This window comes from Numida meleagris, chromosome 2, assembly GCF_002078875.1.
Source record: "Numida meleagris isolate 19003 breed g44 Domestic line chromosome 2, NumMel1.0, whole genome shotgun sequence".
NCBI classification, from domain to species: Eukaryota; Metazoa; Chordata; class Aves; order Galliformes; family Numididae; genus Numida; species Numida meleagris.
The window spans coordinates 98674719-98818897 of NC_034410.1; the positions used below are offsets into that span (position 1 = coordinate 98674719).

The 144179-nt window shown below is 40.9% G+C and overlaps 1 protein-coding gene and 2 long non-coding RNA genes across 8 annotated transcripts; 1 reads left to right on the forward strand and 2 right to left on the reverse strand.

The window, feature by feature from the left end:
- Positions 8721-19315, reverse strand: LOC110393685. The gene is made up of 3 exons (XR_002435116.1): positions 19105-19315; positions 12924-17743; positions 8721-10406 (listed from the first exon to the last, which is right to left on the reverse strand). It is a non-coding gene; the product is annotated as an uncharacterized LOC110393685 (long non-coding RNA).
- EPB41L3 (erythrocyte membrane protein band 4.1 like 3) lies at positions 19426-113406 on the forward strand. Of its 6 annotated transcripts, XM_021386824.1 has the most exons (26): positions 19426-19564; positions 47123-47322; positions 51931-52128; positions 71334-71438; positions 73578-73620; positions 76989-77064; positions 78284-78502; positions 78590-78677; positions 82186-82338; positions 84346-84443; positions 85391-85566; positions 88122-88342; positions 91633-92199; positions 96868-96921; positions 98827-98862; positions 99573-99764; positions 103158-103232; positions 103635-103736; positions 104451-105152; positions 105672-105794; positions 106303-106680; positions 107486-107617; positions 107960-108058; positions 109132-109212; positions 109476-109592; positions 110831-113406. In XM_021386824.1, the coding sequence occupies exons 2-25, from the start codon at positions 47134-47136 to the stop codon at positions 109584-109586; spliced, it is 4218 nt and encodes a 1405-aa protein (XP_021242499.1). In that variant the 5' UTR covers positions 19426-19564; positions 47123-47133; the 3' UTR covers positions 109587-109592; positions 110831-113406. The 6 variants fall into 6 exon arrangements, with proteins under 6 accessions (XP_021242499.1, XP_021242497.1, XP_021242493.1 ...); XM_021386818.1 differs by lacking the exons at positions 91633-92199; positions 96868-96921; positions 98827-98862; positions 104451-105152 and having other exon boundaries at positions 19435-19564; XM_021386819.1 differs by lacking the exons at positions 19426-19564; positions 91633-92199; positions 96868-96921; positions 98827-98862; positions 104451-105152 and adding an exon at positions 21547-21642.
- LOC110393684 lies at positions 58342-65435 on the reverse strand. The gene is made up of 4 exons (XR_002435115.1): positions 65295-65435; positions 64656-64728; positions 62783-62879; positions 58342-58507 (listed from the first exon to the last, which is right to left on the reverse strand). It is a non-coding gene; the product is annotated as an uncharacterized LOC110393684 (long non-coding RNA).

A 144179-nucleotide genomic window follows, 5' to 3' on the forward strand; every position in this document is an offset into this window, starting at 1 on the left:
TGTGAAAGTACTTCAAACTTTGTTTTCCTGTTCTTTTCCTCTTTTACTGGCAGCTAGCCATTCTTTTGGTGTGATGCATATCAAATTGCAGCTTACCAAGGCCCCTCAAAAATAGGTGTAGAAAGCTCTCATGTTGCGATGATCTTGAGGGTTGGGACAGAGTACTCGAGCTCTTTGGTTATGAAGTCATTGAGGACCCAGGTCCAAGAAGCTTTGGGAAGTTTCAATTTCATCTAAAACTTGAAAATTTAACCCCCACGCCCTAGCCCCCAACTCTGATTGCTTAGAATATCATTACTCTCTTTTTATGCCCTTTGAACAGCCTTTTAGAATCATTTGATTTAGAAAACTGAATGATGAAACAGTCTTGAAAAAATCAAATTGAAGGCTCAAATAACAAAGGGTGCAATTTTAATGTTCCTGCTGCTAATGAAACATAATTTAACAAGTCAGTTCAGTCATTTGGTTCTGAACCCCCAGAGTAAGGTTTCATTCAGCGGCTGTCAAATTTAAGATAACCTAAGCTTTACAGTTGAAGCAAAGACCATATTTATAGCCCATTTAAACTATGAGCCAGACTTTTAGTGTGGAGCCCTGCCAGCTTGTGCCAGATGAGAATCTGGCTCCATACAGAGAGCATGAGGTCTGTGTTCTGCAGCTTGTTTTTTTGACCCTGACATCCAATCCAGTAACCACAGCTATAATTGAATTTCTGGCAAACAGCAGTTTTTATTTTCGTGTAGTAGAAACGTGTCAAACACAGATGAGGCTCATGTACCGTGCCATGGGATCCTGGGCCGCCTTCTGCACATTGCTCTAGCAGAGGGCTAGATACCACGTGTCCATAGAAGGTAACTCTTAGACATCAGCACGTGCAACTTTAATGCTCTGAGAGAAAGCAGAGAATAAGGAAGAAGCAAAGCTGGCTGAAACACCTATCCTGGGATGTTGTTAAGGTATTTTGTTTGAGGAGCAAAAGTGTAATGGCCTTGTTGTAGGCAGGTGGTGGCATCCCTGCTGAGATCACTAGCAGCTGTTTGTGTGTGGAGCACACAGGAACCTTTCTGAGGGAGAAGCCACCCACGCCACTTAGCAGTTCAATTAGATATAGTAAAAAATAGATGGCAATTAGCATCCTCACATCAATACTTTGCTTCAGTGATGATGGTTGAAGTGATTTACCTTCCGTGAACTTCTACCTGAGAAACGGTTCTTTCTGTGTTGTGGGCAAAGTGTTGTTAAAACAGGAATCTCAAATGGATGAGTCAGCTAAGTATTTTAAAAAATAATCATCTGTTCCTTTCTCCAACATCCTGTGTTTTCTTCATCTTTCACGTCTCACATTAATTCGGTTCTCTCAGATGTGGTCATTTTCATTCATTAAGTACACTCAAAGTGGTGGTGGTGCATTGCCAACATTGTAACAGGATGTTCCCTCAAGAAATCATCCATTACCTTCATAATCTCTTCAGAGATGGGGAGGAAAGGGAAAAAAAGAAACCTATCAACTCTACGTACTTCACCTCATTCCAGAAAAGATCAATCATTCCTCCTTGTTCTGTGTGTGGCTTAGTACTTCCTGCCTTGCACTGATTTTGTGCACCTTCCTGAGGGCAGTTAATGCTCCCAGAAGCACTGCGGGAAGAGAAGTGTTTTTTCCTTCTGCAGGAAGATGCAGAGGGGACCTCTGCAATTTGTGCTGGCAGTGCAGGTCAGTCAGAGAACCTGCTGCTGTTTGTTCTGCTCTGCTGGGCGTGGGGGAACAGGGGTCATGGATTTGGTTTTGGATAATGATGAAGTAGACAAGTTTCCTATGCCAGTGAGGGAATTGTGAAGCTGAATGGAGATTGGAATGGATCCGAGCACAATCCCAGAAATAGTTGTAGACACTGAACGCTTGTCCTGCTTGAATTGATGCTGGAGGAAGCACAGAGAATGGATTTCTTGTGTAATATAGGCAACTTGGCTTTAACTTGGCTTCTGTGTATTTTGCTAGAAAGGAGTAGTGAAACTAGCATATTGAGTTCTAAGGAAGGCTTCAAGAACACTTAGCAATGCATTGCTTGGGCTGCCTCTGAATGCTGTGGAAACTAATCAACTCCCTGCCAGAGCAGCAGGTGGCTCAGACCTGGACTTGGATGGGCATCCATAGGTGTGCTAGGAGGCAGGTCTGGGTGGTTGCAGCCACCAAGTGACTTTATGCTCCAAAGAGCCCATTTTTTTTCCCTTTTAAATGTTATTCCCATTCAGTATTACAATGTCAAGCAAATAATTGAATTTTTGAGAGATTAGCAAGGAGGAACAACAAAAAGTTGTATTAACGAACTGGAAGGAACCTTGTGAAGAAAGACTGAAAACCTTGAATGAGCCCAGTGGAGGATCATCAAAATAGCAAGTAGAGTGACGGACAGAATGATGGACCAAGAGAGGAAGGAGACATGGCTTATTCATCTTAGAGAAGAGGAAATTGAAAGGATTTCTTGCGGATGGTGTATAGATAAGATGAATCAGGCTCATCTTGAAGGTGCATGGCAAAAGTACGTGACAGGTAAGTTGCAGCAAGGGGAATTCCTGCTAGCTATGAGTAAACAAATTTCACAGTAAGTGTGATCAAGTATCAGTGCAGGTTGCCCAGAAAGTATGCATACTTTTCATGCTTGAAGATACTCAAAACTTGATAAAGCAAGTAAGTGAGCAACCTGATCTAACTGAAGGTAGCCCTGCTTTGAGCTAGGACATAGGACTTGTTGATGTGGAGAGGCCCCCTCCAACCAGAATTATCCAATGATTCAAATAAAATTCTGTGTTTTATAAAGTTTGTTGATTTTTAGCTTGTATGTCTGGTAGCTACCTTTTTTTTTTTCCTCGTGGAAAGTGTTTCTCCAGCCATAATTTTTACATTTATCCAAGAGGAGTGTGTGTGCCTCACCTGGGGTGGAAGAGAAGGGATTTTATTTTTTCTCAAGCTAAAGTGACCATAATCTCATTCTGAGGAAGGAGTGGAGAAAATATTGTTTTATCAATATTAAAATATTTTGACAGTCCTTTCTCAAAAATGTTATTTTTCTCATGGTTTCAGCCGAAGTCTGTAAGCCTGGTGGGATGCCTTGCTTTTCAGCAAGGCCATATTGCACAAAATACCACATGAAAACTTTGTGTTTGCACATTCACAGAGATTTAAAATAGTTCTTCAAGGACAGTGTTTTTAAATAAGTTCAGAAGGCTGGGGCTGGCTGGAAGGGAAAGCCTCAAAGTAGCAAGTATGACAACGATCAAAATGTAGGAAAGGAAGGAAGCAGAACAGAAAAAGCCAGAGAAAAGGCCCAGGAGGTGCTATCTTTGCCTTATCCCAGGTAGGACTCATTTATTGGTCTGTTTGGAAGCCAGCCAGCCTCCTACCTGCTTTTTTGGGTTACAGCCTTCCCCGCAGAAGGGCTGTAATGAATGGGGATGAGGTAATGCCAGTGATGATAGAGTAAATTGGACTTGACTGATTGTTCAGTCCTACAGTTTTTACCGGGGTCCCTGTTGATGCTAAGTCATTTTATCCAAATTTTCCTGTTTCTGAGGTTTGAGCCGAGATCTGAGAATCACAGTGCAAAAATGATGAGCTGTAGCTGAAGCATATTGGGATTGTACTTGAAGATACCAAGTGGCACAGGCACTCTTCCCTGGGTGGCACAAGCTGTGCATCCCAAATTGATGGATGATTTTGACTTCAGTGTGTGCAGTTCAATCTCTTGAGTAAAATGGTGGCTGGGAAGATGGTGATTATCAGTATTAATGGCTATTCTTGCAGTGCTCGTTTATCAGTGTTAAGCATACAGGAAAGCATGTGAGGAAATTGATAGTTCTGTATTCACAGCACTTTTTTAGATACCATTTGCTCTTTGCACTGGATAAGACAGCAGTTCCTTCCTGGCCTGAAAAACCTGGGTATGGAAGTAATACACTGGTAGAAGGCAGCTTAATTCTTAAATAATAACATCTAAATCTTAATGCTCATTTAATATATTCTATTGTGTAATTTTGTCTACAAAATTGTAGTTATGTTGCTATTTTAGTTTTTTAAACTGTTTTAAATGTTGTCCCTCGTGATGTGTTTACCTGTGGCTTATCAGTCTGTCTGCATCCTCAGCATTATCTGTGTAAGGAGAAGGCCACTAATGTCTTTGTCCTGTTCCGTTTGCTGAAAGAAAAGTAGAAATGTTCTTTTGGAGAACTAGTCGATCTTTTGTTGCACGGGCTTCCACCATCCCTTTCACCCCCTTGATAGTGAGTACATACTTCTTCTGCGTATGATACAGCCTTTATTTTTAGAGTTGCTTTCTTTCCTTCTGCTGCCATATCTGTCTGTAGAGTATTGCTCCTGCCAAGTTACACTTGCTCTAGACACAACATAAACAAAATTACATCTAAGAAATGTGAAGTTACTTGGATTCCCTGTGAAAAGTGTTCTCAGTGTTGCAGATCTTAATCCTGGCTGTCTAAGGCAAGGGTTATCTGTTGTTGAAGTGTACGGGGCATAGCGTGCTTTAGCTCTTACCACTGTCTGAGCCCTGAAATGGTACAGGAAAAGAATTAATAACATATGCATTTCAGTAGGAAAAAACAAATCATATTTTCATACTGACACATGAATATCATCATTAGACTGATTAAAGAAATGGAGAGTGAAGAAAAGAAAGGACAAAAATAGGTGGCCCAGATAGCAGATGGTAATAAAGACAGAGAAGATTTTACACCTTGTCCTCTGAGGTCTGTCATCATTCCAAGTCTATGAGTTCTCTGATTGAGACTGTTAGCAAATCACAAGGAAAAATGAGACGTTCTGAGAATGTAAAATAACTTGTGCTTGAGGAGACGTTACTTTGATGCTAAGAAAAGGAGGAAAAAAATGTAGTTGGCTAGTATTAACAAAAGGCCTATTTTACTTCTATTTGTTTTGAAGAATAAATACTTTGAGACTGAACTTCAGTAATATGTTAGTCAAATGTTGCTTTAACTTTGATTTTTTTTCTTGAGCAAGAGTCACAGGAGCAGTGGCAGGGATTTGGATCCATCCTGGTATTTGATCCAGTGTGCGCATAGAAGGACGTAGCTATGCATTACACCCATTGTGTTAACAGAAGATCCCAATAAAACCCAATTTTTGCTAAGTTGACAAGAATGTGTAAATGTTACAAAAAGACTTAAACAGTTGAGTACAAAAAAGAAAAACTTTCACTGAGAGACAAATATAGTTGAGCATAGTAAAATGTTCATTTTATTAATGCTTCTCTTCTGTGCTGTGTAGAACTGTCATGTTTCTGGTGTGATGAGTAGGGGTGTTGACTCTCCCTCACCTAGATGGTCTTGTGCAGTTGGTAGTTGTGTGGTGCCACAAGCAATGACAAAGGGAAGGAATTTGATTACTTAACTGCAGAACAAACCACAGATAGGCTGTAGTCCAGTGGCCCCTGATGCTTGGGGATGCAGGGAGCTGCACAGCTGACAGGTGATGATATTCTCAGACTCATTGGAATAAAACACCCTATAGAGAAGAGGTCCCAAACTGCTTCTGATCCTATCTAATGGCAATAGCTGCATTAGACGAGGTATTGCCAGCCGGTGGAGGGAGGTGATCCTTCCCTCAGCACTGGTGAGGCCACACCTGGAATACTTGGCCCACATGGAATACTGTGGGCTGGGCATGGATGGACCTGTGCACCATGCCCTGGGTGGACCTGCTGGAGCAGGGGATGGGCCAAACAGATTCAGAGGGCTCTTCCAAACCAGCCGCTCTTTGATTCTTTGTGATCCTGAGGGAGCGATCCCAAGAAAATGCTGTGTTATCCTTGATAATGCGCAGAGCCATATCTCGCAGTGATTTCAGACAAGAAATGGATTATGTGGTCGTTCATGTGAAATGGTAAATGTTGGCAGTGCTTTTGCTGGCTGATCCAGTTGCAGAATCATTTCTGAAGTTCCCAGCAGAGCAGCTCTGGTGCCGTACAGGCTGTGCCCTGATTTTCCTCTTTGCTGCTGATGGCTCAGCCCCTGCTCCCATTGCTGACCTCATGCTGTGCCCCCTGCCCCAGCACTGCAGGAAGAATGCTCCTGGGGCTGTCTGCCTACAGCAGGAGAGGAAAATTAAGTTTGGGAATGAGAAATACTCCAGACCGTGCATTTCTCAAGTTCTCCTCCACAAGATGATGTGGCAGGTTTGGTGCAAATATTGACTATTCTGTATCTGATGGCAGTACGCTGAGGGAAGATACAGATGTGAAGTGCATCAGCGTATTTAAAAATATTTTTCACAGTTTTAAAATAAAAATATGTATATGAAGGAGGGAAAGAAAGACAGGTTATGTTACGGCCTTCTTGTTCTCTGGTAGCGCCTATTTAAATTGCCATTTTTATTTTCCTAATAGACTCCTCTCCCTTTTGCCTCAGAGCTATTTTAATTGAATTTGCTTGTTCTGCCTGCCATTTAGCTGCGAGCTGCCCTGGCTAAAAACAGTTCCAATGCAATAACAAACCAAGCTGTTTCGTTAAATTTCCGGTGTTAAAAGCAGCTGACCTTCATGTGCTGCTGGAGGGGGCAGTGCAGTGGGTCCGACACTGACAGCTGCACACGAGATGTGCATGGGAACGTGTGCGCCGAACTTGGATTTGAAATTACTGTAATTGAAATCACTGCCTGTGTTAAACACGGTGGCCATCTTCTGTGTACGAGTGCGCGCATGCAATTTTCAAGTACTGACTGAATTTAGAATCAAATTATAAAATGGTCTGTAATGGTACACTATAGTACATCTGGGAGGAGCATATATTATGTATCAATTATTTCATTACTAGGCATAATAGAACTTTTTTCTCCTTGTTTTAAATTACTAGGGGGAAAAAAAGAGGCTATTTAAAAAAAAACAGTGAATGTAGCGTTAAGAGTATTGGCTAAAACATGAATAAAGGGATGGATGTCAAAATTTAATTTCCTATAATACATATTTGTACAAATGTACAGCTACTAAAACTGTCATCATCTAGTTTGCCAAACAAAGCAGTGCACTGATGCCCTGTTCCTCTTTGTCACCATTTCTGTTAGATTTATTGGGCTAATGCTTGGCCGTCACAATAATCTGAACTCACAAAACCTTTGACACCATTTCTGTTGGATTTATTGGGCTAATGCTTGGCCATCAGGAATATCTGAACTCACAAAGTGGGCACACTGTTGCATCATTAACCTGACAGGTTTCCCCCTCTGTTTTGATGATCCAGGTGTTCACTCATTGAGTTGTCAAGATTAGACCTGTTCTTTTGCAGAAGGAGAATCCTATTTGCTTATGCTGAACCAGTCAGATATTGTACACTTTACTGATTGTTTTTTTTTCCAGCTCTTCTGTGCTCTCTGGGACTCATGATAGCCTTCCAGGCTTTCAGGCTCTTGAGTGAGTGATAAGATTTTCAAACAGAGGGTTACAAAGCCCCTGTTGCTTCTCAGTGATATGGTTTTCTTAAGTGGGAAAGAATGCCTCAAGATAAAGGAGTTTAGTAGCACCAAGAATAACCTACATGCACAAAGGCAGAGAGGCTCCTTATTTGCATATTTGATAAGCTACTGTAATGCCTATCTTTATAAACAACACAACTGTTAAGGCAGAGAATAGATCTTGCAAAATTTCATATAATCATCAGAGGCTGCTGGAAAGCAGGATATACATTAGGAAGCCTGTGCGGAGAAGGGAGCACAGCTGCTGCTTGCCCCTGTCCCTGCCTTTCACCCCACTCTCAGGCTTTCATTTCAGCTGCCTGGCTCTTCCTTTCCACGTAAGAACCACCAAGGAAACCCATGTTGAAGTAGAAACCTGCCAAATGCATTAATGTCAATTTTGGCTACCCCTCATTTAACACCTTGCGATATTAAACTACTTGGCTGAAACAGCTGAAAAGGGCATTTCTCAAAGCAGATTTTAAATATGTTCATTTAAGCAAACTGCAGGGTCTAGCCATGATCATGAAAATCATTGAATCATAGAATTGTTTGAGTTGGAAATGACCTCTAAAGGCCACCTAGTCCAACTCCCCTGCAATGAAAAGGGACATCTACAGCTACATCAGGTAGCTCAGAGCCCCTTCCAGCCTGACCTTGAGTGTCTCCAGGGATGCGGCATCTACCACCTCTCTGGGCAACCTGTTCCAGTGCCTCACTATTCTTATCATAAAAAAAACTTTTTCCTTACATGCAATCTAAATCTTCTCTGTTTCAGACTGAAACAATTTCCCCTTGTTCTGTCACAAAAGACCCTGCTGAAGAGTCAGTCCCCTTCTTCCTTATAGCTCCCCTTTAGATACTGAAAGGCTGCTCTCATGTATCCCCAGAGCCTTCTCTTCTCCAGGCTGAATAGCCCCAGCTCTCTCAGCCCATCTTTGTAGGGAGGTGTTCCATCCCTTAGATCATTTTTGTGGCCCTCCTCTCTGCACACTCCAACAGGTCTATGTCTCTCCTGTACTGAGGACTCCCCATCTGGACACAGTACTCCAGGTGAGGCCTCACCAGCACAGCATAGAGGGGCAGGATCACCTCCCTTGACCTCCTGTCCATGCTTCTTTGATCATTCTGTTGCTTACAATACCTCCAAAAATTATTTACTAGAAGCCACACTAGATGTTAAGCTAGGATGGTCCATTCTCAGTGTAATGATAAACATTGGACAAACATTTAGTTTTCTCTCATTATCACACATACAATTAGTTCAAGTTTATTTTATGTTAGAAAGTAAAAGTTACCACAGTACAATGAAAATTACAGAAAAGTACCAAAAAAAAAAAAGAAATTATGGTCTATAGAGATGCAATAACCTGGATAAGAGTAGATCCGCATAATTTGTACTGGTTCTTCATGGGGGAGTTTGAGTTATACAATGCTAGATTGCTGTTACTCACTAAAAATAAATCTTAAAGTTTTGGGATTTTTTTTTAAGAAATGTCATACGACTCAGCATGATTCATCCCACCTCCCCTTTCCATGTTTAATTTTCTTCTTCTAGTAGCAGACTGTTGTAATGTTCTGCTTCCGCTCCACAAATTGCTTTGCTGTTCTTTGGAGCCATGAAGCCTATGCAAAAAGAGGAGATGTAAAGGTCTAGCTGGGAGGAAGAAGGGGAAATTGAAACTCTTAAGAGGACCTGGTCCCTTTTATTTCATAAAATACATGTATGTAGAGAGTTCTATAGAAACAGTGTAGAAAATAGTACAGGAACATTGGAAAACTAACAGAAAGAGTATACAATCCTGTTGAAGATGGTATTGCTGCTGTATTGCAATGCTGAGCAAATGATGAGAATTTCAGGCTCGTTTTAGCCTTATCTATTTGTCGGTGTTTACAGCTTATCTGTTCCACAGAACTTGTGTTTCTCAGGTCAGATGTGTTACTGGGCCTTCATGATGTGCCAAGCTCACCATGTACTGGGACTGGTGCCTGTCCTCCAGTAGTCATGTTTAGCCATGGGTTTTCTCAGGTACCTGAGATACTGGCTGTGTCCTTCATGTCTCCAGCTCTTTTGTTGCAGTTGTGGAGATGAGCACAACTCCACGATGAGTTGTGGAGACTGCACGTGTCTTCCAGCTTGGTGGCCTATAAGATGTCACCTGGAGGTGCTCATCAGGCTTACCCAAGGTAAATGCCCATGGCACAGTTGTTTGCAGCTGGCTTTTCCTCTCACATTCCACTCTGAATGCATCACCTCTGTACACACAGCACGCACTCATTGCCTATGTGTAAAACTCTAAAACTTTTGTGATTTCATAAGCACAGCTATCACTACTTCCTGTGTGCTAAACAGATTGTACCTGAAATATTCCGTATCCTTTAGTTAGTAAGTTTTGCACACGGTAAGCAATTGCTACAGCGCAAACTGGTAGAACTGAGTATGACACCGGATGCTCTTGCCCAACCACTTTGCATGCTAACTTCTCTACAAGGCCAGCCATTGTTCTGGTTTTGATTTTAAGCCAGCCATCAACCCCCTATCTTTTTCTGTACCACCTTTAATCAGTGAAAGTCTTTTGCAAGTTTCAGATATGAAAAAATCTAACAAGAAGTGGTTAAGAGCAGTCAACAAAACAAAGATTTCGTAACAGCTTTGTAGTGAGGATGTGCGAGAGAAGAAGGCTGCCTGGCACAAATATGTGAGACTGGCTCATGGTACAGAGGCTGCTGAGGACCTAAAAGACAAGAAAACTTTCAAGATCAAACATGCTACATATTCTTACAATAACTGCTCGGTTGGCATTTGTATGTACTGTGTGATAACTGTTCTTCTAGGCAGGTTTCCCAGACGTGTTAATTGCCTGCTGAGCTCACTGAGTTCTCTGGCAGATGAATTCTCTACAAACTTCAGACACGCCACACGATGTGATGCCTGTGAAGTTGCAAAGTGAAAATTTTACTTGATTGACCTAAATAAAATTGATTATATCAGCTAGGACTTCAGTAAATGACAATGGGGAATATAATTTTAGCTTTAGAGAGGTTCTGATGAAAGCAAGCGAATAAAATATCCACACCAGTGACACAGCCTTTGCAAGAGACTTCACAATCCATATGTATTGTGAGATCCCAATAAAATGTTGAAAATAATTGTGTTTTTTTTCCTTAGCTTTATAAGTTAGTCAGAGGGCAGTTTAACATCAGAAGTTCTTTAATCAAAATAATGGGTGTCTGTTTGATTTCATGGGAATTACGGAATATAGAAAACTTACTTCTCTGAGAGAAGTAAGAATTTTTATCATCTTATTCTAGGAAATGTACTTGATAAGGTTAGTATCATTAATTGCAATGTTGTTCTTCTTTTTAAACATTAAAAAACAAACAAAAAAACCTGCCAGTGAGGAATTTACTGATTAAATGAAAACTCTTTATAACTCACTTCAGAGTACTGCACAGAAATGGTTTGACTGTCTGAAGGGTTCTGGCATCTTTTGTAGAACCTGAAATAAGTACAGTTGTGGTGGAGACTTGAGGCTGAGTTCTCCAACGATAAGCCTCTTTGTCTCCTGCCTTTTCAGTTGAGTAGAACATGAGAGTTCAGGTTTCATCATTCATCTGTGTAATCACTTTCAGATTCCTTCAAAGACTGGTAGAATCCCCCAACATGGAAATAAAGCAAGACTTTGTATACTTAATACAAAGCAGAGAACAGGTGGTGCAAGGAAAGACATGGAGACTCCATACATAGGATACTGCTACAGCATCTTTTATGTTACGCGTTCAAATCTACCCCGTCTAGTGGAAATAATAGAAAAGAGTAGTGGTGGTGGTGAAGCTGTAGTGGTCTGGAAAAGTCTAGAGGCCAGTCTTGCCTCTCTAAGGGAAATTTTTTTGCTTTGAAGTGAGCTCAGCCATTAAATGTCTTGCGTAGCTGTAGCTGGTCGGCATGTGCATAGCTGCCGATCAGCATGCCTATAGCTCCTGCATACGGTTGCCCTTGTCTGGCAGAAATAGTGAAAAGGATGTTTGGAGCGCTGGGCTTGGTGGTGGTCAGCGCTGAGCATACAGGACAAGGAGCTGTAAAACCTGAAGAACACCACCATGATGCTTAACTTTTCCTATGCTACTCAGCCCCTTTCCAGCTCTTTCCAACTTGGCTCCCCATAACGTGAAAGGCACACTGGAGAGCAACTCATTCAAATCATCTGAACCCTCTTAAAGCTATTTTATTCGTCCATTTATGTGGCTTGCTTACTTTTAATTTTTTGTTCCACTTAAAATAACTTCTGGAGTGTGGATTAGATGCTATATTAAAAACAGTCAAATAACCCAAACCTTTGGAAATGCATTTAGTATGAAAGTTAAAACTGGAGAATTTTGGTGCTTTTTATTCCAAAGCTAATTCAATAATAGAGTTTTCTTGCTGTTGCAAAGGCAGCTTTGTGCTGCACATTGTATAACTGCAATGCTTTGTATCAATGCCACCGTATTTTTTCCATAGAGAAAATATAGCTTTCATTATTTTTGCAGTTGCATGTCTTCTTATGAGAAAACCATGTCTTAAAATGAAAAGAACCCTTTCACAACTGTGTTTTGCTTGTCTGGCATCTCAAGTATCAGTAAAGTTGCACATACAATGAGGTCTGTTTTCTTCTGTTAAAAACACTGGTATTTTGTTGATACCTGCTGTCAGGTCCAACGGCAATTGCAGGGTCTTCCTACGCAGCTTCAGGGGTCAAGATACCAAAGTGCAAGTAGATGTGATCAGTGCTTTGCTTGTGGACAAAACATCTCTATCTCATCAAAGTTCTGATGACCAGTGCTGTTTTTGAGCCCTGATGCAGTTACCATGATCTTATCTTGCAGCGGAGATTCCTGTCCTGCTTTTGTTAGCTTGCACTGGGAGCGGAGCTGGAATTAAAACCTTGAAAGTCATGGATGTTTGGCTGCTCTTACTGGGACCTTGGGACTTCAATAGGACCTTGGAAATAATACGGTTGACACTTGAGCAAAATGAGTTTATATGTCAAAGAGAACACAGGCTGGACCTCTTTCATTCACAGTCTTTCTGTGAATACATTATTTTTGTATATTGTTTGTAACAGCTGAGAGGTGCCTGCCTGGAGCTGTCACCAGAGGCGCTACAGTGGCCTCCAAGTATTTTGAATCTATGTTTGCGTGTTCCTTGATTGGGTAAGGGATGGGAAAGCAGTACGCCTTCCCAGAAAATTGATTTTTGAACCTGAATCATTGTTTAGATTTCCATGTCAACCTTAGGAACTCCAGCGCACAAATTGTTTCCTTTATCCAGAGGCAATGCCAGAATTTTTACATTTATTTCACTAATAAGAACAAATTTTACGCACAGAAATGTTATGGAAAAGAAGCCAAGCATCTTACAAATGGAGGGTCTTTATACAAGCTGGTGGTGCTTTTCTATGAGGCTCACCTTGGTTAACTTTTCTGAATTGGTGAGTCCGTGTGATGCTCAAGGCATTCAGGTTGTTCACTGGGCAACTCTGTGCTGTGTGCTGGAACAGACAGACAGATGTTTGCATACAGGCTGTTGGGGGCAACTGAGCAAACCTGCTCCCAGAGTGCTGATTCGAAGCAGCTGTGGTAAATTAAACATTTGCAGTGGGAGGTGCTGTCCATGATAGTCATTATCTGTGAAGCATAAAAGGCTTTTGAAAAGGGTGAGAGGCTGAGATGCCTTTCCTGAGTATGTTTTGGTGCCTAGGACACAAATGTATATCATTGTCATTTGTGAGAGAATAATTTGTTTAGTTTGTTAAAGATTACGAATTTTCTTCTCTTAATGTAACTGTGACGTTTTTGTGCTTTTGAGGGGCTTGCTTTTCAATGAGAGACACAAAAACAGATCCCCTATGTTCTGGAGGTCTCTGTTGAGCTGGTCATTAGCTGTGTTAGAAAAAAACAAGTGGAATGTGCTTCTTTTCTATCAGAGCATACAATCAGTTATGTGACATACAATCACGGAATCATTAAGGTTGGAAAAGACCTCTAAGATCACCTAGTTCTCTCATCAGCCCATCCCCACCATGCCCACTAACTGTGTCCCTCAGTGGCACTTCATGTTTCTTGAACCCCTCCAGGGATGGTAACTCCACTACCTCCCTGGGCAGCCTTTGCCAGTGCCTCACCACTTTGAGAGGGCACCCTTCCTTTATGGTATGACAGTAGATCTTATGAAGTGGAAGACACAAATAGCCTGGATTACAGCTCCTATATTTCTCACCTTGAGTACTAACAGTGACGGTGAGATGCAGTGGGGAGAAATGTGTCCACATAGAAGGAAGTAATGGGTTTCTTCATTTCTCAGTAACTTCAGCTCAGTTGTACTGTTTGAACCCACACCACTGCTCACTGTCCTATCAACCAAGGTGAATCTGAATGTAAGATCTCAAAAGTGAACTGAATTTGAGTATGTTTTTAAAAGCTAATGCATTTTCGAAGAGCATAAGAAGCTACAGACATGATGTGGAGGAGCTCACATAAATAAAGACTGGAGCCCAACACCACGGCCTAATGCCAACACAGGCTGGGGTGGCTGCCAAAAGAGGCAGTGTGACTCTGCCGTCACCTCCACTTCTCAGATCACTCCCTCTGTTTCTGTCAGTGCAAAAATATTGATGAGATCTCAGGGGGAATCATAGTGATCATAGCGAGAAACTGATCAGATTTATGGTCTGTCCTCTCTTTTGTAGTTTTAGCTTGGATAGATTTGCTTGCTTCCTTCCATGGACTCAGTAAATGCTTCAGTGACTGGATGAAGGAGACAGGACAAAAGTACAAAGAAACACTCAAACTGAGGGGAAAATGGGAGCTTTTCTTGGTGACACAGATCTTTAAACTGGCTGTGAAACCATGGCAGGCTGCAGGACAGGGATGGGACACAGGGAGAAAGGGCTATAGACACAGGCTAGATGTGCTCACTCTTGACGTGAACTTCTTAAATATGCTTTTTTAACTAAGCTTCTTGTAATACTATTCATTGTACTTTAAATACAAGAACTTTTTTCTTAATTGCTATTAACCTTCATCAAGATAAGAGGTGAACTCTGTTGGGTGCTGTACAAACACTCATTAAAGTGCCTTCCCAACCTGGTAAATCTTGCCGCTCAAAAGATAAATGGTACAAAAGCAGTGTAAGGCCGTGCCTATTAACCTGGCCGCTGAGAGTGATTTCATTAAAGTGTCTTGAGGAAGAGGTGTCTTAAAAAGAGATTTGTTACGATTTAGAATGTCATTTCTATTTCTGATGGTGCTTAATAAATATGTGCATTAAGTCCCCTTTGAGTCAGTAAGACTTTATGCTCAAGGTAAATTCCTCTTGAATTAGATGCTTCATGAATAGTAGAGTATGCGTGAGGCTACAGATAGTTTTGTAACTGAAACGCAAGACAGATTTTAGTGGCATGGGAATGGGGGAAGGAAGGTATCTGCTTTCCTGTTTAATGCACCACAGAGAGAAACAGCATGCACTGTGAGAATGAGAACAAAAAGTTGGCACTTCATGGGCTGAAGTGGATGGACTCAACAGAAATGACCTCAGGAAATGAGAATGGCTTGTGTTGACCTTAGTTGAGGTGGTCACCATCTAGGAAGCTCTCAGTCACAGGGTGGCCAATGGAAAATAAGAGTTTCCCTTGCCTCATTCATTGTTAAACTGTTTAGGAATCCTACTTAAACTAATTAGTGTTCACTGCATATTACATATCTTCTGTATTTTTAATTTCCTAGACTCAAAGTATATGGAATTAGAGTACAGTATTAATGATTGTGCATAGCAAAAGTAAACTGAAATTGAAAGCCTTGTGGAGATAACTGGAATTTATTACTCTAAAAACATTTCTGTTTTGAGTACAGCCTCGAGTACTCCCAAAACACCTTAAATTCATAAGACTTTGGTTACCTTTGGTTAATGAAGAGGACTGAAGGTGTGCAATAGGAATTAATCTCTTAATAGCCCAGCTAATTCTCTCAGTCAGAAAGTAGCCACAGATATGAAAGTGTCAGAGGGCAGTGCTGAATTAATTGCAGCAAATCTTTGCAGGATTTCAGTTGCTGAAGCACTGGGGCAAAATTTACAGGCCCCAGAACTCTTAAAATGGGGTGGGTTTGGCACTGGCTGGGAGAACAAGACTTAGATCAGGAATAAAGCAATCTCTAAATCTCTACACTGAGATCAACCAACCCATGTTGTGAAAAAAATTGGCCTCTGTCACTGGAGTTGCACTAAAGGAAGAATCATAACTCACCTGAAAGTTTACATCTTCTGTATTTGAAGTAAATGGTAATAGTGGCCAATTAGAAGTATGCGAGCATAACATTTGCAGTGAGAGAAGACAGAAATAGAAGGTTTGGTCTGATTTCTAAACCTAACCTTCAGATGCTGTATCACAGTGATCGCTCTTAATTATGAGAATTTGGTTTCATTGCCATGCAGAAAGCGAAGCTGCATGAGTCATGGACAGAACAGTTTGCTTTTAATAAATTGAAGTGGATACGGTAATAAAAAAATCAGTTTGACTCCAAAACCATCTACTCGTCTAGACAGATAGTGCCAAACCTGCGTCTGCTGAGAAATATCTTCCTAATACTTCTGTAATAATGCTACTACTTTTACAGTACTTCCCATTTTTCAAAGTGCTGTACCCAGTTAATTCACTGTTGGCTGCGCTTGAGATGGCCCTTTGCGGAGTTTGATAGCATTTCTGTGTCTTGCTTTTCTGTAATGTGCTATTTTGAATGCCATGGCCAATCAATTAGGGAATCACGAGAATGTTTTGGGCAACAGTTCCCAGGGTTGGTCAATAATCCTTGTCCCGGCTCTTCCAGGGTTGCCTATTCATCCCTTCCTGGCAGAGACCCTGTGACTCCCCACTCCCCTCCTCTATAAAGCCCTAGTCATGGCCAAATAGCCTGCACGGGCCCATTTTTCTTATGGCTGCTCTCCTCAGACTGGTACCCTATGGGAAGGTGGATTTGCACCTTTCCCCACCTGTAATTTGCCTGCTTTGTGTCAGAAGCTCTCTTTGCCTTTATTGTTTCCTGGCTTTTCATGCCAGGAACTCTTTCTTCCCTTCTTCTGTGGGGCTTTCCCAAGAAAATTGCCTGAGACTACTGAAGGGGAGAAAATGGAAAAATGGAAGGGAAGGATAGAAAAGGGAGTGGAGGGCAGAGCTTCCCACATGTCTTACCCATTTCCTCAGCCTAGCATCAGTCTCCTGGGGGGCTCTGTTGCTCATATTTGAAGGTACGATGCAAAGAGGTTGGAGGCAGGCTCTTTTCAGTCATTCCCAGTGCCAGGACAGGAGGCCATGGGCACAACTTGGAACGCAGGACGTTCCCTCTGAACACTGGGCAGCACTACTGTGCTGTGCAGGTGACGGAGCACTGGCACAGGCTGCCCAGAGGCTGTGGGGTCTCCTCCTTGGGGATCTTCAGCAGCTGCCTGGATTTGGGCCTGGCACCCTCCTCAGGGTGGCCTTGCTGTGGCGGGGCTGGGCCAGGGGGACCCAGAAAGCCCTGCCTGCCTCAGCCATTCTGTGAGTTTGTGCTGTGGTACAGAGAGAGTACTACACTGCTTTGGAGGAGAAGATTATGAGATTCCTATTGTTGGGGCAACAGTATAGTGGTAATAGAAGGAGGGAGAAGAAGGGAGTTGAATGGGGCTGGAGACTGGGGAACACCAGGTTATGGAAGAAGAACGAGAATGACCTGGCAGTAGCAGGTTGGGAGCAGGTTTCTGTAGACACTGAACTGGAGAGGAGCTGGTCCCTGACTAAGTGGCGTGCATGGAGTTCATGTCTAGAGCAGCAGGACAGGAGGAATTCAAAGGCTGTGCACTGAGGGTGAGCACTGCAAGTAGCGAGAGTGTGACATCCCTTATCCCTCCTGAACTAATGCTGTTTTTAAATAAGTGAAATGTGGGAGTTAAGAAACAAGCAGAGTGCAGGCCAGCCCTTCTCCATGGTGCACAGCAGGGTTGCGTGTCTGCTGCCAGAGGAAGGGCTGCCTTGGGCTGTGTCAGGCCTAGCGCATTGGGTGTTTGCTCCTGATATCTGGGTCTGAAGCTTGACCTCCAGAAACACAAGAAAATAGCAGAAATGAAGCTGCTGTCACGTCACAGGGCAGGAGGTCGATCTCATCCGGCACTGCTCAGGCTCATCATCTGAGCTCCTTTCATCTAAACAGACACTGCTGCCACTCCAGTGAAGCGTGGGGATTATTCACGTTTCCTACCTGCGTGGAAAGATTATGAATTACAGCTTGCTAAAAATCACTGGAAGAAGGTTTTTAAATAATACTTAAAAACTGCTGATTCATCAGACATAAACTTTCTGTGGAGCTCTGTCTGACAGGAGTCGGGGCACACTGGCCAACTAACCCACTTCAGAATTAGAAAATAACATTCAAAGAGGGAAGAAACAACGCTCAGCAAGATTGCAAGGGCTAAGAGCACTGAAAGTCAGGCCCATGTCGGCAATGTAGAGGTCCCAGCTACTTAATATCTGCTGCAACGATTTCCTGCCTGAAAAAAGAGCCTATTAATACCACTCGATGTTTTGAGGTTAAATCAATGTGCTTAAAGCTTTTAGGTCCTCAGATTAAAGATGCCATTAGATGCGCAGTGTATCTACAAAAGGGAGCTCAGTGTGCTATTTCTGGGGGGCAGATCCCTGCTCAAGGGCAGCAGATGTGGCCCCAAAGCACTGTGTCCCTGGGTAAGAGCAGTGCCAGCACCTTCCTCTGTCGCAAGCAGTGTGATAGCTTCAAAGGGCCGAGCTGGTAGATCTTGCATTGATTTCTAATAATAATACTTCTTAAGTCCGCCAGCTAACTCTTCAGACTCTTATTTGCTTGAAACTTCATCCTTTTCTTACTTTTTTCCCCCCAAACCAAACCTTGATAACTCTGTTGTACGTCTCAGCTGTCGGGTACATTGCCTTGTAATTTACAATGACTGCTGATGCTCCTGGTGAAAAGTATATGAGTTGTTTTATTTAAGCTGCATGAGTAGAGCTACGCCCTCTCTTAGCTGATGGCACACATTCTCCTTTTGAAGCCTCTTCCTCTTGTGCCTGGTGCAGTGCTCCAGATCTGCTAAGTGGCAGCTCTGCATTAGGTACAGAGCAACGTGGTTCTGCAGATCTGAGCTACACGACATCCACTGCTGAATGTCAAAACCCCTTTCCTTGCTGAAACCCCACGGAGACACTGCTAATTAAATTTCTTCCTGCAGCCCTGATTCATAGGACAGGCCCGAATACAGTTTGGATTGTAGCATTTTTGGGGGTTCTCAAAATAAAATCTAAAGAGGGAATAAGCCTCCTTTACCCGTGTGTTGCAGCAGCATGAGGGTGTTGGGCTGTGGTTCTCCCGGAGGCAGCCAGGGTTGCAAAACTCCAAAGTCATTTTTAGTTTTACATTACCCTTTTTTTGAGTCAGCAGCCAATGTGCACTCGGAGCTGCATTTATTTCTGTTTTGGTGACGATGCTGAGTGGAATAGGGGCCAGATTTTAAAAGCATGTGGTTCATTATTGGAAATTAAAAAGCTGATACCCCCCACGGTAAGAATCCCTCAGGTAAATCAAAGCCAGACCTTGTCAGCACCCAGCTGGCTGGTTTCGAATTCCCAGGCATCTCTCTGTCCGCTCGGGTTGGTCGCAACCACAGCAGCCAAACTCGCCAACGGAGCAGAAATCACTTCGCTGAGCCACGAACTGCTCGGTTCGCGGGACGCAGGTGGGGATCCCGGCGGGGACCCTCCCTCCTGCTGGAGAGCGGCACCCCGCGCTCCCACTCGCAGCCAGCATCCAGCTTTTACCGCTTTCCGCGGCGTGGACTTTTTTTTTTTTTTTTCTGTGCCTTTCCTTTTTCCCTCCCTCTCTCCGGAGCAGCTTGCACAGACAGCCCTGATTTGCTGCGGAGCGGCGGAGGCTCGCTCAGGGCAGAGCCGGGCTGCGCTGCCGCTCGCTGCTGACGCGTGGCCGCCGCCGCCGGGAGCAGCCCCGGAGCCGCCGCCGGGAGCAGCCCCCGCCTGCTGCTGCCGCCCCCCCCAGGTACAGTCCCAGCCCCGCTGCGCGCCGTGCCCTCCGCCAAGGAGAGTATGCCCCGGAGGGGGAGGGGGTTGCAGATCGCACCCCTCTTTCATTTTTTTTTTCTTTTTTCTTAATATATACCGGTTTATATAGATGTATACAGAGCTCGTTCCTAGGAGCCATTTTTGAAGGCAGCAGCCGCGGAGGCCCCGGGGGTGCCTGGCGAGCGGTGCCCCCCGCGCCGGGCGGGGAGTGGGTTGGGGCGGGCGGCGGTTCGGAGCGGGGAGCGCGGCGGTGCGAGAGGGGCTGCCCGGGGGCCGTGCGTGCCGTTTTACTGATTTTTTTTACAGCGATTGCCATTTTTACAGCGAACTTCGCCGCTCACTCCCTTCTCTCCTTCTCCACTCCGCACTGTGTTGGCGAGGGGGGCTCTTTCCCTCCTTGCCCCCCCCCCCCCCCTCCACGGGCCGTGGCTTCTGCAATGCGGTGGGTGTGGTTATGCACGGAGCACAGCGCGGCTCCGGACCGCTGCAGTGCCAGCGCCACCCGCCCCCCCCCGGCCCCCTCCCGGCCGGCAGCCGCGGCCTCCCCCCGGTGGTCGGCTGCGCCCGGTGGGGCCGCTCCTTGCGTGGAGCTCGGGGTGGGCCCCCAGGTGCGCGGCGGGGAAGCGGCGGTGCCCGCGCTGGGCTCCGGGGGGAGGAAAGGAAAACAGCCGAAGGTGCGCCCGGCGGGATGCACGGCATCCCTGATGTGATAATTATGACGCTGCGGACGGGTTTAGCTTCAGAGACCCAGACTGGCGATGGAGGGGGGGGGGCTCTCTCCTTAGGGTTTCTTGTTTTTTCATTCAGAGAGCTCAAACTTTACCAGGTACAGAGATACTCTGGAAAACTCCTGCCCCATCATCGTTACGAGTAGCAAAGCGTATCCAACCTAGCTTTGCCCTTTTCTGATTTTTGGTTTGGCTCTGTTGGTAGAGGAGGTCACTCAGGATGATGCCTCGAGCTTCGAGGACTGCTTTGCAGTGTATGCTTGTATTTGAGGCAGTGTAATTACTGCTTGGTGAACTGGATACCTACTGCAGCAAACCTGCTTTAGCAGGGGTTTGAGCTGGATGATCTCCAGAAGTTCCTTCCAGCTCCTATGATTCTGTGACTCTGTGATTTCCTGAGCTCTGCGTGCATGTCGGTTGTAAGTTGAAGGGAGAGTGCCCACTTTGTTCATCTGAAGTCTTTGCAGTCAAAATAACTGCAAGTCACAGGGCTGCTTTCCAAGCATGAGGTGTGTCCCGTGTACATCTGTGGTTCTACAGTGTGGCAATCTGAATGCCACCTCATTCTTTTAGCTTTTAATAATTCCAGCATTTTCTATGTCAATAGAAAGGTAAAAGATTTATGTACGTATATAATATATTATGTATATATATGTAAATATAACCAAGTCTCAAAGCAACTAGGCAAAATACATTTTTGACCACTAAATGTTGGTCAGATTTGATCAGGCTTAAGCTTTTCCTCTCAAACTCTGGCAGTTAGTCCTTTGTGGTGTAGGAAGGGTGAGGACCACCCTGCTGCATCAGGATGTGATAACATCCCCAGTCCTGCCGCACCTGTGTGTGTGCTCCTGTGCACAGATGGGCGAACGCTGCTCTCCGTGGGCTGGAAACTTTCAGCTCCAGTGCTGGGATGAGCCCTACGTGGCAATAACGGGAGAGGAAAGCCCTGGAACACTGCATTGGGGTGAAAGCCATGGGACCGCTGGCACTGGATCAGGAAGGCTCTTGGAGCCTTCAGCATGCCACAGACCTGCTCGCTGCGGAGGAAAATCATCGTCCCCAGTGAATTGGCTGGCATTAAGCATCCGTTGCCTTTGTGTCATCCGATGGGAGCCTGCTTCTGCGGTGGGCTGGTTCAGCCTCTGGGCGGAGGAGGAGGAGGAGGAGGGCTGGGGGCCGCAGGGTGGGGCAGGGCTGTGCCTCACTTCTGAGGAGCTGCAGCAGAGCTGAAGGGCTCTAATTTTAGTTTGGGTTTTCTTCTCTCTTCTAAGAAGGAGCAAGTGAAGGTGAAGCTGCGACTTACGTAATTCTTGAATTAAACAGGGTGAGGTCTTTTTCTGTCTGTAGGGGAAATCTTTGATGGCAAAGAGCTGCTGTTTGCAGGGTTTTATTTGAAGGCTGAGGGTTTCTTATAGATAACGTGAGCTCGGGCTGTGGGTTTGACCCACAACAGCATGCTGTTGCCTGTGTTTTGTTATCTCTGTTGTCTGATGCAGTGAGTATGAGTTCTTGGGGGCTGTGCATGGTGGGTTCCTTAAACCTGTCAAATGTCACTTGGGTGTATTTCGGGCGTGATGTGGAGTTCACAGAAACTTCCTGAAACGTGTTAAATGTGTGTATGCACAGCGGGTGGCGTTCAGGCTTGTTTCATGGAAGTCACATGTAGCAGTAAATGGCTGGGGGTTGTCTCAGAGTAGACATCAAACCATTTAGGAGTGCTTATAAAAGATTACTTGGGTCTCATGGGATGAAGCATCCACCTTATCTATTGAGCTCCAGCATTTTCAACATGAAAGCCTTGATAACTGTTTTCCACATTGAAGTAGCCCCGGTGTGGCTGGGGACGTTGTGGCTGAGCGTCTGACTTGTCACATCACTAACGGGAAATAGGACTGCAGAGTCTGAACGCTTGGAGTGTTTTCTTCAGAGTTGATCTCTCTCTAATCAAATGAAAATAAACGTGCATGTATAAGTGAAAAATATGATCGCTGTCTGATAAACTGAAAATATGCTTATTCCGAAGGATTATGATGGATTGTTTTTATTTGGTACAAAAATTAGAGAGGGGTTATCTCAGTTCTATAACATCTCTCTTAATTTTTAATCTCCAGTATTTGCCATTTCTAGTGATGGGGTAGTGGTCCAGGGCTGCATGCGCAGCCCTTACTCTTGCCTTTGCTGGATGGAAACACCCAAAGAGAAACGCATGTTTTCTTTGGGAAGGTCTTCAGCCAGTGAACCGAACAGCACCAGCAGTGGAGAGGAGGAGCATAACCACTCGTGTTGGCTTCAGGAAGAGAAATCCGACAGCCTCTCTGCTCCTGCCCTGCCTTTACCCATAGCTGTCACTGCAAGCAGCAGTGCGAGGGAACTCAGGAGGGTTGCTGGGAACTGGGTACCCGTGGAAAAGCTGAAATGGGTCAGGATTTGGGACAACTGAGTTAATGCGAGACAGTGTGCCATGTAGCTAGCAAGCTCAGCATCTCCTGCACCCTTTCCTGAATAACTGGTGTAATACAGTCTGAGTAATGGTCAGCTTTTTGACTCTAGAGAAATGCCAGCTTTACTTCTTATATGATTTAATTTGACGATATCAGCAGAGCTGTTTTTTTTTTTTTTTTTTTTAAGTAAAATGGATAAAAGCTAATAAGAAATTATGTTAGTCTCCTAAATCACTTATAAAACTAGTTGCGTCCTACAGGACACAGTGTATGAAAAGGCCATGTATAAATAAAAGTTTAAAAGGTGCATACCTATTAAAAAGAGGAGGAAAACCCCTCTGGGAGGGGATCTCTTCCATCTCTTCCATTTTTACCCTTTTCTTTACAGACCTTGGAAGTACTTAGTGTGTCACAGACAGAGAACCCCTTTCAGCCACTGTGCTACCTATCAGAACTCATCTGTTAGCAAGCCAAGGAACAAAGGCAGCACTGAAATGTGTGTGAGGATCCCCAACCAGATGTGGGATCCTGCTGAGGAAAGCCTTTAGCTTAGAGGGTTAAAGAAGAATGTGGAAGACGGGGGACTGGGAGCGTGTGTGGGGCAGGCGGTGAAAGAAATTGAAAGCATCTGTGGATATAAAGAAAAAAATATGGAGAAGGGAGAGTGTAAAGAGAAGAGTTTGTGAGATGCCGTGTTGGATACATGCATATGCATGTGTTTGTGTGCAGTATGTGTTTGCTGATGAATGTGGTGGAAGTAACAAGTCATCACACTGCCTTGATGGGCTATAGGGGAGAACGCATATCTCCCCTGCGTAGCTCCTGCCTCCCTTCTCTTCCCATGGCTGCTTTCACTAGCGGGTGCCCCTTCCTTTGGGTCCCCATGGCACTGCTGGTGGCAGCTGAGCTGCAGTCCCTGGTGGAAGTCACCTTGTTTACTGCTCCTCAGTCTGAGGGCAATTATGTTTTAACGCCTCCCGGTTTCCTAGGACATACTGGCTGCAAATAAAATCTCATTTAATAAGCCAGTCAGTGCAAACAGGCTGTGGAAAAAAAAAATGCTTCTCCAGACCTCGGAAACATATGTTTATACTAGCTGAGAGACCTGTTCTTGCATCCTGACTTGCACAGGGTAATGTCTTTGTGCTTCTTCCCTTGGAAATTGGTAACCTTGCCTACAAAACGAGGCTTGATCCGGTGTAGACAGAGGCATTGTGACCTGACCCTACAAATTGTAGCTCAGATCAGGAAGCTGTAATCTCTTGGAGGACCCTGGAGATGATTACTTCACCGCATCTGCTGAATTCATCACTGTTTTCTCTCCACTGAGTTACAGCTGTTGCAGAGCAGCACTTTGGGCGTGCAGTGCTCAGCCCCTGTGCTGTATCGGGGCTCTGGGCATCGAGGCAGGTACCTGCATGTGTGCATCTTGGCTGGCAGAAACATTGCTGTATGTAAGTGCTTGCATCAAGAAACGTGGTACCTCTGATTTGTTCCTGGTAGTGATATTTAACCTTTTGGCACTAGCAAATACGAGGTTTGGCTTGAAACACGGAAAAGTGTAATCTTAAAACAAACAAACAAAAAAACCCAAGCGATGTATTTTCAGTTTCCTAGATGGTCTTCGTAGCCCAGGCACTGGCTGCACAGATTAAGTGGTTTCCACAAGGAATTTGGCAGCTGTGTTGGTCAGGGGGGCACAAGGATGACTAGACAGGGTGGTGGCTCTGCCCATAGTCAGCCCAAATGAGGAATAAAACATGGGCTTCAGAGGACCCACTTTAGAGGTTTGCATTACACAGATTTTCCTCTTATTGAGCAGTTTTCTAGAATAGGTAACTACAGTTGCCGTTTTATTTTTCAGTACATTGCTGATTTAACCATTTAGCTTAGTAGGAAAGTGCCAGTGTAAAATCTTTGAAGAAGCTGTCGAATGGCATGCCCAACTGCAGGGTTTAAAGATGGACTGAGGTTGTTGTTTGTTTTTTGTGTGTGTGTTGGAACATACATGTTCTATTTCTTCTCTCTTGGATCATTCTGGAATACTGAAAGTTTTGGTTAATTATATGTGCTTAAAGGAAAACACTATAATGTAGTTTCCATGTACTGGAGCATTATTCTGGTACAGCTGGAGCTAGCAGCCTTTCATTCCCTTACCACCTCCTTTTCCTCCTAAAAATAGCAGCTCACTACAGTGGGATTACAGGAGAGGCAGAAGAACGTTTCCTGAGCAACAGTTTTTGCTGGATGGCAGCTGAGGCAGCACCAAGAGCATGGAGGAGCCAGAGGGAGATAGGAGCAGGGAAAGACTCAAGTCAGAAGGAGGCAAAACCGGGGTGGAAGAGATGAGGGAGGTGGGTAGGAAGCGTCCTGTGTTGACAGTGAAATGTGCTGCGCTGCCTGGGGAATCAGGGGACACCTCACTGCCTGAATCATTTAGAGGTTGCCGAGACAGAGCACTCAGCGCAGGGAGCAAATGCGTGGCGTGGATGGGAGGCGGGGCAAGACGACCTAATTTCCATCTCTGATTTCTATGATTTATTAAAGAGTTTTTCAGGCATTCTCTTAGCAGGCTTAGCAATGGAATTTGAGGCATGGCAATTAGAAGAGTCCTTTAATTCTGTGCCAGCTCGCTGTCGGAGTTTGATCACTTATTTGCAACAACAGTGGGAATCCTCCACAGCAGCAAGGAGAGGTGGCTGCTGGGCTCTGCTGGGTGTCAGTCCTGGTGCTGGCACTGGGTTGGTTTCTGGTTTGGATCCTGCCCCGAGTGTCACTAGTACTGCGCCCACCTCCTTCTTGAGTGTACTTAAATATGTTCAACCAGGCTTTCTGTCTGCATAAACTTTGTGCTTGCTTGCATTTGTACATAATTAAATTGTTAATTTAGTAATTATTAACAATCATTCATTACTGTGATGCTGAAATACTGTTATTACTAATATTCTTTGACAAATGGTCCTTTCTCATAAGTATTGGAGATGAGGTGGTTATGTCTGATCAGTGCTCACTGATCAGAGCTCTTGCAAAGCCAAACCAAAACGTCCAGAATTTCACAACATTTAAAGATCAAGAGGAGCGTTTTATCCTCATTTGCTAGTGGTGTGACACAGATTTCTTGACTTGTTCTTCACTGTGTGAATTCGTAACTGCTTTACTTAGACTCATATCAACTATAAAGCAGGAATATTGTTCTTTGCAGCTTCTCTACTAGAATGGTAGTGTAGAGCAGTAAAGCCAGTCCTTTTCTCAGCCTGAGGGGACAGTGATTGAATTAAGGATGTTGAAGTGAAGAATAAAAAAGCTCCTTCTCTTTATTTATTTTTTTTTAAATCACCTTCCCACCGCTTCGCTATTGGAAGACATAAAATGTCTCTTTCCAGTATATGGCAAATGGCTTGATTTTTGGGGTAAAATCAGGATAGTTTAAGTTCCTACATTATATGGGCTGGAGGAGTACTAGCAGCTTCTGCAGAAGGAGTACCTGTATTAAAGCTAGAGGCTGTACTGCTCCTCACTACAATAAAGACATGGAGGCCCTGGGGTGTGTCCAGAGAAGGGCAACAAAGCTGTGAAGGGTCTGGAGCACAAGTCATGCTCACTGCTAAGAGAAGTGGGAGTGTTCAGTCTGGAGAAGAGGGGGCTCAGGGGAGAGCTTATCACTCTCTACAATGACCTGAAAGGAGGTTGGGGCGAAGTGGGGGTTGGCCTCTTCTCCCAGGTGATAGGATGAGAGGGAATGGCCTCAAGCTGTGCCAGGAGATGTTGGACATTAGGAAAAATTTCTTCTCAGAAAGAGCGGTGAGGCACTGGCACAGGCTGCCCAGGGAGCTGCTGGAGTCACCGTCCTTGGAGGCGTTAAAGAACCGTGTAGGTGTGGCACTGAGGGACATGGTTATTGGGCATGGTGGGGATGGGCTGATGGTTGGAATAGATGATCCTAGAGGTCCTTAAAATTTCAGTGGTTCTGTGAAAGTGATCGGCCTAGTTTTGTACTTGCTCCTTCTCAAGCTCCAGTTTTGTTTTTAATTATCTCCTGTGCAGTCGGAATCATTGTGTTTTCCCCAGACCTTTGTTGTTTGTGAATCCCCTCTGACTGCATGTGCCCTGTGCTTCCCATCATCGGAAGCAACTCTTTCTTAACTCCTGCTGATGTTTTTCTATTTAATAGCAAGGTAGCTGGTATGAAAGGACATGTCCCCTATGACCTTCTGATCCGTAGAGGTTGCTTTGAAGAACACAATCATTGTAGTTAGCTTCCTTCTTCTGACCCTTCTGTGAAAATCGATACAAATGTATCTCTGTAGTCGTGTAAGAAATCTTGTCTTTTTTTTTCCAAAGTAAAATATGCTGATGTGCAATAGATGATGATAACAAACCAGAATGTACATTATAAAGATACATCATTCTCTAGCTTCCAAGCAGATATAAAAAGATAAAATAGATACATTTAGTTCACTAAAAATGTTTTGCTACATTCCTGTAAGTCATTCCAGGGCTATTGCTGTTCCTAACGGGCAGAACAGCAAGTTTGCTTCCCTAGTAGTGTCCTCTGAGTCTGTGATGTTGTTCTTAGAAGAAAAACCGCTGCGAGATGGAACTTGGCACGCAAACCGAGGTCTCAGCCAGGGAAATGCATTGTCTGTTAATTTTCTAAACAAAACTAGTCCAGCTGAATGTGAGTGCTTTTGCCTGTTTTGTATCTGGTTTCCACTGGCCGTATTTTGATTTTTGTAATGTAGATATGGTAAGCAATTATTTCTGCATACGTGGCATTGTTTAAAAAATACTCATGGTTAAATATTTCTTATTTAAGTGTTGGCTGCTGAGCCTGAAAGAAATCGTCCAGAAATTCAGAAGGAGTAGCACAAACATTAACGAGAGCCTGAATAAGTGTTTGAATGATAAACAGGATTGTTTCCTACTTAAAAACATTCCAGTTAGAGAAGTTGGCTGTGCCAAAGCCGCACTTTGACTAGGACATGTTTAAGCCCAACATCTTGGGATTCTCAAGAGAGGAATCCTGCTTTCTAGTGGTATTTGGCCTTTGTTTTAAAACAATGCACTCTAGCCTAGTGTTCTGAAATTATGATCTGTGGAAAACCCATTCTGAGTAACTCAGTAGAAATTTTTGGACCTTTTTTTCTTTCTGAACTCTAGTTAGACGCTCCATAGGGAAATTATTTATCAAGAGTGTTACAGAGATACAAAATCAGTACTGAAGTGCAATATTTAATGTCACTTAAGATAGCAGCTCTCCAGTATGCGTGGTTTCTTCGGGAAAGAGTGTGGTGAGGAAGGACAGGTTTTTTCTATTAGGTTTGTTAGGCTTTCCTGAAGGGTTTGCTTGTGCCATTGATGGTAGTGAGCAGTGGAGTGGCCCTGCAGTCTGTTACATTGTACCTCATTGCAAGGAAAAGGCAACTGCTTGAAAACTTAGCAGGAGCTTGGAATATGTGCAGTCTTCCATGGAGAAAGGAAGGAGGGACTGATAGTGGGTGAGGCTTCCACTCAGGCATGGGTGGAAAGCTCCTGAAGCTCCTTAGTCTTTCCTGCCAACGCTCCTTCTGCTCCATTGAAGTACAGAAGAAACCCTCAACTTTGCTCCTGTTTCCTGCCAGCTGCAGCTCCTTCTCCCCCACCCCCAGGAGTCTCTGCACCAGATCATCCTGTGGGTAAATGCTGCTTGATCCTTTGTTGTAGACACCATGAACATTAAGAATTCAGCTTGTCAGGTGAAAATTTAAATTGCAGCAGACACACCCCTTGTAGAGTTATCCTGCGATTAAAACTGTCAGCTCAAGTGAAATGTTGTTTTCGTGGGCTCCTAACCTTTCAAAGCATTAGTGTTTGAAGCTTAAACGTACTATCCGCTTTCATCACAATTCATCTTTAAAATATGTTTCATGTAAGGAGGGAAGAAAGTTTCACCTGTAGTTCAGAGATAACTGAAAGTGTGTTTGTTTTCACTTGAAATTTTGACCTTTATTGCCTTGCCGCTAGGAGCAAGCCAGAGCTGTCCAAACTTCGAGTTTTCACACCTGTCTAGTGTGATCTCTTCGTTGAGGAGTGATGCTCTTAGACTTAATGAAAACAGAATGATGTATCTTTTGATAGTCTCCAAAAATAGTCTTGCAGCAGCTGATAAAGGTTGAGCAGTTATTGAAATATTTTGCGACAATAAAACCTTAAGGCGCTTAGCAGGAAGTTGGGAAGAAAACAGGCAACCTCAAACAGCAGTGGGATAACATTTAAACCAAATGCATTCCTTTCCTGTGCCCCCACTTAGTTTAGACAGCAGAAAACTTACTGCAAGGGCACAGCCTTCATCTCTCATGAAACCGGCCTGCAGCTTCAGAAGCATGAAAGCTGCATTTGAAGGGCTGAGTTTATCTCCACCATGTGAGGCAAAGTGCAACACCAGGACATGTCGTGACTCCTGAACTTGTTAAGAGGGGGGCTGACCTACAGCAGTCTTATATTGGTTGCATCAGGGTTGTACATTATTAGGGTTGCTGATGTTATGAATGGAGCCCGCTCACTGTCTGCTCTGCTGCCACAGTGCTATCATTGCAGACATTTCCCCACTCAGAAGCTAATAGCTGGAGATGTGGGATCCTGCTTTGCAGAGCAGTGGGATCCAAGGTGCTGTGCATGGTTGTCGAACCTTCAGGCTGAGCCTTGGGCTGTGCAGGCGTCTCAAGCTGTATTTCCCCTAGGACTGAAAGTAACATGAGTTTGTGGATATTTAGTGGGGTTTTTGTATTGCAAATCCTCAGGGCTTGTGGACCATCACCCTTCTGAAGCAGGCTCCAACTGGCTCTGCTTAGTTATCCTAATTATATGAAAATTTACAGGGTTTGCTTCAGACATGCTCTCCCTGAAGCCTGTATTTTTCTCATAAAATATCAAGACCTTTTGTACACTGCAACAACAGCATCAAACAAAAACGTTGCAGCAAAGTAGTCATTTACATGGATGCAAAGAGAAGATTTTCAAGAACACAGTGCTGACTCCAGTTTAGTGTTGCAGTTCAGAGTAAGATGTTTGGTTTCTCACTGTGTTTATTCATTAAGTCTTTCCAAATCTTAATTCTTTCACTGAAAACTCTGGGCTTGATCGAGCAGCTCTGTAAGCCCTGGTAGATACACAGTTGTTGCCAGTGGATTTGCTGCACAAAACATCAGAGTGCTTGCAGCTTTCACCCCTCGGTCTCTTTGCAGTCTACCTATTGGCACTATAAAAATATTCTAAGTTTAATTACTTGGCTCATAAAAGATGAGACAACTTGTAAGTAAATGGAAGATTTTTGGCCTAAGACCTATAAGTGTAAGAAGTTTTAGTCCTAGCCTGTGGTCTTAGAAATTGGAAAAAGGCTTTTAGGGACTGCTTAGAAAGAAATGATGGATATTGGTGCCATCCCTGAGCATGGCAGCTGGAAAGTTTAATTATAGGCTGGAAATTCAGTTAGGGATTAGGGAAAGTGTTAGCAGAAGGAGTGAATGTTACTGACAGCCGTTTGCTGTCTCAGAGAGGCAGCGTATGTATAGAACATAAAGCGCAGAGCCAGAAGCGTGAGGGCTTTGAACACTCAGGCACTCCAGGTTGCTTGTTCCTTGACAAATGAGCTCAGTCTGTGTGAAATCATTGTAATGGTTTACAAGCATAAAGATGGAGGGAAAAAATCCTGTATTTGTTTTGGAGCCCTGTGCACGGGCACCAGGGCTGGGTATAAACATAAAGCAGGAGAAGAAGTGGAGGGGAGGGGTCATATCCACATTGAGTGAAGGGTCTAGTGGAAAGAGACCTGCGCAGTGAGGCATTAGGTGCTAAGGAGCTGACATCCCCACCCTGTGTGTTTTTGGGCATGCTCTTTGCCCTAACTTTACTCTATTCCTAACTAGCACACAGCTAGTGCCTGAGACCTGAGACCTGTTTTTGTTAGGAGCCAGAGTAGGGGCCCCTAGTTAGGGGCCGCCTGGAGAAGTTGCTTCAGGCTCCTACTGCAATTGAAACAGATTGGAAAACCCATGCTGCTGAGCATGGGGCTCGCTGTAAGCGTACTGAGAATGGTGCTACAGACCTACACGAGTAGTAGGAAGGAGAAGTCCACATCCTTTTTCCTTTAAAAGTTGGAAATATTCTTGCATCTGCTTAAGGTATTCTAAGCAGGATGTTAGAAAAAAAAAAATTCTCAGAAAGAGTGTCAAGGCACTGAAACGGGCTGCCCAGGGAGGTGGTGGTCACCATCCCTGGAGGTGTTCAAGAACCATGCAGATCTGGCACTAAAGGGCATGGCTTATTGGGCAATATTAGTGGTAGGTGGATGGTTGAACTAGATGATCTCAGAGGTCTTTTCCAACCATAATGACTCAGTGATTCTACTTATAAGAGTTGTTGTGCATATCAGCTGCTGGTTCTGACACCTGTAATGTTACGTATGGCTTGGACAGTTATATAGTATTAAAGATGGATCGGTCTTTTCTGTCTTTTTTTTTTTTTTTCTCAGGACTGGAGTTTTTTTCATTCAAGTACATTTGATGTGGTCTGAAAATAGCACTTTTTTTTTTTCCTGTGGTACAGGTTTTTCGCTACATACATTCTGTTTGAATGAGGAGGAGTTGGGAGGATGTGTGCCAGACGTAAGGTTGCTAGGTGTACACATGACTTAAGGGATCTGCTTTTTAACACACTGCAGTTACCAGAAGGCATCGTTCGAGAGGACAAAGAATGATAACAGAGCTATAGCTTTTTATTTGAAGTGTGCTTAAAAGAGACACACAATAGTGACATTTCAGTGGAGTTTCTATTCTTATGTAGAAGGATTGTAACATATATTGAAAAGTAAGGATTTATCTCTGTTGGCTGTGAATTTTAAGACTTTGTCTTATTCAGCTGCAGTAATAGATCTGCTCTACCTTTAAGGCTTCTGTGACCTAATGGTATATTGACCTGAGTGCTAAAGGAGTAAAATAAGGAATTGTTTTCCCCATAAAATCAAGCTAATTGGAACATTTGGCATTATTTATAATACATTTAATAGATTTATTGTTGTTCATGATCTTCCTTGACAATTAAAAGCTTGTAGAGCACAAAAATACGTGTATGGTTTAATAAGTGATGTGTCCCGTATGAGACGTACGACACTGTTGCTGCATGATGGCAGTAGTTCAGCCTTCCCGTGCATAATTCAGTATGACTGGTAATAATGTATGGCTGCAGTATAGAAGATACTCCAGCTGGCTTCTTAAAAAAATAGCTGCGTGATATTAATACCAAACATTTGCAGCTTTTGCATGCTTTCTGATCTCAGCTCCAGCTCTTTTCGCCAGTGCAGTTAAGTTGCTTGGTCCCCTCATGTGAATGGGGATGGTGGGCTCTGGCCAGCACCCCGAGATGGGGTGGATATGGGGTGTACTGGGGACTGCTGGTGCTACTTTCCACTTTACAAGGGAGGAAAAAGGTATTTACACCTCTTTCTTTTTTTGGAGAGCTTATGTTCCTTGGGGAGTTCTCTGGCAGTGGAAAGAAAGTGCTTCATGTGGTATTTAAAATGCTGGACAAGAATTCACAGCAGGCGTTTCCTGTCTTCTGGAGCATGAGCAGGGAGAAAAAGAAAGGAAGAAAAAAACCTGATAAAATATGTTTCATGTTGGGAATGATGGAATAATATACTTCAGCCTGTTTAGTTACAGTTTTGTCAGCATGGGTTAAGCAACATACTGAATTGCAGGTGAAATAATATGAAAAAAACCCTCATCTTTCTGAAAAAAATGTGCTTTTGTGGGTCCATAAAAGATTGCAAATAGGGTGAAGCCGTGGAGAGCCTTGGGTGAGTGTTTTGGGAGTTCTGCGCTTTCTTGGATGTTTGCCTGTGAGCATGAGTGAGAGAAGGAATCTTTAACTTGCTCAGTTTGCAGGCTGCTGACTTTTTTTTTCAGTTGATTTTTCTTCCCCTCAGCTTGGAAAACCCATTAATTACAGCTGTAATTCTGAGACTTAGATGCTTTTCAGGACGCATAGGCCCCTGCCGTGTTTCTGGTCTTATTTAGCACTAGTGGATTAGACAAAAATCTCAGAACTCCACCCTGAAATCTTGCAAGCTGCTTTTCTTCTTAAGAATATGTACATATCCAAGCCCACACTTGTATCTACTTAAGACAGCTGGAACTAGACTTTCTGTAAGTTTTCAGTCATCGGGATGCCAGCCATTGTCTAACAATGGGTTTGCCACTTCCATGAAGGGTTATACTATAGCTTCCTATCAGCCAGCTCCTTGGTCTCTGTCCCAGCGGCACACCAACTGCTGATACCAGCAATGGCAAGAGCAGACATTCTTGGTGGTGTGACATAGACTTGGGTTTTCTTCGTTCTCAGCCCAGTGTGCTGCCATCTCTGCAGAGGTTTTTATGGCATGGAACCACATGCCTGGCCACGGTCCTGTGGGGCATTTGAACCTCCTATGCAGCCTCTTGAATTCCTCTCCACTTTTCTCTCCAAATGTGATGAAGTCACATTTGTTTCACTGTTCTGAAAACACCGCTTTTGTGCTGGAAGAATGTAGTAAGAATTATGTAGTTATTCCATTCACAGTGTCATTGATGCTCCACCTGCTTGAAATGCTTGGACAGCTTGCACAAAAGTTAAGAAACCAGTGTTGAAGCTGTTCTCAAAATGCAAGTTAAAAGAATCCCACTGAGTCTTCTCGTTTTCTGTTTTTCATTGACAAGTTCATTTCATGAGCGTTTTAAGATGCCCTGATTAACATGAAAACACAGTTTTTACTGACCATTTAGCTTTTGGTTCATTAGGAGCTGAACTAAGCATTTGCCAGCATATCAGAAGGGAGCTGACACTTCTATTGCAAATAACTTTTCCCAAAAGCACTACTTGTGTTGAAACAGTTTGAATTCTGGCTTGCAGCCATAGGTTCACCTAAGCGTGCTACAGGAAGTGACAGGTAGACAGAAGTAATACATATTTTAATGTGTTTGACTCGGCTCGAGACTGTAAAATGGAATAGACTTTCCTTTGCTTTGCTAGCAGATGTGAGATTACTCCCAATTTATTAATAAGTTATGGCACTGCCAGCACTGCCACTCGGGTCACCTTAATATCCCTGCAGCTCTTGAAATCAGATGAGAAACTGGAGTTCCTGGGGTTTCTTAAAGGTATTATCCACTCTTGTGAACTTACTGCAGCGAAAACGTGCTGAGATGTCAGCCCAGCCAAGCAGCTGTTAATAACACCTGCTGGGTACCGAGGTGGCTATTTCTTGAGTGGTTGTTTCAACAATGGATGGAAGCTAGAAGTGAAACTGGAAATATTTCCTGTAAGTATCCCTAATACTTTAATAAATAAAGGAGTATCATGGTTTGACTGTATTTGAGATATGGGGAGCCACAGTTGTTGTAACATAAATCACGGGCAGTCTGTTACTGAAACTAGATCTTTTATATTAATGAATACATTACCAGCTGGAATGTCAGTCAGCACAAAAAAAGGAACTTTTAGAACGTAAAATGGAAAGAAATCCAATTGTAAATATCTGCCTAGTAGAATTCTTTTTTGCTTACTTTTTGCTTTATGTAATACAGTTAAGATAGCCTTCTTCCCCTTGGGAGATCTTCAGCCAAGAGAGAAAACAATGTAGGATTATAAATAAATCACAGGTTAAGACTAAGTTGATAGTGTTATAATATTGCGAAGATGGTGAACTTATGAATACTGGGAAGCATGAAGAATGTTGTTTTAAGACACAAAGTACTCTTTACAGTCTGTTCAGCACCACTAAATTTGGCTGGTCCTGAGTTGAAAGTAGGGCTTGTATACTACTGCTCATACAAGAGATGGACTGATTGGAAAGAGAATAAAGGAGGGAGTCTAAAAGACAGCTAAAAATAGGACTTGCAAGAAGAGGGCAGAGGAGAGAGGAGTCCGAGGGGAGAACAGCAGCAGTCTGCAAGCTGCAGAGCCATTGCATGTGTCCGCCGTCATCAGGGCAAGAAGTAGTGTGCTTACATTTCAAGTAGGAAGAATTAGGTCAGACATTTGGGAAAATTTTCTTGAACAGTAAAGCAGGGGAGTCAGTGTACATAAGAAATTTCCTGCGAGGAACAGGGAAACTTCATCATTCTAGTACTTAAGTATCAAATGGCATGTATACAAAATAGGGTAAGTTTAGAGAAGGCACTTGGAAAGGGACCGTGAAGCACTGATGTCAGGATGCAGGACATTTTGAAATTAAGAGCAGCGTAATTAAGATAGAGCAAGTATCTGATCTATTTGTTTTCTTGGTGTTGTTTTCTTACTTGCATGGCTGTCTCTCTTGGTGGCTGCTGCTGGAGGAGTGTTTAATGCTGTTCTGGAGCTGGGAGAAGGATTATTTGGTTTCTTTCTTCTGTGCAGATCCTGTTAAAAATGGTTTTGTAAGTGTAAAGAGAGATTTCTGTGGCCTCAGCTGTGGTGAAGTGCATGCATATAGTTCAGGCTGCACAGAGCAGAGTTGGTTGGACCGCAGCTGCAGGGCACCACTTCCCCCGGGCATTGATGACATCTAGGGAGTGGGTTGGATGACTTCATTCATTTTTTAGTTTGGATGTAATAACTGTATGAATATTGGCATGGAGATTCCTGTCCCCACAGAAAACAGACTGCAAAACGGGAAGGAGAGAAGAAATTGAACTCTGTCATTTATCTGTCATCAACCATAGCTACTAGAGTAAATTTTTGGTCATTGAACTACGATTCATTATGAAATTTGGAATAATTCCATTTTCTGCATGTGTTGTAATTCCTGAGAAGATTGAATTGTACATTGTTATGATATCAAAATTGTTTGATAAGTTAAGCTTCAAAATTATAAATTCTTTCTTGGGCGAATTTTTCCCATGCAACTGTTACCTTTTCCCCATGATACCATGTAGTGTAGAATATAAATAAGTTGAATTTTACATGCTGTGATCTGGAGGGTGCTGAAAGAAATGGATTGGCATAAAACAATCAGTAGATATAGTGCACAGCAGTCCTTTGTCACATGCCCAGGGAATGTAGCATTGGCTCCGACACAAAGTCAGCAGGAAGGATGGAAAAAGTCACTGTTTATGTACCTATTCCACTGGTTTGAGCACTTTCCTGATTAGCACAAGAGACAAGTTTGAAACACAGCACACAGGGCAGACATTTATTTCGCAATTGTAGGATTCTTCCTTAAATTAAGGTAGATAGGAGCTACCAAGTTGAGGTTTTTTGTTTTTTTTTTTAACCTTAAAAGCACAGTTAAACATTAACCAGAGCTATGTAAAGAAAAAGGAAATGAGAAGGGAAATAATGTATGTTGTAAAGTCATGTATTACTGAATTAGGAAATACCAGCATCTAACTAAATTACCTTCTTTTCTGGTTTCAAATGATCAGCTTGACATTGAATCAATTTCTTTTTTAAGATGCTCAGTCTCTGTTGAGTAGCCTAAGATGATTTCTAGTGACTTTTTCCTTTTTTTTTTTTTATCTTTTTCAATCTCCAATCGTCTAAAAGCTATAGAGATTTTTTTCCTTCTTCTGTTGTAAGAATTGGTTCATTCATTCTCCCTCTCACTTTTGTGACTAAGCTGCATCAGTACCATTTTCTTCCTTTCCAGCGGCTCTCTCTCTCTTCCTACACCATTTTTTTCTGATCACTGTGTTGTGAGGCACTGCAAACCACCTGGCTGTCCACATTGTCCCAGCTGCTTCTGTTCTCTCTGAAATGCCATCTCTTCTACATACCTAAATCCAAGACAGCCATACATGTTGAGAAAGAATGGCCATGTCAGGTGATGTCCATCTTCAGAGGCAGCATAATCCAATATAACATTGAGTCAGGAGTTCATAATGTAATTACAGCTGGGTGTATGGCGCTCTAGGGTTTGATGGGTGAATAGAGCTAAATCCTCTTTAAAGATAGCTGTTTTCATTATCAGAATATATTGGGTGCTGGTCTTCACATTTGCATGGTTTAGAGCAGCTGCACAGACGGTATAAGGTTTTGACTTTATTGGGACAATGTGAAGATACAGTATGCTTGCTTTTAATTAGCTATGGGGTTCATCGTGCAGTGGGCCCTCAGGATATGACTCCAGTGCATGGAAAAACATGTGCGTGAGCTCTTTGTGTTTTGGAAACACGCAACTAAAATGGTCCCAAAACACGTAACTGAAGTGTAACCGAAGCTGGGAGAAAATCCCGCTTACTCAGTGGTTTTAAGTTAGATCGCTCCACGCTGCAGATGCCTGGATCCACCGTAAATATTCTTGTCATTCGTACTTCTCCATGTTGACCGACTCGTTCCTAGAAGTCTGCACTCCCACCGCACCATCTGTAGGATTTGGTTTACATCCAACAAATCGTTCAACAGCTGGTGATTCGGGGAAGCTGAACGGGTGGAGTTATCTTTTTGACAGTGCACAGGCAGTGGGGAGAACTGCTGGTATCTGCGCTTGAGATTTTTTGAGGGCCAAGGGGAACACTTTGTAATGCATTTTAGCACAGGGTTGTCTGGCAAGGGCTGGAAGGATGTTTTTGCAGAGACCGTGTAAATTGGTGTCATGGGCTAGCCCCTCTGCCAAACAAATGGTGGTTCTGTAGTCTGTACAAATAAGGCAGCTAGGGAGTGTGAGTTCTGATATAGAATTCTGATACAGAGTTCTGATATAAGAAGCTGACTGTCTGATGCCACATCTTTGGTTGTTTAGACTTGCAAGGTTTTAGTTTGTTTGAGGAGCCAGTAGTTTCCTGACATGGTGCTCCCAACTGGAAAGCTTATCACTTGATGTCCTAGGGTGTGTTTTACGTTAAAAATCAAAATATGAAGTGAATAATCTGTTTTGGGAAAACAAAAATTGTTACAGCTAAACACACTGTGATACCTCGTAATATAGCCTTTCTGCAGTAGACCTGTTTAATGTCACCAAAAGCTGAAGAACGGGATGAAAAATTAGTGTGGTATTTGAGGAAAAGTGGAGCCAAATGAAGGAGGAGGGCAGTAGGCCCCGGGCCTCAGAGTTCTGCACACACAGAGCAGCCTTTATTTAGGGAGGGCACAGTGTGGGTTCAGGCTTTTCTCATCTGTTTTATTTTTTTTTTGCTGCCTATATAACTTCTTCGTTCCTGTTGTGTCTACCTGAGTTTGATGGTTTTCTGGTTATTTTAATCTTGTGTTCACATAATCGGCTGGAAAACAGACTGCAGCTCCCCAGTGCTAGCAAGGGTTGCCGTGGGGTGTGTCTCTCCCATTGCCATTCTTGCACTCTTCCCATCACCATGACTGATGGTCACCTTATAAAAAATAAAAAGGCTCAGTTCTGGGCAGGTGAGCAGGAAATACTGGGGAAAAAAAAAACATTTTATAATATCACACCACTCTTGCAAGTAACAGGCTGATGAGGGCTTAGTTCAGGTGCGAGCAATCCTTTAGGGCTCCAGGGCCATTGCACAGAACAGAGCACTACAAACTGGTTTCTTTGCTGAATTCCAGTTACTAAAATGTCCGTGAAACCAGAAAAACAACACTTTATGTTTTAAATTCATCTTTTGCTTGTTCATTTTGTCTTGTTTTATTTTTGAGCTTTCCCATCATCTAAAGTAAAAAGATAAGTGCTTGGTGGGATGGAGTGTGTAGCCCATGGAGGTGATGGGCTGGATGGTCTGCACCTTGCCTTTCTGATTCCTATCTTCATGTGAGGCTGGGAGCACAGCCTTGTTAGATACTGTATGAAACAGAATAGTGTTCACAGGTGCTACAGTATTTTTGCCTGAGGTTAGAGTGATAATCCACCACACCTATCCTGTCTCAGCAACTTGTGCACCTCTTTATGTATATATATATTTTTTTCAAATCCAGAATTGATTCTCTTTGCTGCTTCCTATGAGAAAATATGGACTTTAAAGATCTATGCCTGAAGCACACACAGTCTCTGTAGCACTCACTGCAAATTTTAAATGGTGAATGATGTGCTAGGGGCCCCATGTGAATGTTTTGTTCCAGAGCAATTCAGAAAGGTCAAAACCTCATGTAAACGTAAGCCAAGTAATCAAAGTCACTTCTCTGCAGAAAATGAGAGTGTGGCATTGAGGGCTCTTTCTTGCCCTTTTAAGTTGCTGAATGTAGTATTTATCAATCAGTTGTAATCACAGCACTGTGAGCAGCTTTGCTGTATTTCCTTTTGCTTGGATTTTTAATTGAAATGAGAGAGGGATGAAGTTGGGGGGTGTTTACATGGAATTCTCTGATCAGAATCTCCTCCTTTCTCACATCAGCTCTCTATGGTTTCCCATTATTTCAGCAAATTATGGGTGCAGGGGGAAGTGGAGGTCTTTACAGAGAGTTTGGTGGGTGTTTGCTTGCAGAATCAGTTCCCTTGTTCCTCTGGCAAAGTTCTATCTTCCTATGGAGAAAACCACTTGAATCAGCAGGATGTTCAAAAATCAGGGTAGCCTTGGGGTGTTCTAGGTGATGTGGCTCCCAGAAGATGATCTGGTTTCTTCAGGAAGAAGTGTGTGTTGGTCATGCTTTTTGAAAACCTTGTATAGGAGAGACGAAAGACACAGCCATCCTAGATTTTACTGTTGTGGAAGCGACCCATCGAGAGAACAAAACAGATCAGAATAGTTTCACTAATGCATACAAACAAAAGGAAAATGAAATAAAAATGTCATCTTGTTCTTCCAGTGCTCTGAATCAGAAGGAGATATGTGCATATTGTGAATTTGGAGCTGCCACCTCAGGTGAAAAGAGTAACAACATCAACAAAATATAATTGCTTATGCTTTATAAGGTTGCAAACAAAGAATGTTGATGTTGCTCTTTATCTGTGTGAAGTTTCCAGTGGTGACTGCTTACAGCTACAGACAGCCTTCTTTTGACTGTTATAGCTGGTATGTTGTCTACTCTAAATCCCACTTGATGCCAATCAAGTTCTTGCTTGCTGTCAGCAAATTCTTGATTACTTTCTGTCTGCAAGAAGCTTGTATGCATTGCAAGGCTCTTATCAGTTCCTTTCTCTCTATTCACTTTCCCAGAGTAAGCAAATTCGGCTCCTTAAACCTTTTTCCACTCATCATGTTTTCTAAACCTCTTACCATTCTTCCTACTCTCTTCTTGACACTAATACATACATTTCAAAAAATATGAGGCCCCAAATGAAATACTATGTGCCATATACTTCACTCTGGTGTTGAAGAAGGCAGAATAGCCTCAGTTGTGTGTCTCAGAAGGAAAATGGTCTTGCTTGTGTGACTTCAGACCCGTATGCCTAGCCAGTTATTCCTCATAGCTTTTCACTTTTGATGTCCCCATTCCTGTTGCAGTTATCCTTACAGAATATAGCCTATATATGTTTTTTTTTTTTTTCTCAAGCTGTATTTCTGATCTTGAAGTCTATTGAGTACTGCTGTAGTATACCCCAGCCTCCCATGGTGCAATGCTGAGCACAGCTCGAATACTTGCCATTCATTCATTAATGCTCTGGGACAGGCTGCGATACCTCAACTGATGCATTCTCTCAGGTTGTCATCATACTACTGATAAGTGTTCATGGCACTTGGTTTGACTGTGGTTTTTTTTAATCACTTGTTCAGCCTTTTTTTTTTTTTTTTTTTTAGATAATTTAAACTATTTCTGTGGTTTGTTCATGAAAAAGTCATGTGGGGACTGGTTTAAAAGCTTTGCTAAAGATAGAGTCTGTCATCTGCACCACTTTCTGCACTTTCTTTTTATCAGCTGGGACAGATGCCCTGTCAGAGAGAGGAAGGGAGACAGTGCATCAGTTTGACATCACATTTTGATAAATTCATAATGACTTTATTTTTTTTCCAATCACATTATTTTTACAGGGTTAGAAATCCTGTAGTGGTGTGTTCCACTAACTTCTCTTCTGTTAAATTGTTTTTTTTACCGACTTTCCTGTCCTTACCTTCCTCTGTAAGATCAGGTGCTGTGTTAGGTCTCTTCATTTATTTGAGATCTTATCTAGCCTGTCTGGCATCTGCAAAGTAGTGGCTAATGGTTTAGAGATGGTTGCTGGTAGTTCCCGAAGCACTGTAGGGACATTTTCAATGCTTTCTGATGACTTGATAACCCATAATGTCCTGATGTCTTAATCTCTTCTTTCCCTATTCCAGCCTGCACTTGCATATCCTCTGTGTTAGGTTGAAACTGCTGAGTATCTGATTTCAGGTAGCCTCTGTGAAGAGGCATTGAATAATTTACCCTTTACTGTGCCACATTTAAGTAAGGTACCTGTTTTTCCCTTTTAATGTATTTATATAATCTTTATCGTTTGCTGTGTCTATAGTGCTCTTCTGTGATCATCATATGAGTCCTGTGTCCTTGGTTCTGCTTTGGAGTACAGTCCCTTTTGTTGTTGTTTTTTTCCCTGTCATTTAAAAGCTCCTGACACTTCCTATCTCCACCCTGGGTAAGAAGAGCACGATCTCTCCAGGAACTTTTTTTTCATTTTCTTTCATCAGACCTTATTGTATGTGGGAGCAGAGAGGTCCACATATGCCCGTGATGTGGGAGTTTTGGGTCCTTATGGACAAGTCTGCCATAGTCTTTTTGACCTCTCTTAAAGATGTTGGGTGGTCACAGGTGTCTCCTCTGTCTCCTCCTGATTACCTGACACCTTACTCAAATATTATCTCATTTTTTTCTTCTTTAACTTCTTCAAGAAACTTTAAAGAAATCTGTATCATGCACCTTCCAAGAAGGACAGACAAGTAGTTTAAGCCATGCTATATCTTGTAACACCTCCACCCAGCTTTGCTGTTTTATTAATTTCTGCCTGTTCTTCCTGAAGTCTCATCTGCACAAATGCTTTGGGTCTCTGACTTATGCCACCATACCTTTTAAATCCATAGTGCCACAACTGGAGCTCATCCTGGTATTTCCTTACATCTAGCCGCTTTCTCTGTTGATTTTCTTTTTGTCTCTCTTGTTATTACCTTTTCGATTTTCTTGTCTTGCATGTGTGCTTTACTGCATGTGCTGATTCTAATGTGTGTATATGTTTAGGTTATATGCATTCATCATCTTGTTATGTTTAAGATGTAATCTTAAGCTCTTAAATAGGACCAATGTGTTTTTGAGTATAGGGGCTGCACGTACTGGGGTCTGGAGTCTCAGAGCCATTACAGACAGTCTTTGTTGGGCTTTTTGTGGCCTAGATGTCATCTCTGCATGAGGGAAAAAATTCATGAAAATTAAAGACTATCAAAAAAATTCTCCTTTTCCTGATGATACTTAAAGCAGTTTCATGGAAACAGTTTATATTTGAGGTTTAGCAGACAACAATCTGGCATACAATCTTTTCTTAAATCATATATTGACATTTCTGTTACTGTTCTCAGTGGCAGTATTCTTCTCCAGATGGTCTTCTCATCAGCATCTCATCGTTATTGTATAAATATGTCTCTCATTATGTAGAACATTATTTTTAAAATAAGGAATCATTATTATATTATGTAACTTCCAAAGTTGGACCTTTTCAGTGATTTATTGTACTTTTCATAAATTATAATTAAAGAACTTTCCACAAAGAGAATTAATTAGATCAAAGAAGCATTTAAGTGTAAATCATTAGTCTTTGTAATACAGGAAATAGTTAGTGGCTATGTATAGTTCATTTAATTATACTTGTTCAATTTTGTTTAGTCACTGTATCTTGATTTGTTTTGAAGTTAATTTGCAATTTCTTTTGTAATGTGATTTCAGTTTACTTAGTATATCAGATATATATAAATACACCCTACTGCAAATAAATAAAGATTTATTAATGACTTCAGGGTAAATTAAACCACAAACTCTGCTGTAAATTGGCTGTGAATTCAGTTGCTCAATGTATGAGTGACACAGGAGATCTGCACTCTTAAGAATGGGAGGCAAGAAGTAAAATGACTTGTTAAATATATGGATTTATGCTGTAGATTGCAACTCTCATTTAATGGAGGGAACCAGATGACAAAGAATCACAGAATCATAGTATGGCATGGGAGAGGTGCTCCAAACCCTCTGATCATCTTCATGGCTCTCCTCTGGACCCTCTCCAGCAGATCCACAGTTTTTTTTCATGATGGGGGCCCCAGACATGGATGCAGTACTCCAGATGGGGCCTTACAAGGGCAGAGTAGAGGGGAATATTCACCTCCCTTGCCCCGCTGGTCACCCCTGTTCTGATGCAGCCCAGGATACAGCTGGCCTTCTGGGCTGCAAGTGCACTGCTGGCTTGCATCAAACTTTTTGTTCACCAGGACATAGCCTGGGCTTGATCTGGTGAGAGAATTATTGGTAGAGGTGAACATGGTTTTGGTTCCCATATGAAGAACCGTTTTTCAGTACGACTAGTAAATGGTAATGGCAGTGGTACTGTCTCAAATGGCAATATATTGATAGCTCTAGAAAATAATGACTGGGTTTGTTGGAAGGGTGCAAGCTCTGCTCAAATGGTTTGCAGGTTTAGCAATCCAGATGAATTGTATTTACTTAGTGAAAGGGAATGAAAAGATACTTTATCTGTAATTTGATCTCATAAAATTGCTTTCAAGTATGCCGTGTGGTTTTTTGAAAGTGTTTTTCATACCTTGATCATATGTTAATATTTCCTTGATTATTGATTTGCGATGCTCTGAAATGCTTAATTTTAAACCTTTACATTACTGAAAGTATATCCATTTTAAACTTAGTTTTTAAGGTTGAATTAAGCTAGTTCTTGGCATAGTTTTTCTTTAAACAATAAAAAGTTGATTTTCATTCGCACTGAACTTTGTACCCAAATTTACTTCAGACCTAGAGTATCCAGCATTTAGCAGCATCTGTATTATGTTTGGACTAGTCTAATCTTTTGGAATCTTTGAGTATGGGATTGTAAGCCAAAACTTAGATATCCGAGAACACATCTGGGTCGCGTAGTATTACCTCATTTGTGTAAGGTAGTATTCTTAGTTTCTTTTCATTAGTTTGTTTTCTGTTGGCTGGAAAGAGGAATTTGATACAGGGCTTGTGCTGGCAACAGAATAAGTTTAAGGGACTTCAGTGATGTTTTTCTTCCTGTATTGGAATTCACATTAGAAGTCATGATTTCGGTATATAACTAGATATAGGAAATTCAGAAAAACAAAAATAGGGATATATTTATATTACTAGATTTCTTAAGATTACTGTTATTTCTTCCAGTAAGTACCTGCTTCTTCCTATGAAGATTGTTATGCCATTTATAAAAATAATAATAATAATAAAGAAATGCTTGAAAAGTTTTTACAGATGTATTCTGAGGAAGGCAAAACAACCTATTGCTTCGCACTAAAAGAAAGAAATGTTTTTCTGTCTTGCAGGAGCTTATTTTTAGCCTGTGCTAGATGGAATGAGGCACATCTTAAAAATCTGATGAATTCATAGAAATTGCTTTAAAAATGTGTTTGCTTTGCTTCTATTTACATCTGTAAGATAACAGTGTGAAATTAATAGTGTTTTGTTCTCAGTATTTGTTGCTAAACATACTAGTGTGTGTAGGGAAATAGAGAAGATGTTTGGAAATGGGTAACCTTGGGTTAATTAAATCCATCTGGTGGCTGACTAATGACAGGAATACTGTATCCAGGGAATCATTTAATGCTACAAGATTTGATAATGCACCAGAAGTTTTCTAACAAAGCAGTCTTAGAGCAAACTAGGACTCGCATGTGTCTGGAGTGAAAACCCGTCCCTCAGAGCAGCTCATAGAATTGCAAAGGTCCGTTTCAGGCAGAAATGTCCCAGAAAAACTGAGGAACTGGATTCTTTGTTCCTTGAGATGTAGAATTGTGACTGGGACGTGAAGTAAAGCTTATTTTCAGTTTGTGCTGCAAGGAGTTGAATTTAATGGGACTAATTTAAATGGATATGTTTCCTAGCTCTCTAAAATCCAGGAACAAATATCTTTATTAGGAAAGAAGCTATGTAGGGTGAAAAAAAAAGAGCTTCTAGAGGCACTGTGGTAAAAAGTGAAGAAAGGCAGAATTTTAATTTGTGTCAGGTGGCAAGGTGTCTGCTCCTATGTAGATCAGTGCCTGAAGATACTGCTGTTGATGGTGTTTTAAAGCAGCAACTCTGATAGTTCTTTTCTGTTACAGTGCTCTAACTACACGTAATATCAAGAGGAAAAAGAAGACTTTGAGCTAACACCTCCATGCATTTATACTTTCTGTTTGTCATCTGTATTGATGACTGATTTTGTATTGATTTGGTAGCTGTAAGTTAGCTTTTTGTTACTTGCTAGTTCAACATTTCTGGAAAAGAAAATCAAATGCATAGTTTGTTGTTACTGAGTTAATTATTTGATTAATTTGCATATAATGTTTTCTTGCACTTGTGCAGAACATGGTCTGGAGGTGGGAGAATGAACTTCTGACGTTTGAGGAGACCTGAGTGCTTTAAAAGCAAGCCAACCATGATAGCATCAGATGAAGAATAGTTTGTTACATGTCGAGCTGACAGATGGGAAAACAAAACTCAGAGATTAACATTATTCTGTAGTTTAATTTTTAAAGCATACAAAAACGGCGGCTTAATAGAATTGAAAATGGAGAATGAGTTTGTTTGCTCTACATGTGAGGAACTTGCCTAAGCTTCCTTTGTAGCAAGTAGAACAAAATAGCACTAGAAAGTGATTTATCTCGGCTTAAAGCAGACATCTAAAATAGGTCGGATGAATCACGCTCTGAAATGTCTGTTTTTCTTCTCTGAGTATGTGGTGAGTTTAAAGTGACCATCTCAGATGTATACATCCAGAGTTGGATTAGATGGATACCTTCCAGGCTGCCACATGATACAAGGCAGTGGATAGTTAACTGTTTTTTGTAGGTGCTGAAGACAGCTGTTTAAGTAATTCATTTCTAAAGGGTGTTTTTTTGTACAGGTGTGCCAGTTTAAGTGTAGACATCTGATGTATTCTTAATTGTGTCATACATTAGGACTTTGAAAATGTGCCCTGAAAAATAAATCTACTGTATACATTGCATGTTTTGTGCTTCTTGTAAGTGTTGGTGTGCAGCAGGTAGCACCATGCACCCACCTCATGCATACTGCAAAAACTGAACACGAGCTGAATGCTGTGAATTTGCTGTATGGAGAACTGTGCTCACTGGAGACCTTAGCCTTGAGAGGACACAGTACATAAGTGAGTCTGAAAATACAAATTGACCTCATTTACAATGTTTTCTGTCAAGCAGTGCAGCTTATTAATCATTCTAACAGCATCAGAAAGGAATCCTGTTCAGCAAGTCTGTTTCTCCTAGTAAACATTGTAGTGTAAGTTAAGAACTGATAGTGACTTCAAAGTAGATGAATTAGCAGATGTATATTCTATGAAACTGCATGTAATTACCCAGTAGCTATGGTTACCAGGTTTACAGGGTGATGACGAACAGAAATAGATTGCAGCAGGCTGATTTGGTTTTCAGTTGCCTAAAAGTGAAGTGCTCAAATACATTTTTAGTTATCATGGACTTGTACAAGTAACAAAAATCCAAATATGCTGTTTCCTGAACTGACGCTGTCTGCTTTTTCAAATTCTTGTTTTCATGTGGAATTGCAGTAGTTTTTAAACTTGTGTTTTGCTTTAATATTGTTTAAGAATCGAGTGCCGAGCACGTGTTTGTAATGAGGCTATTTCATTTCAAAAATCAAGATTTTGAATGAATATTGCTAATATTTTGATTTGCTTCCAGACAGTACTAAGTTCAGACAAAGTTATTTCATATCCAAGAAGAACTATGTACTCATTTTTCTTTTTTTAATCTCTTAGAATGAGTTAATGGAAGCATTTAACTTTTTTTTTTTTTTTGGATACTCCATTCCTGAAACAGAAGTGACAGAAGTGTGGGTGAATTCAAGCAGGATGGGCAGAGTTGGTCACGAGGACATGATATGTTTGCACTGCTCTTGGTGGGCCCATTTCAAATGTTTCCAGCGTCTGTATTGCCTAGAAACGTCAAAACTACTTGAGTCTGTTTCCAAAAGCAGTGCAGGTGTTGAAGAGTTCAAGCCCTGTTGACTTAAATGTAAAGAACAAAAGACTGAACGTAACTACAGTGAGCTGCATTGGAATTAAGGCACTAAGTATCACCAGCTTTTTTCAGTGTGTTACTCTCTTTAGTGAATTATGAACTAGGTGGAATGGCACTTCTGCATTTAACTTCAATGTAATTCCCGTAACATTGTCTGTATATTGTAATGAATAGAAAAGAATGAATAGAATAAGATATTATGGCACCGTGCTCTTTTTCAGATCACAGCTTACAAATGAATGGCTGCATGATCACACTCAGTCAATCTGCTCACCTTGTTTTCCAGAATAACCAACCATGACTACAGAGTCGGGATCAGATTCTGAGTCCAAGGACAAAGAGCAGGACCAGCAAGAAGCCCCTGCGCCATCGGGGGCGGCGGAAGTCCCACCGCAGGAGCAGCAGCAGCTGAGCGAAGAGCACCAAAACGCACTCGAGCAGTTCTCAGCTGTGGCAGCACACAGCACACCGGTGAGGAAGGAGCAGGTAAGGGAGCTGTGCGCTATCGCTCCTGGGAAATAGTGAGCCCGTTTGGTGTGATGTTATAGATTTTTCACTGGCTGGTCTTCTGCATTTAAGCGTAATAACCTTCATGAAGGATGTCTGGAAGTTCACATTTTTCTGCCTTCAGTGTGCTTCTTTGGGCCGGTCTTACTAACAAAGTGAGAAATGTTTTCCATCTTACATTTGCATTATGTTGCAAACAGTGCCAACTTTTAAGAAGCTGAAAATATTTTCAGAGTTCATTTTTCCTTTGACACCTGCTGAAAACTGATTTCATGCTTGCTTGTCTGATGTGTGAGCCATGAAGAATCTGTGGTCTCTTAAGCTTCTTGTAGTTCTGAAATGACTGCGTTATAATTGCTTTAACTTTTCATGTAATAGGTTTTAGAAGAGCTATCACATGATTTTTTTTCCATTTGGTTCTTTGTTGCACTTATTAAACTTGTGGCTGCCGCTTTCTTTTCCTGTTAACAATTTCCAGTCAATAGGATTAACAAGCATTGTTATTCATCGGTAAGTGACACAAAAATTAATGAGGTACCTGCAAATCACATCCCTTAGATCCGTAAGGTTATGACCCCCTCTGATGGTGTTCACCTTCAGAGAGTGGAATAAGCTAGTCACGCTCCTCCTCTGTTCTTTAAAAAAAAAAAAATCAAGTACTTTGTGAGGTCTTGTTATTTTATCTAGTTGGGAGGCAGTGCTGGTGGAGCAAGCAGAGGTAAGACATTACTTAACATCATTGTGAGTGTTCCCCCAGAAGCTGCTTGAGGCTGTCTGTGCTTTTAGGTTTTAATCCTTTTTCTGCAGAACTGCAGCCCAAACTTGCTGTTGGTGAGGGAAAAAAAAAATGAGTATAAGCTATTTCATATACAAGTAAAGCCTTTAATATCACCCAGATTTAGAGATGCATACCTAAGTTCTTGGGAGAACAAGTGCTCCTGGGACCAAATTAACAGAGATGTCTGACTTCCTTCATCCCAAGGTATAGACGTGGCAGGACAGGATTTCTGATATTTATTACTATTGATGGTCAGCCAATTTTTTGGTTCCTAACCATTTCTATCAGTGATAGAAACTCTGATCAGCCTCTCTCCTTCCCCACCAAAGACCTTTCTGCTTTTGTTTCCACATCTGCCAATTATGAGCTGGGAGAATTTCAGTCTCTGAAATAAGTCAGAAGTTACCTGTAGTTAGTCTGGGGAAAAGAGACAGAGCTGCTTTCCAGGAGAGAAGTGCACTACACAAGCAGGTCATTAATGTAAAATTCAGTTCTGCCAGGCCTAGGCATAAGTATTATCTTTTTTTTTTTTTCTTCCAAACCATTTAAAAGCAGTACTGACCAACAGAATTATTGGCAGTGGGTTCATTAAAAAGCCAGGAATTGTGGGATTAATGGACATCATTTTCTGTCTTGCTGTCAGTTGTTCCTCCGCTGTGGGATCAGTATGGAGTAAGCTTGTGGTTTTTATTATCACTTGTATAAGAGAATCGTGGGAAGAAAGATTGAAGTTACTGATCCATGACAGTGTCTTCTTGTTTTCATACCATGCACATGAGAGAGAACATTTTCGTGAAAACAAAAAGGCTTCTTCACAGTGGGATTAGCAGTTACTACGGACATAAATTCTTTCTATCAGATACGATAATGTAATCGTACCATCTTCCTCCCTTTCTGTCTACTTGAAGAGGCAGAATGCATCACACATGTTGGATGCTAACATTTCTGAGCAACTATCATAAATAGATGGGATTCATGCATCGTGCAAGCTTGGTAATATCACTTTGTACCCGAGTCAGAAGCTGTAAAGCATCCAAGATCATTACTGCTGAATCCTGTGACTCCACATGGCTTGATGTCTGAGAGAATTCCAGCTTCAGAAGGGGATAAGCATACTTTGTTGTAGAAAGATACATTACTGTAAATAAAGATGAAAAGCTTATGTTCAAAAAATGCAAACCCTGAAGCAATTTGTGCTGCACTAGAATTTAGTGTGTAGCACTGAAAATGCTGTAGAAATGTGGTCTGTTGCAGGGGTGAACACAATTCCAGGGAAGAATGCAGTTATGTTTGCAGAGTTCAGAATAATCCACTGAGTACGTGGGATTTTCACTGGCCACTTTTTTTTTCCTAAATAACACGATGTCAGGCTTCTTTAGGAAGAAGAAGCTTAATTCACTCTGAAGGTACCTCAGTGCCTGAACATGTCAGTGTAGTTCATGAGATCTTCTCTAATAGTTCTTGGCATGTTTTGTTCTCCAGACAAATGAGAGAAAATCCATTGTATGATTTTAACCTAGACAGATTTCCTGATCTTAATGTCAGTGGGAGTCTAACAAACGAAATAATGTCAATACTATTTTGGTTTTAAAAAATATGTTTATAAATAAGCAAATGTCTGCTGTGCTCTTGAGTTACAAACTGTCTTCATGAAGGAGAATAATCAACAGTCCATAGTGATTCAAAGAAGTTGTTTGCAGGCTGAAGAGGCTTCTGAAATGTAAAAGGCTGCTGGATGTCCTTGCTGTTATGGATTTATCTTTCAAGCAGTTTTCCTATCTTCTTTAAAAAGATTAATTCCATGCACCTTTTTTTTTTTCATTTAAGTGTTTTTTTTGGTGCTGGGAAGAAGTTTACTCTCACATGAGAAATCCAGTGAGCCACATGCAATGATGGCATAGTTCTTCCAGCCCTGGAATGACTTTTGCACCTGCAGATGTGCAAGTGTATCTTCTGTGGTAGATTTCCTTAAGAAAACATGCAGAAGTCATCAGAATGCCTCTTCCCATCAGTGCTGGGTCCCAAGAAGGAGACATCTTGAGCTTTGTTTTCCTCATGGTGCATAGGCCCAACTGCTTGCCAGCTGGCCCTGGTGGTTGTAGAGAGGTGGCTTGGCCTCAAGTCTTGTTCGGAGCCTGGAGACGCTCTCCCTCTTTGTCATGGCCATGGTGAGCATTAAAACCCCGGCAAACAGCTAATCTTGTGACATACACCGCACCTTCATCTACTGCCAGCCTTTGAGGCATGCAAGGACCTTGATGTCTGGACATCCAAGTGCTGGGAGGAGAAAGTCCTCTAGGTCTGCAGATAGACAGGGGAAGCGCCAGCTGGTGGATTTTTAAAGCAGCTTCTTTGTTCCACTCTGTGTCTTCCTTGTCCTGATTTCTTTTTATCTCCTCACTCAGGAATACCCAGGAGACCTTTGCTCTGTCCTCCCTTGCGTAGGGAAAGGAGGAGCATGGGGCCACAGTTGCATCTTTGCTTCGGTGGGAGCTAGTGCTCTGACCAAGCTCTGAAAGCTTACAGCTTGTTTGGATGAAATCTCTTGGGGAAAGTTCTCTGTGATTTAGTGACATGCTGTTGTTGCTGCTTATATGATGCAAGGTTGTTTTGGTCTCAAAGCAGATTAAAGCCTTTCGATGGATTTGCTCTTCTCTTATGAAGGCTTATTACATGCAGTGAATGGAAACAGATGAAGGATTAATTTATATTATTTCCAGTGATGCTTGTTTCTTCTTACATAGAAATCATTCAGAGCCAGAACTGTTATTTTTTTCTACTGTAGTGAGATAACTGAAAGATTTTTTAAATATATGTTTTTAAAGCTCTAGCTTAGGTATTAGTGCATTCCTGTTGAGATTTTGCTTGGAGGCTATCGGGGGAATAACTGATGTGAAAGGTAATGACTGCGGCATAGTGCTGTTGCTAGGAAGGGTGAAATGCAGTTGAGCTGTTCTGGCTTTCATCTGTTGCAGTGAAAAGGACCACGAGCTGTGCTGCATCACAGTAACTCTTCAAATGGTCTGACCCACAGATAAGCACAAGCAAAAGTAACAGTAATTGTTTCTTCTCTATCCTTTCCCCTGCAGAATATTTGTCTTTCAAATGTTCTACTTTTTGCCAGCTTAAAGGACTTACTGAGCATCTGCAGAGAGCAGAACTCAGCCTCTTGTCTTGTAGTTATCATCCATTAGCCAGCCAGCTGCACATAAAAGATGTTTGGCCTCTTATTTTCATCCTGTTTGCTTAACCCTTCGTGTTTGGGGAGCCTTTCTTTCTCCAAGGCAAATCAGCACCCCCCTGCAAATTCTCAATGTCATCAACTGATCAGGCCTCTGATTCAGGGTGCCTTTTCTCACAGACAGCAAAATTAGTGGAAACCTCATGGTCTTTTCCTATTCCATATGACACCATGAAAACATTACGTGATTTAGTAGATATAGGACTTTAAATTACAATCTGTAGGGATATTGGTTCATTACAGTGTTTACTCGTTGTTCAGCATTTTCAGTAGACCAGAAAAAAAAGTCCAAGGAATCTGAGAGGGATTTTCTACGTATGAAAGAAGTAGAAACCTAAATTATTTTCATGCATGTCCCCCCTACCTGGTTATTCTGTACCTTTTGGAGTGAGGAGGAAGGGTTGAAGTAATACAGGGACTCTTTTCAACAGCTAAGAAGAGTCTGCTGTGCATCATGGACCCTCTCATCCAATCAGCATTTTAAATGCTTCATCTGCCAAAAACAGAGTGCGTAATGCATTGCATTGCACGATCGGTTTGTCTCAGTTATCTTTCTTTCTTTTTCTAGCCCACAGACAAAGAGCAGGAGTTTGCAGCTGCAAGTGCAAAACAGCTTGAATATCAGCAGTTAGAGGACGACAAGCTCTCTCAAAAATCATCATCAAGCAAACTTTCCAAATCTCCTCTAAAGATTGTCAAGAAACCTAAAAACATGCAGTGCAAAGTGACGCTCCTGGATGGATCTGAATATGCATGTGAAGTAGAGGTAAATTGCTTTTCCCTGTGTTTTTTTTTCATTCTATCTAGAGAAAAATATTTGAAATTAGACTTATAGGTTAATATTTTTTAAAAAAGTCTAAAACTAAATTCCTAATTTAAGCAAAAATATGGATGGCCGCATATTTCACCAATGCCTCCATGCATGGGTGCTTTTATTATTTTTCCTGGAGATAGAAGATGGTGCAAAAATTTGATATCTGTAGGGAAATAGCCTTTCAAGGTCAGGCTGGATGGGGCTTTGAGCAGCCTGGTCTAGAGGGATGTGACCCTGCCTATAGTGGGGGGGCTGGAACTCGGTGATCTTGAAGATCTCTTCCAACCCAAACCATTCCATGATTCAATGAATAGTGAGCAGTTCCTGGAACAGCCAGGGACTATGGATTAATGTTATGTTAGCATACTCCACTGCAGAATGCAGAAAGTGAATTATGAGCGGTGAAGCCCGTTTAAAAAAAAAAAAAGAAGGATTTTGATCTTGTAGGACATCCCTTTTCCCTTGCATACTGCTGAGTTGAGAGTTGTGTGGAGTCACTGTCTAAACAGTAGTTTTGACCATGGTGAGATGAGTGGGGGCAAAAGAGATGCCATGGGGACACAAGGAAAATGTCAATTAGAGTGTAGAATTTTATGACTCCTGCACTGTCTGAGAATCATAATTGTGTGTAAACATCACTGGTGGAAAGCTGCTGTTGGATTTCTATGAAGAAACTTTCCTTCCTTTGGGGACTCTGGCAGGAGTCTCCTTTTGAGAGGAGAGCAGTCTTTGCTGCCCTGTCACTTGGGACTGTTTGGTCTGCGGTTTCTGGCAGACCCATGCTGGGAGGATGTCTTTCTTTGAGCACCAGAAGACTATGGAGAAGCATAGGCATCAGCAGATTTAGCAAGTTTGGGTGGATTTATTTCTCCATTCAGCTGTTCCAGTCATGTCACCACGTTTGGGCAGTGAACCTGTCTGTCCTGAGCCTGCTCTTACTTAGGAGGTCACACACATGAGGCTGAACTCCAGCCGGAGTAGCATCCTCCTGTCAGGGGAAGGATGTGTGTTAGAGGCCTCAGCATCACCACGTCTCCTTTGGGTAACTGCAGAGTTAGCTCTATAAGTAAGAGCTGTGATCTTATTGCTCTTGTAGCATCTTAACAGTCATACTTTCAACTGTCTTTTAGTTGCACTGACCAAATCCTGTGTTGTTTCCATCAGACTAGCAATACCTCCCTGGTCATATACTTGGTGACTATTTAATGCAGTTTCTTGACCTCTAGTCCTAGTTTTGTCTGTTAGGATAGAGTGCAAACCATTAAGGTGAAAGAACGATTCTCCTGGCTTTGATGAAAAGAGTTAGACTTGTTTCAGCTTTTGCCATTTGGGTAGAAAATTGGACTCACTTTCTGGAATACAGGCAAGGAAATTTTGCAAGACAGGAGTTCTATGGAAATCTTGTCTGCAAGGCTGAGTTTTATGAGGGTATAAGATGGAGCAGAAGGGGAGATTTATTATAATAGATTCTCACTTCTGCAAAAAGAAGTGCTATGAATAATACTTCATTTTAGAAAGTTTCAATTCTCTAAACTTGGACTCTTTTGGAGTTAGTGTCAAAATGCTAGCGTATAGAAGTCATCGTGTTTTATTGCTTGTCATATTTGTCTGCTTTGTAAGTTCTGAATAACTCTTGAATAATGTCCTATATATATTGTATGCATTTTTTTCTATGTAGACTGCTGAAATGTCTTGTGATTGTGTTCACTGTCATCAGTAAGGTATCTGCCTCTATGATGGCTGGATGTCCTAGGCAGAATTCAATGTTGATGAGAACAGAGCTCCCAAAAGGATGAGTCTTCAAATGGCAAAGCTGCAATATTGTGATGGTGAGCAGACGATAGGGTATGTCAAAACAGAATTTAGCAGTGAAAAGTCAAAAAGTGTTCAGTAAACAAGTGCAGGTACAGTGATGTGCTTAGACACCTTAAATGAGTGATCCAAATTATGTGTCCTTCCTAAGTGATAGTGTTAACTTCTTGTGTTTATTGAGGATGCAACTGCAGGTACCTCTACAGCATAGCCCACTCTTTGGCCCTTAGGTAGATCCCTAGGGAAAGCTACTTTACATGCCCATAATGTTTAACTACGGTGAAAGGAGTCCTTGCCCAGCCAAGAGATAGGATGTGGTGTTCACTTTCTTTATCCACTGGGGAGAAAAAGTACGTACAAGGGGGTTTAGCAGGCTGGGGAGGCTGAGCATCTGTTTCTGAACACATTTCACAAAATTAGGAAAAAACTGAAGTCCTTATCTTGGGTAACAAAGTTTTGTTGCATTTTCAACAAAAATCTGGTGCTGCAATAAGAGAAACAATGTCACATTTCAGAAAAATGATGTCATATTTTTAAAATACTCCACAAGTAAGCTTACTGTATTCTCTTAAACTAGAAAAAGTATATGTTGGTAAATTCAAGATCCAACCAATTACAGAAATAAGAAATTCCCCAAATTGAGTTCCTTAAAAGAAGGGGAAGCAGGAATGTGCCAGCCAAACATTTTTTGTTTCCATTCCTTGTGTTATACCCACGTACGTGCATCTTTCAGTGTGGGCAGTGTTAAGGATGTGACAATCAGCGGAGGAGAGTTAGAAACTTCATCCCATGTTGTCAGCTTCCATTTTGCAGCTCTACATGTCCTGCTTCTACCTACTGAAGTCTAAAAAGCAGTGTAATGTAGAAGGAAATTTAAAAGTGTCCTTTTGAGCTAGAATACCCGTTCTGTCAGTGAATTTTGTTTTGGAAGTGAGCCAGATATTTATCTCTCTAGAACTGTGTTCCCTAGTCAGGGAGTTGGGGGTCATTATAGAATCCATCAGTTGCTCTGTAGAGTGGTTGCAAGTGACAAATGCTTTTATATACATTAAATATTCATATCATTTAAAGGAGCTTATTGCTCTCAAGTAGAGTACAGCCTACAGCTTATCAATTATGTGTTCATCCAGTTAATGACCTGACAGCTGAAATGGCACATACTCAGAGATTTAGATGCTTCTGAGATGGGTTTGGTTAATTCATTATCCCTTTGCTGTCCTTTGTTTCACAGCTCCCTCTTTCCTATTCCATATTCAGTGCTGAGAGTCTTCAACAGCTTCCACTGTTTCTTTCAGTCTCTCTCATGCCTAGAACATTGCACATGTGACACCAGGGTTTTTTATGTTGTATGGGGTATATCTGCAAAGCACAGGGTAGTGGAGGTAACTTCAAAGAGGAGGTTAACAGCAGTTCGTCTAGTGTGTTATCCTTTCAGTGGAAGAATCTGAAGTAAATGCCACATAAAAGATCTCTCCTGTGGCCCTACAATATTACTGCCAGTGTGTTGTATCTATCCTGACCCAGAAAGTCTTTCATGCAGTAAGACATTAGAAGCCAAAACCAGGTTAAATAGCTAACTCAACCTGTTAATTTATCCTTTTCCAAAAACATAAAACAGAAGCATTACCATCTGTACTGCCACCACACTTCTCGGCTGGGAGCCTATGGATGGGTTCAGCCAGCTTATTTAAGAGCAGTGGTTCCTATCCAAGGTAGAATGGATATCTAATGGTGTTTTACGTGTCCAGGAACAGCTGTGGGCTTTTGGAGCAGAAGTGTTTGTTCTACACTGATGTTCTTACTAACAGTGTCAAAGTAGAGCTGCAGCCTAACATGGTTCCCTCATGCCCTAAAGCAGCTGGAGGTTTCTAATGGGCACTCAGAGGAGCTGGCATAGTCTGCTTGGACGGATGCTGGCTGATTCCCACTGTGATGTCTGCCCCTCCTGGAAGCATTCTCCTTGCACTGTTCGTGGCGCTCTCCCACCTGGCACCACAATCAGAAATGTGTCAAAAGTGGCCAGGTCCATAGCCAATGCTAAGGGCTTCTTTGTTAAGCAAGCTAGGTCTACATACTGCATGTATCTTTTGTTCTTCAAACCAATAATAAAAGATCATTAAGATTGGAAAAGACCTATATGATCATCTAGTCCAACTGTCCACCAACCACCAATATTGCCCACTAAACCACATTCATAAGTACTGTCCTTTTCTTAAACATCTCCAGAGAAGAAGATTCAAGACTGCAAACTGAATTCAGATAACCTTAACAAAGGCATTAGTTGAGGTTTTTCTGAAGGTATGCAGAAATAAGCAGAAATAACTTGTCTGAATTTCTGCCGCTTTAAGTAGGGGTTTTTGAGTGCTTTACTACATTTACACTATTTCTAGGATTTATTTTTCTCCTCTTCCTTCTTTGCCTAGTCTTATTTTTCTGTTGTCTAGACTGCTGCATTTTAATTAAAAGACTGAATTGGAACAAGCTGTCATCCTCTCCCTTACATGTTGCCTAACCTGAAGTGTCTTTTTAAAACAGGTTGGCATTTGCCTTCATGATTTCTACTCAAAACAGATAAATGTTATTAATCATAGTGTGAGATCAGAAAGCAATAACAATCTTAACTAAATGAAAGGCAAAATGGTTAGATTTCATTTTCAAGGGCACAACTGTCTGAACTCGTTGGTAATTTATACTCTTTCTTCATTCTTCTTCCACTTGAATTTTATGATCGAACAGAAACAGCAAATGAAAAAAATGTTTTTGCAGCAGCCTTGCTGTGGCATTGCTGCAGCTCTGTGCCAAACAGGTTGAGTTGCCGTATAATTTGGTTGCAACGGAGAACACTGAAATCTGACATTGCAAGGAGTGTTACTATACCCCCTGTTCTTGGTCAGTGGGAGTCAGCTGAGCTAGGGAGGGATTGTAACAAATAAACTGTTGTGTTGTTTTTTTTTTTTCTGTCGAGATTTTGCAGTCTATTACTCAATTCTGCCCATGGCAATAGCCATTTCTACATTTCTCTGAAGAACACCCAATGAAACCCTACATTCTTAGCAGTAGGTTTCCCCACAGCTTCAGGGGACTTCAGGGTACCATACTTGAATGGTAAAGGTGAGGTGTTTTATTTCCATATGTTTGAAACCAGGGCTGATAACCTGAACAGAGGCAGACTGGGAAGAACAGGTCACTCCCTGCATTGCACAAGCATGTGCTAAAATGTGCATGAAGTGAATGGCTTCTCATGTAGCATGGAGTGTTGTGTTTCACATGAATTTTTCTTTTTCTTGCAAAAAAGTGAGTGTATGTGGATGCTTCCTTAAAAAAAATGAATCATTAAGGATGGTTGTTGGACAAGTTGGAAGAATAGGGAATAAGCTCTGCTACCATTGCCAGAAATAAAAAAGTAAAAAAATTCCAGTCCTTCTAGATTCCTTACTTCAATGCTGCATGTGTTTCTTCTGGTATTCCACATCTCACTCTCGAGGATAACTCCTCCAGAGTCTCCATGCTGCGGAGGCAGAAGGAGAGGCCCTGCTATTCCTTTGCCCCAGGAGGTGTCTCAGCACGGACATTCGCTCTGCTTTGCCGTGGACAGTTTAATAACATTACCTTTTTACCCGTTTTGAGGTAGACTTTAAGGTCAGGAAGGAAATTGCTGTAATAAGATGTACTCTGCTTGCTGAAGGATACAGTTTCAGTTACCCCCTGCATGTTTTAATTGTTTAATGAATTCCACACAGTCTCTTGCAAACTGCCTTACATGTGAAACTTATTACTGCGTGCAAAAGGGAATTTTTTTAATGTCTTATCCTTTTGACCGACTCACTGCTTACATTTCAGTTAATTTAATATGAAAAGCTTTAGGTTAGGATTGTGTTAGGTTTGTCTTCCTTACCCAGGACATGTTTCACTAAATGTGACTGGGCTGAGGTGCATCGTTGGCATTATACAGAATGTTTTCTGCCCCCAGACTCACTAATTAGGGCTGACTTAGATTAGCCAGGGGATTCAGCTAAGATCTATGTTACCTGACACGTGTCAGTAGGAGTCTGAGTATTGCCTGAATATGTTCCAACTGAATAGAGTTAATATACAACTCCTCTGGCTTACGTTTTCAAAATGCTGTGTACTGCTTTTTATGAGTTAAAATACTTGTCAATTCAGAAAGCACAGTGTTCTGGAAATCGATACCCATGTTGTCTGGCTGAGCCAAAAAGATTTCTTTCTTCAGTTATTAAACTGAAGCAAAAGTAAAAATGTTTGTGCTTGCTTTTAGTGCATTTTACATTTTTCTAAGGTTTTTCACTGAAGCTAAAGAAATCTTTTTTTTAATTATTTTTATTTTTCAAGACATTTCATGTTGAACCCAGCATTTTTGAAATGCCACAAGTTGGAGGATGCTGCTGTGGCTCTTCTGGGGCTGGAGCATTTCCTCTTGCCCAGAGAGGCTCGGCTCTTCTGGGTCCCCAAGCTGGGAACATCTGGGTTGCGTGGTACTGAGAGGCAAGGTCTGTAAAACCTGATAGGAAAACATGCCCAGTTGATTAGACAGCTGGGTCTCTTGTATTTCCTCCAGTTAATACACAGGTACGCTATAGAGACTGAAGGAGAACCAAGAATGCTTTACTGAGCAGAAGACATGGTTACAGTGGTTACAGTGAGGACAAACACCAAGACTTTTACCAGGAAAAATATCTAGTACATTTGCTCTCTACATCTGTTTCCTGCATCTAGTCCTCTCATCTCTTGCCTTTCATTAATAGATTCTGAAAATGATTTGAGGAGTTAAATGATGCGTTTAGGAGGCAGACATCTTCATTTTGGTGATTTGGAGGCACTAGCCATTTCTTAATGGTGTAAGCTAGCAAGAGGGATTGACCCACATTGACATATAATTGCCCTGAAATTGCACTTTTTTTAGAGAATAAATAATTAACTGAAAATCTACGAGTGACATGTTGCCTCCAGTTCCCTCCCCTTGATGAACCAGTTGGAAAGGAGCCAGTCAGGAGCTTGTTTTCCATCTGGCGGACTTATATTTGTGTACTCAGTTGGGTTTGGTCATATACTCTCAAACCTAGATTCAGCAGGCCAGTTGCTGGTTAACCTGGGGTGATCTTTTACCCCTGAGTAGAGATCTCTTTGCTCCAGGGCCTGTCAGCCTCAGCATAGTTCCTGCTCTTTGTTCTCCTCAGCAGGCAGGGAGAGGGGTTCCTGTCCTCCTCACTATGCTTGCTGGGGTGAGACCGCTTCAAGACCTCTACGTTTGTCTTCTCCAGATGCATTGCCCTGGGTGATGCTCACAGTGGCAACGCTGCAGCTTCTTACAGGGATGCAGCCAGTACCCAGATACTGCAAGTGTTTTTTAAGCACTACTGGAGTATGATTCAGAAACATCACAAATGGTGGGCTTCTCTTACCCCTTTTCCCTTCTCCAAAATGATGGTGCTAATGCCTCCTGCTATTTCTGCACTCTGTGTCCATTCCCCATTTACCCATCTATTCCCGTTCTCCCAGTGAAGTTGGTCATTTTCTTGTCCCTGCCCCAATCTCACTACTGCCAAGTCTCCCTGCTCTTTGTGGTGTTTACTTCCCCTTTTCTGTCTTTCTTAGATGTCTCTTACTGCTGCAGCTCCCAGCCATGCTGTCTAAATAAATCTCCAACGCTGCTGTTAGTTGATCCTATTTTATACCTACTGTCTCCATGTTAACATTTTGTTGCTATTTCCAGAACAAAACTAAGTCAGCGCTTGCTTTATCATCCCCTAAAATATTAGGGTGCCTCATAAAATCTTAGCACCTCATGTAGGTGATTTTTTCCAGGTGAGCCCCATGCAGCATTTGCTGGACTGCTTTTATGGTTGTTATCCCTGTCTGCTGACAGAGAGAAGAAAATACCAGAGATGGGACTGGGTAGCATGCAAATCAAAGCTGAGGTAGATAGGGAAGTTTGTATCTTGTGTCTCTTGGTCAATTTTGCTCTGGCAAAAATGGGATTGATCCAAAGTGGGTAAAGTTTGTGCATAGCTTGCAACCACTGAGAATAGGGTAAGCTGGAACTAGATTATCTTTGAGGTCCCTTCCAACCCAGGTGCATTTATGACTCTAAGTTATCTCTCTTGACAACTGAAGCACTGATGATGCGATGCTCTCTAAGTCACCGCAGATCTAAAAGCCCGATCCTCATGCTGCCTCTCCTGTCCCAAGAGTGTCTTTCTGTGCAATGGTTTCTGTGTGATTTTTTTTCCCCTGTAGCCTCGTAATGTAGGTCAGGGAGAGCTCTGTGGCTTTTGAATTCATATGGCAAGATTACCCTGTAAATCGGACTATGTTGACAGTGGAGCTTTTTTCAGTTGAAAATAAACCAAATGTTTATGGTTGCTTTTTGCTGATAGCTGCCAATAACTGCATACAGTGAGGGTGGTGGTAGATTCCCCTTGGTGATACACTCGCGCACATTTTGCGGTCACGGAGGAGAGACACGTGTTTGCTGAGCTCGCCTAAGACCAGATAGAACAAGGGAAATATTTGTATCGATGCCCCTCAGCGGGAAGCCTCAGCTACTGTGTGAATCCCAGCAGACCTTCCTGAGTTACTGCAGATCTTCTTGCAGGAGGAGATGTTGCAGTCAGAATGCAAATGGATCGTCTGGATGTCTGGTTAAACACCAAACCCATCTCTGTCCTCCAGTACAATGAGTAGTGGTGGTACTTGCACTCTTGAAAAGCCTCCAAAGTCATGGAATTTGGTTTATTGTTGTATGAAAAGATTTAGCAAACATTTGAGACTAATTCAATTCTTGTCACGCTTATTACTGTTTGAGAAATAATATCCAGTGTTTTTTCCTGGAGGGTAGTGCTGGTAAGCGGTCAGTAGATCTCAATTTTTGCCGTGTGAATTCTCTTGATGCATTTGGAGTGCCTAAGCATTTGACAGTGATCACATTTGACACATATTTCTGTGGCTGTTTTGCACGTACAGCTGTGGCTGTTACCCTTCGACATACATATACGTGCTCTGGAGCTTTTATTATTTCTCAGGTGTTGCTTTTTGCTGCTTTGCATTGCTGCTTAGAAAGCACAGGCTTTATTCGTGAACATGCACACTGTGTAGCACGCCTGTCAGTACACTTAGAGCTCATGTGATTGCAGCAGTGTTAGAGTGATCTCTGCTGCTGCTGATGCAGAAGGCAAAGACCCTAATTTGGTTCTATTCCAACGTCAGGACTAGGTCACCAATCTTCTTACTGAGATTTAGCAATCGCCTGCTTTTTTTTGCTTTTTTTTTTTTTTTGGATTAGTGCTGGCTTTTTAGGATTGCAAGCTCAAACTGTATTAAAGAAGATTGCCCTGATAAAAAGTATGCCATGTTATACAATGTCACCAACACTAGGTGCAAGTATGTAACTATAGCATAGACATATTTACCCAAATACTTGAAATAAATCGTTAGATGGTAGGTGTTAAAAGTGGCTGGTTTTAGGAACAGTAATACGTTTCAATGTGTTGTACACAATAAATATGAAGAAGCTGGTAAATTATAGTATCACTATGAAGGGGAAGAAGAAAAATAATTCTTCCCTGTATGTTGAAATACGTTGTAGGTGACTGTAAGTTTCTCTTGTGTGGCATTCATTCTCAAGCAGAGATGTAATAGTATTTCAGGTTTCATTTCAAACTTTTTGAATATGTTAGTCACCTACAGGGATGTATGGGCAGGTCCACACATAAAAATGTTAATAAAGAACTGGAAAATTTGGAGAGCTTGAATTAGCATGCAGCTTTCAGGCATAGCACTTTGTAAGAAATGAATTCATGTTGGAAAAAAAAAAGCCTTTTTATCGCATCTTTTATTAAGCTAAAGCTTTCTGAAATTGTTAAGTTCTAATTCTCTCCACATTTGACTAAATTGTTTTTTTTTCTTCCATGTATTGTGTTTGGGTTTGTGACCTGGGATAGTTCCAAATGCAGCTTACCAGTGAAATTCAGTTAGTAGCGATAGTTAAGTACATGAAAGATTAAACAGCATTTCCTTTTGGGAATCAAAAAATGAATGTTTTTTGCTTAAAACTTACTATTTTCTTTGCCACCCAAATTCTTGTTCAGTACCTGCTAGCTATGCCACGTAAACTGCTTACAAACTGATTGGAGAGTGTTATGTTGATAAGTAGATCCAAGAGACACATGTCCTCATACATGCTCAGTTATAATATTCTGTGTGTACTAAAGCAGATTTTTCTCTAAGAAATATAAAATAGTTGAAGTAAGAAGACCAGATGCGTTCAAAATAGTTGAAGTAAGAAGACTAGGTGCATTCATTTCTTTTTTTCTCTCGTTTTATATCAATTTGTCTATATCCATTTGTCCATATAGGAGATGCAGTAGGACATTTGTTGTTTGCTCTGTCCCTTTGTTTGCTTTGCAGTTTGTTGTACAGCTTTCTATAAGTAAGTTCTGTGAAGTTTTTGCTCTGTAGCAGAATTGACTTTCTTTACAGTATATTATGTCATGCATGGAACATTTTTCTCAATATTTTTGACTTTCAGAGGAAACAAAATGTTGATTTTCTGGAATTTTCAGCAAACACAGCAAGGGACTTAGAGGGCTAAACTCCAGTGGTCGAGTTATGTTTTGTTTTTAAAAGACCTCATCTTGCTACTTATATACATGTTGTCTGTGGGATACACTTCATTAAACCAGGGGAAAACTTGCTGATTATCTGCCAATTAACACTACAGGAGAGATTTTCCATACTATTTTTCTTCCTGAATGCTACTGAGTGGGTACGTACGTACTTTCCTGCTGAAGGCTAGAGTTGAGAAATCATAGATCCCCAGAGAAATTTGGAGATTCTTTTCTTTTCTGTCACCTCTCTCCTTCATTGCCTTTTCCCTGTGGAGAAAAATTAGAGGAAATTAAGCAATGCAAGAACAAGTCCTCTGAAAGTGCAAAATTACAAACGTGTGGAAGGGCACTGAAGTCAAGCTTCTTTGGAATGGCTTTATGCGTTTATCTTCCTCAGGAAAAATTAACCCTCTGCTATTGTTTTTTTTTTTTTTTTCCCATTTTCTAATGAAAAGTACTGATTAGCTTAAAAAAAAAAAAAGTTTTTGCTGTTGGAAATGTTATGGCCTAAAATGTCATGATTAGCATCAATAAGTTCTCAATTCAGTTCAGGCCTTCGTATCTTGGCCAGTTCAAGCTCTTCCTCCATGGAATATGGAAATGTCACGATGAGTAGATTTTTATTTACCAGAATTATTGCAATTGACTCTCCATAGATGGTGACTCTTGAAGTCATGGTCAACTGCTCCTTCATACTTGGAACAACACCAAACATTTACGTACTCATAAGATTGTATATGTTTGTGAGTGCAGACATTATGTGCATTAAATTGTGCTCATATTGGCGTATGCACATAAAATTCTGACATATTTATAAAGTTTACATCTCTTCTACAGAGATAGGGTTCTCATTGTAAAAATGGACTAGGAAACTTGCATGCTCTTGCCTCCTTTACACACAAGTGAAGACTCTGCACAAGTCGTGTTTTTTCCAGGATTGGCTCTATTTTTGTGGATGATGGGTAGCTGCTGAAGAAAGATTCTGAACACTGTCAGAAGGCTGGAATTCAGTGACTCCGAGGCTTACTGTAGATATCTCAGCTGGGGGAGTTTGTGGGAAGAGTGCTTGCTGCGGCAAGTACAAAGTATTCGTGACAAACAGCTAATCACTTGTTTGTGTTGCAAGAGTAATTGCAGAAGCTGCAATGAAATGAGTATGCGATGAATGAGTATGAAAGTTCTCCCTTGTGTATGATAGTTAGTCGATGCTATATGCATCTCAAATTTTAGGGGCATTTTCCTATGCTTGCACCATCATCGTGGTCTGTGCAGTGTAGAAACTGAGCTGTCAACAGAAAGGCAATTTAAACTGAAACAGTAAAATCAAATAATAAATTTGAAATAAAATCAGTGGTCTGGGCTTAGCCAGAGTGTTTTTCATCGTGCATTGTGAGAAAAATCAGCTAATACTTCTCCACCAAAAGGAATGAGGTTAAAGGAAGAGGTGAGTACAGTCACATGCCAAAATGCATTACTCCATGCAAGACTGGAGCCAGCCCACACGTTTATACAGTGTATTGTTGAGATCCATTGGAAAGTGCAAATGATAATTAGGAATGTGAACCAGATAACCTCAACGTCATTTAAAGTCCAATTATTTCTACCGGGATTTCATGATACTAATCTGTTTGTTCTTCTTCCAGCGATTGTGCCCACTGGAGTTATTACAGTAATTGTACAGAAGTTAAGGCCATGCTAGTGCTAGTGTTGCTTGTTCGCTGGCAGTGTGACAGCTTGTCTGAGGAAAGCGGTGATGTTTGTGCAGAAAGAAATGTGCACTTTCTGTTTGAAACCCAAGTCCACAGCTGTGATAGCGGTTTGTCTCTCTGCTCTTTGGCTGAACAGCAAGGAGACAAGGTTCCTGCTCAGTGGGGTGCATGACCTTGTAGCTACTATGCAATGCAGATGCTGGGTGTGGGGTGGCACAACCAAATCCCATTATAGCTCACTGACTGGGGAACTCTGTCCCTGGGTTTCCCTTACCTATAAAAACTCACTCTCAGGGTGATTGCTTGTAATTGCTTTCAAACAGCACGCACGTACCTTTGTGCTGCAGACAGCTTCCTCCCTCCTCCTTTGCTCAGCATTTTGCATACACGTGAGACTGCAGCATTGTCTGCAAAAATAGCACCACTCTGAAAATATGACACTTCGGGGGCTGCAATAGCTTTAATTTCTAGGAAGCGGAGGGGGTTGTTTTCTGCTCTTCAGCTGTTCATACTATTTCCCTGTCAGTGAGAGGAGGGTAATCTGCTAGTGAATAAAAATAGAGTGTGAGAGTAGACTAACACTCTGCGCTTTCATCAGGTATACGACAATTAACCCCTTAGCAGCTGTTGAGGTGCAGGGGAGTGCTGTCATCTCAGATGTGTGGGATGGAGGGGGCAGGGGAGGCCAACTGGGCTAGCACCTGGTCTGAGCAGAGCAATGGGTAGCACTGGGCCAGGTCCACTTGGTATCATCAGGACAGGTGCTGTGGTGTTAAAGCTGGGTGCCAAAATGCCAAATGGGCAAATTTCAGATGGTGGGGGTTCAGGAGTAGTGCAGGATTACCAAAACAGGAGCCGCAGTAGCTTGTTTTTGAGAGGTGATGCCTCTCAGAGGCAGCAGCTCCGTATCCTAGAATCAAAGAATCACCAAGGTTGGAAAAGACCTCCAAAGATCATCCAAATGACCACCTACCACCAATATTTCCCAACTAAACCATGTTTCTTAGTACTACGTTTCTAAACGTTTCTTGAATGCCTCCAAGGACTGTGACTCAACCACCTCCTTGGGCAGCCCATTCCAGCAGTGCCTGACCACTCTTTTGGAATCCTGATTAATTGTCTCTGTCATAATTAGCTTCCAGCTGGGAAGTACCATCCAGCGTGTAACATTTGAAATCTTCCACTTAGAATCATAGAATCATTAAGGTTGGAAAGACCACTAAGATCGTCTAGGCCAACTGTCAACCCATCATCGCCATACTACTGAACCACATCCCTCAGTGCCACATCTACACGATTCTTGAACAGCTCCAGGGATGGTGACTCCACCACCTCCCTGGGCAGCCTGTTCCAATGCTTCACCCATCTTTCTTTGAATAGATTTTAAACATCCAGCCTGAACAGCCTGGTGCAACATGAGGCCATGGCCTCTTGTCCTCTCACTGTTACCTGGGAGAAGAGGCTCCCACCTTGCCACAACCTCCTTTCAGGGATTTGTAGAGAGCAATGAGATCTCCCCTGAGGCTTCTGTTCTTATATCACAATAAATAGCAAAAAGGGTTTGCATGGTCTCACTAACACCTGCATGACAAGAATGCTTGTGTTACAGCCATGTATTATGCTGTTAGCTGCTCATTTCTGATGCAGTTTTCCTTGTTGCTTATTACAATATAATATCACATAGTTTTTTAGCCCAATTGCTTCAATTGAGGGCATGACCTGCGGGTCCTGATAGACGATGAGATGAACAAGAGTCAACAGTGTGCCCTGGCAGCAAAGATGGCCAGTGCCATTCTGGGCCACACTGAGCAGAGAGCTAACAGCAAGTGAAGGGAAATGATCCTTCCTCTCTGCTCAGCGCTGGGGATACCTCACCTGGAGAGCAGGATCTGGTTCTGGAGCGTACTGGAGAGAGTCCAAGGAAGGGCCGCAGAGATGATGAAGTTCCTGGAGCACCTCTCTGGTGAGGAGAGGCTGAGAGAGTTGGGACTCTTTAGCCTGGAGAAGTGGAGGCTCACAGGGAATCTCATAAATGTCTATAAATACCTGAATGGATGAGTAAAAAGGACAGCCAGAGTGTTCTCAGCAGTACCAAGTGAAAAGAGAAGAAACAATGAGCAAGAACTCAAATAAAGCAAATTCCATTTACTGTGAAGGTGGTCAAACACTGACACGGGTTGTCCAGAAGGATGTTGGAGTCTCCATCCTTGAACGTATTCAGACCCTATCTGGACATGTTACTGAGCAACTGACTCCCACTGGTTCTGCTTGAGCAGAGGGGTTGGACTGGATTACCTCCACATATCCTTTAGCACCTCAACCTTCCTGGAGCCACTGATTATATTATATTAATATACAATACATATTTTTTGTCTGAAGTGACAAAGTATGAATAACAATAACATTTTTTCATTTTAATAACATCCATTCATCTTAAATACGCTACAGCTTATGGGTTTAATCATAATAAAGGAAAAGTTTCTCATTATTTTTCTGCATTAAATACCAGACATTGTACCCAAATGTTCACCAGAGAGAATAATTGACTTTCTAATAATCTTGTTATCCTCATAGAGCTAAAAAGAAAAATTGAGTTTTTGAGCTCCCTATTCAAAATGTTGTACAATATGTTACCTTGGTTACCCACGTCTCATATGGGACGGGTAGGATGGAGGAATATTGTCTGAAGAAGTTCCCTGAACTTGTGGGTGAGTGCAGTGGGCATACACCAAGTCCTTGCATTTTTTGCCGAAATACTTGCATAGAATCTTAGAATCTCCCAGGTTCAAAGGGACCCATTAGGATCATTGAGTCCAACTGCTGGCTCCACAGAGAACCACTCAAACATCAGACCGTATGTCTGAGTGCATTGTCACACTTTTTGAACTCTGGCAGCTGGGGGCCATGAGCACAGCCCTGGGGAGCCTCTTCTGGGGCCTGAGTACCTTCCACTGAATGACCTTTTCCTGATATCAAACCTGAAAATAGCATTGACCGTGTTTTCTCTTTTTCAGTGCTTTAGAAAAAGGCTATTATCACCAAAGATACAGAAGGGGAGAGCATCCCTTGAGTGGATTAGGGCATTGTGTAGGGATGGGGGCATGCTGGGCAGTGGAAGTGTGGCAGAAGCCAGACAGTGAGTGTAGGAGTGGAGGAAAGGGGGTATCAGGTAGAGTCAGTGGTGCTGAGTAGCACAGAGGGCTGCCGTGCTAGGCTGGGGGTAATGGGGAGCAGAACAGCAGCAGCACATAAAGCTGATGTGGGGAGGATTGAGCCTGGCCTGTTTCTGGGGAAGCCAATAGGGACTTGGAGAGCTTTTTGTGACCTTCTGCCTCCTGAGGAAGAAGAGGCTCATGTCCAAAAGCAGAGGAGAAGCTGGCGAGGAAAGATGCTGTTTCTCCTCTGCCTTGGGTGTGGGAATCGCTGGCGGGTGCAGACCTGCCAAGTTTACTGCTGTTGGCTCTTCTCACTGGGAGCTTGACTAGAAGGCTGTTTTTTCTAATTTCAGTTTTGGATGAGAGCGGCGGGCTTTATACAGTTGCAGGAAAGAGTGTGTGAAAAGTGTAATTTTTGCTCCCTGACTTCTGTACTCGTTTATACTGTCCAATGTATGTTCTGCATTCTTTCTGTGATCTTGCTTTCCCAAAGTGTGAGGAAAGTGTCTCTTTTTTTACATCTGTACATTTTCTTTCATTGCATTCATGCATGAAATGTAACTGAGAATATTTCTGGAGGACAGTCTTTCCATATGGACCTTTCACAACAACTCTTCATTTGCATGGCCAATATTTTATAGCATGGAGTTTGGGTTTTTTTTTTTTTGCTATGATTTATTTATTTATTTACTAAAAACATTACAAAGGCACAAAGCACATTCTTCTGGCCCTTCTAAGAATCACTTGACATTTTTGATAGTAAGCTGCGATTTTCATCACCTTGGTCTTGTCACACCAAAATGATGGAATGCAAAGGTTTAGGGTGGATAATTTGACCTTTCTCTACTCCTCCTCCCATTCTCTCCGTGCTGAAGCAATGATACCCACACCTTATCTGCTATGCTAATTTGGGTACTTGGTAAAATAAAAGTAATTAACAGGAGCGTGGGAGGTCTGCTCATTTCCTTTAATTATGTACTCCTGACTAAACTTCTTAATTTCCTCTGGATTTATGCAGATGCTGCCCCTCACTGTGTTTTTGTGCTTTACAAGGGCAGCAGTGGTAGCTCCATTTCCAGGCAGTGTGCATCCCTAAGTGATAGGAGCCCCCTAAATCCTGCTCCAGTGATGGCTCTGACCTGGGAAGAGGCACTTGGGCAGCGGCTTATCTGTCTTGATTTTGATGGGCTTTTCTGTGAACAGTAAGGAAAGTTGTCTTTGTAAGGTTAACTCTCAGCCATCACCCAGGGAAAAGAGAACATCCTGCCCAGGGAAGGCTGCCAGGTACACATGGTGCTTCTGAAGCCCTTTTGCAGCACCAACGAGATTTTCCCATATTCAGATGCAGCAGGATTTGTGTGAAAAGTGGCTCAGTGTAACTTGGGCATCATCCTAGGGAAGGAGGAGGACAGATTTTGTCATAGGCAAAAAATGAGCCATGCAAGTTATTCCAGGCTTCTCATATTTAGTCCCACTTGCCCACAATGTGTAGAAATCCTGAGCACTGTTTTGTGCAGTTCCCTGTTAAAACATTGTACCTTGCAGCTGCTAGCTCCTATTTCTCAAAGCTGACATCTGTGTAGCTGCACAGCTCTCTTAGCCATGTAAAACAGCTCTCATGTTGACCTTGTGTGACTCCTAAAATAGGACATTGAAGTGTTATGAGTCAAATGAAGATGGTGCAGTGATGCAAGCAGTAGCATGTACAGCTAACATGCTTATTTTACACTATTTAGTGTAATGAATTTGTCTGTCACCAAGTAGAAATGCAAGTATTTGGGAAAATATGGCATTGCTTATTTGGAGCAGAGATGTGACTGTTTGGCTTGAGGGCTCTGGCTTTGTTCCTCTGCACACACCAGTAGTGGAATTGTCTCCGTGAAACAGCAATACAAAACCATCAAGCTCTGTTAGCTACTTCCAAGTCTAGGGTGTGAAGAATTAACATTTGTTTGAAATTATGAAGGAGCTGGGGTGCATTTTTACTTCCTGATCCAGGGCTGGATGTGTGTGGCAAGGCATGAGTAAGCCTAGAGCTGCTTGGTCAAGTGATGCTAGAAGACACAGTAAATTAAGTTAGAGCAGTACTCTTGCGATACACTTCTATGGCTGGTTTTTCTGTCTGCTGAAGAATACATGTTAGACTGTAACAGCCACTCCAACAGCCTCCCCATCAATAAAACTGTAGAGAATGTTTCCCTGTATCCTATCTAACGTACCTCCAGAGCCTCAACAGAAATACTGATTTTAACAAAAATTAGGTTATGCTATGCACCTTACTCCAACATTGTTCCTAATGTTTTTTGCTGAGTATTAGCAAACCTGTTCTTGTTTTTATTTATTTATTTTTAAATTTATGTTGGCTTGTTGTCACTTCTAAAATAGTTGGAGGCCAGCTTTGGGCCCCACAGCTTTGTTGGCATAGCCCAGTCAGTTTGGATTGTGAAATATTTGCACACCCCAGCCAATGCTGCTGGACGGGCAGCTTGGTATGGTTGCAGCTGTACTGACAGAGCCGCATTTTCCTCTTCTCCATTTGTATAACTCAGAGAGCTGGTGCAGGACTGAAAATGCTTGTGCCCACTGAGGGGCTCTGGTGACACTGCCATCGTGGTGGGGTGATGAGGGGACGCAGCTCCAAGTCGCTGACCTTTGAGGAATGACAGGCTGTAATGAATATGTTCGGCGTCACTTGTCCACAAATGGCCACTGCGTAATGCAGACAGAAGACAATGTCTGCAGTGCTCTGGATTTGTTCTCATTATTTTAATGAAGATAAATTTGGAAGAAGCATTCTGTCTTCTTTTGTTTCAGCATTCTGCTGGCTTTTGAAGTAATTATTGTATTTCCATTCTGCTTAAAGTCATGTGTATGTTACAGATAAAGAAACTGACTGGCTGACGTCAACTAAAATATTTATGTATGTGTGTGTGCATGTTTGAAATGAAGTGGGTAGATGTTTTCCTTTAGCTGAGGTGCACGTAGGGAAGCAGACAATGTCTGATGGCCCAAATAATTTTGAATTCCTTGTCATAACTAATGCATATTAAAGTTGGCACAGGTACTTATGAATAGGACATTTTCTGTCTGTGGCTGTGTTGTTGATTTTTTTTTGAAAATTCTTTCTCAGTGTCATATATTACATTGAGAACTAGTATGACCTGAATTTTTACTGTCCAATATAAGAGAGACTACGATGCTTCTGCTAAAAGCTCTTGCTGTAGACAATGAGTTATCTTTTCATATAACATTCTAGCAATAAAGAAGGTCAGTGGAACGCAGGAAAACTGCTTTTTTACCTAGTTTCATTCCATATGAGATACTAGGCTCTCTCACTGATTTCAGTAGATGGTGTATTTGTATGTCCCTGTATATTAGACAGAAAAGGATCTTGGAATCAATCCACAGTATTACCGAAGCAAGAAATGCCTTCACGTTTGGCTTTTCCTCCAGTGGATTGCCTGAATCATAGCTCTGATAATCCATTGCAGGGAATATTTTGTACCATTGTTTGTTACCACTGTTGCAGAGTACAGTCTGGATTACTGAGATATATCCTCACAATAAATCTGAGGTTGCAATTTCTGAAGGACAGAATAGATGTCTTAATTGATGCTTGAAACATGGCATGTACTAACTTATTTTTAACTCCACAGCAAGACCTGAGTTCTTATGAAAAGCAGATTTGCCCCATTCAGCGGATTCTTGTGAAACTCCAGATCAATATGTCTGAAAAAATGGATGAGTTGAAATAAATCATTTCTGAGTTAGGTTTGAGGACTAAACAGAAAAGATGCTATTCTAATGGTTATGTTTATTTTTCAAACATGATTTTTTTTCCTCTTCATTTCCCACAGAAACGTTCCAGAGGTCAAGTACTATTCGACAAAGTGTGTGAGCATCTGAACCTTTTGGAAAAAGACTACTTCGGGCTAACATACAGAGACACAGAAAACCAAAAGGTATCCTACAAAATGGTGATTTGCCTTTGGCATGTGGACATCAGAGCTCCCCTGAGGCACCCCCAGACAGCTGCAAACAATCCAGAAGCTGTTTTGTCTTCTCATCTAGTTGCATATGTGTACCTTGAGTAATTATTTTTTGTATCTCCTGAGAGCATCCCCTGGGCTTCCTTGCCTTCCCTCAGTGTGAGCATGAAAGAAGTTAATCATATACCTCACTCTTCTTCTAGTTTGATTTGTTACATTGCTGCCATAAATGAAAGTCAGTTTTACATTCCTATATACTGCTAAGCATATAATACTAAAATGTGACTTATTTAATGTTAAGCTTGTGGTGCACATAGGCAGGAGTTGCTTCATTTCTAAGAAATCTTGACTTCAAATCTTGACCTAGCTTACCACAGCATTGTTCAATTTGCCTAAAGGCATCAGCAATTGGCAGCACTAGTGAATCCCATTCTGCATTTCTATAGCTCAGGTTTAGCATTAAATGAGCTGTGTATAAACAGTATTAACAGAGTGCAAGATGATCTAAGGCTCAGGTAATATATGTATTATTGTGGACACATTGTGATGAAAGAGAGAGTATCAAAAGATACTTTAAGTGCTGCATGGTGCACTTTTTTTGACTTCTTATGATAAATATTTTGAAAGAATCCAGTAACAAAACTCAGCAAGATGTTCCATAGCCCAGCAGACATCACCAGGTAGAGTTGTTTTGTGCTTTGTATGGTCTCAGAGGTCTTCCCTGACAAGGCTGGAGTTACTACTATCTCTTTAGCTCTTTATGTCAGGTGAGAACAACAGCTTTGTTTTCTAGGCTTCCCTTTGTTTCCGTTATATATATGATACATAAGAAATGAATGGGTTCTTTTTCTTCCCCTTCTTCTTTCTTACAGATTTCTAAGTGTGAAGATTCTGTTTTTGTTTCAGAAAGTCACTTAAGCAGACACTTAGGCAGTCCATGCTAGTCCGAGATAATGCTTTACCATATGCTTAGGTTTTCACTGTAATAAAATTTAAGCAAATATCTAAATGCATTTCCAGATAGGAATGCTTTCCTGCGCTGCAAAGAAAAAGATGCTTTCATTTTAAACACGTGGCTTAGAAGTGACAAAGATCTATAAATTGCCAGTTACTTTAGAGGGCTAAACAGCTGAAAATGGAGCGACCCCATATTTATTGATCAATAACATGCACATTTCTAACGTCGAAGTACTTAGCATCTCACCTCCATCCTCTGCCAGACACGTTCCAGCCAGGCAATGTGTACTCACATCACGTGTCACATTTGAAAATAGAAATCCTGATGTGCCTTTAATTTATTGGTGCATAGTGCGCTTTTACAGAAAGCTTAGAAATAGCTGGAACTCCTCAGGCTTGTGTTTTGCACCACTAACTGCATTTAGACAGCTGCAAACTGGTTGTTTTTCTTGGATGTAGGGGTTGTTGTGTTCTGCCTGTTTGATATTTCTGTAATATTTTTTCTATGATACATCTGTTTTTCTTTCTTTGGAGAAAGTGGAACTTTCCTCGGGGAGGTGAACTTTTTGTTCTGGTCTGTGCAAGGCATTTTAAATGTTAATTTGATTCCATTAGAGGATGAGACATATCTTTGGATACCTCCCTGTATCACAGAGGCAGGGCAGGGGGCTCTGTGAGGTGCCAGCTCTGGCTGCAGTGGCAGCAGTAAGGGACCTCAGGCTCCTGCTTGCCTCTGGAGGAATTTGGTTTCAGCCAGCAGTGCTCCTTGACAGCCAGGGAATAGGAGCAAATCGCAGTGATAATCCCTCACCTCTTCAGTAGGATTTTATGTGATCTCCTTGCAAAGCCACCAGCCTTGGGGTAACATGGATGGGGGCAGCCCTGGCAGTAACTCTGGCCCTGGAGATGCCCTCATGCTTACAGGTAGTTACAAATGGGGCAGTGTCCTATGGCTCAGTTGTGTGTCTTCTACAAAGATCAGTAGCAATCCTAATTCTACCTCATGAAAGTTACTATTACCTCTGCCCACTGCTGTTCCAGAGAGAAGAGGGTGGGCATGCAGGTTTTCTAGCTTTTTCTCATAGCACTGTTTTAAAAATGGTATTGATTGTGTTTTCTAACTCAAACTGAAGAAAGGAAACATTTTCTTTTCAGAATTGGTTGGACCCTGCCAAGGAAATCAAAAAGCAGATCCGAAGTAAGTTTGTTATCTTTTGTATTTTTCTTTCGGTGATTCTGGAAAACTTTTCCTTCTGGTGTACCCAGACCACAAAATTTGAGGAAAAAACCTCTTTGTCTCCAAACTGTTTTTATCTGTTTTCCATTGCTGGAATTGGGCACAGCCTTAGTTTCTCAGCCGGTGTGGTCTCTTTACATATGGAAAGCCACCTCATAGAGACCTGTGGGCTGGCAGTGCCTGTTCCCTTGTTGGCCTCCATCATGCAGAGGGTCAGGCTGGTGTCCCAGGTGTGGTGTCCCATGGCTTGGTGTCCCAAGCTGGAAGATCCTGGTGGCAGGTGGGCTGCAGAGCTGTAGCATCACACGTTCCATTGTGGTCACAACCCTTCCAAGAGCCTTCCATAGGAGAGGTGTCCTGTCACTGCGAGGCACAGGGGCCTGCCCCACTGCACCTTCCTGTGGGGAGAGGGCTTCTCACATCGACCCTCTGCCCACAAGGACTGTCGAGCAGGTGGGCCACACACCCCTTTATCCCCACTTATGTGTAGAATCATGGAATCATAGAATTGTTCGGTTGGAAGGGACCCTCTAAGACCATGTATTCCAAATTGCCTGCAGTAAGCAGGGAGACACCTACAGCTAGATCAGGTTGCTCAGAGCTTCATCCTTCCTGACCTTGAATGTCTCCAAGGACAGGATATCCACCACTTCTCTGGGCAACCTGTTCCAGTGCCTCACCACCCTTACTGTAAAAAACTTCTTCCTTATGTCCAGTCTGAATCTCCCCTCTTTTAGTCTGAAAGCATTTCCCCTTGTTCTTTCACACCTGACCCTACTTAATGAGTCTGTCTTCTTCTTTCTGATAGCCCCCTTTAGATACTGAAAGACCACTATCAGGTCTCCCTGGAGCCTTCTCTTCTCCAGTCTGAAGAGCTCCAGCTTTTTCATGTCATATATATATATGCGTATACGTTTATAAGTTACTTATTTGCACTACTGATATTTATATTAAATCCAGGCACACTGTTAGTACCCATGCTGAAATATTATTCTGATGTGAAGATAGCACTCTAAAATATCTTCCCTTCCTACATTTCAAGAGCTTGAACTTTGCTTCTGAAATGGATGTTCAATTCACAGAGAACCAGTTAATTTTCTGCTTCACGTGAATATTTTAAAAAGCCCTGTTGTTAAATTTAGATGTCTGCTACATTAGAAATTCAAAAATGTCTGGAAGGAAAACTGTGTCAGGGCTGCCAGGCTCAAAACTTGACCTGCCTTTTTTTCACCCTCACTTTTTCAAATTGATGAAATGTTTGTGTGTGTTACTTTTTTTGGCAGGAAAACGTCAGTATTTTTTTTTATTTTGTAAATAACCTACTACCTGTGCATTTACAAGCAAACTCATCTGGTGGTTCACATTTCTTGGATCAGGCCTGGCAAATGAGTCAGTCCCCTCTCTGGGATTCAAAAGGTTGAATCTTCTGCTGCTGTGAGCAACTGTACCTTTCCACCAGTGTTATTTTCATTATAAGCAAATGATCAGCAAAGAAGAGCCATGAAAATCTGTGCTCCATTGTATGCTTTTTTTTAGTCCACAAGGAAGGTGGCTCTGGAGAGGAAGGCGCTGTAGACCTTGTTGAGTCAAGTTATGCTGATTGTCTGTGCAAGGAAAGCAGCTCAGCTTCAAACTGCTGATGTGAAATGCATTAAATATGTGCCCAAGCTGTGAGTTGGACAGTGAAAGGTTGTGACAGCGAGAAATTAACCAGGGCAGAAAAATGTAGTCCTGGACTTGGACTGGGGACAGTTGTATTTGCAGGAGATGATGATAATTTACTTGCTGTGGAGAATTCAACGTAGAAGTTGGGAACAGGAGAAGTGTGGAAAAGTAGGATTCTTATGCACGACAGTTTTCATAAATGGCACAAAAATACATGTATGCTGTATAGCTCTCAGGTATTCGTGATTCTACTGCAGACAATGGCGATTTCTTTCCGGTGTCTGAGAAACAAGGCTGCCACTGTGTCTGTGGCCTCTGGTTGTGCCCCATTAGTTTTAACCTGCTGTGTGTTATTTAAGCCCCTGTAAGTTAGAGGAGAGGGCTTCTCATTCAGTTATCTTAACCAGTCATGTTTTGCATGGAGTGAGATTTCCTTGAGGTCTCTAAGTAAACACCTTCAAACATCCCATCAGGAAGACCTTACAGTATTTCCAATCAGGTGGACATTCAGTCTGTCCAGCATATAAACTTTCTATACCAGATATACTTTGAAAACCTGTGCTCATTAGGAGGTGCCTAGACTCAAGATGCCTCTGGATTGAAGATCACGAGTTCATCAGGAGTCCTGTTTTTCACAGCATGCACAAGCATTTTCTTATTGCATAGCCAATACAGGACCTTCTGAGAGAGATGTTTACTTATTTCTAGTTAATCTCTAATTAGATTATTTTCTGAAATAGTTTCTGAAATATTCAGTATGTTTCAGAAAACTTAAGTGTTATTACTTCAGCTTTGGTTTCTTGGGTGCAGAAATACTGTAACTTATGGTGGAAATATGTTTAAGGTGTGTATTCCACAATGAAGGCCTCAATGATTAGTCCCATTAATGAGATACCACCGTGGTGCTTGTTAGCACTTTCTGGTTTGGGGTTTAGTTGCTGCTTTTGATTTGCTTTAGAGACAAGCATTAATATAACCTCTCCCTTTTTAAAAAATAGTGTTCATATTTACATTGCAGTATTCAACACTTTTTTTTTTTCCGAGTCTTTGTATTCCTCATGAACGACATCTAAAACTAATGCTCCAAAACACTTTTTGCTAAATAGTTGCAGTGATACAAACCAGTATCCCACAGGTCGCCTAAACTGACTGAAATTACTAACTGGGAATTCCCTCGTTCTGTGCTTAAGGCCAGTTTCCAGCCACACTCTCTGCATTTGTTCTTTCAGCATCCTGTCACCCAACCGTGGCTGCCACCCTGCTGCTCATTTGAACCCTACTTTGCAGTGTTTCCAGGGCCTATGTGTTTGCAAATAATTGCTTTTAGAGCTTATATAAGCTGTGTTTTCAGATGGTTAATTCCAGTAAATGTTTTTTTCAGACTGAATTTTTCTAAGTATTAGCATTGAATTGCTACTCCCTTAGGGTCCTTGCCTCAGTGAAAACCGTACTAAATAAGAAAAGAGCTGTAAGATCTGATCTAATACAGTAATCATGAAAGGGAAAATTACTATCTCCAGAATGATATACAGGAAAAAGATACTATATCCTATTCTTATTAATTTCTTGACTGGATTATTTTTAAATTTGCTAGTAATCAAATTGCATGAACATCTCCATTTGCACTCCCAGTGTGCTTCCAATAAACCTGTGTTCTTTTCCAGGTGGTGCTTGGCAGTTTGCATTTAATGTGAAATTCTACCCTCCAGACCCTGCTCAGCTATCTGAAGATATTACCAGGTGTTTAAAACGTTAAATACATTTCTAGAAGGGCCTTAAAAGCTGTTCTTGAGAGCACTTATTCTCTAATTATCCAAGAAAGGGGCTGTTTTGTGTTCCTATTGACTTGCTTTCTCTTATGAGCTTATGGAAAATCTGTGATGCTTTGGCAGAAAAGACACTGTGAACAGTGTTTGGTCCTCTGAACTCAGACAACATTTTATATTTTATTTATTTTACGATTTAACCCCAAAATCAAGCTTTTCTGATAGACACGTTCTTGAGAATTTATTTTGATTTTCACAGCGATGGCCAGTGCCTAGTTTTGCCAGTGGTAACAAGATTTTATTGTCAGCAAAATCATAACTGTGAAAGGAAAGAGGAGAATAAGTGTAACTGTAAATTCTGTGTACCATTTGGCCAGGCGTGTGGTTCGTGTGCATGGTATGATGAATGTGGTGATAATGAGCTCTGCTGAAGGGAAGGGTTGCTTTTATCCTGTGATTAGGTTCAAGGTACAGAGACTGTATCTTTGGTAAAGATCTTTGGAGCATTTCCTTATTCCTCCCCTTTGGTACAAATCCCATTTCTCTACATCAGCTCCACATTGGGGTAAGCCATGTTGGCTGGGACACCAAAAGTCATACCTCACCTCCAAGCAAGGACCAGTTGGCATCAGGCTGCCAGCAAAGCTCTTGGAGGGGTCAGGATTTCTTTCTCACCCTTAAACCTTCCAGGGGAACTCCATGTCTTAACCACAAAGCCAATGCTCTTCACTTTTTCCTGTTTTCTTCTAATCGGTGCTTATCTCCGTGTTTTTAACATCATTTACTATTGAAATATATTTTTGGGAAAGCTTCTCAGTTTGCTAAAGAGACGTCTTTTTTTGAACAGCTCGGAGTTCAGCTGCCCCTTAGGGAATGTTGTTTTATGTTTCTCCTTAAAGAAAAGAGTTATCAGTTGGCTGTATCTCAGTGATATGTTATATAAGCCTATGGATAATTCTCCTTCTGGGTCACCAAGCAAAATAACAACCCATTTTATTAAGAAATCTCCATGCAGCTTTATAATGATTAATTAAGCTTTGCTACCCACAAGTTAGGCTAAGGGTACTTTTAATTCTTAATTCTTGCTAATGCAAGAAGCTTTGGGCTTGGGTGTTTTCTGCCTGTCAGATGTGGCTCCTTTGCTGAGGGGGGCAGAGGAGCCACGTGTGAGCAGCGGCGGTGCTCCCTTGCAGGTACTACCTCTGCTTGCAGCTGAGGGATGACATCGTGTCCGGCCGGCTGCCCTGCTCCTTTGTCACTCTCGCCCTGCTGGGCTCCTACACCGTGCAGTCTGAGCTTGGTGACTACGACCCTGATGAGTATGGCAGTGACTACGTCAGCGAGTTTCGCTTCGCACCGAATCACACTAAAGAGCTGGAAGATAAGGTGATTGAGCTGCACAAGAGCCACAGGTAGGTGGATGGAGGCTGTAGGTGCTGCATTTCATTTCATATTCTGTTTCCTTAACATCGATGCTCAAATTGGTTGTTTTTCTTCAGGGGAATGACGCCTGCTGAGGCTGAGATGCATTTTCTGGAGAATGCCAAAAAGTTATCAATGTATGGAGTAGATCTCCATCATGCCAAGGTATGGACTGCAGTTCTTCGTGCTGGGAGCCCACGATGGTCATCTTTTTCATGTAGCATAGTACTTGAATTTGCATGGACTCTCTGATTTATTCTTTCTTGTTGTTCTGAGACAGGCATATTGGGAGATAAATCACTAGTCAGTGTGAGGAAAGGTGACTCCTGGGATAAGCATCTTGTAACTCGAACATGATTTAGCCTATAGACTATATGATGTTGCACATCAGCCTTCCATGATGAATAAACAGCCAAACCCTTTGGGAAAAAAATGCCAAACGGACACAGTAATGAGAAAGGATAATAGAAGCTATCTGGAGAGTGATCAGTTTTCATTTCCTTCAGCTACATTTTGCAATTTAATAAGGCCAAGTAGGGCATCTTAGCTAAATAAGCAGATCATTTCCATCGGTGCAAAGAACACTGAAGCAATCATTTAGCTGTGCTGAAGACCTAATCAGACTGATAGTCATAGGGAAACAGCGGCTGATCTCCCTTCTGTAGTGTGGTCGTTCCAATTGACTGGGAGGGCGGTAATTCTGCTGGAAACATTCTCCCATGATGAGGTGGTTTCCCTAATGATCAGCAGGTTAAGATAAAAACCAAAAATGGTCGTTTCTGTCATGGCTTGGGAGAGCCACCTGCCAGCTTTGTATTTGTGGCGCTTTTTTTTGCCCAAATAAGTAATTTCTTCACACTCCACTCTTCAGTTTTTCTTCACTTATCAAAGTAAGGTTAATGGATGTTAACATATCTGAGGTTAGCAAGCATCCTTGGCAAATGAGTACCAAACAAAGACTCCTGAGCTGTGCAGAGTGCTGCATTTTCTGTAAAGGTCAAATTGCTGTGAGCCTGTTTCTATGCTGCAGCAGATCCTTTCAAGAACTGAGATAAATTTGCAGTTTGGATCTTGAAAGGGCCTGCAGCCGTTTCCCTGGGGCGTTTCATAGGAATTGTGCATTGTGGTAATTCAAGGCTGTCTTTTGTGTTCTGTTAATTACCTCTACTGAAAATGAAAAATCTGGGTATGGCTCAGTGGGCAGCACTTGACCAGGAGGTATGCCACGGCTCTTCCTGTGTGTTGCAGATAGGCACAGAATCTTGAGGCACTTTTGGAGCAGAGATAGAAATGGATTGGTGAATGTCACTCAGTAGCTTTTTTTCAGCATCCTTTGTCCAACGCAAATCTGCAGAACAGCAACAAAGTGAGTTCCTGTTCTCAATATGTTACAAGCTTCGTTACTAAAATTTGACGTAGCATGGCATTAAGGGCTGAGTATTTTTCTTTTTAAATACTGGATAAAAGCTGTGAAATTTAAGTTAGGATGTCCTGAGATAACCTTTCTTTTCTCCTCCTTACAAAGTATCAGTGTCCATTTTTACTTTTCCGTTCTTTATCTTGAAATACTCCGAGCAAAGTAAGTTGGTAGGCAAGCCAATGTCTCTCAAAAGTAATATTCTTAATATTAAAAGCTGCATTGATAACTGAATTGGGTATGTCTGTGGATTAAGAAACCCAACAGTGATCTCAGAAATTGAGCTAAAAGAGGAAAAATTAGAATCGGCATAAGAAGTAGCATTTAGTTTTAATTAGGTCTGCCGGTGTGATGGGATGGTATCAGGCTGCAGGACAAGTGTCTCTGTGGGTGCCTTTTTGAAGTCATGCAGTGGCAGATGTCTCAGTGTCGGTGTCAATTCATTAAGGCTGTGCAGGTATCTGAGATATTCAACAGATGCTGGGCTTGCCAACTGCTGTTAAAACTAGCTCTCAATTAGCTAGCACAGGGCTACAATTAAAATTGTGTTCAGATAGACAGATTTGTCCTCTGGGCTGTCAGCGCTCTGACAAAACCTCCCATTCATATGTGGAGCTGTAGGTATGTGCAGCTCGGTGTCCCCTGATGTTACAGCAAAGAGTGTTGTGTTCTGTGCTACTGCGTGGCTCCCAAATTCTAATATCACACTGAAAAGCAGCTTCTGACACCTACAAACAAAAGAAGCTGTGAGTGCATTGAGATCAGCTGCAAAGGTGGAAAGGAGGAAAGAAAGCATTTTTCAATAAGTTTTGGGGCATGTATAGAGAAAGAAGTAGCCCTTGTATCTGCAGTTATGTGTCTTATGTGACCATTTCAGGCTCATTCCAGGCAGTGTGATTACAAGCAATGAGATTTCATTTTTTTAAATGTATTTACTGTATTTAGAGATTACTCTTGGCTGGGGAAATTGGCAGACTGAACTCCAGCAAAAAGATTAACTTTGTTTCTTCTGCAGTGGTGCACAATGATACCGCATGAGAGTTTTATTTAGAAAAAAGATACCTTTCTGGGGTGACCGCATCTTTGTTGGAACATAACATCTTTTGCTGATGTGTTTTTTAACACTGGAGTGACCTTGTGGCACTAATTCTGTGTTATATCTCTGATTTTAAAACGCCCTTTTCTTTTACTTCAAGCTGTGCTGTTGCTTTATCTGACCATGTATGCCCTTGTGCTCATCTTAAACATAATTAGACTTCTACTGTGTGGGAAAACTAGCAGCAAATTATTAATTCATTTCTTGATTACTGTAGAGTGACATCTTCATAGCTGCTGTTGTTAAACTTGTAACTTTAAGTTATTTTAAAATAATTACCAAAGGACTCCGTTCTTTAAGATAGACATTTATTTTCTCCAACACTGTTAATGCTTAGCTAAATAAAAAATAGAGTTATACAGGCTAGCGGTGATAGTAAACACTGAAGATTGTCTTAAACTACTTGAAAGCTTCTAAAGGAAAGAGAAGAATATAGTTCTTCCTTGAAATACACATCTATTAAGGTATATTTACACATCTATTAAGGTATATTCTAATAAGATTTTGGCCAAAGCTTTTGTGATGCTATCATGTCTGACCTACAGCTTGCTTCCCTGTCAAAATGAGTTATAAAACAGCCACATTTAAAATAACCTTCCTGGTCTAAATGCCCAACTTTCCGCAAGTTGGTCATTTCACATACAATGGCAGAGAAGTGAGGAAGTGAAAATACTGAATATAGGCAGAACAGCATTAAAGAAACTAGCAAATCAGCCAAAACCGAGATAAGGTAACTACAGAAGAAAAAAATGGGTCTGATTCATAGCGTTTACTCATGGAGAGTGGGAGATGCTGGGACTGGTAAATGTGTATGCTGTTCTACTTATTTCCAATCTTGCATTTATCCTAATGACACTTAAGGAATAATAAAAGTGTATAATATGGTTAATATCATTATTTTAATACCACGTACAATGTTGCTCCCTCCTTTTGTAGTCTTTCTGAGAGATAACTTCTGAAACAATGAGGTTCTCTCATTCTGCCCAACCTTACTACTCCTTGCCTGAATGCAGTCAGTGAGTAGAGTAGCTCTCAGAAATAACGTTATTGTAGTTGATGCATTAAGAATAGGTAGCTCGGGTAGAAGCACAATATATGAGTATCTGTATTGGGATTTAAGGAGATAGTTATTCAACAGAGAACACTGCCTATTCTTCCAGGATTCTGAAGGAGTGGAAATCATGCTAGGAGTTTGTGCGAGTGGCCTCTTAATATACCGAGATCGACTCAGAATAAATAGATTTGCCTGGCCAAAGGTTCTGAAAATTTCATACAAAAGGAACAACTTCTACATCAAAATCCGACCAGGGGAGGTAAGGACATCCTGACACTCCTCAGTGAATGAAGCTGTTCAAAAAATCTGTGTTCTCATTGATTTGTTGATTTGTCTGGTCTTTAACATTCCTCTTCGTTTGTATTTTTTAATTTGTGCTGATTTTCTTAGGAAAGATTAGGTAAATATTTAAAATACAGATAAAATCTTTGGTGTTTTTCTGTTTACATCCACGAACTAATGTAAACAGTAAATATAGCCGTCTGCATGCAAAAAGCTCATTCATATTACGAATACTTTGGGAATTTAAGTAACGTTTTGCTTATTCGTGGAGTCCTCATCATCCACCATCATGCTGTGTATTGAATTGGTGTCTATTTGTCTTGCCCACTAAGACATAGACAGGTCAAACCAAATTTTATAGCCATATCAGATTGTACATTTGGAGTCCGAGTCAAAATCTGGAGACTGATGAAAATGGAGGCCAACATCCATCATTCAGCATTTTACTGGCTACATGGCATTCACCCTTCCAGGCCCATAGAAACTCACGTTCTGACATGGGATATGGTGTGAAATCTCGTACCATGAGTGCCCTCTCGTGGCTCAGCCTGATGTATAGCAAATACACCAACAGTAACGTGTCGGTCTACCTTGTGTTGAGCAGGCACTAACACAGAAATAAGATGATAAACCTAGCAAAAACCCCAGGAAGAGTTCAAGATCATCATAAGGAAAATAGTGTCTCAATTTTAGCTGCTGGTACAGCAATCAGTTTGCAACAGATTAAAAATAAAACATACTATTTTAGAGGTTGGAGCTGTACAGCAGGACGGAAGTTGCTTGGTTGAGGACTGGCATTTCTCCCTTAATGCGATATTGCTGTGGGAGTCCTGAGCCAACTACTGGCTTCATAAGTGACCTGGGAAATCTCCTGGGGCTACCACCATCACTATGGCTTGAGCAGTTGTAGAGCTGTTATCCAAAATCCGCAGTCCTACATCTTCTTTCTCACAACAGACACATTCTTAACAACCAACTTCACATATTGAGTTTAATAAAAAAAAAAAAAAGAATAGCTACTGATGTTCCCAATCTTGCACTCAAGCTCTCCTTTTGAGCTCTGCTGGTGTTGGTTGGTGTTGGCTTTCTTTCACTAGGTCATAGTTACTTCCGCAAAATGATCAGTGCGGTCCATTTCAGATCACATTTGATGATAATGTGATTCACCATCCCATGTGTAGCTTCTATCATCTTGATCGTTTTTGCTATTTCCTGACGTGTTTCTCTCTTGGCAGTTCCCCATAGAGATCCAGGCTTCCTTACAAGTGCCCTTCTATCTACCTTTCCCTGATCACAGCAACACTATTTCACCTACTCAGCTATCTGCATGTAGTCATCAACATTTTACAGCAGTTGCAGCTGTCACAGCTTTTGCATCTGTAATATAAATCTGCAGCACAACCTACAGAGGTCACCTGGTGTCCCTAGCTAACACTTTCAATTACCTGCTCTTCTTCTCATGTGTCTCAGGAGCTAAATTAGCTAAAAACACTGTGATTTACTAACTCTAGTTCTTTCACTGTAATTATCCTTAATACAAGGCTGCGTGAGACCAAATCAGTCCCAGGAGACTATTGCTCCCATCCAGGCTGTTATCAGGCTTTCCACTGTTCTTTAAACTGGTGAAGTTAAAACAACAGGGTTAAAACATTTATATGTTGTTTGTTTTTTCTCTCAGAAATTTCCCAAGTTTTAACTGATCATTTTGTTAATATAGTGCATAAAGCATCAGTGTCACCATCAAAAATCTTTTGCTCGTTATCTTGCTTTTCCTCATAAAACAATCCCCAAAGGCTGCCTGTGGTTACCACTGGCAGTTTCCTTCTGAGAATGTGTATACATATGATTATATACATCAGCATATACTTTACCGTTGCAATTAGATTGTATAGACAGGAAATTAAGATGAACCTTTGTACCTGTGCACACTGTCTAAATATAGTTGCACTGCATCAAATATGTACTTTTTCTTTTTCCTACCTAGTTTGAGCAGTTTGAAAGCACTATTGGGTTTAAGTTGCCAAATCATCGTGCTGCAAAGCGCTTATGGAAAGTGTGTGTTGAGCACCATACATTTTTCAGGTATGTGGATGTCTTTTCCTAAAGGTGTGCCATGAGATCCAACAGAAAAGAACAATACTGTCAGCAGAGACCAAACCCTTCAAATCAAATTGTCTTTTTGATGAAGTGCCTCTGAGCTCTCCTTAAAAATACTAAATGTTTAAAATCACCATATAGTTCTTACCTTCCTTTATCTATGCATGATAATAACATCAGTCACTATAATTAAAAAGCCAAAGGAGTCTTCTGCACATACATTTCTCTGTCTAGGTAGAATAATGTACATGGAAAGTTACTGGGAGATGTGTGTAAGAGTAAAAATGAAAAAAAAAGTTGACTTAATTACATATGAAAACACAGACAGTAACTTGTAGTGCATTTTTTGATCACCTAGAGTACCCAGTCCATAGCTGTGATTTTTATTACTGAGGAATTTTCTAACCATGCATATACAGCTACTTTTTTGACATCTAAGAAGACCTGAAAATGGGTGTTCGGTACTTAAAATTGCCTCTCAAGTTATCTGGAGGAGTGAAGAATTTCTTTCCTTTTCTAAAACTGTTGGTTCAAGCTGTCTATATGTTTTTATGAAATGTAATCTTAGTATCACAGTATCTAAAAAGAAATTGTACATTTTTGTTTTTTTCTGATTTTTAATAGAAAGTCAATTTCTAAAGCATAAACTCCATAGCAGGAGAATGGATTCTTCAGCAAACTCCATAGCCAAAATACAGACGGTGGGAAGGCTCTAACCAGAAAAATTTTGCATCTCTGTTAATGAATATGACTCTAAATTCTTAGCTCTTTAGCTAAGAGATGTTATAATGTTATACATGAGGCATTTTTTGATCCCTCTTTTGGCTTAGACCTGTGAGATGCAGATCCCAGTGGTGGTCTCCCTTCTGCCAAAGTAGTAGGCTGACCTGTGGAGGATGTGGAGTAACCTCTGTGTGCTCGGTGTGTTTTAGGCTCCTTCTACCTGAAGCACCTCCAAAGAAGTTCCTCACGCTGGGCTCCAAGTTTCGCTACAGCGGTAGGACGCAGGCTCAGACGAGAAGAGCCAGCGCGCTCATAGACCGGCCCGCACCTTACTTTGAGCGGTCTTCTAGTAAACGTTACACGATGTCTCGCAGCTTGGACGGGGGTAAGGTCCTCTTCATTGGCTTGGCCAGAAGTTACAGTCGTGATCGTCACCGCTTTAAATTAGGTGTAAACCTCTTGTAATTTCATATCCCTTGAGCTTCTGCTGAGAGGAGAACGTGAGTACCTGCACGTTCACTACGTACCGGTGATGGAGATTGTATCAGTACAGCCGGTCCTCCTGCTTCTAATGGCCTATGCAAGCACACAGCTTGTGTGGGAAGAGAGACATGACTTATGGTTGTCTGCGTAACTGGACTTGGAAATTAGGTCCATGAGATCTCGCAATGGGACTATTCACCTGAGCAGTAGAGGGTAAAATGGTAGAGAAGTGTCTCAGATGAAGTGAACAAAACATCAGGTGGCCCTACAAAGCTTGCTGACTTTCAGCAGGGTATCTTCTCTGTTGTCCTGGAGCCTTTTATGAAATGACTGCCTGCAGTGGTTTCTCAGGAGTCAGCTCCCACTTGGGAAGCCAGTGAGCCCCAAAGAGACAAGCAGGAAACCAAGTCCTTCCCTCATGACTTCTGCTCCCTTTCAGGAGGGAAAAAAGAGATCTGACACCAAGACCTGACAGTGTTAGGGGGAATGCGGTCTGTGGGTAGCCACAAGCAAGCTGCAGATAAATAATGTCTTGAACTTACTGCTGCTGCAGTTACAAAGTGTTTGCCTGAAGGACATTTTGGGACCCTGCTCTTCATGGGCCCCACTCCTTGGTCTCACCCCTGCAAAGCACTTTCCTGCTTAGGAGAAGAGCAGAGTACTCAGATCTGCCAGACTGGGCTTGCCCACTTGAACGAGTCTGACTTCAACACTTTGGCAGGATTTACATGAGTAACTGCTTAGGTTTTGTTTAATTTGGCCTTTTTTTTTTTTCATGTGCAGTTTTTTCATTTAAGTATGTATTTAAATTCATAGATGAATTATTTTCCTTCATGGAGTCTACTAGCATCTTAGTCTGATGAGCCCTAGTAGGCTCTTTACATACATCACTTTTGAGCGTGTCAGATGGAAAGTAACATAGGCAGGTTAATAGTAGGTCCCCCTCCTGCTCTCTTTCTCTCTGGTTCGTGGAATCAAGGTTTGCTGCTCCTGTCGCTTAGGCCAACATGTGATGCAGAGTCTCATGTCATGCAGCTACTTCATCAGCTGTTAATTGTCAGCTATTGAGTAAAAATAAGATGCAATTTATTTTTGTAGAAAAAAAATTGAGACTAAATTTAGAATCACTACGGTTTAGAAAAAAAAAGTGAATTCTCCTGCCGAATATTACCACTGAGTTTCAATGAATATAGCTGATGGTGGGGAGGGGAAGAAGCACTGATTTAAAAGTACTAGTGACAAGCCTTCTTTTCTCCCTCTAAAGATGCTGTTTGTCATTAATTATTTTGGAATCCTCTAATTCTGTTGTGCTTCTTGCTCGTTACCAAGCAACTAGTGACCGGATTGCTGTGCATGTGTCTCAAAGCAGAAATTACCCTTCTGCACTATTTTGTTTGTAACATCTAAACAAGATGTCTCCCTCTACTTGTTTTGCTTTCTCCCACCTCCTAAGCTCTTTCCCAAGAGACAAAATATCTGAAAGCCTTTCCTGAGCGTTTGTTAGACTCTGCAAGGTTTTTATTATGGTAATTTGCCTAAGTGCAAATGGGGAAAAGATTTTTTTTTTAATTAATGCTTATGATTTGTTCACTAATCTTTTTACTGTAACACAAACATGCCAGTAATGTTCTGCATCATGATTAATTACACTGTGATCCTGACTCTGTGGTTTGCCACACATGCCAGTAACTTTGCACGTTTGATTAGTCCCGGTGAATCAGAAATTAATTGCAGAGCAAAGAGCAGGATCTGGGTATATATTAGTGTTTGTATTATGTTCTATTTGTATATTTACTGTTTACTTTGAAATCCTTAATATACGATGAAGTACGACGAATTATCTAGCATTTACATCCTAAAATCTTTTGGTTTTGTCCATTGAATTGAATGCTGTGACTTTTTAGGATAACGAGCTCACTTAACTGACAGAATTTAACACATGATAATAGAAAGATCAAATTTCTTGCTTCTCAGATACTTTATGTGTGTTACATCAATACTGTCATTTCCTGCAGTGCAGTGCATTATTTACCCTGCATTTGATCTGTACTGCTCTATTCTGACAGATTTAAAAAAAAAAAAATCTCTTCCATCCCCATGGCTGATGTTGTTCCATATGTTTCCTGCCTGATATATGTAGCAATGCATTATTTTTTTCTGATGTTTTACTACAGTAGCAATGGCTTGCTAACATTTAACAACTGTGTAATGCACACATTAGCTGCAGTAATGTGTGTATATGCATCCATAATATATGTTTATGCATATAAAAGCTAAAAGCTTTATTTCAAGTAAACAGTTTATTTAAATGTATGCGCATGCTTCTGGTTTCCTGACACAAGATGTAGCTCTGTTTTCAGCAATATCTTAATGTTTCACTAACCCAGCTTTTTAATTTTATGCAGCTTCTCAGCAAAAGCTATTTCAGACTTTCCCTCTTTAAATATTTGCTTTTAGCATCAGTGAATGAAAACCATGAAATGTACATGAAGGATTCTGTGTCTGCTGCAGAGGTTGGTACTGGCCAGTACGCCACAACAAAGGGCATCTCTCAGACCAATTTGATAACCACTGTGACTCCGGAGAAAAAGGCAGAAGAGGAAAAAGATGATGAAGAGGGCAAAAAGAAAAGAGCAGAGGAAGTCACCCCCATCTCGGCAGTACGCCATGACACAAAGGTAGAGTTCTTTGGGTTTTTTGTTAAACTGATCTGCCTGAAGAGTGCTTGCACCAGCACAGAATTGTTAGGGAGGGAGAAGATACTTAACTGCAGTTAGAGGAACATAGAATATACACAGTATATGTATGTGTACCTAAATGTCTTGAATCAATATTTGTATAGTCCTTTTGCATTTCATATGATTTAAAAGCCAATTCTTGCCTCAAACTGTATTTTTTGAGAAGCAAATCCATTTAACAGTGGATCCAAAAATAGCCTAGAAGTGCATATTTTGCTCTTTTGGTCTTCAGCTGTATTTTGACTTTAGCATGGCTATCACATTTTTTATTTTTTGTCAGGGCAACGAAGTAGTTCTGTGTCCTTGTACATAGCTCTGCACTTTAAACTGTTGTATTTTTCTCATTCCTTTCCCATAGCAGTATGTTTCCCTGTGTATATTTCAATGAGATTTTTTCCTATTAACTTTTGACTATTAGCATAATATTATAAGCTGATTTTGTGTCTTACAAAAGCATTTACTTTATTCTGAAGTTTTCACCGAAGAAAACTGTTTTTGTTGATAAGTCTCAGTTGTTAAATTTGGTTTATCTGTCATCAAGCTCAATCTCACCACCACTTGCATATACATAACATGCATAGCTGTGGACTGCATCTACTAAGAAGGGGTAAATCAGAGATGGAGAAGATGCTGAATTTCTAAGATTGGTAGTGAAGAGAAATTAGGTAGAAACAGAAAAGACAGTGTGGAATGTCCTCTTTCTTAGACATTGAGAAGAAAACAATATGGAGTACTGAATAAGGATATTATTCAGAAAGTTTGCTAAGGAACACGTTTACTAAGCAACATGTACCCTCTTCATTTGTGAGGAAAAAACTTCATACCTTTATACCTACAAAACTGATCATGAATGCCAATCTGAGAGCCTGAACTTCGAGCCTTATCATATGAAGAGGTACACAGCGAAAGGTGCAGGTCCTCAAGTAAAGAGCTGCAATTAAGGTACAGAAATCAGGAATGAACTGAATTACCAAAATGCAGTTGAGAAAAGATCTTCTGCAATTGTAGAACTAAAAAGATAATCTCTGTAGAATTTAACTACGATCTCTTTGAAACTCCATTAATTTCTTCATGGAGAAACATGGATGAAAATCAAATATGCAGAAAATATCCAATTGAAACTAATTCTCTTCTGAGTGTTTGTTAATTTAGGTCAATGGAGAGGGTCAACTGCATTTTGAAGATCACATGTTTCTTATAGATGGCTAGAAATAGAGCTATTTTTATCTTGGTGATACTTAAATATGTACAAATGAATGACTTTTACTCCCCAGGAGGTGGGTTCTGTTTAAACCACCTGTCAACAGAGTTTCAGTCCTGTAATTATAGAGGGATCTTAGTCCTGCTTCCCATTGGACCTGTCAACAGTTTGTCATTCATTATCAAGAGAACAGAGTCTGAAGAAACACAAGACAAGTTTGAAATCATATTCCTGTTTAAGGATATATATGTCACCGTGCACTTTTTCCACTAGGATATTTTTTCTTTGTTTTATACATACTTTTTATACATTATTCTAAATATTAATGCTGCAAATATGTCCATGAGTAAATAGTCTGCACTAGCAAAGAAGAAGTTTGGCTTTTTTGCCTTAAAACATGAGGAGAAGTTCTGTGTATTTAGCTCATATAAAGTCTTGTGAGTCCATCAGCATTAGATTTTGGCTCGAGTTTACCGAGTTAAGCTCACAAAGAAGATACTTGTTGAAGTTAGGCTTGGTTTTGGTTGCCGATTTCCAGAATGCAAAGTGCCTGAACTGGTAGATTTATTTAAAAAATAAAATAAAATCTAACCTGTTCTAACTAGGGGAGAGAAGCAAAATATTAGGAGGAAGGGAATTAACTCCTCTACATAAACATTGGGCTGATATCCCATTCCTGCTGTTAGGATGCCTGATAAAGTTTAGGCTTAGTAGCGAGCATTGGTGCCACCTGTATCTAAAATTGTGATCCAGCTTGCTGGCTCAGATTTTGCACCAGCTTGTGCAGATAAAGGCTCTTTTGGCTTTGAAGTCATTTTCCTCCTGGGAGCTTGGAGTGTGAGTGTAGTTGAAATGCCTTTGGTAAGCTCTGCAGGAAGACGAGCGGTGGAGCAGCTCAGGTGCTGGGCTTGGTCAGTGAGCCAGTTTGTCACTTCACCTAAGGGCGCCTAGTTGACTCTGGCCAAAATACTGAAATTCCATTAGCAGCATGACAGGTTGGTGGCGCCAGGGTGTTTTGGTGGCAACTGTTTGTGTCTGAAGATTAGTTGTGGGTGCCTGCTAGGAAGGGTGTTGTACGTCAGCTAGAAGAGAGTACCCTCCCGAATTACACCCCTCTTTTTGCCCTTGAGTTATCTTAACGAACTGTTGAATGCCCTACAAGTGTTGCATTAAAGCAAATCCTGCTTGTTGGTAGTTGGTATTCTCTGCACTGTATTAAAATTTGTATCAAAAGCAGTGGGCACATTATTGCTTCTTCTCAAGGAGCAAAAAGTCACTTTTTGACTGCAGAGAAGCTTGTCCATGCATGGGGCCAGTGTGGTGGGGTGCGTGGGCAGCAGGAGTTGGGCTGAGGAGCTGCTGCTTGGGTAGATATCAAACTCATACCATTTCTTCTGACCTATAGATTTATCCACCACCAAAAGCAGAATATGTTTGGATTCGTTATAGGACATAGCATTTTTTTCACGTGTTGCAGTGCACTAATTTGGGCACAAAGAATTTAAAATCTTTGGGGTTTTAATAATTATCAGTGGTGTTGTGCAAAGCATAGATGGGAACCATGTGGTCCCAATTCTGTCTCCCCACGACTCGAGTAAGGGCAGCATCACAAGCACTGCTGATATTAGGAAATGTTCCCCTGTTTGTTTGTTGCTCCCCATGTACTTCATGTTTGAAAGCTCCTTATGATTTGAAGAAAGTTGTGCAGTAGGTGGAAATTGGCAGCACCGTCACCTCCACATATAGCTGTGAAGATTTTGATTTAAGTCGTGCACTGCAGATGACTAGACAAACGCTGAATCGAGACGTTGCCTTTTGTAAGCTGTAACCATTATTCACTAATACATGTGGTGTGCAGCATGGAAACGTGCAAAATTTAACTCAGTTAAAAGCTGTAGTGTTAAAATACTGTTTATGATTCTCTCTATATATAACGTATTTATCACCGCGGAAGAAAATTAACTAATGACAGTTTTCTTTTTGTCCTTTTGCTTTTGCGCCTTGTTTGCTGCTCTTTCTCTGTCCCCAGCCACCTTTTCTTGGCACTGACTCACACCACTCCTCGCCGTCCCCGCAGCCTGGTCCCCATGCATCTTCAGCCAAGCTTCGCAGGAGATGCAAGGAGAGCGCTCGAAAAAAGCCATTAGGCTGCGAGTCACCCAAAGAGGGTGCTTCAAAGCACGGGGAGGCAGAGCCGGACTCCGACAGAAAAGGGAGAGTTTGCTCCGCGGAGCAAGACGTGGCTTTCGGCTATAAGCAAAAAGCCGGCAAAGGCGGGACATTGTTTTCCTTCTCCTTGCAACTTCCTGACTCATTCCCTTCCCTCCTGGATGACGACGGCTACCTGTCGCTCCCTAACCTCTCCGAAACCAACCTCCTGCCTGCCAGCGTGCAGCATTACCTTCCCATCCGCTCTCCCTCCCTTGTGCCTTGCTTCCTCTTCATTTTTTTCTTTCTGCTCTCTGCCTCTTTCTCAGTGCCATATGCCCTCACTCTCTCCTTTCCTCTGGCTATGTGCCTCTGCTACCTGGAGCCCAAGGCGGCCTCCTTGAGTGCCTCACTTGCCAATGACCTGAGTGACAGTTCAGAGGAAGAGGTGTGTACCTCGGCATCGAACACTTTTTTTTGTGTTCAGTGCTTCAGTCCTAACCAGTGTTAGATTGCTGCAATAGTGGTCCTACTTTCAGAGCCTCATTTCTGTCTGTGCTGATATGTTAGAAGGGATGGGGTGTTTTCTGGTTTGGGGTTGGTTTTTTTATTTTTTTAATTTTTTTTTTTTAATTTTTTTTTTCTTGTGTTGGGAGTGCAGCTTGGAGCCCAGGGTTAGGCACAACACTGTGTGTAAGTGGCTTGGTTCAAACTGTGATGGCTGATGCAAAGTGACCTTCGATAAACAAATTGTCACCAGTCAGCACTGAAGCATGGTATCTGACTCACCAAGATCTCTTTTTTTCCTGTCTCTTTATTTTATAGTGCGTTAGAATAGCATTCTAAATAGAGGGAAGGAAGTAGAAGTTCATGCATAACTATGTAGGTCGCTCCAAAAGTAATGCCTCCTATTTATTTCCATGAAAATGACAACAGATACAAAGAGCACAATGATGCTATTTGATAGAGCAAATTCTCTCCTACAAAACACTATTTTTCAGCACAGTAGCTGTGCATTTTTTCCAGTGATGATCAAGAGCCTGCATGCTGCGTTTGTAAATATTTGCACCGGCAGAGGTGACCCACTGTTGCTGTCACCACTGCTGAAATGCACCACCCACCACCTCACTGTGCCCATGTCCACTGTTTGGTCTCCATTAATGTTCAGCAAGCATTTATGAATGTCAATGAGTGCCAATTTTCCCCCTGGAGGAATTCAAATCCTCTCCTTTGTTTCATGTGCACTTCCGTATTAGACGCTGTTCTGTCAGACTGCCCCTCTGCTGCCATCTGTCACACAACATCAAAATGTAACGGAATGTTGGTGGAAAAATTCAACCTCTACTGCCATATCACCAACATCCACCTCTGACGTTTTGGGCCAACACACTGAAATAGGAGACATTACTTTCGGAGCAGCCCTCGTATATATGCATGCGTATGTATGTATGTTTATCTAAACAGCTAATCAGTGAGCATCCTTGCCAACTTCACGGTGTTCGAAATTGAGGCAGGCTCAACTTTTTGCAAGAAGCCATCAGCTGTAGCACAAGCGTAGAAAGGATTTTCTTGTCCAGTGAAACCTGGATCTGGATTTTAGGCCTCGATCCCCTCTCTGTTTCAAGTGAAATTGTTTTACCATACTTAAACCCAGTGTATCAATGAGAGTTCACATTGGAAAAGCTGTTATGCAGCTGCTACCGGGGCATGCCACGTGCGCCATGTTAACATTTGCAGTGTTAAATTATCACTGCCAAAATCACTGCCTCAAGCCGCCATGGTTATCATCGCAGATGATAAACCAACTGCAGAAGAAGGACCTATAGTGCTTCTGAGAGCGCTGAGCATGATAATATATATCCAGAAGAAGAAAAGGAATCTGTTAGTTTAAGTAACAGAGTTACTGGTCTCAGTTTTTGCTGGTGCCTACATACTCTTTGTGGGCTGAATAAAATAATGAGTTAATTTTTTCTCTTTTTTTTCTTTTTTTTCCTTTATCTTCAAATGCACAAGTACAGTTTTGCTTTGTGTGTGAGAACACCAGATCAGATACTTGCAGACTCGTTGGCCATTTAGAAAAAGTTGTATTGGCCACTGGTCTATGCCATCGCACAGGTTGCCTTCAGTAACCACCTTGTGCATCTAAATGCTTGTGAAATCTGCCACAATTGTTTTTTGTAAGACTTGGTGCAGGATTTCATTTCCTTTTTATGGAAAGCCAAAAATTGCAACAGTTTATCTTGTAAAAACATTGTCTTTAGATGCTTTTGGCTCTATAATGCTTAACAAAGAAGAAATAACATGCAATTTCTGATACAAAGCATCCCAAATTTTGCTATATCATTTAGTGTCTTCACTTTGAGATGGCATTTATGTCTCAATTTGCATTAGCTCTGCACTTGGATTAATCTAACAGTATGAACAACATTAATACAGTGCCAGCTCCAGAAGCAAGAATGAGGCAGCATTTATGTAATGAATTTGTCTGTTCTTCTTTCAGAAATGAGCACTTCTTTATGAGTGGAGTTTGGAAGTGTTGACCATAAAAATGTACAAAATAGACTTTTTAGTGTAGCGCTTTTATGGTGATTTTAAGGTGATTACTCTGGCAGTGCTTTCTGGCAGACAACACAGACTTGTGCCTAATCCGAGGGGCATTTCTTGTTCAAAACATTGCATGACAGTGAGTATGTTTTAAACTTGGGCATGTCTGCATTACATTGGCAAAACAAATCACAGCAATTACGATCGCAAACTAGAGGACGTGCAGCCGCAGCATCTCAGGAGATAGCTGCTCATTCTTCCCTTCCAGTCCCTCACCTGCCCACAAGCACAAGCAGCAGCTGCTTATTATTAGTGCACTACAGCCCCTCTCTGATTTGAGCCCAACCTTTCTTAGTCCTGAGGAAATGTGCCTTGCTGAGCCTTTTAATTCACCATTCCCTGCTCTGCAATAGTCTTCACTTCAGGTGACCCAGTAATGCTGACTTCTGCTCCGTGGCTTTGATTGGCTTGTTAGCAGACATGTGCATTACAATAATCTGAGTTTTATGCCTTATTTAGGATTTTATTGCCGTGATGAGGAAAGAAATAGAATCTTCTTTCTCTCCAAAAATGTGCTTCCAGTTCACAAAATATTACTCACGGTGATGCAGGAGGGACTTAGAAGAGCTATAGTCAGTGTCTCGTACCTTGCTGAACTCAGTCCTCCCTTAAACAATGCATCTGGAGGGAGTTTGTGCAGTCAGACAGGATCCGTGCCCTTCGATTTCTTTAGGTTCTGCATTGGTACCTCTAATATTGCTATTGAGTTTTCGCTAGTACTCCAAACTTCAAGTTTTAAATATACAGTATGTGCTAGACACAAAGTGTCTTGACACAAATCTTTTATTTTTTTAGATGCCTAGATTCATCAATTCCTCTTTTTTTAAATTATTTTTTTACTAAATAGGAGTGAAAATGCTTTGTGGTTTTTTTTTTCATACTGCCATGCTTTTACAACTACCCCTGTTACAAAGAAGTGAACTTCTTTGCTAATAAAGAGACAGTTTTCAGAGAAACTTCTTGTGGCACTTTAGTGAAAGCAGCTTGCCCACCTAAGTAGACTATTTTGGCAGTATGGTTTTATTTAAAAACAAAAGTGATCTGTCTAGTGAGTGGTTATTGCTTGAAAAACTGCATCTAGCTTGCATTCGTGCACTTACCCAGTAGTTCAGAATATCTGCTTATTCTTCTGCCTGTCATACAGTTACAAATTATTTGAAGAAAGGAATGGTAAAGAAAAAGGCAATGAAAACATATCCAAAAAAGTGTCTTTACGAACCACTGCAGGTGTCATAAAATGACAGAAGATAAGAAATCCAAAGCTGAGAGTGATACTCCATCCATATCTCTCAGTAGGTTGCCTATTTCTCCCATTTCATGTTGATGTGATCTGAGGATGAGATGTACTGTCCTGCCTTTAAATTGCCTTCTGGTGTTACTTTAGATCATCTAAAGACCACAGAAACTCAGTAATCAAAATGAGAGCTTCCACTGATGTTGAAACAACTTGTGCGTGCCAGTCTGGGGCACTAGGAAGTGTTTTCTTTGCTTAATAGTTTTCTGTAAGCTTACATAACATCAAAAACAATCACTCGAGCTGTCTTCTCAGCCTGTAGTAACCTACACTTGACTCTCTGTTTACATCTTGACATGGGTTCTCCTCTAAAACTTTCTTTATGGTGTCAATGTTCTACCAGAGCAAAGCAGGGACAGATCAGTCTGAGCAATGCTGTGCTTTGTTTCCTTTTTATCACATGTACCTAGTGAGTGTTGTGGGGGGGAGGGAGTTACTTTTATTTTCTCCTGCTTTTATTCATATTCTGAAATGGAATGAGAAGTGTTTTGATTTTTTTAATGACAGTTTTGTTTCTTTTTACTGTCGATAACAATATCGGCTGCTCTTTACTGGAACCAAGTGGGATCTGAGCCCTACCATTACTCCATAGACAGGCGGGGGGTATGGTTATTTCTACTCCTTGGTAATGCAGACAGCCTCATAGTGTGTAAATGTGGAGACAAGACAACTTCTGTACAAATGAGGGGCTGAAAGTCAGGTGACTGTTCAAGTAGCTTTTTTTCTTTGTTAATAATCTTTTCCCCCTCCAGACAAAAGGTCAAACACCACATTAATCTCTATTGGCTAGAACAAAAATTTGATAAATAATATTTTTTAAAAAGTCATTTTGGGAGGAAAAGTTTGTTTAGAAAATATTAACTTCTTTTTTTAGATTCAGATTTTTAAAAGCCACCTGGCTTTCTTAAGAAAAAAAAAATCTACTATCCAAATAAGACTTTTCCAGTAATGTTTTGTTTGGCTTATAAATTTGTCACAGTAAAGCCATATACTGTGTACAGTACGCCTTGAGTCTTCCTCTGAGTCTGTTCTGTTTACTAATATAGCACTTTTATTTTGCTTCTTTGACTTGTGCGTGGTTTGAAAAGCAATGCTAATGCAGTTCACAGGGATGTTGAATTTAATGGCTCCCTCTGTGGCCTGCGTGTACTGATGAGATGGGTTTATTCTTTATTCCTGCCTTCCTCTCGGAACCCGGTTACTTGTCTAACCAAATAGACTGACAGTGAGCAGACGGATACTGCAGCTGATGGTGAGACCACTGCCACCGAGGTTTGTACAGCCACCAGCCCCCAGTTACCAAGGGGAAGAGACTTTGGTTTTTCATCTCTCCCTGACCCCAGGCATGAGTGCTGAACTGCATGTCTCCTCCTGCAGCATAGGGCCCCCACTCTGTGCATGTGTGAGAGCTTCCCTTGGCCAGCAGAGTTCTTGGGGCACCCTTGACATTCATCTTATTTCTGTATTTTATCTAGAGGCTGCTAAGTTCGCGCTGCCTTGTGCAGATAGCGGGACAGTAGCAGCATCACCCATGCAAGCACTGCCTACCTGGTTGGTCATGTCCTGGTGTTTGGTGCTTGCTTCTTTGCTCTTATAATCTGCAGCCTGTTGGAGAGAGGGAGCAGGCGGAAGGAAATAAAGCAGAGTTTTCAAGTTTTCTGAGAAAAGGTGTTTCCAGGTTATAAATACCTTCAGTGCAATTAATTTCACATGTTATCTTCAACAATGCATAGATTGCAAACAGTAATCCACTTACTGTCTTTAGATGTGAAACATTAAAAAGTGGGCTTTTCTTGACACTGATAAGCTGCATATCCACGACATAGTGTGTAGACTATGCAGGCGAATTCAGCCCTGTGTGACTCCAGTGAAGTGGATATAATGCTTTCATAATTAATATGGTTGCAGCTGCAAACATGAGCTGAATTTGGTCTGACATCTGGTAGAAGACAGAGCCTTACTGCAAACACTACTGTAGCTTTTCAGTAAGATCTCATTAATATTTCAGACCATTAAAATTATCGTCAAGGAAGAGTTCTGTGTATGACGCGTCAGGACAATTTGGCCTTGACTGTAAATAGAATAGATTAGAACTGAGTTATCAAGTAGTCAACAGATAAAGATTTTCCATTGGGTCATTTCACTAATTTGGACTGTATGAAAAATTAACAGTAAAATAGAGGCACAAGCATTAACAATCCAAATGGAGCAACAACATAATGTCTGTTGAGGCCAGTCAGGAGCACAAAATGCTTTAAAGTGCCACTTCCACTCGGTAGCTTCAGGCTTTGAGTCATACAGAAAGCATAACATAATCCTAAAGCCACGATGTTTAAAATGTTCAGTTTAGTTAGCAAAAATTTATGATAATCTTCCCATGCGCCATCTTTATTTTAGAGGTGAAGATTTTGTGAACCTCTGTTTTTTCTTATAGACACCCAATTTTCAGAAAGTTTGTATACTTGCCATCTGAAAATTAAACAGTCGGAAAATGGACTGCCTTGGTGGTCCGTATTGCATTGCTTTTGAAAAATTGAGATGAAGTGAATATTGTGTGTTTGTGGTCTAAAATCTCCACTGCAGATAGGTCCTGAAAGAATATATGCAGACTGAAAATGAAGTGAATTTATATGAAGATGGAATGGGATTGAGGTTAAGGAAATTTGCAAATAAAATATGGTTCATTCCTTAGAAAGTGTCGCACATGTTTACCCTTGGTCCATTTATACAAAACATTTCCTGAGGTGCAGGAGATGTCATCATATATGTAAGCTTTGGGATTACAGATTTCTGAAGAATTTGTTATTGCCATTTGGTCTTAAACCAGCAGTGATCTCATCAAGAAGGTCCAACTTGTGCTCCATAGATAGCTCGAGAATCTATGAAACCAGAGTGCACCAATGGCACTAAAGAATTAAATAATGGAAGTTAAGCAATGGCAGTGGAAATTTTAAAGGGGAATATTGAATGCTCCTTTGTTCAAAATTAACAGCTTTGGAAAGAGGAGGCCTGCTCTGAATTAGGAAAACTGCAGTCGGGTAGTGTGTCTATGCATTCTCCTTAAGCACTTAACGTAGAGAGAATGTGCTCTGAACCTAGTTCACTGACCAACTTTTGTAAAGCTTTCTGTAATATGGATGGGTAAGGTATTTTTTCAAATCTTTCTCATGCTGGCAGTCGGATCAAGAGGAGGACGGAGATCTAAAGGCACAGGTACAGAAGCGGAAGGTCCAGATGTTACTAAAGTACTGAGGTTGGAGGTGTTTATATCTCCCAGCATGTTACTGTTGGTTCTCTGTGAAGAAATGTGTAGAAACAGCATTTTGTATCCTTTCAATACTGTGTCCCTTACCTTTCCCTTTCTTTTTCACTTCTTTCAGAATAGTCTGATTAAGCGAATACAGGGTGAAAATGTGTATGTCAAACATAGTAATCTTATGTTAGAGGTTGGTATTGGTATATACCAGTGCATGTGCGTACATGTGTGTTAGTTTTAGTGGTAAACTGTGAATCTGCACTATGATGCATGACCTGTGTATTCCCACCTGCTAGTAAATTAAGTAGATATTTTTTCTCAGATTATGATGACTCCTCTAACTTGTACTATTAATATATAAATGCGTGCGCGTATGTGTGTGTGCCTCCACGCGCATATGTGTTTGTTTGAAGCCTCTTTATCAGGTGTAAATTGTAGTGATACGGATAAACTCCTTAAGAGTATATTTATACTCACTTGTACGAGATATGCTATGCTGTTACCTCTCAAAATGCCACATTTTCACAGAGTGTTGTGTTAGTGCTGTGCTCCCCGGCTCCCCAAGATGTTACTTTCCTCTTTACTAACCGAGTTACGTGTTTTGGCTCTGAAATTTCATCAGCTTAGGATGCATTACAAACTGCTCTATTCTTTTAAAACTATCTAGGACCTAGACAAAACCCAGGAAGATCTGATGAAACATCAGACCAATATAAGCGAGCTGAAACGAACCTTCTTGGAAACATCCACAGAAACGGCTGTGTCTAATGAGTGGGAGAAGAGGCTTTCCACATCTCCCGTTCGGCTTGCAGCAAGGCAGGAGGAGGCTCCTATGATTGAACCGCTAGTGCCTGAAGAGGTCAGCGAGATCTGAAAGGCTTCATAATATATTTATCTATTCATTTTTATTTACAGTAGCTCTCAGGAGATGTTAGAGGCCCCCTGGTACTTGCAGGTGCTCCCTTTTCTCAGGACACAGGCTCTAGCGGTGAAGGTACAAGGAAAAGCAGATAGCTTATATTTGTATATATAGTGATAGACTTCAGAATTCACTGCAAGCCACCTAGCAGAACTAGGTCTCTGTAAGGGTGCAAAATGCAGGCTTCCTTACAGGTTCGGTGAGTTTGAGGAAGTCCAACCATGCATGAAAGAAAACACGACAGTGATTGAGGGAAAATTTAAATAATGGTGACTGCTTGGGAGCAGTGGCATAGCAACATGGGTGGGGGTACAGTACCAAGCCTGACAAGAAAATACAGAGCAAAGGGCAGAACTCTTGTCACTCTCTCAAGGTGAAAAAGAAATACTGATGATAATTGGACCTGCTTGCCCACTTCCGTAAGGGAGCTGATATTTGCTGCTGTTTGCTGGTTACCCCTTGAAGAGCCAGTGCAGTGTGCGCATTTTCATGCAGTGTGTATGCAGGAAAAAAAGTCTTGATCACTGTACAGTCTGAAATGATTGTGAGAATACACCATTTAAAAAGCAGTCTTTTATTTAGGTTAAGGGTAGATAATGAGATGTAGAGGCAACAATGTAATATTAGTGTTGCCTTAAAATACATAAGTGATCACAACAAGCAGAGAATGTCTTGGTTAAATCCAGTAGAGCAAACAGAAGCTTATTTGTGTAGCCTGCATGAAGGTAATTTTTTTATTCCATTGCGCTTATCTGGTTTCCGTCTCACAGGAATCATCTTTATGTTTACTGCTTGCTTTTTAGGGCCAGTAGATCATAGAATCATAGAATGATTTGGGTTGGAAGGGACCTCAAAGCCCACTGAGTCCCACCCCCTGCCGTGGGCAGGGCTGCCACCCACCAGCTCAGCTGCCCAGGGCCCCATCCAACCAGGCCTTGAGCGCCTCCAGCGATGGGGCACCCACAGCTTCTCTGGGCAGCTGTGCCAGTGCCTCACCACCCACTGAGTGAAGAATTTCTTCCTTGTATTTAAACTTAATCTGTCCTCTTTTTAGTTTAAAACCATTATAACTTGGCCTATCACTACATGCCTTTGTAAAAAGTCCCTCTCCAGCTTTCCTGTAGGCCCCTTTCAAGTAGTGGAAGGGCACAGTGACATTTCCTTGGAGCCTTCTCTTCTTGAGGCTGAACGACCTCACTTCTCTCAGCCTGTCTTCATAGGAGAGGTGCTCCATCCTGCTGATCAGCTTCATGGCCATCCTCTGACCTCTCTCCAATAGGTCCACATAATTCTTGTGCTGTGGGCCCCAGAGCTGAAGGCAGTGTTCCAGATGTAGTACTGCTCCTCATGAGAACAGAGCAGAGGGGAACGGTCACCTCTTACTGTCTCATTCAGGAATCATAACATATCTTACAAACATGTTTGTAGCTGAAAATGCAGGTCTTCTGTCTTAAAAGTAAAACCATAAGTCTAATAAACAGAATGCATCTAGCATATTAAAGATGTAAAGACCTGGTGAAAAGGGAGTAGCTGGCTAGATGAACCTGAATCAGAGGAGTGAGTGAAGCAAAGACAACTCCCTGAGTTTGCTTCATGTATTAATTATTTTGCAAATTTAATAACAAAATGTTGATTAAAATGCACAAGCAGCAGCAAAGCATTACAGTTTTGTAGATTTTACCCTGAGGAAAGACATCCTAACTTAACCATTCATTTGGAAATGAAAAGGGCAAGAGATATCCTGATCTGGTAACATTCTTATTGGAGGAGAAGGACTTGCTCAAAAGCAATGTCCAGTTACTATATCTTACATGCATCTAAATGAAGGAATTTCTGTGAAAACTATGAGTGGATTTGAGCTCTCAGAGCATAACTCTGAGGTGAGTTCTGGCACCACGCTGGTGGTAACATATGACATCCTTTTTGCCTGTGCTAGGCTTGATGGTTTCAGTTTGCATGTCCTGCTGAGAGAATAATATGTCAGGAAAATCTTCAGCTGTGCACAGTCAAAATCAGTACTGTGGCACCTACTAAGAAATGCAGAGGCAGTCAGGATCCAAAGCACTTACACCTTCCTTATGTGGTAGATCAACATCCTCAAAGATGCTACACATTTAACTCAGAATAGCCACTTTAAAGGTGTATTCAGTTTTGTTACAACTAGCTCTTCAAGATTAATACAATGAAAGAAGAACAGAGAGGAAAGTAAAACACACACTTGGAGTGTCTGGTATGTTTGTGTTTGGTCAGGTTGAGCCTGTCTGGTCACCAGTTAGTTCTCACAATAATGCGAAGAAATTATTTGGTTTTATTTAGTTATGAGAAATAATTTTAAATGGCTACTATTATGGTGGTCAGATAGCTGCAGAACATGAAAGCTGTCATATTAACAAAATCCTTAACAATGTGTAGGCTGGTCTGGATTGTATTAAACCAGCACTCAAGAAATGCAGGAGTTATTCCTCTCATTGCAGCCAGGTACATGAGTCACTTCTCCTCTCCCATCTCTAGTTGATAGATGTTCTGTATCTTTCTTTAAGTGTGTACATTTCTTCACAAGTACAGAGTGGTATACGAATTTAAAACGGTATCCTTTTATCACACCTTTTTCATTACTTGCATTGGCACACCTAATGAGTACACCTGCCTTGAAAGTGGGTACAAAGGGTCTGGCAAGAAACCTGCTTTGCTCTTGGGGGGCCTACATGCCCTGGCCAAGTAAAGAAGGTGGCCAGCCCAGAAACAGGAAGAATGGAGGAGAGTATCTGAGGCATGCCCATGCTCAAAGGGCTTAGAAAAGTCAGCATTAGCAATGTTTTAGAGTTTCCCAGTTAGTCAAGTTGAAGATTGATTCTCAGCTTTGGGAACTGTTGTTCTTACAGCATTGGAAAGGCACAGATGGGGTAAAGTCAAGGAGGATGCTGATGTCATGCTGTAAGAGGAAGATGGAAATCTGGGAAAGAGATAAAACCAGGGTGAGGTGGAGGGGCCTTTTCTTAGGCTGTGTATGGAAGCTACATCAGTTGGCACCAGACACATTTAAGTGAATGACATAGAATGAAATAAACGCCACACATTCACACCCAAGTATTATTCAATTTGCTCTTTTTCTTGTTACGCAAACTTAATACTCATGTCTACTTTGCATTAATCTGGATGTCCTGAACAGAGAAAGGCTGTTAGGAAACCTCTTTGTTGTAAAATTATTTTGTTTAATTCTTTTGCCTAACTTACCATGCAGTTAATAGTTCATAAATAAATATGATAAGCTATTGTATAGTATAGTGGAGTATATGCCCTGAATTTACTGAAACCATTTATTCCCAACATTAGACCAAAGAAGAAAGAGAAAAATCAGAAAAACTCATAGTTTTGCAGAAAGGAGGTACTACATTCCTTGAAATGCAGGTAAAAACAAATCATATTTTCTTGAAATGCAGTCAGATAGGCTGACAATTATTTATTATCTTTTTTTTTCCTTTCCAAACCACTTTTTTTTATTTTACTTACTTACTGCATAATTTTAGAGACAGATGTTTTGAGGGCCAGATTCAGAGGAATGTGGCCCTTTCGGTGCTTATGGCTACCTAATACAGATTGATTTCTTTGTTAGTTACAACTCTACTTGCACAGTGCTGTTTGTGGATGTTTTTTGCAGATGTGCATGCATTTCCAGCATAAGTTGCACTGAGAATTTTGTGATGAATGGGGCACTTGTGTTATTAGAATGAATTTCCTATATACTGTCAAGTGAATTCAGATTATTCTGAGTGATGGTGAACTCTGTGTTCTTATTGGTTTTTCTATTAGCCGAGTGTGATAGAGAAGAAGCTACAGGAAGGAGAATCTGCTGACACTTTGGTTACTTCTCATCAAATCATTATCCAGAAAAGTATCCCATCATCCCTAGAGGTTATTTTTAATTCATTCAATTTTAAATAACCACATTTTCTTAGTTAAATGCAGAAGTTACAGTCTTATGGTCAAATAAGTGGATACTGACTGCATAGTCAAAGCAAATCATGTAGTATACTTGCACAAGGAGAAAGAAAGATGTTGCCTTCAGTTCTATATCCTTAGCTGTATGGCATTTACTGTGTTGTACTATAAAATCTAAATAATGCTGAAGGGGGTTGATGTTTTCTAACAAAAGCAGACTGCAGTGCAGACTGCAGCTACATACAAATGCATACTATTCTAAAACCTCATCAAAAGTGTGGTTGTTGCAACTGGGATACAGTTGAATGGGCTTATTTGCCCTATTTTTGTAACTTGTTTTCAAGCGTAGCATTACAAACCATGGTGATATATGAATTTTAACCTCAGGATGGTTCCGATGATCATTTTACTCTGCTTCAAATTACTGCAGAAAAGTGTGGCAAAAGTAATTTTTTGTGTCCACATTATACGGGCCTCTGACAGGAAGAAACCCACAAGAAATCACACTATGCCTAAGGTGATGCTGTTTATTTGTTTGATAACTGCTATAAGAAGTTCAGTGGTAAAATTATTGTATGCTTTCCGAAGAGGCAGCATTGATTTCTTAAAAGACTTCATACTTTAGTGCTCCTGAAACAAAAATAAACCTTCAGATATTCTAATTTAGCTTTTATATCTCAAATATAGGGCACTGAGGATTGGGTTATTATAGACAAAATACCTTCTGAGGTAGCTGATGGTGAATCGAAAAAAAATGTGACGTACAAAGTGGTGACTGTGAGCAGTAAAGCTGGCATTCCGCCCGAGGTACTGAAATCCAGTACTGTTCTGAGCTTTGAGGACTTGGAAAGTGAAATACAATCCAAAGATGAGAATAAGCAGAAAATGTTCACCTTAGGAAAGTCCTATGATGCTGTGTCTGGGAAAATTGTTACCATGACGAGTAAAACTAAAGAGGGAGAGAAAACAGTACAGCCTTCCGTAGAAGTTTTGCAAAAAAAGGAAAAGGAAGCACAAGAATCTGTGAAAATCATTCCAGTAGTGGCCAAGTATGGGATCGTAGAGCATGTCACTGAGGAGAAGGCCGATGTGCAGAGCACAAAAAGAAAGCTCTCTGACTCCCTGACGCCTATAAAGGAAGCAGAATCTCAGTTGCAAAGTCCGGAAGAGGAGAGTTTGAAAAAGGCACTAAGGATGGACCAAGATTTGCAATTACTGGGAAGCTTGCAGCTTGGCAAAGCAGAAAAACACCTTGATGGTGAAGCTGTAAAAACAGGGGCGTTTGCCTGGAAAGATAAGAGCGTGTCTGAGTGGAGATACTCCAGAGAACAACCATTTACCATTGCTACTGCTCACTATGTTACTGAGTCGTCCGCATCAAAAGTAGTGGTAACAAGAGGCTTTGACTTCATGCCACGGTTTAAAGATTAAAGCATGACTTCTTTTAGGCAATGCCCTCACACTACCCTGCCTTTCAGTTCTCCTGCTGCCTGGCTTTATGTTGACAGCAGCCAACCCAGCTTATTTTTTTTCTCATAATTTGAATCCGTACCACGGTCTACAGCAGGCATTATATAAGGCTTTCAACTTTTCCAGTTTATTTAAAGATCCACGTTACTGACATGTGGTGTTGCCGCTGTTGCTTGTTAACCAAGGGGTAAAAAGGTTTGCTTGAACGAGCGAAACGCCAGTGCTAACGACTATGCTTTGTAACTGTTGCTTACTACAGCCATTATGAATTTGCTCTAATTTATTTTCCCATCCTTATCCTGTTCCCAACCTCTCTGTGCCCCTGCAACCTTCTCTTCCTTTCCTCTGTCTCTGCCTCCAGTTTTGTCAGTTAATATCTCTGTGCATGTGGGTCTGCCTTTCATCTGTGTATGACTCTCCATTTCTTTGTCTATTTAGACTAAACAGTCCACCGGTGAAAAAACCCTGGATGGCTCAGATATCTTCAGTTTAATAGAGTCCGCCAGAAAGCCAACTGAGTTCATAGGAGGGGTTACTACTACTTCCCATAGCTGGGCGCAGGTGGCCATTTGATTCCATCCCTCAGTGTTATAACTGCACAATGATGACTTTTGATTTGCTTTTGTTTCTTGTTTTTATGCATAACTCAGAGCCTGTATGACTAACACATCGCATTGCTGTGCCTTTTTGCTTTGTTACAAGAGACCACAACAGAAACTTCACCAAAAGTGAAAAAAAAAAGTGTTTTTTTTTTTTAATCTCATTTCACTTTATTTTGGTCATTTTACAGGGTGCTGTATTTTGCCTTTATAAAACTCGCACAAAGCTTAACAAGGATAAAAGCACTGACATTTCTCTTCACTTCTAAAATTGTAATTCTTGTTTTATTTTTCGTTTCTACTTTTCTGATTATGTCCTTAGAGTGAAAATCCATCAACGCGAGAGAAATAAATTGGCAAAATGTAATACCCCATTTTTATTTATGTTCACAGTACATTAAGCTGAGGAGCTGCTCTGTGTAGTGTTGTCTGCTTTCATCATCAGGATTTTTTTTCCTCTTTCCCTGCAGAGAGTAGACACGACGACATCTCAGGAGATAACTTCCAGTGAAATGAAGCAAGCGGCTCAGCCACACCAGGATGCAGTGACGAAGGTTGTACAGGAGACTGTGGTTATCGAGGAGAGACGTGGGATGAATGTGCATGCGAGTGGGGATCCTGCTACAGTGGCTGGACTTGCGGATGCCCAGGCTCAGGCAGCATCTGCTAGTGCGAAAGGGAAGGAGGGCTCTGCTGTGACTAAGGGGGCTAAAGAGGAAAAAAGGGAGGCTCACAAAGCTGTAACCAAACAGGAAGGCATTGCTGCTGCTACTTCTCATGAGCAAGCGGAGGAGCACAGTACAACAGTCCACGTTTCAGACTCTTTGGAAAGAAAACCTCATTTTGAGGTAACTCGTTATGAAATCAGTTCTTGTGCTGAGTTGTAAATGAATGCGGTAGTGGACAAAGTCAATTCCTCTCATGGAAAGTAAAGAGTACAAGACTTGTATGATTGCATCTTTACAGCAGGCAGTTTGTTTCTCCTCTTATTTCCTCCTTGCATGGCACCTGCAAGGCTTGTTGCTGGTTTCCATCCTTGGCTAAATGCCACGCATATTTTACCTAAAAGCGCTTTTCATGCTGCAGAGAAATGCCTCATTTACTGGCTTTTTATGCAGTGGGCAACAAGGATTCAGCTGGCATTCTCTTTGGGAAAATCCATCAGGATTGGCAAAGTTTGCATGTCCTCAAAGACAGAAAATAATTTTTTTCCATGCTTGATACAATTGTAGATTATTGTACTATGTCTTAAGCAATCTGTGCTTCTTCTGTTAGCCCCATTAGCAGAATTTCAAGAAGTATTTTGCAGAAGGGTAAAGACACCTTGTTTTGCTCCTTTTTTTTTTTTTTCTGAAAGCTGAATGGAAAAGTACGCCTGAATAGGATTTGTTCTCTTGTCATTCTGAGAACATGTGTAATGTTTACATCTTTCCTGAAGCTCGTTCTCATGTAATCCAGAATAGTGTTAAACTGCCAGCACTATATACATGTGTGTACCATTATAACAAAGAGATTTTTTCTCTTTTGCTTCTTAAAATGCAGAGCACTTTTTATTGCTACCCCTTCTTTTCATGTGCCAAAAAAAAAAATACATTCTGAGAAATCCAGAAGCTTTACTAAGTTTTCCAATCCCTTTTTTTTTTGTTCACACAGTCGCCAGTTGTGAAGACTGAAACGATCAGTTTCAGTAGTGTTTCTCCTGGGGGGGAAACCCTTGAAATTTCAACAAAGGAAGTGCCAGTAGTCCATACAGAAACAAAAACCATTACATACGAGTCTTCACAGGTAAGAAATTCTGCAAAAGCCAGCGTCTAATTAACACAGCCTTGAGGAACCCATCTTTCTTCATCCATGTTTCAGTGTATGCTTCGGTGTGAACTGTTGTTCAAGGATTAAATACTAGCATAAGAATAGTGTACCTGAAGGTGACCCCGGTTTCTCATCTGTCCTTCCAAAAGTGGAGTCATAATGCAGAAAGAAATACCAGTACATGATCACCGTAACAGCAGCTATTTCCCTATTGCTAAATAACTCTCTCTGTGAAGAACAATAAAAATAGGGAAGTTCAGTTCTTGTCTCCCTGTACTCAAGAGTATGTTTTTGATTATTGTTTTTTTGGTTCTCTAGGTGGATAGTGGTGCTGACTCAGAGCCTGGTGTGCTGATGAGTGCACAAACTATCACGTCTGAAACCACCAGCACTACAACCACTACACATATCACCAAAGTGAGTCCTCTGGAAATGGGAAGGTTTTTTTTCTGAAGGATCTGTGTTTTCTTAACTTCTGTTATTTTAAAACATAGACACATGCTTATAATCTCTGGACAAAATCCTGTCTATTTTGGGTTTCTGTCTTCATTTGCCTGTCTTTGGATATACTAGTTTGATTAACCAGTCAATCATCCAAGGACTTAACAGTGGTCTGAAAAGTATAAACCCTTCAGGTATGTCTACACTGCTGTGCAGAGCCATTTGAATTAGCAGCAAATACTCTCTGAAACAGGGAGCAACGTAGCCAAGTTGACATCAAATGGTTCCAAGGAAGGAATAATTTTCCTCAGCATGAGGACGCATTGACAGGACTATACTGTTTTGAGTCCTGCAGTATTTGGTCTGCACAATGTTGAAATGGTATTGTAAATCTGTATCATGTCGTCATAATGGGACATTCAGTCAGCTCAGACACTGTGGTTGTTGCAATGTTGTGTTGTACTGTAAGGAACTTGCCCACAGCCAGACAGAAAGCTTATTTGCTGAACAGACAAATGATGCAGGGTCTTCCATATTTCAAGGCAGCAACTCAGTAATAGGACCTCCCTCAGCAGAAATCCTGTTTGTGCAGTGACAGCTCTCCTACTAGTATTCACTGAAGACAGCGTTCCATCTTTCTGCAGTGTAATTCACCCTGAGTAGATGAGCTGTAGAAGGGCTGTACAGCCTCTCTCTTCTTCTGAAGCCTGCAGCAGGACTTACCTAGGTCTTAGTATGAGCTGTCTGTGTGTCCATTCTTCTTTTCATTGGATGAATTTACCACCTGTACCTGACAGTTTTGACCCACCATGTGCAAATATCATTCTTGATGTGTACAGGTTGGTTATAACCACAAAATTATCTGTGTTGGAAGGAACTGTGGAGAGGTCCAACCCCCCCGTTCAGAGAAAGCTCCAATTGCAGTACAGGGTATCCCCTCTGTGTGCCCAGAGTTTGTTCAGTCACATCTGGATTCGTGATCATCTTCCAGATGAGTTGCATCACTCTTTAAAGCAGGTTACTGACATGTATTTATCGCTCTCATTTAGACTGTGAAAGGAGGCATCTCAGAGACAAGAATCGAAAAACGAATAGTCATCACAGGAGATGCAGATATTGATCATGATCAGGTAAAATCTCTAAGCTGTTCAAGGCTACCCTGAAGACTGCCAAACAGAACATTACTAAACATTGTTTTAAAATATACTATTCAAACCGACATGCCTTAAATTAAACTAGACTAGTAGTTAAATCAGTGATGGTATATTTCATATTTAATCATTTTCCTCATTTGTAAATTGTGTAATATCTCATGAATCTCTCCACCTTGCTACTGATCATGCATGTTCCACCTCCTTTTTGTTTTTGCCCTTCTGTGGTTTCCTTGGGATAGGCGCTGGCTCAGGCAATTAAAGAAGCCAAAGAGCAGCACCCTGACATGTCAGTGACCAAAGTAGTGGTACATAAAGAGACAGAAATCACACCAGAAGATGGGGAGGATTGACCACAGGTAAGAAGACTAGATGATTTTCCTAGGCATTTACTGGGCTGGCATGTTGCAAAGGTTGTTTTCCTACCATAATTCACCTCTAACTTCGCTTTCTCTCCCTGGCATTTGCAAGTTGCATTTGTGCTGTATATCAGTTTTGATATTTGAATGCAAAGCCCATTCAGCTCTGAATGTCTTCATTTAGTAGTGCCAGCTGGAGAAACAGAAACTACTCATTTGCTTTTGTTGCCTCTCTGCAAATTCCTCATTGTCCATGCTTTGATACAGTCTAATTTCTAATCCTGAAGTAAAAAAAAAAAACCTGTTGTCTGCTTCTATGTCATTTAAGAACAAACTATTTTTGTTCTTAAAGGTATGCATTTTGTTTAAAAAATGCCAAGGGTAAAACCTGTAGCTGCTTTTTCAATGTGCTGTGCAAATATGTTACAAGTTTAGCTTTATTCCAAACTTGCAAAGATGTGGTCTAACCTGCTTTTGATTTTTGTTTTGAACCCAGTGAACTCAGTGTGTCAGCATTTGGATGTCTTGGCTTTCTTGTATTTTAAAGGACATATTATGTTTTAAAGCAGCATTGTTTATCAGGATGAGATGATGATGCAGCTTTCTTGTGTCGAGCTTTTTTTTTTCTGTAAAGGCATGCTCTCCAGTTGTGGTTGGCTAAACAGACATCTTAATATTACTGTATTTACTCTCTGTGCAGAAACATGTCATGCGTACTAACCTACTACGTAAAAGCTGCTAATGCCAGCACCATTGCACAAATTGCTTTGAATGCTATATGCAGAAGGAAAAAAAAAAGCTGCTTGTCTAATTTGTTTAAATCTATAGCAGCATTTTATTCTTAAAACAACAGATATTCCCTAGCATTTGGTGTAATTAACAGAGTATGATGCACAGCACCTTTTGAAGCTGTTCTGCTCTCCTGGTTTTGGATATAGAGACCTAAAGAAAACTGAATTTCAGTATCTGTTATTTATTTTGGAAGATGGAACCAATCACTGAGGAGTGAGTAGCCATGATTCTTGTGGCATTCTGCTAATTGCTTCAGAGAAAATGTAAAGAGGCTCAGTTAAAGTCTGTTGATGTCACTCATTCTTTCCACTGGCATCACCGGACTTTGGATTTCGCCCAAGCTGCTTACACTGGGATGACACTGTTTTAATGCAAACAATTTGAAAAAATCTCTTTTGCAAGATAGCAGTTGTTTCAGATGATTAACTCAGTTCTCTCTCCTGCAGGAATAATCTAGATTGCATATGAATCCAGACATGCACACCCATAGGAATACGAGAGCCTCTGTGGAGTCTCAGTTCCAACCTGACTGACTTGTATCTGTGTATGGAAAATTTCAGTACAGAAGAATTGATCTTGACCGTTAATAAAGAAACTGGCAGAGATCTCTTCCCATAGAAAGCAATCTGAATCAGCAGCAGTTAAACAATATTGCATGAAGCAACGATAAAATTACAAAAAAAAGCCGCATTTTTAATTTTCTTAAAATGTCTAAGTTTTCAGCTATACCTGCACGTTCATAAACAATATAAACAGTGGTCTCATGTAACACATAAACAGTTCATGCCTTTCACAGTTTATGAAAGTCTAAACAGATTAAAATTTGTTAGGTGGCAAGCCTTTTGTTTACAGATATTGTAAATGAAGATTACCCCCAAAATGCTAGAAGCTCTATAGGTACTGTGTATAATGTTTTACCACACATTAGATGTGCCAATAACACGGTTTATTCAGTAAACAACTTGAATCTTATATTTGTTTCATCTTGTTTTATTACTGCCCGATAAACAATGACGAATCTTTACTCTTATCAGAATATTTAAATGCTTACAAAGTGTGCTTTGTATACCTGACTGAATACCTTATGAGGTAGTAATGATTTTAGCATATTAACTTTAACGATTTTTGTCAGCGTTGTTCAGAGTCAGCTTCTGGTCACCCTTCACAGATCCTAACCTTGTAAATTATATGTAGTTATTTTGGAAAAAAAATCTGTATTTTACTTAGTTTGCAGCATTAGAAAGTTATTAATCTAAAATAACCACAATGGTTTTCTATTGATTTCCCTTTTTGTTCTCAGAGGAAGAAAAAATTCTGTTTGAGATTCTGGTCAGCATTTACTATCTAGTTCAGAGTCAAGCCTTAACCTGTACAGAACGTCCACTGAAAACTCGTTAGTGTTCAGCTATAATACCCACTGAAGGGATAGAGTCCATTACACTGTCAGCTGCATCACAACACATGGTGAATGTATGTTTCTGCATAGTGAAATAAAAGTGGTAAATGCATCCAAAATTGTATTGTTCTGTGTCTAAAAGAACCTAGCGTTTCTTATATTCAGAATGTTGAGTTGCATTTGTAAGGCACCGCAGGTTTTACGCATCTGCACAGTAGACACATTTTGTCTTCAGTGGCTGTCACTGCACTGTGTCGACAGTTGGAGTTGCAGGGGACCCAGAGGGATGACCCTGTTCACCTTTGGGTAAACGATGTTTGCAAAGGAAAAGAAGCATTTGGTTTCTTCTGTTTTCTGTAGTTGTGTACTGTTCCACTGAGGCTAAATGAAGGATTTTGTGGTTGCTTAGAAAGTAAAGGCCTGTAGCCCTTCTCTTTTTGCATTTTTGCTCTGAAACATGGATTAAATTCTCTCTTCAAAGCATTGTTTAACTTTCTATTCCTTTTTCTTGCTCTATTGCCACATCTCATTGACACTCCCATGATAATTCAAGAGAAATTCTTAACAAGTAATTCACCCTTCAGTCTGTATCTCCTTGCAGGATTGAAAGAAATAGATACAAGCAGACTTTTCAGGACATAAAGGGCCACATTTGCCCTTCGTTGTTTACATGGGGCTCCCTCTCACTGAAGTCAATGGATTTGGCTTCAGTAAAGAGCAAGACTTGACCCAGTGACTTGTTAATAAATGTTTATTTTCTTAATTTAGAAAGAAAAAATAGTATATATAGAGAGAATAATCTGTAGATAATAATTAAAAATTATATCCCAAGGCTTCAAAAGCTTTTCCCTCAGTCTCTAAAATGTCTTCCTCCCACCAGCCATTCTTCATGCCTTTAATCTGGAGTGCGAACTGTGTAACTTCCCATACTGCAGTCATTTCTTACCTCTTGCCTGATGAGTAACACAAAGGTTATGGTCTGTTGTGATCTTCAGCTGACCTCTCTCCTCACTTGCCCTTTATATTTAGAGAAGAGTATGTCCTTGCCCTCTTTGGTGAAGGTAGGCTCAGCTTTCTGGTGCTGCTAGCGTCCTGCGGCAGCCATAAGTGGAAGAGGTGCTCACGCAGTGTCCCAGCAGACTTCCTTCCAGGTTCTCACTACTGCATCAGGAGTTTAAAAATTGACTCTGAAGCCATATTGATCTTCCCTCAGGTGCCCCTTACGTTGTCAGCTAAGAAACAGCATTGTATTACCTCAGAGAGAGGTGAGGCAGTTGCAGAGCCTTCTCTCCAGAGATAGCATTATATTTTAGCATGGCTTGAGGAGATTGTACTTTGGTGATACTGCACAGTATATACAGTGTCTAAAGATATTGTATCTTAAAAAGATAGTGTCCTTGGAAAGGATGCTCACAGCTAAGATACGGCCTAAGCATGTGCAAACTGTGAGGAGATTAGAGTGGACAGGCAAGGACATCTCAGTGCCACTGTTGGCAGTAGACCCTTGTTTGGGGGACGGTTCCTGGGAGCAATAGTTTTGGTTTTTGTTAGAAACTGTTTCTTGGGTTGTCTGCCTAATGCTGTGCCACATGAAATAAAAAACACCTGCCTGTTTCTACCAACCAACTTTTGTCTCTGACTCTCCTCATTTATTGTTGGTCTTTGTCCTGTGTCTTGATGTAAAACAAACCATCAAGTGATGTGTTACTTGAAAGTACTAACACAGACATCAGTGCAAGAGACAGCTTCGCATGTTACAACTGAAGCCACAGCTCCAGCGCCATGAGAAGTGGCTGCTCTACATCATTGAGGTAAGGGATCATGATGGCGAGGGAGAGCTTTGCACACCAGGCAAGAATCAACATAACGAGCTGCAGTGGAATTGCCAGGTCGCAGCCTGAACCAGTAGTTGAGCACCAGGTGTGGCTAACCCAGGGAGCTCAGGTGCAAGCAATGTACCTGAGTGACTGGAAGGGAGGGAGGCTAGATCTACCCCTCCTCTCTCTCACTTAAGGGTAAGAAGCCAAGGGAGCTGTATCTCCCTGAGATTGTACTCCTTTTGAGCTGCTGTCAGTCATCAGAAGGAGTGAGTCCATTCTTCTCTTTTTATCATCTTGTTCTGTAGTGCTTGTATCCTAGGAAAAAGGCTCTGTCATTGCCTTTGTTTGCACTACACAAGCAGTTACCACAACTGTAACCATTATAGGCACAGAAATAATACTTCTTGCATTTTTAAGGCCACATGAAATAACATTACATTTCTCTTTTTTTTTTTTTTTTAAGACATTGCCCTCCCAAACTGCAAATAATGATACTCCATGTACAAGCATCTCAAAAAATGTTGATCTAAATCTAAATCCCGATATTAGATCTAAATCCCGATATTAGATCAAAGCAAGAATGTAACAGCCTAGGCCTATTCAACATCTTAGTCCCAAGGCAGACTTAAGCAGCTGGGCCCCATTTTGACTTTAGTCATCACAGACCATTAAAGACAGTGATATTTTCCAAGGTACTGAAGTCCCAATCTACAGTTCACTGCTTTGAGAATGATTTTGGCTCTTCTACATACTTAACTTTAAGGAAAATCTTTAACTGGATAATGTCACATTCCCAATTCTTAGATCTATTTTACATTAGAGAGTAACATCTGGCTAGTGACAGAATATTAAAAACAGATATTAGAATCTCTTCTTTACCTTCCCCTCCATTACGTAAAGAAGCAGAAACTTGTTTTCAGATGTTCTCTTTTAGTACTGAAGCTCCTTATGTTGGTTCTACTGATCTGGTATTTTGAGATTCCTTCACAACTTATTTTACTCCTGAAATTTGCTATCTCTAGTTAGAGGCTTCCAGCGCTGACGTTTCCTACAGCTGTGTGCTAACGAAATGACACCAACTACCCCTCAGGTGGAGTGTGACAAGAAGTACCGTCAAACAGGATCTGGGACTAGGTGAACATGAACAAATGCTTTCTCTCTTTGATAACGGGAGATGAATTGAACCATCTGAAGTCCTGTATAGATCCCAAAGTGTAGTGGCGATTTGGGGATCTAAATGGACAACTATGAAAATGCTGACTCCACTGCATGTTTTTTCAAAGAAAGAGAAAATACTCTGCTCTCCTCAAATCTATAAATTCTAATGATGATACCAGTCTTACATTGTAAATGATGTTTACCTGTATCTCTTACAATTGGAATTATGCAGCTTCAGGAAAGGGGTTGTCTGTAGTTGGCCTGAGTCCTCCCAGGACAGTACAAAATGCCAGCCTTCCTCATAAAAGCTTAATCATACATTTGAAAGGAACATCATTAGTTATGCATCTTTAAGTTCCATCTCATAAGGATTTAGATTGAAATAAACAGTAAGGCATATTGCTACTAGTTTTTATATAAAAATGTTTTCCATGAATTCCTGTATTTGTTAACTAAAATCAGATTATTATATTATCTTGGAACTAATGTTATGTTAGCACTTGTTCACAATCTAAGTTACTCTGTATTCTGACATCTGATTCCCTCCTCCACCTATTTTCCTGTCTTCTGCTTCACCATCAGTCCTGCTTCTCAGCTGGAACTAATGTCCATTGCAAATAGTGTCAGCACCAGAATTTCAAAAATCCTGCTTTGAAGGAAGACCAGTATGCTCACATTGTGAAAAATCTCAGTCAGCTTTCTTCCTTCAGCTCCCACTCCCAAATGCAGCTATAACCTCCATAAATCAACGACCTCACTCTTACAGCTGAAACAACCATCACTCACTGTAAGAAGGATTAATGGCCTTGTCTTTAAGATGTACTACAATGACATAGCAAAAAGAAAAAGAAAAGAATACTGACACTAGAAATTATTTTCATTTTTTTAAAACACATGAGAGTTATCTGTTCTCTCTGGTACAGGACGTAAGAGCCTTCTATTTATTTTTGTCCAGAGTTTACTAGGAATTTCTTTCTCATTTTCTAGATGTAACTGTGCTGTCTGCTTCTGTGGCAAAGTATGCTGAGGCTGTTTACTTCTGCACATAACCAAAGCTCTTGCAGTGATGTTGGCTAATCTGCATTGCAAAATCCAGAGCCTGGAATGTGTGGAGCTTTGGAACTGACTGAATTAGAAAGCACAGTTGTGCGTTTCCACACAAGTCATGCCTTATACTGGATTCTGCTGCTGCACATGTTGCTTTCATGTTCTGGGCATGTGGTTTTTGGTGGATAAAACTGTCTTATCTTGGAATATTTGAAGTAATTATAGAGTATAAGATAAAAGATGATTAGGAAAAAAAGCACATTGAAGGTCTCAGGGAAGGACATATAGATCATACAACAGAGCAAAGAAAAAAAAAAATGAAAGCAATATACCTGAAAGTACAAAAGCAAGTCATTAAGAAACTTTCAAAGCCTCTTCCAGCAGGAAGAGACCAGCTAATATGATGCTCTCACATTCCTTACAAGGTGCTTGCAGAGATACCCTTCCTCTATGGAATTATGAGTTTGTTTCTTAGATGCTGGTTTTCTGACCGGACTCGGTTGATAGATTTGGCATATGACGGTTTCTAAAGAAATGTATGTTCCTTTGATCTAATCTCAAATACATATACAACTCAGACAAATGTGAATCTTGTTATGTAGCCACAGAAGTGTTGACATTTTCTCCACTCAGCATGAGAGCTACTAAATCCTATGCTACTAATCAGATATGCACACAAACATGGATGTATACATGTTCCCACAGAACATTAATTTTGACATTATTTCTATGACATCATCCTTGAATAACAGTGGTTTTTTTTGTAGTCTTCCATACAAAATACCACCTAGTAGATGACATGTCACTTGATTTTTCTTTTCCTGCAATCAGACGCAGTCTGTCTGTACAAATACTTTCTCTCATATCCACTTATGAAAGTGAATATCTAAGATGGAACCACAGCAGCGTGTGGCCTGCTTTCACAGAAATACGGGGCTTGAATATCTGCTTTGGTGTCCTCGTGACCTGTTGAGGAAGCTTCTGCAAACCCTAGGAAGACGGTCTGTAACAGTGGCTTATCCCATCACTTCATGGTTATTTAAAACTTTTCGTCCATTTTTGCTTTCTCTCCTGTTCTCAGCATTAACCCAACTATGTTAGATCTATCAAGCTCCTTTCTTCTACATCTCCTCTCTGGGCTCCTGAGCAGACTGCGTCTGCTGCTTCTCTTTCCGTTCTTTCTGTTATTGAATCCTCTCCTCTGAAGTCTCAGTATTCTCTATCCTACAGTTTTTACCACTCATCCTTCACAAATTCAACTCCTACAGTCATAATGCATTCAATCCTGTAAGTGCACATTTCTTTGCTTCCATATGTGCTCAAATTTCAGGCTTTGTTCATGCTTATCACTGGTGTCTTTCCCAAGACTGTTTTTATCAAACAGTACTTTCTTTGATTTTTATGTTTATTTTTTTTTGTAGCCACTCTCCTCCCTCTTCAGCCATCATCCGATCCCTTTCAGAATGAGTCTATTCTCTCTCACACTGACACTTGGCCCTTTTATATTTTCTGGTCCATTAGCTTTGATGGCTTGTCATCTGCTTTCAGACCTTTCAAACCATGTCTCTAGTTTTTCTTTCTAACCTGTCACTGAAAAGCATGCACAGTGGAAATCATGTAGATTATTTTCTTTCATTGCAATAGGCATTCTGTGGAACAGAATAGAACAGAACAGAGCAGAACAGAATGGTTGTGAGGGATCTTTAGAGTTCATTGGGTCCAACTATCTGACCACTTCGAGGCTAACCAGAAGTTAAAGCATGTTATTGTGGACACTGCCTTGAACACTGACAGGCATGGGGTACCAACAACCCTAGGAAGCCTGTTTCAGTGTTTGACCACCCTCACACTAAGGAAACGTTTCCCAGTGCCCAGTCTGACCCTCTCCATGGCAGCGCTGTGCACTCCCCCCCTGCCATTGGTTCCCAGCTCATCACAGCCCAGCACCTTCCTCTGCTTGCCCTCCTCAGGGAGCTGCAGAGCAGTGAGGTCGCCTTCCAGCCTTTTCTCAAGACTGGACAACCCAGTGCCTCCAGCTCTACTACCAGCTTTGTTGCTCTGCTTTAGATGCTTCCACGCAAGGACCTTCATGTCCTTTGGGGCCCAGAACTACAAACAAAATTCAAGGTGAGGCCACAATAATGTGAGAATTGCCTCTTTTGACCAACTGGCTGTTCTGTGTTCAATGAAATCCAAAATGCATTTTGCCCTCTCGGCTGCCAGGCACACTACTGGCTCGTGCTGAGCTGCTGGCACCAGCATGCCCAGATCCTTTCCTACTGAGCTACTCCCAGTTGCTCATCTCCCACTCTGTGCCTGTGTCCAGCATTACTCCATCCCAGGTGTAGCACCCAGCACTTACCTTTGTAAAACCTCTGCTTAGAAATCAGCTGCTGGACAGTATTTTCCCCTCTCTTACATTTTTTAATACAGATGGGTCAATATTGGCTGACTCAGGAGCAATATTCCATTGGCACCCATGACTTGTCTTCTCCATTAGATGCATACTCCACTGTTGTATCTGAATTCCATCCTCCTGATTCTCCAACTGCTCTTTTACCATAACCCTAAAACAGACTCTCTTCCTTTCACTCTGCTTTTCTGTAGGGACTTTCAGCATTCACAATATGTGTTCAATTTCCCTTTGTCCATTCTAACTGTCATCTTACCCACAAACCTGGATTCAACTACTCCATTTTTATATCTCCTTTACTCAAAGTAAGGTTAGTATTGCCTTTCCTTAACCAAACTGTGTGCAATTATATAAAGCCAAAGCACTATTCAGTGAAAACAGCTCTGTTACTCATGGTACCACATTACCACCGCTGTGTGAAAGTAAAATGGAAACACTCACAAGAAATGCAATATGTATTAGTTCATTCAGATAAAGAAGATACATTGTCACTACACTGACACCTAAACTGATCAAGATGGAGAGGGCTCTGAGCAACCTAATCTACCTGTAGATGTTCCTGTTCATTGCAGGGGGGTTGGACTTTAAGGGACATTTAAAGGTCCTTTCCAACTCAAATGATTTTATGACTCTATTCTCTGACTCTGTAATTCTAAATAGTCCAAAGATAAATGGCTGGTTGTAATTTAGCAATAGAGAATTTACATAAACAAAAAGGTACCTCCAGTAAGGCCCAGTGCTACAGAGCACCTAAACTGGAGCTGGCTTCCACTTAATCTGCTCAGAACGGGGGCTGAGGAATGTGGCTGTCTTTTTACATTCTTGACCACATGGCCACACGACCCTTACTCAGACGTTAGGAATGGAGTGAAATTATACATGTGATGCAGGCTGAACCCGTTAAGTATCCACTCACTGATTACATGCGTTGATGCATTTGTACTGAAATAGTGCATCAGCATTATTTATGCCATTATGCCAGCGAGCTCTTCTTCCACGTATTTAATGCTGAACTTACGTATAAGTCGGGGTGTTTTCAGGACACAGAAAAGTCAGGAAGAGATAGAGTGAAAGTTCTTCCATAACCTTATGAGTTACAAAAACCTTGGCTGATACTCTACATTGTCCATTTGTATTGTCAAGTACATCAATCACTTCGGCAATTACAGCTAATGGATACTGGGACAACAGTAGCAAAAATTGGCTCTCTACATAAATTCTATCATCATATATCCTTGTCTGGCCAGAAATGAAATTAAACTGTAGAGATCTGATTCCAGTTTCTCCAGCAAAGTACATAGGTCACTCCAAAAGTAATGCCTCCTACTTATTTCCATGGTAACTATAACCAATACAAAGAGCACAATAACACTATTTGATAGAGCATATTCTCAGCTACAAAACACTATTTGTCAACACAGACACCACCATTTCACCAGTGGAAAAAAAAAAAAAAAATGAACAAGAGCCTGCATGCCATGGTTGTAGAAATCTGCACCAGTGTAGGTGGCCCGTTGCCACTGCTAAAACACACCACCCACCACCTCACTGTGCTCGCATCCACCATTTGGTCTCTGTAAACATTCAGCAAGCATCAGTGAACTCCTCATGGAGGAATTCAGTGACACACCTTTGCTTCATACGCGCTTCCATTCAGATGTTGTGTTGTCAGACTGCCCCTCTGCTGTCATTTGTCACACAGCAACAAATGTAATTGAATATTGGTGGGAAGACTCAACCTCTACTGCCATACCACCAACATTCACTTCTGATGCTGTGGGCCAACAGAATAAAATAGGAGGCATTACTTTTGGAGGAGCCCTTGTACATTTGGAACAATTTTTTTTTTGTTACAGGAAACATAATTTGTCAAAAGAATCAACAATGCCAGTAATGAGGAAAAAGAAGTATACTACCAGCTGCATTTAAAAAATTCCTCAAGCAGCAGCAGTATTGTTTAAATGTCATGGTGGTGAGAAAGTCAATTTCTATAACAGCTTGAGGGATGATGTCTTCTCACACCCAAGGTACTTAATGAAAGGTTACTTTCACCTGAGTCTAACAGTTGGCTGCCTTTCTAAAGACTGTGGGAATAAGGAAGATCTAGACTAGATTAATTAAGAATCATAGAATGGCTTAGGATGGCAAGGACATTAAAGATCATCTCATTCCAACCCCCTGCCATGGGCAGGGCTGCCGCCCACCAGCTCAGCTGCCCAGGGTCCCATCCAACCTGGACTTGAGTGCCTCCAGGGATGGGGCACCCACAGCTTCTCTGGGCAAGTGTGCCAGCGCCTCACTGCCCTCTGAACAAAGAATTTCCAATGGAATTTGTTAATGGGTGTGGGAAAGAAGAAGTAGGTGGTAATACTTCAGGATCAAGAAAGCTTGTTTGTGTTAGTCTCAGTAAATAAACTTTTCTCTAATGTCAAACTTTGTGCCATATCTATGGAATAATTATATTTTGTGCTTCTTTAAGCAATGAAGATGGTGAGGGTTTACAAAAAAATTTTTCTGGTTATTCATAAGGGAGTCATCATTTGGAAGTGACAAGGAAACTTCCAGATACGTGCAAGTAGGATAAGGGGGCAGTGCTGCAGTACCGGATAGTTCTAGGCAGTAGAGAACAATCAAGTAGGTGGGTTTTATCCAACGCTTTTTTTGGACTGTTATATAGGGGAACACAATCCTAATTCAGGACTTCTGGAGGGAGAACACAACCTATTTGTCTAAGTGATGCTTCGTAAAATACTAAGCCAAAACACCATACCACTGGAGTAATAGCACAAGTTCATAAACGCAATAGAGTGTCTCTCTCCTCCTAGTGTGTACCCTAGAAAAATAGCTTGATGGGCTCTTAGTGTTCATTACAGTCATGGAATACTAGTGTTACTGTCTCAAAAAAGAGTAAAACTTGTGATAGACTAATATCCATCCACCACCTAAAACAGATATTTTTCATTTTAACAGGTTATTACTTTTAAATTGTGACAAGTGGTAAGTGTAGAAAAGGCCATTCCTATAATACTGCTAACTTCAAAACCATCTTTTCAGTGTATATTGTACTGAAATGTTTTTCTAATGTTATATTTTGATACTGGCAACAGTCTTACTATTTTATTACATTTTTAACATATATTTGGGAGATACTTGGGGAAAGAATGGCTACAACCAATGCCAGTTGGTATCTTAATGAGCCAGTCTTGAGCTCAAATGTCAAGTGGTGTCTAGATTAATTATACAGAGTATGCTCGTTTGCATTTGTCCCTACATAAATAGTCATTAAACAATGCAGATGTGTGTAAGCAAACTCAAAATATTTCTGTACAACACTAGTAATTTTTTATCGCTGTATTGACTTATGTAACGTGGCTATTGCTGAGACTACAGAGTGATCCAATTCCAGCTGTATATCCTTGGCTAATGATATCAATCATGAAATCTGTGCTTGGTCAACGCAGATCTCTGTGTCCTCAGCAACAATGGCAAGTTACATACCAATCAGCAGAGCAAGCACGATTGTTGGCACCAACAATTAAAACTCTCTCATATTCCTCCTGCCTTAAGCAATGTTTTGCTGCTGGAGAGAGAAACAGTGATCTCTTGAGAGTTATGTCTGAGACTTTCTAATATGAATGCCTCATTCTTTACATCTATTTCTTCTTCAGAAGAGTAAAAATTAGAAAGAAAAAAAACCCAGCATGATTGCATTCATGATTCTTTTGGGAAAACTGTGATAAAGTCATAATAGAAGTCATAATCCCACGCAAGCTTTTCTTCTGACAGGGCAAGATTGTGCTCAGAACACGCTGTATTGGAAAGCATTAGATCTGTTGACATCTTTTCTATCTGATTTGTAGCAATCTCCTCGGCAGCCTTCTCTATTCAGTTACACTTTTAACTAACGCTCTAGAACTGCAGAGGGGAGAAACTTCCCTTTCCTTTTTCTGTTTCTGCTTTCTATACCCACCCCCCACACCTCCAGCAGCTAATCTATATTTTCATCGTATGCACCATTGTACCCACGAGCACTGATCACTCACTTTCTACTTTCTTCTCACAAAGCTTTCAGTTGTGTCACTGTCTTACCTCTCTCAGCACAGTTCATGCTGAGCTTTGCTGCCATTTTTCTGGTAGAAGAAAACAGTGGCCCAAATCATAACACCCGAAGAGCTGACATGCTGGTCTCCTGGATTTAATCTACAAAACCCAGAATCTCCACCACCGCAATGACTGAGATTTCATAGACATCCACATCCATGCAAGGTGACAGGAAAACTTTTCTCATGCCTACTTGTCAGCCAATACACATGGCCTGTTCAGAGCCTATCATAATGGCAAGTAGGTCTACGATCTTTCCACATTATGAGTATCCACCTATTGGGTCTCAGTCCCCATGGATCTCACTGAGCACTGATCTTTGTGTGAGTTGAGCAGAAGCTGCCAAAAGAGAAGCTCAAACTGAAATAATGCAAACCCCTCTTCTACTTTCTTCTTTTTTTTTCAGTAATGGATGCAAGATGTCTATAACCTTTTACCAAGAGTTATTTCCTACAAATCCCTACAGTATTTATAGTTGGTCATACTCTACTGCTATGCTACTGATGAGCAGAAGTTCATAAATGCAGTGTGTGTTACTATTATTGTAACTAGAGTTAATCTTAAAACAATGTCAGCCTGTATTCAGCATATCCCATTGCAAACATAAAGTTATAAATGATTAATTTCATAGACAATGGAGAACAAGTTTAATAATTACTTAAATACATCTAATAGGGTCTTCTTTTAGACTAAGCTCAGTCATTTGGTGTAGAGACAGCTCATTCTCAGATTTACATCTTCAAATGTAAAACTATGGGTGTTGACCCAGATAATCTTTAAGGTCCCTTCTAACCCAAACCATTCCATGATTCTATACAGGTGAACGCAACAATAAAAATAATATCCCCAGCTCAAACACAATAAAGGTGAAAGAAGGTTAGCACCTTTCCCCAGAAAGATGTAGCAGCTCCCAGTAGGGCTAAAAACTATCAGGACCAATGAGAAAGGGCACACTTCAGCAGCGAGAGAGACATCAGACTCACAAGTGGGTACAAACACACTGGGTGTGTCTGAATCTGTTTTTGCTTCACTTGCAAATAGATGCCTGTTCTGCACACAATCTCTATGTCCTGTCAGTGAAGGGTAAACTCTTCTACATGCCCACGTTGTATGTTACACTATTGAATAATGTGGTTTGTCAGCTATGTTGTTTTTGCAGATCCCAAGATTACCAGAACAGTAAAAGCTATGTCTTTACTACTCTTTTCTCTTCACTGTTTTGAATCTTGTCTGAAATTCTCTGATACCTAGCAGATCAGATTTAGCAGAACCTTTCTCTAGCCCTAAAATTCATTTCAGAGGCAATTGTCTGCTCTCATTTATTCTCAGAAGACTGCCTCTGAAGTAATTTCTCTTTTCTAGATTTTGTACTTGGTGGTTTTCTCTGTCTTCATTGCTTTCCATCACTGTTAAAAGCTCAACACTGAAAGAGAGATGGGAATTTTCTTTGTTAATTACCATCTTCACCAGACAGGCAAGCAAAAAAAAGAACAAGAACTTAATAAAATCTGTGCTTTGAATGACGACGCATCCTGCACAAACTCAGTGGGTTCAACTACTACGGTGGATGTGGCATTTGTAACAGAAGTGGTAGAGTTTTTGAACACAGATCTAAAAAGCCATGCCAGACAGAGAAAGTTACTTGGGTTTGGAAACAGTAAATATAGTGTATCGTAGTACAGATATATTTGCCGTACAAGCCATAGAATATGCCTCATTTTAGGCAGGCAGAAGTATCCTGTGACGAATACTGGCTGGGTGGAAAAAATGTTATTTGGATTTTATGCTATTTTCTGTTTCTTTGTCCCACAGCAAGTACTAACAAGTCAGGCATGGCATTGAGAGTTGAGAATCACAGCTTCAAAGATGCAGGGGGGAAACTATCTAAAGACATGGAAATTTGTGATGTGGTATTAAAGAATGCATATTCCTTCCCACAGTACCAGATGGGAAAAGTGATAGGTCTAGGAGGAAACATAACATCTGCCTAAATCACAAGGATAAACAGAACTATTTGTCTCTTATATGGGATAATTTTTTTTGGAAAATAAGGTCTGTAGACTCGGAGGTCACACTAGCTCAAAGAGATCTGAGAGATATAACCCCAAGTGAAGGCTATGACATACAGCAGATGCATAGCAGATACATCAGGTTGCTCTGAAAGCAGGAAAAGTTTTTTGGAACTGAAGATTTATTAAGTGATTTCACTACATGAACCAAATCTGTGAACAAAACTTGTAGGAGACATTATTTGTGTTATTAATGAAAAACAGTTGGAGTACGACTTGAAAGCAAATGAAAGAAGGAAAAAGGAATTCTACTGTGGAAAATTTTGTTTAGACAGTAAACAAATCTAGAAGGTCCTCCCATTTCCAGATGCAATAGTTTGGTTATTTGTTAAACTTTATACAAAATGTATACATTCCACTGATACTAAAAACTACAATTATGTCCTCTAAAGCCTGCTTGCCCTTTAAAACCATCAATCTCGAAATGCTTCATGAAACAACTTGCGTAGTACTTCTTTGATCTTGCCTCAGAATTTTGCTTCAGAAGACTTGTATTTTTTTTAAAATGGATTTTTCTACTCAATACCTGGCAGTAACCCAAAGCAAATGTCAGAAGAGCCTCATAATTACAGCACAGATTTCAAACAAAAACAAAGCCAAGCATGGTTTGAAGGCCATAGTTATTTGAAGGTCTAAACTGTTGAAGCTGATTTAACTGTGTGAAGGTAACTCACAAAGCAAGTATTCTTATGTTTTGATCCAAGCTGATAAGTTTTTCTCCCATAGGAACTAGCACAAATACACAATCATGGAATCTCTTAACTGTGCCACTAGGTTTAAGTAAATATATTGACGTGATGTTTACTGATTTATTTCATAGGGCGTTGAAGTCCAGTAAAAATAGAGGAAGCAATAAAAATTTAGGCTCATCAACATTATAGTATATGATTTATTTTACCACACTGTCTTGATGCCCCAGTTGTGGGCCACGACTGCTGTTTGCAAAATACAATACAAATATGGAACAGAAATGTGGATTTTTCTGCCAAAGAGGAATAAGAGAGATTACTAGGTAAAAGCACACAGATGGATACAAAGGGATACTGTCAGTGAAGGATCCCAGCATACATGGCTTATTTACTAACAAGAGTTTTGAAAGAAGAATTTTTAAGGAGAGCTTGAGGAATACTTCAGTACATCCTTATAGAGAATTCCCAGAACAGATGCAAAACAGTATCGCAATGGACTGCCTGGCAGAACACTGGGAGAAAATATATGATCTGAGAACATGGGATTCTCTTAGCCAGAAAGGTGGCAGTGCAAAAGACAGAAGAGAATTAAGAGTGGGAGGACAAAACACCAAAGACCCGCAGTGCAAAGACTGCAGTGGGAGAGGACACAAAGACAATGCAAAGCCCTCAAAGTGGAGGCAAAAACAGTCCTCTCTGCAAAGGTAAAGAAGAATTAAATTCGAATAAACCAATGATAACATACATTTAAAAGCCAGGCCAGCTAAGAGGGATTAAGACACAGATTTTGGCAGGCAGAACTAGTGATGGAACATGATGATGGAAGCCAAAAGCAATGACACAAGAGAGTGAAGATTAATGAGGTGGAATGGAGTCAAACATCAGAGAATTTTATTTAATGAAGACCATAACTGGGAAATCAGCCTTGTGAGGAGTTTTGAGCTAAACTTTTTAATTGAGCAGAGGTGAGGGTGAGGAAAAAGACAGCCAAAGTTGGCCATCAACAAGGAGGTCACTGAAGTCAGCATATGGGGCCTTAAGAAGAGGAGAAAGACATTCAATGGAGAACTGTAAGACTAGATTAGAGACAGTGACCTACAGGGTCCAGGTACCCAGGGGATAATAAGAGTTAGGTGAAGTCAAATGCTATGAAAGTCAGACGAGCTGAAAATGCTTTAAAATAAGACTGGAAAGGGAAATCTGTCACATCCTCACTCTGGTCTGATTTGAAAAGTGATCTTAAGAGTGGAGAATGGCATCCTGCATGGGGCTGTATCAGGAGAAGTTGTATGGTAGTGAGTACCCAAGGTTCAATTCTATTATATGTTGCTCACGGGAGCTCACAGGGAGCTCCCGTGAGCAACATATTGCGTATTTCAGGATAAGCAATGGCTAAGCAGAATTCATGGTTTACATTTCTCCCACGCAACAAGAAAGCAAAAAAGTTTTACTAGTAAGAGGACTGCAAGAGAATATAGCCTGCAATGCCTAAGACTTCTGTGACATATTTAGTCGGAGTTGATCTGGTAATTATCACAGCAAAACGTGTAAACATATAGAATAATGCTATCAGTTAATGTAGTATGTTAATAGAGTAATACCGTACTGATCTGAAGATCCAACAAGTTTTCCTGACTTGGAAGATGCATGAAATATTTAAATATTGTGAAAAAAAATGTCTCTGAAAAAAAAAAAATATATATTTTTTTAAAGTATAGTGGAATTAACTTGTCAAGCTATGTGCTTCCTTTTAAAATTGTTTTTTAAACATCCAGCTGCATCTGAATTTTTAAAGCTAGTGGTCTAATAAAGGCTGTCTCAGGTTCTTCTGAAAAAAAAAGATGATAACTATCTTAGCAAATGATAATCTTGGAGAATGGACAAATATTTGGTGAACCTAAACAACAGCAACAACAAAAAAATGCTACTTTTCTCTAAATTGGGCTTTTGAGAGTGTTCTAAGATAGCTGTGTGGATTGTATGCAGTACATCATCTTAAAAGAATTTTCTCTCCTAAGTGCCAAAGGGTATGGCAGGACGTGAGGTACCACATAGGATAAAAATCAAATAGTGAAGATTACTGAAATGCTGTATGGATATCGGGTAACTAAACAGAGGACCTTCTGCTACTGAAACAAATGAAATCTACGGAACCTATATAAATGTAAGAAGTGATGTTCATAGCTGTTGTCACTTTACTCTTGCTTCTGCCAAGTTCTAGGTTGTTTGAAAGACTTATCTGACATCAGAACTTTCATTAGTAGATCACCAATCATTTGGGCTAAGGTGCTTCTAGAGGACTCATCCCATAGGCATCGATGGGAGACAGTAACAGAACGCCTGGCAGAAACAACTGCCGTATTCCCTCATATTTAAAGTAAGAATTATCCCAGCACTTTGCTTTGCTGAAATATGCATGGGAATTGGCCTGCTGTCGTTTTATCAGCTATGACAAGATATAATTGCACAAACATAAGGCTGAATCCCCCCAAAAAACTTGTTTGACATCCATTACTACCCACACATCTTGCTGATAATGGGAGCAAATATGGAAACTGCTGAAGTTAGTCTGAAGGAAAATCTAACTAAAAATATGCTTAAATAATCCCAATATCATTTCAGTTAATGTTACAGTGCTCTCTCAACAGTAGGTGGAATATCTTATTTTACCTTTGACAAGCTCAGAGAATGAAAGTAAAAATTCTGTAACAGTCTACCACACACCTGCTTTATTTGCACTTATCTCCACCAAATGGGTATGAACATCAGCAATGGCTAACAGCATTTGATTTAGGGAGAGATGATACTTAGGACAGAAAAGCCTATAGTAGCTGATAACTACTACAATTCTCCTTTATCCTCCTTATCCCATCCACTTTTGATTTATGTTGCATACAAATGCTGTAACTGAGAAAGTGCTGTCAGAGTCATTCCTGGCCTGTCTACGTATATTGTCTTTGAGAAGCTGCTATGTCTTTGTCAGTATCACAGTCAGATGGTTGGTATCTTGATTGTGAAAATCATCTGTGGTTTTCCAGAAAGAGGTTCTTATTTTCAGAATGTATTTCTTTCCCAAGACCATCTCTCTGCATTCACATCAAAACAAAACAGGAAGGGAAACAAAACTGCAGAAGCCAGAAAGCAGAGAATGATTCTTCACCATTCACTTTGAATTCCTCAAGTAATAAATTGTGATTGAACAATAAATACAGATTAGTTTATTTGCTAACATATACAATAATCAGACAGTAAGTTTGCAAATTATTCTGCAGATGTACTATAACAATTAATGTAACCCTACCTTGTTTTGTAATCCCAGCACATATCAAGCAAAAAGGCTTGATATATTTCCAGCACAGGCTGTAGTTATACCACTATCTGCAAGTCAGTGGGCATTTAAATCCAAAATATGCATTAGGCAAAGCAGAATGAGTAATGCTTGGGATGACCATAAGGCATGACTGTTATTAAGTCTCTTTGAACTCACAGAGACTGAGCAATGTTCACTTGCTCCACATAATTTGGCAGTCACAGCTGCTGGAAATATTTGTATGGTTTCTGTGTCTCCGATGGACGGTAGCTGTAAAACATAAACAGTTCAAACCAAGCATATGTAGCTTCTACTTATTTTCATGGGACTAATAATTCACGTAACTTGCAATAAGTTATGGAGTTATGTTTCCTGTAATACATGCAACTTGCATAGCATTGAAGCGCATAACCTTATTTTGACTGCAAAGCCCACATCACTATGACGCTGTGCATCAGTTTACAAAATGTACACACTTGTACTGGGGACACAAACAGCTGAAAGAACCCTAATCAAGCAAGATGGTGAGAAAAACATGTTTGGGCATGAAGTCTGATAATCCTATAACTGCAGAAGCAGCACTGTCTTCGGACAAAGTCCAGCCGTACGACATCATTCCACTAGGAAAAGTAGCACACCACGGCCAATCATCATTCTAGTGCCTGGGATACATCCTATGGATCTTTTCCAATTTCCCCCTTTCACACAAGCACTTCAGAATTGGAAAATTCCTATGTTTCCTCAGTGTGCTATAACCCCTTGCTGTGGTGGACCGATTACAAATTGATTTTTTTTTTTTTTTTTGCATATATATTGTACTGTACCTCTTTTAAGCTGTACACATTGCATCTCTATTTTTGGTACTTTTGTACACCTGGTGCTACTGAAGTGATGTTATCTTAACTTAGTATTTTCTGCTCATTATCTCTTTGGTGTATTCATCTTTGCACTTCTCAACAGTTTAGAAACCTGGGACAAGGCCATTTGTAGAAGATTGCACAAAAAAAAATTATTGATCATAGCTCAAATCTATCAACCCTTATCAGACAGACCTTTTCCTTCTAGAAATGTTCTTGAATTAAAAGTCAGAACTATTAATTTGGATGTACTCAGGAGATTATTCAAAATATGTATACAAGGGAATTATTCGTGCAGACAAAATAAATGATTGCTGATTATTCTTCCTTGACAATACTAACTATAGCTTTCCTTAAATATGATGCTGAATTCTGATGTTCTGTAAGGCTTTCTCAGGTATTTCTGATGTGATGGAAATCATTCTTACCTATATACATATGCTTATGCCTCAGTAAATTTCTCTGTACTCACCAAATCCTATAACCAACTGTTAATCTCTTATTTCTACTGAAATATAACAAAGATATGTGATCCCATTTTATACATATATATAATTTCTTTTCTGTGTGAAAGGCAATGTAACTGGAGATGGTGACTCTTTTGGTACAACACAACCATCAATATGGGCAAATCTCATGAGAAGGAGGAGGAAATGGAAGTGAAATGGCCAAGGTCACGTCCTGTTAGAAAAGAATCAAGAATACAATGAAGATTCCTGGCTCCCTGTCAAGTTGCCAATCCACTGCCACATGGAAATAGTTTTCAAAGCTATTGTTTAATGCCTTTGCAATGTATTAATTTAATTTCATTTAATGCAAGAAGCTAGTGAGTCTTACTTTTTTTTTTACTTCTCTTTAAAAAATTAAAGAAATAAAAGCTTATATTAACTATTTGATCCTACACTTCTAAAAGCAAGCTATCTTAATCTGATATAGTTGTAATTTTGAAATATAAGTATTTGGGAAAGATATGGAGTAGTTTCAATACATTTGATGGAAATAATCACTTAATTGAATACAGTTTTTCCAAAACCCAGTCCTGGGAAAGCAAACAAAGACAGTAATAATGCTATGTTAAATCTACTAGAGGATTTTATTTTTCTATACTATCTTCAGATTAAATGGAGAGGTAGTTTTGTTTGCATCTTCTAAGTAATTAGACTGTTAATTTCCAATAAGAGTTCTGGATTTATCAGAATAAAACATTTCTACACCTGAAGAGAACTATGATACACTCAACTCTATCCTTAACACAGCATGACACTGTCTCCAGCAGAAATCGATGGGAGCCATGTATTTCCTTAGTGGTTGTAGGGTGAGATCTCCAAATATTTGGCATAACAAATACATTTGGTATAAAAAATAAAGGGGCACGCTAGAATTAGAATGAAGGTCTAGATTTCTCTTTCATACTTTTACATATGACTTCTAATGTTGTGATTTCAGAGATAAAGGTAAGGAGGTATTGTAAATAAAAAGTCTTCCCTCTCTACCCTGAAAATGTACTTATACTTATTTTACTCAGAAGTAGTAAATCAAGTTCCTAAAACATACACAGATATGCCATAGGAAGGCATATCTTTATAAATGGTCTTAAAAGATACTTGCATAGTTATATACATTTTTCTCAATTGAAAAACTTATTTCCTCAGTATGAAGTGATATGTTCAAAAATGCATGTTGGTGGTTAAATTTGTTTTCTCAACACTCTGCATTATAAATTATGGGTTCACATCTAATTCCCTTACGAGTGGCAGCATTCTCACTGCCTGTAAGTACAATGCATTTCAGCAAATTGTTAGGCAGTGATTTTTCCCAGTATCACCTGTTTTCCTAACAGGCAAATGGTAGTTTCATATTTGTCTGCATCTCAGCTAACACACATACATGCAAGAAAAAAACCAAACCAAAACATATTGCATTCCTCAAATGGGCTGTGACTGATATCTTGTATCTGCATTTATGAATAGAATATTTGTTCTTGATATGATTATGTCACTTTCATACTCATGTTGTCTTTTAGAATAAGCAGGACAAGTCTGGTGCCCTAATGGAGTATCCTCTCTCCTTGAAGATTAAGAGTTCCCATATCCTTGGGAAGATCAAAACTCCACATTTCCATTTGACACTGATATAAAGTGTCTTTCCCGCTGCCAGCCCTTCATACAGCTGGTTCCTCATTGTACCTAAAGGCTAACCCACATGAAAGAAGTGAATTCTATAGATCCTATAGATCAAACAATAGAAGAGTCTGTAATTTTTAAATATTTAGGATTATAACTTTGATAATGGTCCACTTTGAGAGGAAAATCTGAGCAACGGAGCAGTTAAGAGTGCATCATAACGCAAATGCACAGAGGATCATAGCGAAGATTTCTACAGTAACCTTATTTCTGCCTTTTTACCCTTGGAGTAATCAATTTCAAAGCATCATTTTTCTTCTAATGTAGGTTTTTGGCAGTTGAAGTATTTCATAGACTGGCAAACTACGTAGAACAAGTGTCTACAATACAGTCATCTAATGTGACTTCCCATGTAAAACAGGACACAATGTCACTTGCTAATTTTACTCTGAGCTAATTAATTAGTGTGTGACCAATTATAACTATCAAAGATACTCATTTTTCACTTGAGGATTTCAAGAAATGGAGAATCCATTAGTTTACTTGCTAGTTTGTTCCAACAGTTAATCACTCCCTCTGTTTAAAAAATACATGCTTCTTCACCTATCTGAATGGATTCATGGTTGCAGCTTCCAGTTATATGCAGTTCAAGTTTTCCCTCTTTGGATTAAATATTCCTTTATTCAACTTTGTATTTTCTCCCCATTAAGTTAAGTAAGTGTCGCTATAATCCAGTCATCCTAAAGTACTCTAGATGAGGAAGGGAAATAGCTTGTGCTTTTAAAGTGTCTCACTCCAAAACACTTCCTGCAGCTCCTAAAATAATCCTGAAGCTGTATTTTTCTCCCTTTTCTTTTTCCTTGCATACTTTTCACAACAAAGGAACTTGTGCTGTACTCCAATAGCAAATGAGAAACCAAACTAATTGAACCACAAGGTCTAACTCCACCAGTAGAAGAGGATGCAGACGGTAAGGTGTGCACTTCACCATGGGACCTGCCACTGCTGCAAGGCCAGGATCCTTAATGGAAGCACTTAGCCTTTCTCCACACGTGCTGACTCTGGGAACTGCTCTGACCAACCTAAGCTGGGAGGGGAGTCAACTGGTCCCACTGCCTTTACCAGAATCACACAGCCCAGCATCAGATTTGTGCTCCTCCTTTGACCTCCTCACATCCTTAGCTGTTTCTCTTTTTTTTCTATTTCTCCTCCTTCTCTGCTTGAGAAACATCTGGGTCTGCCATCTTCTGCAGTGCTCCTGTAACTCTGCAACCAAAAATATCAGCCAAAAGCAATATCATCAACAGTTGTGGTGCTGGTGCAAAGTAGTTACATTTCAGACGAGGGAGGCAATGTGTGAGTCCTGTTCTTCTCTGATGGAAAAGTTGTAAGTAAGAGTAAGCACCAGAAGAACTTCAGTGTCCAGTTCTGTGTATGCTGTTAGTTTATGTATGTCTTTGTTTAGAAGGTAAGTAGATGGAAATTAGTTTGGATGACTGAAAACATAAAACAATGCCATATTTAACACAGTCAAAGAGACTTCCAGTCTGAGGAAGAGGAATGGATACAGGAGATATTCCTTCTATATTTGTCATGACATATCATGAAGGTTTTGTGTTAGTCATGGACCTGAGAAAGCTGGAAAAACATGTATTAACTACTTAGTGCTGTATGACATCAGGATAACTTTTTTAGCTTTCCAGGCTTGTTTATTCCCTCCAAATAAACCAAACATTTCTCCCTTTCTCCTCCTTATCTAAATCGTTCTTATTCTTAAGCAGTTCACACTCATTGATATTTAACAGTTCTGACAGAGCACTGAGTCTTTTTGCCTCTAGCCCAAATCCAGCTCAGCCCAAATAATTTGGTGTTGGTGATGTTTTCTTGGGCTGATATTTTTTTTTCCCGTGATCTTTAATGACTTTGCTACTGGATGAGATCAGTTCTGAATTCTGCTTTCATTATCATAACCTTGTTTCCACTATTTCAACAAATGTTCCTATTCAATAGTGAGATCAAAATTGAAGGTGTTAACAGGCTAAAAATGTTCTAATCTCCTTAAAGGACTGAAATGTGCAAAACTGAATACTCTACAATTTCCTGTTATTTAAAAAGTGAAAGTTTGTAGCTACCAGCAAGTGTGTAGAAAACCCCATTAACACTGAACAGAATCTCGTGTACAGAGCTGCTCAACTCGTTCACTGTATGAAGCTCTCCACCTTTATGTCTTTAAGCATACAATTCCCAATATACATTAAATTGTTTAGAAAAACATCCATAAATTAACTGCTACTTGAAAAAAATATCCTACAAATTCTGAATTTAAGCCCCTCTCTGCCATGGTGTTGATTTCATATTGCATGTACTATGGAAGAGACGTGAGGAGGAAAGTGTAAAAAATCATTTCTGTCATGTAGCAGTGTAGACAGGGTGAAGGCTGCTATTAGGAAGTTTGCCTTTGTGTTTTGTTAAATGAAGGACCACTGTAATTTGGTAACCCCTCTGCCCATTCTCACACTAGAAGATCACTCATTTAAAAAAAAAAAAATTGTCTAACCTTGTTAAGCAAACGAACTGGACATCAAGTAAGTAGTTCACAAACCGAGAGTTTCTTCTGTTAACTGCATATTGAACAAATCCGCCTTGAACGTAAAATATGACTGAAATGGAAGGCATCGTACCAATGTTATGGGACCAGATGGTATACGTTCTCTGTAAATCAAATTGATATCTCATCTGAGAATGAGGAATCTGTTCTTTCTGATAGGTCAGTCAGTCATAAGAAAGTTTTTATACTCTTGTGGATCAGTCGTTCCTTAGGAGTGTGTCTGTAACAACATTATCATAATCTGCAATACAAATAGGAAACAAGCACAGGAGCAGCTCCCACCTAGTGAATATTAACAAATTCACCAAAATGTTTTCAATTGCTTTTATAATGCATTATTACACACTCAAAGGTCAAAAAAATACCCAAGATAAAGCTGAATGTGTAATTGTAGGCTTTTCTTCATTTGATACCATATGTGCCTGGGATGAAGGATCCACATGCTTTCAGCACTCTTCGTTTCTTCTCTGGGACATCTCACTTGTGTTCAGTTTCCCCTTTCCGTTGGTTTCTGTAAACACTGCTGCTCCCCTGAGCACCAGCACCACACACCCCACAGGGGTCAAAAATCCAGAAGGCAGGAATATAATGATACAAGATACAAGACTTTGAAGTTTTCATCATGTACCTCCGGCACTTGGCATTGGGAAATGGGATTCGTCTTTCTTCTCTCACTCCCTGCATGGTTTGAATCAAACAAGGATGTCACACAGTCTCAGGAGTTTCAGAAAACTGATAGGAAGGAAAAGGGAAAATGAGAGGGTAGTAGTGATATGGGGAAGAAATAGTGAAAAAATTAGTAAAGAAATGGCATGCAAAAACCATCAACATCAAGAAATATATATTAAAAAAAGGACAAGGGGGAGACAGACACAGAGAGTCAGACAGGGTCAGTAATAAGGTGCGCAGTATTATTATTACTATTCTGTCACTAGACAGTACTTGTGTGCCTTCTACCAGAGGTGCAAACATTGGTACAGCTCATTTGGTGGGGTGGCATGATGGCTTTAACTTCTCTTCTGCTGATGCAGTGGCACCTAGGGTTGTGCCACCAAGCTCCATCACCTGTGCTCTGCTCCTCCTCCTTTGTCTCTACTGTTCTGTGGATGCTTGAAAATACAGAATTGAGTAAATGATGCAAAAACATGACTAAGTCACATGTAAATTTGTGCTGGGAAATTTGCCAGGTTGCTATGGGTAACACACTCCGCAAGGAGCATCTGCTCAATGACTGTCCTCTGTTCCAGCACATTCACTTGTACTCTATAGAGAGATGGACAGCCCTTGCTGACGTGTGGGAATATGCCAACAGGCTCGGTGATTCCCTTTCACAAATACTGGACATTTTGTATCTTCGTTTTCTCTTGCCAGCTCTGCATGAAATATCCAACCCCATGTGATATTTGAATATCACATGGGAAAACTATGTCCTCATATGATGACAACTTCTGCAAGACTAAGGCGGAATTTGAATACATGGCAATGTATTCATATCAGGGTATAATACTATGATGTTCATATCATTGTAACTCATACAGACTTTATAAACACCACAAATGCACAAGAACACTCTGATTCTTCAATAAATATTTTAAAGCTAGTCACCACTTTCAACACTTTATCTCCAGTGGCTCACTCACGTATGGCTGTAGAATATGGCACTTGTCATTCTACAGTCCCACTATGCAGGATGGGCTTGTTCTAAACCAACAAGCCCGTTCTACAAAGGTCTCTTTTTCCCTACAGATATCCTCGCAATGAAAACAGTCTGGAAACAGCCCGCTAGTTCAACAGTTCCACGGTAACCACAGTCTGCTGCATCAGATAAAAAAAAGCAAATCTACTTCAAAGCCTGAATATTAATCTCAGTTAGCTGGGTACAGGGTAACTTCATAGGAAGAGCATTAAATTCAGACACAGAATCAGGACATTTTTGCCTCCTGGTTACACTTTTTCTGCAGAAAGGTATTTTCCAGTAGACTGAAAAAACACTTCCTTTTGGCAAAGTGACATGATATATACCAGCCCACAGACATTTTAAAATTTTATTTCCACAGAAATCATTTTGCTGAACACTGTGCCATCAGGTTAGCATCTCACAAATGGTTTATGAAAGCACAGAGGTGGAAGACGGGTGGTGCAGGGATTGCTTTTGTTTCTTTCTAGTAGGTCACGGGCGTCCAACATTTTGGCTTGCCTGGGCTGCATGGAGCAAAGAGGAATTGCCTTGGGCCACATGGAAAGTAATGCCTCCTATTTATTTCCATGGAAACTGCATCAGACACAAAGAGCACAGTAACACTATTGGATAGAGCATATTCTCATTCTGCGTAAAGACATACTCTACTGTAGGCAATAGTATTTGCATTTTGTGCTTTTGAGGAATTTGCCTATAACACATCAAAATGTCTCGTGCTGCACAATTTCAACACTGAAAAACTAAATGAAAGTACTAATGGACAGTTTATGTATTGCACTGTGATTTTCAAATGTCTATTTAAAGTAGGCCATGAAATCTTCATTTTATTTAAGTAGTAGAGTATATGATGTAGGAAAAACTGCAGATTCAATGATTACAAAACATCCCTTTCATTCTCTAACACGCACAATATTGTTCTGTCCTTCTCCCAGCTCTGTAAATTCTACGACCTACCACAGTGGTTTCCACTAGTAAAATGAAGTAAATCAAAGCTATTTTTTCATCTGATACAAAATGAACAGTTAACCTTCTAACATAAATAAGTATTGGAATGTTCACAATTTTAACCATAGAGAAGTTTCTTACTGTTTACATTGATATAGCAGATGTTGTTTTGATATATGTATATTTTCACAAGATTTTTTTTTAATCTTTAAGAAATAAAAAAAGATCTGAATCTTAATTTTTAATTCTTATGTAAATGATTAATAAGATTAGACACAACTGTAGGCTTCAGAACTACGTACATAAGTACCTTTTTTTTTTAATATTACGGATGATTTTCGCATTAGGGCAATCTACACATTGTTTAGCATTATCACTACAGCCTCCAGGACTGTTTGAGATTACACAGGGAATGAAAGTATTTGTCATGGTCATTGCTTTATTCAGTGCTGTAGCCATACATCTGTATAGAATTTCCTGACTAAACAACTGATTTTACAGAGGAAGATCAAATATACAATATAATATACTCTCTCAAAAATGTTGTTAAAACATATACCAGGAAAATACAATAATGGATGATACTCAGGATAGAGAATGTAATTGAGGAGTAAGTAGAGAAAAATTTTTAACAGACTGTTAATGCAAGAGAAAACCCAACATAGTGTAGCTTTCACAGCCCTTGTTAGTACAGCTGTGGAACAGGAACAAGTGAAATGTAATTACATAGAAGGAAATTGAGTAAATATATGATTTCCTACTACATTTATTAAGTTCAAAGAGAAACTGGTAATTGTTTTAGTAAGACATGAATTTCATTGCTTTCATTTTTTCTTTTTTCAATAGCACTAAAGTATTGTTTCTTGACTGTGACAATTAATAAACACAATAAATGCTTGATTTCTACTCCAGTTAGGAATTAAAAAAAAACAGAATTCCAGTAACTGCCTAAAAAATGAAACTGCAGACAAGGTCTGAGAAGAATGGCTGGAAACACAGAGCAATTAACAAAAATGGAAGAAAAACAAAAAGAACAGACACCTTTCACTAAACAGCTGTAAAGTCATGCAATCATAATAGAGCTGAAAAAAAAAAAAGCAACTCATCTACAATCATACAGAAAACACCAAAAAAAAAAAAAAAAAAAAAAAAAAAAAAAACCCAACCAAAAAAAAAAAAAAAACACAAAAAAAAAAAAAAAAAAAACATAACACAAAAGACCAGAGGACCACGAGAAGAGAGTTCTTAACTGTAACTTCACTTCTAACCAAACAAGCCACAAAACACCGAAAACAAAAACAAACAAAAAAAGCAACAGCACTTTAAAAAAGAGCCCCTAATTAAGGCCAATTAATAAACAGAGCTGTCTCAGGATAACAGAAGACACTTGGTGCAAAAGCTGAAACCAATTGCTCACCTACCCTTAAATAGTGGACTGGCAAGAAGGCTACTTAGCATTTGTAAATGCTTCTTTGTAGTTATGGTCTGTGAAAGGTAGGGTTGCTGCTATCTTCCCAGATTTGTATCTTTGACAAGCTTGTTGTGAGGTTGTTTTTTTTTCCATTTAGGTCATTATAGGTATTGAGTAGGACCCAAGCTATCACTGACCCTTAGGAAACACTGCCTTTTATGAGTCTCTAAGAAAACAGCATGCTGCTGATAACAAATCTCAGCTCTTCCAAGCTGGCATCTTATTCCATTTTGCTGGCCAATGACTGCTAGTATAAATATAGTAGGATTTTCTTGTTCTTGGAGATCCAAATGGTTTCAGTCAAGACTGTCCTAACCAAGCATAGAAAAGAGGATGGCTTTGGAAAATACTAACTTTTTAAGTTTTCTGTATGAAGTGTAATGTGGATAGGCTTGTTTTTTGGGGGAAAGCTATTAAGTCCCAGGCTTCTGTGAAACTCAAAAACACAATGTCTCTGTGATGGTTATAAGTCTCCTTCCATGCACTGTGAAATGCTAGACTGCTACTAGGCAAGGCATGGGTGTTCAATGTTTTGGCTTGCCTGAGCCACATGGAACGAAGAGGAATTGTATTGGGCTGCATATATGTAGGTTGCTTGGAAAGCAATGCTTCTGACTTATTTCCATGGAAACAGCAACAGATACAGAGAGCACAGTAACGCTATTTGATAGAGCACATTAGCAGCTACAGAACTGTTTTTCATCAGTCACCACCATTAGTTATGCGTTTTTTGCCAGTGATGGACCAGAGCCTGTATGCTGTGCTTGTGAAAAATCTGCACCAGTGGAGGTGACCTGCTGTTGTCACTGCTGAAACGCACCACTTGCATCTGCTGTTTGGTCTCCATAAACGTGGAGCAAGAGCCAATGAATGTCAATGGGAGTTTTTTTTTTTCTGTGTGGAGGAATTCCTCAAGATAGCTTTTCTTCATCCATATATCTATATCAGATGACATTTCGTCAGACTGTCCCTCTGTTGCCATCTGTCACATAGCAACAAAATGTTATGGAACGCTGGTGGGAAGGTTCAGCCTCTACTGCCATACCACCAACATCTGCCTCTGACGTCAGGGGCAAATATAATAAAATAGCAGGCATTACTTTCAGTGCAGCACTCATAAAATGTATCATATAGTTAATGTACACAAGTAACAAAATTTAATTTTGAATGTTTTTAATTATCAACTTAAAAATGCAACAAAAACATAAAAGCAGTGTTATGTTGGACCTTGTTTTTGTGAAATTAATGCATTGGACTAGTTCACTGGAAGTGGTTGCAACTTTTTGTGAGGTCTCAAGGTGTTTATCAAGTGTTTTTGAAATTTTACTTTTCCTGTACTTCAGTCTTGAAAACAGTTGTTCATGTATGGATAGATTGTCAAAGAGAGATGACATGAACACAGTGTGATTGTGAAGCAAGGGATATTTTTCACTGGTAAGAGATCTTAGAAGAGTCTGGTAATGTGATATGATTCTTTCTGAGTTGAATATATGATTGCAACTCCATATATCCCGTTTGAAAATTTGCAGATAATGGATTTATCTTGACAGAAAATAGAGTCACAAATACCTCAACACATTGGTGACTGTTTCAGAAATCTTGAAACTACTTCTAAAATTATCAAAAGGGAAGGAACGACTGCATATTTTTTGCTGCTCACAGGACCGTGTCTAGTCTGCATACAATTATTTGCCATAATTTGAGTTAGCACTGCACTGAACCCTCCCTGCGTTCTGGTTTCAACCCAGACTGTGTCAATTGCCCACCGATATTTGGTTGTGGCTGAGAGACAAGCATGTGCCTGGGACTGGGCTGGGCCTCTTGGCAGGGAAGAGCTGCTGCTGTGATGGTGCAGGGCAGGTGGCAGCCACAGAACAGGCTGGGCCAGGCTGCAGGTTGGATATTCCTGGCCAAAGGGCTGCTAAACAGGAGGGCAAAGTGCTAGGGCTCACACGTGTTGACATCGCCACTAATAGGAGTGTGTGTGTATGCGCAGCTAGAAGATGTGTTCTTGGCCTTTATTTGCTAGGGTTCTCCCTAGCTTTTGCAAGAGTTCCTAGAAAAATCCACAGCAATTTTCCCCTGTTGTGATTTTAAAAAAAAAAAAAATGTCTTTAATCTTGGGTTTATATGAGTGTCTCCTTTGGAAGGGAAAGAGTTGTTTTCTTGGCAGGAAGGGCAGAGAAGCTAATCCTCTAACATCCGTGAAGTCGAGGGGTAAAGCAGTTCAGAATGCCCTCTGGCCTCCATGTGAATTGCTACTTGACACTAGAGTCCCTTGTTTTCCTTGGACACATGTTGCCACCAGCAGCTAATGGAAAAGGAAATGATATTCCCATCAAGCATCTCAAAGATGCTGTTGGAGTCTCTTGCTATTTCTGCTCTATAACACTTCCTCCTCTCTGTGCTTCATGGAGCTGTTGAGGAAGAGGGCACAGCATCCCCTCTTGTAATGGCACTCAGAGCTTTCCCCTTCCTCTAGTTATCATGTATTCATTAGTCCAGGACCATAGGGCCCAAAGAGAGAATAGATTTACACCAAAGTAAACTTAAAAAGCAAAATTATAAACCATTTTTCTTCTTTATGAACTTGCCATGACTTGTACTCAAGATATTTTCATTTCCTAAAATGTAGAATGTGTGTGTCCAACCTTTTGGCTTGCCCAGGCCACATTTAGTGAATAGAAATTGTCTTGGAGGGCATATACATAGGTTGCTCCAGATGTAATACCCCCTATTTATTTCCATGGAATTGACAACAGATACAAAGAGCACAATAACACTACGTGATAGAGCAAATTCTCAGCTACAAAATACTATTTTTCAATGTAGTCACCACAATTAGCTATGCATTTTTACCAGTGATGAACAAAAGCCTGCATGCTGTGCTCACAACAATCTGACCTACTGTCACCACTGCTGAAACACACTACCCACTGCCTCACTGTGCTCACATTCACTGTTTGGTCTCAATAAAAATTAAGAAAGCATTGATGAATGTCAATGGGTGCAATTTTTCCACGGGTAGGAATTCAGTGACATACCTTTACTTTGTACCTACTTCCATGTCAGATGCCATTTTGTCAGAGTGCCCCTGTGCTGCTATCTGTCACATGGCAACAGAATACTGGTGAGAAGGTTTAACCTCTACTACCATGCTACTCTGATGTTAAGGGCCAACATAATAAAACAGGAGGCATTTGGAGCAGCCCACGCAAAATTTATGATATTTTTTATAGATAAGTAACAAAATGTTTTAATTTAAAATACTTAAAACATTTTTTTAAAAAAGAGAAGAACTAAAATATAAAACTAGTGCGATATTTGATCTTGTTTTTGCGGAACTAACACACCAGTCTCTTTTGACAGCAGTGGTTGCAATTCTTAGTGAGGTCTCAGGGTGTTCAGACATTTTTGATGACATTTTACTCTTCCTGTACTTCATCCTTGACAATAATTGTTCAAAATACGTGTGCTGCCAAAAAGCAATGACGTGAATAAGGTGGGATTATGAAGCGAAGGATATTTTTCTCCCCTAAGATAGGGATTTGTGCTCATGAAAGGCAGGTCCTGCTTGACCAACCTCATCTCCTTCTATGACCGAGTGACCCGCCTGGTGGATGAGAGAAAGGCTGTTGATGTGGTCTACCTAGACTTCAGCAAAGCCTTTGACACTGTTTCCCATGGTGTTCTCCTGGAGAAGTTGGCAGCCCATGGCTTGGTCAGGTACACACGTTGCTGGGTAAAGAACTGGCTGGATGGCTGGGCCAAGAGAGTTGAGCTAAATCCAGTCACAAGTGGTGTTCCCCAGGGGTCGGTACTGGGGCCTGTCCTATTTAATATCTTTACTGATGATCTGGATGAGGGCACTGAGTGCACCCTCAAAAAGTCTGCAGATGACACCAAGTTGGTAGGAAGTGTCGATCTGTCTGGGGGTAGGAAGGCCTTACAGCAGGATCTGGACAGGCTGGATAGCTGGGCTGAGGCCAGCAGAATGAGGTTCAACAAGACCAAGAGCTGGGTTCTTGCATTGGCCACAACAACTCCAGGCAACACTACAGGCTTGGGGCAGAGTGGCTGAAAGACTGTGTAGAAGAAACGGACCTGGGGATATTGGTCAACGCTCCGTTGAAAATGAGCCAGTAGTGTGCCAAGGTGTCCATGAAGGCCAATGGCATCCCGGCTTGTATAGAAATAATGCTGCTGGAAGGAGCAGGGAAGTGATTATCCCTCTGTACTCAGCCCTGGTGAGGCCACACCTCGAGTACTGTGTTCAGTTTTGGGCCCCTCACTACAAGAAAGACACTGAGGCCCTGGCGCATGTTCAGAGAAGGGCAATGAAGCTGATGAGGGGTCTGGAGCACAAGTCTTATGAAGAGTGGCTGAGGGAACTGGAGAATAGGAGGCTCAGGAGAGACCCTATTGCTCTCGACAACTATCTGAAATGAGGTTGTGGTGAGGTGGGGGTCACAGATTCACAGAATGTCAGGAATTGGAAAAGACCTCAAAAGATGACCTAGTCCAATCCCCCCGCCAGAGCAGGAGCACCTAGGTTAGGTCACCCAGGAACACATCCAGGTAGGTTTTGAATGTCTCCAGAAAAGGAGACCCCACAACCTCTCTGGGCAGCCCATTCCAGTGTTCTGTTACTCTTACTGTGAAGTTTTTTCTCATATTTATGTGGAACCTCCTAACCTCCTATGTTCCAGCTTGCAACCATTGCCTCTTGTCCTGTCATTGGATGTCACTGAGAAGAACCTGGCTCCAACCTCCTGACACTCACCCTTTACATATTTTCAAACATTAATGAGGTCACCTCTCAGTCTCCTCCAAGCTAGAGACCCAGCTCCCTCAGCCTTTCCTCATAAGAGAGATGCTCCACTCCCTTAATCATCTTTGTGGCTCATCTTTGAGGGTCATCCTCTTCTCCTGTGTAACTAGTGACAGCACTAAAGGGAATGGCTTCAAGTTGCGCCAGGGAGATTCAGGTTGGACATTAGGAAAAGCTACTTCTCTGAAAGAGTGGTCAGGCGCTGGTGCAGGCTGCCCAGGGAGGTGGTGGAGTCACCATCCCTGGAGGTGTTCAAGAAAAGTTTAGATGTTGTACTGAGGGACACGGTTTAGTGGGAACTATTGGTGATACGTGGATGGTTGGACTGGATGATCTTGGAGGTCTTTTCCAACCTTGGTGATTCTGTGATTATGAAAGTCTGGCAAAGAGACATGATCAGATTTTGGAGTTGAATGTCTGACTGCATCTCCATTCACTCCATTTGAAAAATTGCAGGTCATTTATATCAGCTGAAAATGGTCTCATAAATGTAAATTGGATTAATTCTTTTTTGGCAATCTTGAAACCCTAAGCTGTGGAGTGCAGTTGATACACTGAAGGGACAGGACGTCATCCAGAGGGATCTAGACAGGCTTGAGCAGTGGGCCCAGGTGACCCTCATGAGGTTCAACAGATCTAAATGCAAGGTCTTGCACCAGGGTTGAAGCAACCCGCACTACCAATATAAGCTGACAGATGGAAGGATTGAGCACAGCCCTGCTAAAAATGACCTGGAGATACTGATGAGTGGCAAGCTGGACACAAGACAGTAATGTGCCCTCGCAGCCCAGAAAGCCAACTGTATACTGGGCTGCATCAAAAGCAGTGTGGCCAGCAGGGCAAGGGAAATGATTCTGCCCCTCTACTGTGCAGGTGAGACCTCACCTGGAGTACTGCGTCCAGGACTTCATGTGGAGTCCTCAGTACAGGAGAGACATGGACCTGTTGGAGCATGTCCAGAGGAGGACCACAAATATGATCCAAGGAGTGCAACACCTCTCCTACGAGGTGAGACAGAACTGGGGCTGTTCAGCCTGGAGAAGAGAAGGCTCTGGGGAGACCTGATAGTGGTCTTTCAGTATCTAAAGGGGGGATTATAAGAAAGAAAGGGACAGACTCTTTAGCAAGGTCTGTAGTGATACGACAAGGGGCAATGGTTTCAAATTTAAAAAGAGGAAATTTAGGTTGGGTATAAGGAAAAAGTATTTTACAGTGAGAGTGGTGAGGCGCTGGAACACATTGCCACCAGGAAGGTGGT

What these genes read in the sequence shown, in the direction of transcription:
- EPB41L3 (XM_021386824.1), top strand. Translation starts at nt 47,134, where the DNA reads ATGACTACAGAGTCGGGATCAGATTCTGAGTCCAAGGACAAAGAGCAG. An exon ending in TCAAAATCCGACCAGGGGAG is followed by an intron (nt 82,339 to 84,345) that starts GTAAGGACATCC and finishes TTTCCTACCTAG; the next exon opens with TTTGAGCAGTTTGAAAGCAC. An exon ending in ACGGAGATCTAAAGGCACAG is followed by an intron (nt 98,863 to 99,572) that starts GTACAGAAGCGG and finishes AAAACTATCTAG; the next exon opens with GACCTAGACAAAACCCAGGA.